The following is a 121,896-nucleotide window of genomic DNA, read 5'->3' on the forward strand; positions in this document are numbered from 1 at the left end:
ATCTCAGCAAAGTCACTCAACCTCTCTGAGCCTCATTTTCTTCATCTTCATTACAGAATTTTCATTGTAGATTTTGACTGAATATTCATTACAGTAAAAGAAAGGCTTTAAAAAGGCCCTAATGAATTAATAGAACTAGGCTTTGAACATCAATAGCTAATAATATACCACACACAAAAAGAAATATCCAGATTATGAATTATCAAGGAAAAATAAACCTGATTCTGATAAAGTCTCAAGATCTAACTACCAGTTTATAGGAAACAGAAGACAGAGTACCATATTAAACCACACCACAGAGATGCAATCAGCAAAATTCAGACTCGGGGAAACTCTATAAGATAGACAGTCTGCGTATTTTTGAAAACATACCAGAAAAGGGAAAACAAAAAGAGAGAAAAAGAGGAAGACACTATAGATCAAAAGAACTTAAGGGGGGATATATCAACATTAGGTTGTATAAACTTGATTTGGATTCTGACTCAAACAAACAACTGTGGGGAGAAAAGTTGTGGAGCCTCCAGTTTCCTCTCAGGGATATAGAGAGCTGGACAGAGCATTGCTCTCACCCTTACAACAGCGACAACCAAAATATTTTAAAAATTTTAAAAGTTAGACAACTGCAAAATTCATGATTTTTTTTCAAACCCATTAAAGAACTGAGGTCTCAGGACAACCAACTGGTCCAAAATACAAGGAGAGGTAGATACCTACAGGGACAGAAAATATGTGACCATACACTTACCTGGGGGTAATGCCACTGGATGAACATCTGTGAGAAAAGCTCATGGCTAAAATAGTTAACATAATACTAGCAAATCAAATCAAGCATTATATAAAAATAATAATATCTCACATCCAAGTTTATCCCGGGAATGCTGATTTGAAAATCAATCAATATAATTCACAATGCTAACAGAAAAAGACAAGAAAAAACATCGTATCTAATGGTAAAAGACTGAATGCTTTCCCATTAAGAACAAGCCATGGATGTCTTCTCTTACCATTTCTATTCAATGTCGTACTGGGTACATTGTGACCAATACAATAAAACAAGAAAAGGAAATCAAAGGCTTACAGATTGGAGAGGAAGAAAGAAAATGGTCTCCACTCACAGATGACATGATTGTCTACACAGAAAATGCCAAAATATATACCAAAAAATACCTCTTAGAACTAATATATGAATTTGGCAAGTTTACAGGATATAAAGTCAATGACAAATTAGAATTCAAATTTTTTTAAATACCATTTACAATAGTACTCCAAAAATGATATTTAGTTTCATGTATGTGAAAGATCTGCGTGGTGAAATCTATAAAACACTGAAGAAAGAAACCAAAGAAGAACCAAATAATCATGTTCATGGATTGGAAGACTCAGTATTATTAAGATGTCAGTTCTTCTCATTATAATCTATATATTAAACACAAACTGATATACAGTAACCCTCTACACTGGTTTTCAAATTCTGTAAATCTAAAATTATCTCAAAATAAAATCTTTTAAAAATTATAAGATAACTGGGACAATTAAGGAGTTATTGTTAATTTGTTTTTAGGTGAGATGAGGTATTGGTGTTATGTTTTTAAAATACTTACCTCTTAGAGGCATTAATTTAAATTTTAAATAATTAGAAAACCACTAAAGGGTAACCACCATAGAATTCCTTGTTTCATGCAAGAAGAGATGCTAAAGTTAGTAAGTGAAATTATTATAAGAAACAAGATACTTATATTGTCTCAAAATATCTCCCCATAAGACACTTAGTAAATATAAAGAGACTGATAGAAACTTGACAGTGAAGTAACCTGGCAAACATTATCTTAACCAAGTACTTCCTGATATAATGCACAGAGAAGGACACAGTACCATTTCTTGTGTTCCTGCCAAAAATGCATTACCTGAGTCTTAATCACTCAGAAGCAATACAGAAAACCAAACTGAGGGACATTCTACAAAATGACTGGCCTATACTCTTTTAAAATGTGGAGATCATGAAAGATAGAGACAGGCTGAATTACTGCTCCAGATTAAAAGAGACAAATGATATGTGAGAACCAAATGCAATATGCAATCCTCAGTTAGATACTGGATCAGAAAAAAATATTCTCTTTGCTGTAAAGGACATTAATGTGGCAAATGGAAAGATTTAAATAGGCTTTTAGATTACTAATAGTGTTGTGTCATTTTTAACTTCCTGATTTTGTCCATCGTATATGGCTATGTATTTTTAGGAATCACAAAATGAAGTATTTGGGGAATGGGGGCATCATATATGTAATTTCCTCTCAAGCAAAGAAGAAAATAATATATACATATATAAATAGACATATATACTATATATAGTGAAATTATAGAGAGAATATTAATTATATTTATGATAAAATGTTACCATTTAGGAGACCTATGTGGAAGATACCTAGGAATTCTTTGTACTACCTTTGTATTTTTTCTAAAAGTCAGAAATTAACCCAAAATTAACAGCTTTAAGAATTAACAAAGGAGAAGTAATAACATCTTCAGTCCGTGGCTTCCCCTACTTCCACCTGGCATCTGTCTACCCTAGAAGAAAACTGGCTAGATGTCTATCATTCATTAGACCATCTCAGTCACTGTTTCATTTCCTGTAGCTACTGTAACATATTACCACAAATTTTGTGGCTTGAAAAAACATAAATTTATTATCTTATAGTTCTGTAGGTCAGAAGTCCAAAATGACTCTTACTGGGCTACAATCAAGGTGTCAGCAGAGCTGTACCTTTCAATGTTCTAGGAGAGAATCTGCTTCCCTGACCTTTCCAGCTTCTAGAGGCTGCCTGCATTCCTTGGTTCACGGCCCTTACCTCCATCTTCAAAACCAGCAGAATAGCATCTTCAAATCTTTCTCTGACTCCTTTTTCTGTCTGATTTAAAATGAGAAGCACTAGGATAATCCAGAATAATTTCCCTATCTTTAAGTCAGTTAATTAACAACCTTAATTTCATCTGCAACCTAAATTCTTCCTTGCCATGTAACATAATATATTCACAAGTTCCAAGAATTACGATGTGGACACTTCTGAGGCACCGTTATCATCTGCCTATCACAGCTAACCTCTGCCAGGAACGCCTGGAAAGTATGCCGTATCCGGAAACCCAGATCCCTAGATCATAACTCCTTCAGAAACATGTCCCTAGCTAGCTGAAAATGTTGTGGTGATTGCTCCAAACATAACTTTCTCAACTCTCCCATCTCCAATAAACTTACTGATTTTCCTTATTGCTGTTTTTTGTTTGTTTTCTTTTTAGTTGTATATCTTCCTTTCTTTGACCGTTGTTATCGTTGTCTGACTGAACCTACAAATTGGAAGGCTGATGCAGACAAGTAAAATAAATGTCACTGATAAGAAAACACTTTCTCATGTCTAACTTAAATCTCCTTTGTTGAAATGTAACCATAGTTCTTTCTGCCCGCGTTCTGGAAGTAACAAAAAGCAACAAGTCAGTATCAACCTTATTTCAGATTTAGAGTCCTTCTAATGGAAAAAACACACACACACACACACACACACACACACACACACACACACACACACACACACACACACACACACACACACCAGATAATGTCAACCAACCAGCCAATCCAGGATAAAGGCCAGTCGAGTTGCTCTTTTAAAGTGATGGAGTGATACAGTCAAGCCCTAAGATAAATACTATCCACAAACATGACCTATATGATACCTCTAGCTTTTCCCTCTTAGTCAACATAGCCTTACTCAGTTCTTACCTATTTCCTAAAGTGCTTGTAGTTTTGGTTACCCTCTCTTAGTTCTGATGCCTTCCTAAATCTCCTATGTAAGTTCAACTTGGACCTGGAACTTTTTCCTTTTCCAACTGGCAAAATCTTTTTGTATTTCAAGACTTCTCAAATGATCCCTTCCTCCCCAGAGAACAATTAGCCATTCCCTTCTTTGTGTTCCTTCTGGATATGCTGGGGGTTCATACCCTTGATATGACACTTAATTTGTGGGATTGAAACTCTCTATGTTACTATCAATTTTGAACTCAACTCTGATTACCAGACAATAGATTCCAAAGGGGTAGCTATTGTTGTTACATTTTACTGTTTATTAAATTAGTCCTCTGGGATTTATTCCTATCTCTGCTTACTCCTTCTATTTTCAAGTTAATTCTCCTCTACTTAAAAGAATTTCAACTCAGTACCAGAATCCCTCAACACTTGGTCCTTGGTCCTCTTCTCTTCCTGGTATACATTCCTCCCCTTAGTTGATTTTATCCATTCCCTTAGTTTCAACAACTGCTTTTATGCAAATTACTCCCAAAGAATATCTAGCCCAGAACTCTCCTCTGAGATTAAGCCCATGCATCTATCACTCCCTTGAATGTCTTAAAAGCACCTCAAACATATGTTCAAAACAAAACTCAGGAACTTTCTCCCTGGCAGTGAGAACTTTGGGTCACTTTCCCAGCACTCAATTCCCCCTTCTTACAGCAGCAATAACCTAATTTCCTTGATGGACTTCACCCTCCCACTGTTGGCCAATCTGGTCTCCGTGAGGCTGACCTCATCCTCATCCATTGCTCTAGGGGTAGACAATGATTAACCTAAACCAATCCACATACCCCATCCCCCTGGGCAGGATGTCTCTTGGACTGTGGGCATATACTCCAATCAGAGCAAATGAGTCACAATGATGCCTTAGCTGGATCTCCTGGAGAGAAAAACTTTCTTCTTGTACATAGTGGTATGAGTATGTGGTTATCTTGTCTCCCTATGTGGCCAAAGATACCCAAGGGAAGCAAAGCCAAGAGACTGACCCATGTCACACTGGCCCCTAAATAAGCCATTCCTAAAGCCAGTCTACTCTATTTTTTTAAATTTATATTAGTCAACTAATTCTTTTTTTGTTTAAGTAAGTTTGTATTGGGTTTTCTACCACTTGGATCATAAAGAACCATCATTGACACACCTCCCACACATCTGAGCTTCCAGACTCCCCCAGTTCAGTGAACAGCATTATCATCTACCTAGCTACAAAGTCAGATACTTAGGAGTCATTTCTATTGTCTCCTTCTCCCTTGCCTGCCATATCTGATCTGTCACCAAGTCTTGTCAATTAGAGGTCCAAAATATTTCTCAAATCTGTCTCTATCTTTCTATTTTTTGTTCCACTCTATCCTAACTGCGTTTGCCTCAACTACTACAAACCACTAACTGCTCTACCCCCAATCCATTTACCATCCACACTGAAGCCAAAATGATCTCTTTGAAGTGCTAAAGTACTAATTTAACCATTCTTTTTAAAACATTCAATCATTTTCCGTTGCTTTTAAAACAAAGACAAAATGCCAAACTCCTTAAGATCGTGTCTCTACTGGCCTTCCCCCAGGACGCAAAAACTTAACTGCACAGTTTCATTTGGGGAGTGACCCCCAAGAAGCAGGAGTTATGGGAAAGTGAGTGAAACAGAGCAGGAGGAAATGAATGAGCAAGTTGACCACCTTCATGAGCAACTGTGTCAATCCCATGAGGAACTTCTGAGAGACTGTGGGGAATGTATTTCAGAATTATCCACCAGAGACAAAGGAGGGAAGCATTCACCCACAGACTTTCATCTGCCAATGGCTGAGGGTTGCTCTGTGGGTGCTAACTCACTGACACTTCTGAGTTGCTCACATGTGATTGCCAGTGGTCTCCTCCAACAGCCTCAGGCTAGGGACCAGAGAAGCCCCAGGCACACTTGGAATGAGGTCACCCCAGATCAGAGGGTACTGGTGTCACTGTCCCTCACAGCCTTGGCTGGAATCATACTGAGGCCATGAGGTGGTGCAGTATAGGTGTTGATATGCATGGTCCAGCTTCCACCTACCTCTTCCAGCATCCTCTCACCCTCTGACTTCATTCAAACCATACTAGTCTTACAGCCCCTGAATGCCACATGTTCCCACCCACCACAGGGCTTTTAAATGTGTTGTTCCCTGTGCCTAGAATACTCTTTCCTTCCCTCTTTGTCCATCTCCCTCTATTTATTCATCAGAACTCAACTTTAGCATCACTTTCTTTGGGAAACCTTACCTGACTGTCAAAACCATGGTAGTGGGCACTCACAGCTCTGTGAGCTTCTCCTTTGAGGCACATATGAAAGTTGCAATTATCTACTTGTGTGGTCATTTCAGATTGTCTGACTCTCCCTGGACTATAAGCAACATGAGGAAAACTATAGAATCCCCAGCATCAGAACAGTATTTGGCATGTGCTAGGCACTCAATAAATCATAACTGAAAGCATAAACAAATTTATCTTTTTATTCCCACTAGTATCTGGAACAAATAGGTGCTCAAATATTTTTAACGTAAGAAATCAATTAATTAATGGAGCTAATACTTTAAGAAGCAGAAGTGTTACTTTCTGGCAGAATTTATTTAACTGTCACTTAATTACATTCTGTTTCTTAAAATTGCTATAGTGAGACTCTTCTCTGGGAAGCCCTAGGGTAGACATTGTTTTGTTTTTGTTTTTTACTGTATGATACCTATAGACACTTTTCCCCCAGAAAGAATAGTTGAGATTGAGAGAAAAGAGAAATCATCAATATAGATAAGAAAGCTCCATTGTGGACTAAGACAGGGATGCTATCTAAAACAAATGGGTAGAGGTTATTGACCACAGGAAGAATAAAATTCATTGGTATGAGAAAATAAACTCCCAGAATCACTCTGAGCTCTCCCTTTTAGCCAGCATCATCAATTATGATTATTAAGTGCCTGCTCAACTGCTGTGCAGTGGAAGAGGCAGGGAGGTTTGGTAGCTAGGCAACGGTCTGGAAACTCAAAGGGTAGGAGGTGTGATTCTGGCTTCTCCATAAAAGTGATAAGTGGACTTGGATAAACTCCTCCTGCCTTGTTTTCTTCATCTGAAAAATAGCATCAAAAGTCTGCCTTTCTGCACTGAAGGAATTAAAACAGAGTGAACAGTACACTGCAATTGTAGAAAAGTAAGCTTATGGGGCCTAGGGACTGAAGAATTTATCAAGGGACCAACTTCTCAACTGAAATTACCAATTTATAACAAATAGCTTGAGCCTGAGTAATCTGTGCCTCAGTTTATCCATCTAGAATGATTCACAGCTAATGATCAGGTCCTGCCAAAAATTACAAAATAAAATGTGTGGTCTTTATTTCTGTAGGATCTAGGGGGAAACTTGGGTGGAGGACCCTCTCCCTTCTAAGTGCCCTCTGAATTCCTCAAGTACCTCTAATCTATAAGCACATCAAAAGAAAGGTCACAGCTGCCTGATTCACCACACAAACCCCAGTACCTGGCTCAGTGTCTAGTACACAGTGCTCAATTGTGTTTACTGAATGAGTACATTAATTATTTAAATAATACCACCTCTTTCAATGGGAAAAATATGATCTATAACCTCAAATGAAGCGTAACTAGTCTTGAAGAAAAAAATGTCCACTGAACAACTTTGGAGGAAGTGGCATTGATCTATACTCTAGGGTAAAGGTTTGACCATGCCAGGTCATAAACAGCCGTGAAACAAGATTACACTTTGACTAATTCTCTTTTATTATTTTTACTATTACTTAGGGCAGACCCAAATAATACAGTTACTGCTCAACAGCATTCCTTCCAAATATAACTGTCATTCCTGCAGAGTAAGTTTCAGAAATGTTTATATATTATCGAAATTAAGTTTCAAAATGAGCTACAGTATCTGGAAAAAGGGGATAATAATATTTCACAGAAACTAATTGGAAACTTGTTTTGAAATAAAGTAGTTATTATTTCCATCATGGAAAGATGAAAGTACAGAGATTTCCTTTTATCTCACCAGCCTAGTATCTTATATTATTTATTCAAACTAAAATTAAAACCTGGCCAAATCCTACTGAGGCATTGCATATCAGTTAGAGATTATTCTTCTGGAAATGAACTTTTGTTCGCAAATTTCATTATGCAGTTACAAATGACTATTATTAAAATGTAACATATAAAACTAAATTGTCTTTTTTTTTCCTGGCCATGCACAAGGTTCAATTTTCTACGCAGTATTATTCTTTTCTTATGCACTTAGTGACATGCTGTCCCTCTGCCCATTGCCTCAGCATCCAGAGAACTCACAACACTCACTCCACTTACCTGGAGCCCCCATCAATGCCACTTTTTATTGCTCTATCCCTTGTACCCCAAGGAACAGACACCAAAGGACATTCTCCACCTGGCAACCTTGCCAAGGCCCATTTTTGTTTTTTCTGTAGACTCAAACTTCAGGTAAAGTGACTGTCTATAAAGAAGTACCTGGAGCATGATGGTGACCCACTTGCAGCTTTCTGAGTGCCTAACTCCAAAGCTCTTTCTCACCCATCCCCCAGGCCTTGCCACCTCCTACTCATTTTGCCTGGAATACTTTTCCTTGATCACCTAACTCTGATTTGTCTTCCAGGTCTCAGCTTAGATGGCACTTTCTCCAAAAAGATTTCCCTGACCTACCTCCCGAGCTACCAGATCAGGTACAGACTCTGTGTTGCCATGGTACCCTGTACCATGTAGCCCTTGCAACTTCTTAACTGGCCCTACCTCCCACCAGATTGTAAGCCCCATGACAGCAAGAATTATGTCATGTAGGCTCACCATTTTTTCACCAGTTCTCAGCACAACGATGGGCATATAACAATCGAACTTTGGATTTAGATTCAACTCTGGTATCTGGCCTCTGGGAAAACCAATTCCCCACTCAAATTCCAAAGAATACTATCTTTGTCTGAAATTAACTTTGTGGTTCACCAGAGTTCTCCTTGCATCTTCACCCTGAGAATTCTAATTTCTCTTCTGCTTATTTCCTTCCACTCCTGGAAGGTCCTGCATAGCATTTTCAGGGTTTTCTCTTCTGGTCCATCTGTTTGAATTGTGATCATTAACCAGTTTTTAAACGTGGCCCTACTTTTTGGGTTCGTCACATTCATCCCATATCCTGTATGTCCAGATCACCTTTTACTTAATTTCCACTCTCTAGTCTACTCTTTACCTCTCTCTAACTCAGCAAAGATGAGGCTTGGTATGTATATGTTAAGGAAAGACTAAAAATGTATCTAGGCACTGCATGGATTTTTGCATAGACTATGATTTTAAGAAACTTCCAGTCTCACTTTCAGTGCATCTACATGACCCCTGCTCTTGACGCTGCTCAAATTTTCCCTTTTCCCCAGGACAGTGACACTCGTCTCCCTACAATCCTAAAAAAATAGCCTCCCACCCCAGTTCTGAAAGCCACTTTCCAATCAGCTCAACCTAGCTTTCCCCTCTGCCTCGGTGCTGCCAATAGGTCCTTTTCATCACAAGTTTCTGGGTTTATTTGTCTGTTGGACCCTCATTAAAGGAAGAAATAAGGGCAGTTTTCCCAGGGAAAAGTCAATGAGGTCATTTTTGCACAGGCTGTATCTTGGTTCATAACTTGATTACATGTAAAGAAAGGAGCTGATGAATATTGTTTACCTTTACTCTTACTGTTTGCATCATTTGAGGTATGAAAGGACCAATAAATAATGCCAATTTCTCAAGTTAAAAATATATTGAGAAACAAGACAAGAGAGACAGACAAATACAGATCAAAATATCAGTTTTATTATTATTATTGATAAAACTGATTTGAGAATTTGGCTTGATGTCTGGGCACAAATGAACTTGCTAGTATTACTTCTCCATTAGGCAGATTTACCCACCAATCACAAGCTTCACTACACTACTGTAGAACCCTCCCTACCCAGGCAAGGGCTGCTTCTGTAAGTTTCCAACATGTGTCAGTATCCTGTAGAACGGAGACCTCCAAGAAAGAAATGTTCGAGTTACTAAACTAGGTTTAGTTCTTCCTTGTATTACAAAAGACCAGAAATGTGATGATTGTTATGACAAAGGAAATCCATCATGAAAACATAAAAGCAGGGGAATGGAGAGTCCCTCCATACAGCAATCAGTCAAATTTTATCAAAGCTTCCACCAAAGTCCCTAGTATGAGACAAAGATCTAATAGCTCAGAAATCCCTTGGTTATTTCAAGTTTACCTTTTCTTATTGTTATGAAACAATATTTTAGGGTTCCTATGAGGTGTTATGGATTTGTTTGGCCTAATCTGGAACCAAGATAAGTTTTCCTTGAATATTCGAACTACGCTAGAAGGCTTGGAAATGGGTGTACTGGTTACTTGGATTTCCTGATTAGGAAAAAAAAGATCCTTTTTTTAAAAATTACAAACCAGACTCAAATGACAGTCTTTATAAAAAAAAAATTCATCCATTTATTTTGCTGCTGCCGTAAGTACACTAAATGTAATTTAATCTTTCTTTGATGAGTCATGGTCTTTGAGAGACTCATTTCACCATTATTTATATCAATTCTTACTGTTTGGGACTAGATACAGAGAAACACTGATACAAAAATTGGATTGAATGGGCCCTAACCACAAGATAAACTGTGACTGGACAGGGAGCTCTCTGATGAGATCATACTTCTTTAAATATATTTGAAAGATGATAGCAGTACATTAGAAATGATGGTGGTGGTAGTAGTTGTGATAAGCACTTACTATATGCCAAACACTATGTAAGCCCTTTATGTGTATTAAATCATTGACTCTCAAATCCTAGGAGGTAAGTATCATTACCTCCATTTTACAGATGAGGCAAATCAGGTTCATAGAGGTTAAATAACCTGACCATGGTCTCACTGCTATAGGAAGCAGAACCACCAGGATTTGCCCTTGGACTATGTGGTTCCAGACCCTTCATTCTGCATGCTAAAACAAGAGAAAATGTGCGTAAGAATATTGAACTGAAAAAACATGATGGGAGAGTAAATCCCTCAATGCACTGTAGTGAAATATGCTTATATGAAATATGCTTAAGCCTTTCATCCACAAACTCAGAATCACACATATCCGTTATCAGCTACAATCAAAGTAAAAAGGGTGAACCTAAAAAACACACTCATTGCTTGAGGCACATGATATAACATTAACAAACAACAAAGGGAAAGTCATATATCTCAAGTTTTCTTGTATTTCCATCTTCTTTATCAAGGAGAATGATCTTTAAACTTAGGAAGGTTGAATAAATGTAGTTTAGAAGGAATTGAAGTATGAGATAAGTAAGGTGATAGCTAGAGACCATCTTGTGGTTTTAAATGAGTTCAAGTCTCCAGGCCTAAACAAATTACATCCCAGAGTATGAGAGACTTTGCAGATGTAATCTAAGAGTCACTGTCAGTAATCTCTAAGGTTTCATAGAGACTAGAAAAGGTATGAGGCAATGGAGCTAGAAAAATAGTATTCCAGTTTTTCAACGGAAGAAAAGAGGTATATTCCATGATGTGCAGATCCATAATCTAATTCTGAAACACAGTAATATTCTACAAGTTAGACAATTTGTGAGCCCTTAGAAAAGGAAATGGTAATTACTAGGAACCAGGATGAATTTACTGGGGAAAAACAATAAAGATCCTGTATGCCTCTTTTATGTAGGTTTAAGTACTGGTGAAAGTGGGGATGCCATGCATACCGTGAGAGGTGTGAGAGCAACCTGGCTGAGGCTCCCATAACACTATGGGTCATCAGTGTTGATTTGGATGATCTGGCTGGCAGATGGGGTCCCCTTTGCTTTATATTCCATGAAGTTGCACATTTTCTCAGAGAGAAACACCAGAGAAAGAAAAGCCTTCATACAAATAAGGGAATACAAATGCTGTGCCTCCCCAAAGCCCCCAAACAAGTGCAGATACATCTGTAGTTTACATTAATTAGGTCAAGCATATTTACAAAATCTCTTAATATTCTTGGCACCTGATGGGTAAGACATTGTTTTTAAGAAAAGGAATGTCTCGTTGAACATTCATACCAAAACCGCTTGAATTTATGAATCAATGTCATTCTAACTAGAACTCTTCCCTTCAGAGAGTTGCATAGCTCACTCCCTCCAACAGGACTCTCCCCAGTCTCCTTCGAGAGGACTTTTCTAATGATCTAAGATAGCATCTGCCCCCATCATACTCTGAGTACTTTGTTTTATTTTTCTATATAGTTCTTGCAATCGTTTGACGTCGTATTACATATTCTAGCTCTTACTACTATCTGATGTTGTATCACATACACTATGAGATGTCTGTCTGTATGTATATATGTATGTATTTATGTGTATGTATATGTACATCTTGCAGAGCCAACAAATTCTATGTGAATGATGTGCGTACACTATATGGTAGCCCTGTCCTTTTGAATGTCAGCTCCATGAGGGCAGGGATTTTGCTGTCTCTTTTTCTTTTTACCATTATAACCCTAATCACTAGGATAGTATTAAAACAAAGTTGTGTTCAATAAACATTTGTTTCTCAATAATATTTGTCTAATTAATGGATGTCAACCTGGAAAATGGTTTCTAGAGGCCATATGGTTCTGTCCTTATCCCTATCCAAATATTAATTTTGACTTAGACAAGGAGAAAGGAAATAATAGAACTGATTCTGAGTTCATGTCACAAAAACATTTATTATTATTATACCAAAACCATCATTTATTCAGCAATAGGTACTTATATTATTATGAATGCTCACAACAAACCTAAGAGGTAGAAATTATCATCTTCATTTTGTTGTGAGAAAACTGGGCTTGGGGAGTTCAAATAGCATGCCAAAGTCAGACAGCAGGTACAGGAAGCTGGGATTGAAAAACAAGATCTATATCACTGCAAAGTGCATGCTTTTTTTTACAAAACTACGATAACACTTACAAAAACATTGAAAATCTACTTAAATTTGCAGCTGACAGGAAAGCCAGTACATTAGATGAAAAATCAAGATTTTATAACAGTTTGACAGATTTGAATAGCAGGTCAGAATTCAAAAAACATATATATTGGGTATAAAGGTAAAGTCTCATATGCCAATTTTAAGAATCAAATGCACAGGTATATGGTGTGGGGAGGAAGGGATGGGGGAAACACACATTTATTTGAAACAGATCAAGTGATATCAACTGACCACAAGCTCAGTACAAACCAACGTTAAGATGTGGCTGTCAAATGAACTAAAGTGATGTTAAACTGGATTATCAGAGACTTCTTTTAAAAGGGAGGAATCCAGTTCTATTCTGCAGAAACTAGACTAGGAAAACCACAGCCAAAGTAGAGTGTTAAGGCCTCTAGAATAGTGAAAATTTTGCTATGAACAAAAGGATTAAAGGGCTTGGTGAAGCTTAGCCAGGAAGAGATGAGACTCATGGGAAATAAAATAACCATCTGCCTATATGAAGGACCATCACAACAAACAAAAAGACATTCTCTGTTGATCTTGATGAAACAGGTTTGGCTAAAGATACAGGGCTTACTAATAATTAGACGCCTTCTGAGTTACAAACTCCCAATCTATCAGGGAAGATATTCAAGCAGAAGCTACACGATAACCTGGCCCAGGTACTTTAGTATCTACCCAAAGGAGTGTGAAATTCAGTTGATTTTTGTGTGTTTTTGTTCAATCCCTCTTTCTACATACAGTGACATTATTTTCTGAATCCCAAACCAAGACCTGTGGTCCTAAAAGGACATTTGTGTTGCTTCTTGATTTAAGACAGTCCAACAGATATAAGCTATTAGCCCCCAAAATATTGAGTTTCTGGGAGATGTTAATGATTGAAATAATGGAGAAAATATTTGACATTGGGACTTTTTTGGAAAAGGGAATCTGTAAAATCACTCTAAGGCAGGCATTTTTCTCTTTTTGAGTACTCATGTTTTAACCAAATAGGCAGAAACTCTTGGTTAGAGTTCACTCATTTGTTTCTAGCACAGCAAGTTTTCTTCAACTATGGCCTCTTCTTCCAAAAGCTGGGAACCAAAATATATAAGTAACTACTTCAATTCAATCAGATTTAGAAAACCAAGAAGCCCTTGGAAAAGCTTCTTGGAACACAGTAAAACTCCAGATCCTTCTACAGAAGCTATCCCAACCCTTCCCTCGTGATATCACTTTCACTTTTGTGGAGATGCTCTAGTCTGTGCAGCTTATCAAGGTCCCAAACTATCCTGGTTCCTTCAGCCTGGACCAGAGTGCCTCCCCACCAGCTCCCCACCCTGGAATTCTTGCACCAAAAGTGGGTGGGGCAAAAGAAACACCATCCCCAGCCTTGGCCAAATCTGGCTTCTCTCCTTCACCCACAAGAACCAATCAGACTAATTAAGATATTGTAATTCCAGATAGCAGTCATTGGGTTGATATCAGCTGTTCCCTATTAGACACAATGTTCTTTTCAATAGAGTACTTTGCTTCACACTGACAGTCATTTTTCACCCTGCATGGCAGAATTTCAAAGCCAAGAATCCTGTATTACACAATAAACAAACAAAATTAGACTCAAAATTGCCTTTTTTGATATTGATGTATTAATCAACTCCTCAGGAAAGCTTCTAAACATTTTCAATTACATCAAAAACAGGCTGGCAACATTTTTCAACTTAAAAAAAAAACAGGCTTAGTTAAAGGTTTGTTTTCTATTCCATGGATACTCTATTACATATTTGCAACTGTTTCTGTTTTAGGACAGATTGATTAATAGCATCAGTTCTAAAATCCCAGCATGACCACAGGGGAAAAAAAAAAGTATTTCCATCTGTGACCTTCATTAACCAAGGCAGATACATCTATTTCGGTGTTTGCTTCTTCCTTCAGCTGCACCCTTGGTTCCCTGCATCTCTTTGAGAGTACAGGCTTCACTGTTGCCATTGAATGCTAACTACCGGTCAGGTGAACACTCTAGAGATAGAAGGCAAATAATAGACCAAACCAGCCCAGGGGAAAAAGTTTTAATATCCCAAGACCCAGTCTCCCTCCTGTACTTTATATCTTACTTGACTGGGCAGCAAAACTGGCATTTGAAATAACAGTGAAATGACCCTGAAAAACAAAACAGGAAGTAAGGTATGGTCGACAAGGATGTATAAAATAAAATGTACACTGGACAATTAAATGCTTAATAGATTAGATGATAGCAGAAGCTAAAGTGCTTAAATTATGTCTGCTACTTTAAGAAGTGGAAATCATAGGAAGAATGTTACCAAGACAAGTAAAATGTTTACACACCCTTCCCTAAATGTATTCCTTAAGAAAAGAGCTTAAGACTGCTCCTGCTGGTAAATGCTTAAGTTTTTCTGTAATCTTTATCTACTAGCTAAAACTGGCAAGTTATCAGGAATTACTGAATCCCTGCAGTTTACAATGTGTGCCACGTACACGAATACAAAAGGAAGGGGATACAAAAGAATTAGAATACAGAAGACCTGCTCACAAAAAGGGCTTACATTACAGGGTAGAAACTGGACAAAAACACTTACAAAACATGTAATACTCTGAAATGTGAAAATGAATGTGATCTATTACATAATTATATGAGGCTTTATGTGTCCCTGCACTGGAATTTCACCTCTCTTATTGAAATGAAACACAGAACCTGAAAGCTTTCAGTACTTGAAGGAGTTTCTCCCAGAAGATAAAGGGGCTGATCAAATGACCACCCTGGGATTTTTCTCACACACACATACACACACATAGAATTTTCTTGGCACTCCTTAATACAAATGAGACACTTAAATTTTCAAAAAGACTTTTCTATTTCATTTTGCATAAAATGCATAAAAAGAAGTCAAGCATACAGAGTCTAGCACAATAGCTACATAAACCCCTTGGCCCTCAAGAATATTCATATTCTTATTTCCCAAAGGAGCTAGTGATTCAACACTAATCTGAGGCTGTGGGCCTCATGGATGCCATTAAAGACAGAATTTTTAGGGTCTGTCCTAATATTCTCCAAAATTAGGGATGACTCTCAACTCCAGAATAAACTGTAATTTGATTCTTTATATCAAGATGGAGAGGAAATTTCAGGATGCCAGAAGACAGACTCTCACATACTTTTACTTCCTATCAAATGAAATACCAAACAATATCTCAATATTATTCATACTAGTTCCAGAACTCCTGTCTAAAAGTAAAATAGGTGTTAATCATCCAAAGTTGGTATTGCTCAATTAGGGAGTGAAGCAGAAAGAAAAAACACATTTCACTCCTACTGGTGAGTTTCTGTAGGGATCGAACTGGAGGAAGGTTTCCCAGAAAGTAGACAGAGTCCTGAAAAAGGCATTACTTGTCTATACACAGAAATTGAAAACCCACAGCAACATCCTTCACACCTTTGCTTTTCTTATATGGGATAGGAAAGAATAATTTCTTCCCAGTCGCTGCAGATGAACCAACAAAAAGTACTGGCAAGCAGGTGTTCTCCATTAACAGGCTTTAAGCAGGCATGTCTTACGCTTTATGTAGGTGTTTCTTTTTTCTCCTCGTTGTAAATACATAGCAGCCTATCTACCAGAAAAGGGAATAGGGATTTTGTTCTTCGATTAAGAACAATGATCACAATCTATTAGTCTCTGTAACACCAGGAAAAGAAGAAATCACTACACATCAATGATAAGTGCTCAGGCCCCACCTAGGGACTTTCCTAAGGGTCTCCCAGAACAGGCCCCTTTGTGTAGCTCGCTCACAGTTTGCTTTGCCTAGATAACTGATAAACTACCTGACTATACATTATCATCGTCAACTGAGACCTCCCATCATTTACATTCATGGTTTGGTAGCTAATGGGTCCAAAGACAAATATCTTGATGAAACCACATTAAAAGGAAGAGTTACTCACATAGTAAAGGGGGATGTGACTCTGTCAGTGACCATACACAGTACATGTGTAAAGGGATAGTAGCCAAAATGGAGTGTCTTATTCAGGACTGAAATGAATTGAGTAAAACTTTCTAAAGGTGGTGAGATCTCCCTATAGAAATGACCATTATCCAATTGTATTTCTTATAAGGCTCCTATAAATTGTAACTCTGGTGATTTACATGAATCAGTTAACATCTATGTCTAGTAATCACCAGCAGGAAAATTAAATATATCTGAAATAAATGTCACGTTAACTTTCTGTTTCATTTATCACACTAATCCCAACATATGTTCAGTCTTCTTAATCTACAGATGCTATTACATGATTCTGTGCTCATGACTTAAAAAAAAAAGGAAAGTTAACTTTAAGACATCTAAATTAAACATTTTTGTTAGGAAAACAGTATGTCAGTTCAAAGGAGATGGCTGTGCTAATGTAACAAAAGGTCTACAGCATTCCTTACACTGAATGAAGTAATCCCCCATTCAGGTTGGCCCCAGAATGATGGTACCCAAAGAACTTGACAGAGGAAATAAAATTTCAGCAAAAATGGGACCCTATGAGATTAATAGCTTTATAATTTAATATTTACATGATTATACCTAAAACACTAACTCAAGGTATAATGAAATGTCACTGGTTAATACAAGTTTAAATACTTACAGTTATCAAGATAGTGGTCACTGACAAGTTAAACTGAGAGAAGGGGCCTGTGCTATGTCTGGTCCTGCCGAGCAATTTTCAGACTTCAGCATATTCTGGCAACTATAATCAAAGAACACACAGAAACTAGAATTATAATTATGAGACTTTACATTGTAACAGTTAGCATGCTTTCACTGAAAATAGTAGGAAGCTGAATAAAACTGGCTGTAACAGTAACTTTTATCACAAAACAAGATGTCCAGAGGTAGAGTAGTTCCAGTGTGAGTTCACTTGGTAATTCTCCAACATCAAGAAGGACCCAGGCCCTTTCTATCTATTCTCTCTGCCAATGTAAGCATGTTGGCCTGTCCCCTGTGGATCCTCCTCAAGGTCCTAAGATGGCTTCTACAATTCCAAGCACCATATAAAGATGATAACAATCAGAGGCAGAAGTGTCTCCTTCTATGCATAAATTTTATCCAGAAGCACCCTCCTCCCCCAAAGACTCCCATCTTAGCCCTCATTGACCAAAATTGTGTCACAAACCCATGTCTAAATCAATCACTGAAAGGGCAAAATGTCTGGTTTGGACTATTCAAAATTCACCACCCCTCAAGGCTGAAGGGAACTCCAACTTCCCCCAAAGGACATGGCCACCCAATATTTGAGAAAAATTCGGGTTCTACTAGCAAGAAACAAGGTTAGTGGAGTAGGTGCCCTAAAGTGTCTGCTACATGTACCTAATAAGAATAGAAATAGAGCTTAACTCACGACACATGGCTCAATGCATAGAGCTGACACTGAGTTTAACTGCTGGACAGTATCATAGATCTAAGATTAGCCATTGTTGCTATAGCAGTATGTCTTCACAGAAAGCTGCAAAGATGTGAATCTCTCTTTAAAAGGCAGTAAGTGATTATAATTGAGGAACAAATCATTGCTAAATCCATATCATCTACATGGACCCAGAATAGATATTTCACTTTTTATTGAAAAATCAAGAGTTCCCTTTACTGGAAATTTCCGTTCCAATGAGTTTCCAGGAACAGTTTCACATTCCAGATGTGCATTTGTAATAAATTTGTGTTGGTTAGTTGGGCTCAATTTATCTAATGAGCCACTAACGTGGTCAACTGTTATGTAAGTTAGGAATTGTGGATGCATTAAAAAGTAATTTATTACATAAAGTACTACCTGATATACTCAGACATACATCATTTAATTTTTTCATTTCATTCCAAATTCTTCATTTATTACATGGTCATCTCTCATACAGAAAAAAAAATAGTTATGATACTTGGTAAATATGTGTTCTTTTCTAAAATATTTAATTAATTCTAATGAGAAATAACACTAATGAACTTAATGAACTATTTTTAATGCTATATAAAATATACTTAAGGGATGTCAGGAGAGATAATGTGGGACAACTGTAAAGCAATCAACTGAGAGGTAAGAAACATGAATTCGAATTCAAATTCTAACCTCATTTATTCAGTACTCACTATGTTCCAGGCACTGTACCAGGTACTTAACTCATATTCAGTTATTTAATCTTCATAATAGCCCTCCCAATATGCCCTCCCATTTTCATATGTGGAAACTGAGGCACAGAGAGGTGACATAACTTGCACAAAGTCATACAGCTGATAAGTGGTAGGCAGACTGGGACTTCAGAGCCAAAACACTTAATTATGGTTTAATGTGATTTCTCTAGTCCTGGAATTGCCACTAGTTGCTTGGAGCCACAGTTTCCTAAGGAGTTAAATAAACAGTTGAACAGAGATCTTTAAGAAAATTTCCAGCCCTAACACTTAAAATATAAGCTGTGACCTTACAGAATCTTCCTCTGCCAAATGCTTTATATTAAAGTTACATTAATCACTCGTGTCTGGACACTTACTTTCTAGCAACAATTACAACATACTCCAGAGGAAGAAATAACTAAAAAGCCAAATATAGTACTAAGTCACAGGAAAGATACATCTTCTTGAGGAGTAAGGTTGCAGTTTGTCAAATCATGAATTGCCCCAGACCCTGGTATGAGACCTACCTAGGGGGCAGCCAACAGAACTGGGCTTCCTACAATAAGGCTTCTGAATTAACTAACAACCTCCCAAAGCATGTACATTTCCTTACATTAGACAGTGGAAAATTCTTCCCCTTTCAGAGTAAAAAGTCTCCCTTCTCTCTGAACCTCCCAAGGGATTTAGAATTGAATTATCTCAAACCATCTCACCAAACATAATAATAAGTATTTGTAAGATTCCTCAAAATATCTCTGGAGTATCCAGACAAAGAGTAGAGCTATACATTTCCAGAAGAATTAATATTAAATTTATTTCTCCAACACTGTGAACTACCCACTAGAGTGACCTACTGTTCAGCTAGTCTGAAGAGCAAATGTTTAGATCTAAATGATTAAAGCATTGAATCTCACTTTAATAATACAAGCAAGATTGGAAAGTATCTTCCTGCAGTATGTGAAGTAGTTCATATTTGTTACTACTTTTTCTCTGTGTGTCAAGAGGGACATCAAGTTGTCTAAGCTCTAGAAGACTGTCTGTCAGGGGCACTTTCTCAACCTGGTCTGTGGAGCTCCTATGATCCCTTGATGGGATAGATAGAGCAAAAGAGTGCAAAAGAGAGAAAATTTCAAAACACTCATTTTTTTAAAAATCACTTGAATAAATTCAGCAAATTTTGGTAAGGATCAATTTTCTTTGGGTTACACAGTTTTCTTTTGGGTACTCAGTAATATCTCAATTATCCCCAGTAGGTAGGGATATAACAATGTTTTGAATACAAAAATAATTTATGTATCATGGTGCTTTTGTGTATATAGGTGTTTTGTTACATAGACTATTTTGCTTTCCTGTTGCATTCTTTTTATGTTATATAATAAAGTTAATTTGTTATTCCTGAACAACAACAACAAAAAAGACCTTAAAAAGCCGAAAGCACTATGAATGCCAAGGTCAAGGTGTGAAAAATAAACCTGCTACAGTATGCAGGACTAATCCATAACAAATTTTTTGAGGATACTTATAGCTTGTTTAAATCTATGATTTGAAATGTATTTCGAATAAAAGTGCTGGACACCTCTATTTCCATACAATTTTAATCTCTTTGTCTTATGTTTAGATAAATTAAGAAGAGTTTTATGACATTTTCCACCAAGAAAGAAAGGTTAGGCAGCTGGATAACTGCACAGAAAGCCACTAATGACAAGAACCAACTGCTTGTTACTTATATGTTTCTGACATCAGAAAAGCATAAAGTCTTTTTGGGTTGTTTCTCCCCTTAGTCCTTCAGGCCAGTCAGATTCTACACACAAGGGGGGAATGAGAAGAATTACTACTCGGTCTCGCCTGAGCTATTGAGTTTATAGTAAAAATTAAATAAAATATAGTAAAATAAAATAAAGTAGCTACAGGTAATTTGGATGTTAAGCAACAAAACAATCACACAAGTATGAACTGAAATAACAAAACTCATTCTGTAACAATGAGACCTTCAGATTCAAGTGAAGTGGAATGATCAGTGAAGTGCATGGGCAGCAGAGTCCCACCACCTCACTTCCAAGCCTGGTCAGCCTCTTCCCTACCTCTGGCTATTTAACTTTCCTAACTCATGTTTCCTCATCTGTGAAATGGGAATACTCACTACAAAGGGTTATGGTGAGAAATAAGTAACCAGATTGAAAGCATTTCAAAGTGTGTGGCACATAGCCAACATTCTATAATACATGCAAGCTGCTACTGTTATTAACCTAGGAGTAAGATTATCCAACTGAGGGACAATATTTGGACAGGACATCCTGATCTGAGAATGTCTCTCATTTCTCATATTGACATAATTTATTTAAGTTCTTCTTTCATGAATTCTTTTGAAAACTTAATTCCACAAGTAATATACATATATTTTATAAAATAAAAAATACTGAAGGATTAACACATTGTAAAATTACTGTAACTCAATAAAAAAAATGTTTAAAAAAAATACTGAAGGACAGGTTAAAGTCAGAGTCCTACACCCATCCCCAATACCAACTGTGATTATTCTTACTTTAAAAGTAACAACTGTTCTTGGTTTGGGGTATATGTTTCTATCCCTTTTTATGTTTAGACAAAAACAGATGTAGTTATTTACAATTTTTTAAATAATAATTGAATGTTATAAAAATTATTCTATTACTTGCTCTTTCACTTAACAACATATTCATGATATCCTTCAGTATATATTAGATGTGAATATGCTATTGACATAAATTTAATATTAAATTTTAAATGAGACAAATAGGATAAATAATGAAAATAAGGACATAGTGTTCGCTCACCATTTTTTAACTTTTGAGAGTGATGATGGCATTGTGATTATGTTGATTTTTTTAAGTCCTTTACCATTTAGAGATATTTACTGAAATATTTACAGATAATAATATGATGCCTAGGACTGGCTTCAAAATAATTGGAAGAGGAATGGAGAGAAGAAAACTAAGGGGATATAAATAAAACAAGATTGGCCATGAGTTAATAATTAAGCTGGCTGATGAGTATACGGGTGTTAATTATACTTTTCTCTATACTTTTGAATTAAAAAAAAAAGTTTTTTGGTTTTTTGGGGGGGAGGTTGGAGGGGTAATCAGGTTTTTTTTTTTTAATGGAAGTACTGGGAATTGAACCCAGGACTTCATGCATGCTAACCATGTGCTCTACCACTGAGCTATACCCTCCTCTCTACTTTTTAATATTTTTAATATTTAATACTTTTTAATATTTAATAATTTTCCATATTAAAAAAAATTCCATATTCTATGCTTAAAATTTATCTACTAAATTCCAAACAGCTATGCATTTAACTTGCAGTAATTAATTTCTGATTAATTTAATCAACAAAACTAATGGTTCCCAACACCCATCCCTTAAGCAGCACAAGCAAAAAACAACTTAGCTTCCTTATAGTTTGAATGTTGCTATAAAAATCCAAATACAATAACCAGCCCAAAGAAGCAATATTCACTAATGTTATGGGAGATATTTACCGACAAGTGTAAATTACTATTATAATTACTGCTTTTTAGAGTTCATAAAGAAGTGTTTTCCTTTTTCTCTTATATTGAAATTATAGCAGCTGGATGAAAAAAGAAATTTTTTAGTCTATGTGCTGCCAAAAACTCAAGAAGATGTTGTGTGCTCTGTTCACCCAGATAAGAGGACACACACAGTCTGGATTGCACGAACCAAAACTGCCCTGCTGAAGCCAAGAGTTATGCCACTGGAGTAGAATGATTTTTTGAATCTTTGGTTGGTATCTTGCTCTATGCACACCTCAATAGTTCCAAAAAGGCAGCCAAGCCCTTAATATCTTAAAGGGCACAGAACAGAAGCTGCCTGGATTTTACAGCTCTTCCTAAACTCTTGTCAATGTCTACATTCACTGAAGGAGCATGCCCAAGTAGCCTGCAAGCAGATGGGATAGCCAAAAGGGAAGAGGAAATTTTTTCTCAATAATGGAAAGAAGTCAGGATTCAGAAGGTCTAGTGAGACACCGAATCTGGCAAGACAAGGGTGTGGCTGTGTGGTGAACCTAGAGAGGTTGGATGCTTGGCCCCCAGTCCCTTCAAAGATTCATGAACACCAAGCATGGACTAGAAACTGTGGGGAGCAGCCTAAAAGGACCAAGCTAGCTGGACAACAGCCATCTCCGTATTATCCAGTGAGATCCAATGATCAATGACCAGAGCTACAATCTTCACTATGCTTTGGCACCATTTAAAATCCTGAACCTTTGCACAGTATTTGGGACAGGAAAGCCCTAATAAATACATAGATTTAATTTCTGCCAGCTCAGAAGTATGATGAGATTTTACTTAGATTTGGATTTAAGTGAATTTAAAGAAAATAAAAATGTGCAATAATTTTTACAGATCTGGGTTTGTGTTTGTTAATTCACACAGACTACTCCATTTAAAAAGCAACCACACCAGAGGGGGAGTGTATAGCTCAAGTGGCAGAGCACATGCTTAGTATGCACAAGGTCCTAGGTTCAATCTCCAGTACCTCCTTCTATGCTGTAATTAGTAACCATCTTTCACACCTGCACAGCTTTGTACATTTGGTAAGGTGTTTTCACATACGTTATCTCATTTGATCCTCACAGAGTTAAGAGGTTTCATTGGCTCTCGAGCTGTTGAGTAGATGGGCAAGAGCAAGTTACTTAATGGAAGAGACCTCTGGTCACTAGATACTTCCTTTGCTCAGCTGCATTCTGATTCTCTCTCTCTTTTTCTCTCTCACACTCTCTCATTAGGAACAAGAGGAAAATTTTGTTCAACTCTTCCTTTAAAAATATTTGTGCAAAGTTATCATTTGTCAGATGAGTTTCATAGAACCCAATGACAAGGATGAACTGACTTCTACAGGGTTTGCAATTTAGGCTGCCACCCAAATGGTGGTAGTAAATCATGGCCAAACTTATCATAAAACAGGACAAAACAAAGAAACAAACACCTGTAGGCATATCTGAGAAAGAAAAGAGATTATAACACTTTGCAATGCCTTCTTACTATCAGAAAGATTTATTTCTTAAAACAACTCAATAAATATAAAGTTTATTTAAAGAGTATTTTTCTATTGCAAACTTTTAAAGCCAAAGGATTTAACAGAAGTTGCCTCTGAGGAATGGGAGTTGGGAGAGTGAAGCAGGTAAGACATTCATTTTCCTACTAGTACATTTCTATATTTTTCTATTAGTTACAGTAAAAGATATTACTTTTATAATACACTGTAATTGAAAAACAGAGTTTTTTAATCAAAAGATCTAATATCTAATTAGATTCTTTTTCTTTTTATCACAAAACATCATTGCTAGTTCTCTTTTCCTTTTATACCTTACAGGGATTCAAAAAGAAAACCCTTTTTTCTTTCTTTTAATTGTTCACTTTTGTCACAAAAACCCTGCCCTGGCTTGTCCATGTCCTCTAGGCCAGGAATTCCCAACTGTGGCACAAACACTAGACAAGGACTTGGCACCAGCATCAGAATTAAGATTTCACTCTCCATCAACCTACACCATCCAGCAAGTGTGCAAGGCTGAATGCATCTGCCATTGATTTTTTTAGGCACGCTTAACAAAAACAGGTAGTAATCTAGGAGAGTAGGTTTTTTTGTTTGTTTGTTTTTACTGTAAAGTTGTAACAGGAAAAATTTCTCCAAAAGGTAGAATGCATTTTAATGTGTGCAAAACTTACTACAAATAATAAGTAAAATAACAGAGTAGCTACAAATGTATAATTGTCCTTCTAAGAAAAATAATGGGCTTTTTTAATTTTTGTAATGGTGACACTCATATTCTTAAGAGTGGTAGAGGAATATAAAACAGTCAAAGCCACTGATTTGGCTTAGTTAGTAAGTCCCAGCAGCCTCCTTTTCAACTACTGGCTTTGACTTCTGTAAGTTTTCTTTATAGTAAGAACCTGTCGTAGGTAAAGAGAAAACCATTAGTCTCTCCAGCCTTCTGATTTAACTTTTGTTTTGTTCCTCCTTCTTATTAGTAAACACACAATTTCCTCTTGAAGAAAATAAACATCCATTTAGGCTGTGGCTTGACTTCTACAACTATAACATGTTCCCCTAACAATTCATTTCCACATTCTTTTTCTTTCTGAGAACCTCCTCCATCCCCCACAAATGTCTTCTAGGTTTAGATATAATAGTTTCATTTGCATAAATTGATCATATTTTTTAATTTTTTCTCCTCACAATCCCCATAGCAACTGGCTTCTTTAGAAACTTTCATAGAAAGTCCAAAGATACTATATCTTTTAACTGAACAGAACATTTTGAAAGAATTAGTACAGGAAAATAAGCCAGTTTCATTACCACATCCTTGGCCTTTCATTTATTTTTTTTCTTTTGTAAAGTAAAAACAAAAGTTTAAATGTCAATTCCACTAGATAAAATTGGTTAGGTATTCTGGGGGCTTATAAGTTATTAAAGAGTGTGTATAATTTTAAAAGATGCTGTCTCACCCATTTTAAAGAGAAGTTTTTCACTTATTCATTCAATAAGTATTCATTGAGTATACTAAGAACTGCTTAAAGCTGTGAAAGATTCAGGTAACTATAAAACTCAGAACTGCCCTCCTGCACCTGCAGTCATGTTAGGTGACAATAAAAGGCAGTGTATAATTAAACACTGAAACTGTAAAACAGCCCTATCAGCATTCAGGGAAAAAAGGGAATCATCATTTTTGGTTGATGTAGAGAAAGATGAAATTTGAATTGGGTTCTGAGAGACAGGCAGGCTTTGAAAAGCTGAAAGAAGAGAAAACATTATTCCAGGCATCATTCCAGAAATAGAAGGCAGTCTGAATATTTACACAGAGAGTAAATATGGAATGTTTAGAGGCATAGTGAGTAGATCAGTTTAGCTAGAGAAGGCTAAATTGAGGCATAAAAATTGAGAGCTAAAAAGCTAGGAGATAAGGCTAGAGGGTAGGTGTAGAAAGCCTTGACCATCAGCCTGGATTTCATCTCACAGGTGACAGTATTAACTACTTAAAATAGGAAACTAATCTAAAAGATATTAGGAAGAGTAATCCAAACGAATGTTTGAGATTACTTTAGGGTCAGACTTTCTCCCTGCCTTGTTTTGTTTTTTCTTCCTCCATTTCCCTACTCCACTTTCAGCTAGAGCAATTTTTTTTAATTCAGTCTCTAAAACCCTCTTTTTATTGAGTTTAATTAACATACAACATTAGTTTCAAATGTAGAACAAAGTGATTTGATATTTTCACTCATTGTGAAATTATCACCACAGGAAGACCAGTTACTATCTGTCACCATACAAAGTTGTTACAATATTATTGACAATATTCTCTCTATATACACTACATCCCCATGACTTACTCATTTTAAAGGTGGAAATTCGTAGCTCTTAATCCTCCTTCACCTATTTAGTCCATTCCCCGAGTCCCCTCTCCTCTGGCAACTACCAGTTTGTTCTCTCTATAAAAACTGTTTCTGTTCTGTTTTGTTTGTTCATTTTAATTTTTAGATTCCACAAATAAGTGAAATAACATGGTATTTTTCTCTGACTTATTTCACTTAGCATAATACCTTCCAGGTGATCCATGTTGCTGCAAGTGGCTAGATTTCATCCTTTTTTATGGCTGAGTATATACATATACAATGGAATATATATATATACACACACATATCTATATGTGTGTGTGTGTGTATATATATATCACACATCTTCTTTATCCATTCATCATCAGTGAACACTTAGGTTGCTTCTATATCTTGGCTATTGTAAATATGCTCCAATGAATGTTGGGCTACAAATATCTTTTTGAATTAGTATTTTCTTCAGATAAATACCAAGAAGTGGAATTGCTAGATCATATGGTAGTTCTGTTTTTAGTTTTTTTGAGGAACCTCCATATTGTTTTCCATAGTGACTGCACCAATTTACATTTCCAGTAACAGTGCATGAGGGTTCCCTTTTCTCCACGTCCTCGCCAACACTTGTTTCTTGTCTTTTTGATAATAGCCAATCTGACAGGTGTGAGGTAGTATCTTGTGGTTCTGACTTGCATTTCCCTGATGATTGGTGATGTTGAGCACCTTTTCATTTGCCTTTTGACCATCTGTATGTCTTCTTTGGAAAAATGTCTATTCAAGTTCTCTTTTCAATCAAGTTGTTTGGGGTTTTTTGGTATTTTGTAAGAGTTCTTTATATATTTTGGACATTAACCCTTTATCAGATACATAGTTTGCAAATATCTTCTCCTATTTTTGATTTGTTTGTGGTTTCCTTCACTGTATAAGTGTTTTTTTTTTAGTTTGACATATTTCCATGTTTATTTTTGCTTTTGTTTTCCTTGCCTAAGGAGATGCTTCTAAAAAAATATTGCTAAGAAGGTCAGAGGTTACTGCCCATGTTTTCTTCTAGGAGTTTAATGGTTTCAGATATTACCTTTAAGTCTTTAATCCCTTTTGAGTTTATTTTTGTATACGTTGTAAGAAAGTGGTCCCATTTGATTGTTTTGCATGTAGCTGTCCTGTTTTCCCAATACCATTTATTGAAGAGACTGTCTTTTCCCTATTGTATATTGTTGCCTTCTTTGTCATATATTAATTATCCATACGAGCATGGGTTTATTTCTGGACTCTCTGTTCTGTCCCACTGCTCTATATGTATGTACCAGTACCATAATTTTAATCACTAGAATTTGTAACCTTCTATAATTTCAAGTCTTGGAGTATGATACTTCCAGCTTTGTCCTTCTTTCTCAAGATTGCTTTGGCTATTTGAGGTCTTCTGTGGTCCCATACAAATTTTGGGATGGTTCATTCTAGTTCTGTGAAAAATGCCATACGTATCTTGATAGGAATTGCACTGAATCTGCAGATTACTTTGGACAGTATGGACATTTTAATGATATTCTTTCAATCTATTAGCACTTATCTCTCTCCATTTATTTGTATAATCGTCAAATTCTTTCATCAATGTCTTATAGTTTCCAGAGTTGAGGTCTTTCACCTCTTTGGTTAAATTTATTCCTAGGCATTTTTTCTTATTGATGAAATTGTAAATTGGACTATTTTCTTCATTTCTCTTACTCATAGGTTGCTATTAGTGTGTAAAATGCAAGATTTCTGCATATTAACTTTATATCCTGCAACTGCACTGAATTCATTTATTAGTTCTAATAATTATTTGCTGCTCAGCCAGAGTGATCTTAAGATTGACACAATTCTATTGTGCAATTTTTAAGTGATGCCATTCTCCCGCTTAAAACATTTCAATAGCTTCACAGCAACTTTCAAAATCCTACCAACTTAACATATGGCCTTTAAGATCTGGCCCTAGCTTGCCACTCTAGACTTATCATTTATACAACATGCATCACTTAAACATCTTTCCATCTGACTGACACACTCCTTCATTCTTCCCACATTTCCCTTTTGTCTGGCATACTCTTAACTCATCTTGAAGTCTCAGCTTAGATGCCACTTCCCTAAGGAAGGCTCTCCAAGCTCCCCAAATTCAGACTAGGTTCCCTGCCATAACTCTTCTCTCTGTGAGAGTACTTAAGAACTGTTCCTTTGTCTGTGGCATATGGACAGGGGAGGGGTAGCTTCCCCAGCATCCACCAAAGGGCTAAGAACACAAGAGATTTTCAAGAATATTTGAAAAACACAGAAGACAGAAAAAAAATAGGAGTCTATGACTGTTAGATGATCATAAAGTAGTAAGATTTAGCCAGGGATACCTTATGGCAATGGAAAAGAAAGGATGACTTGGGGCACGATAAAAAGAAAGCTAAATGGAAAGTTCACAAACCTAAATTCTACTGAGTTAATGCAATTTGGTTTATATAATTGGGAGATTCATGTGGCTCAGTAGTTTCTAAATCCTGGCTGATCCTCAGAATCATTTAGGATAACGAATAATTTATTTTCAATGTTTTAATTTCCTCTGGTCATTCTGTCATAACTAAGGACGGATGTTTAGAAATTACTTACTTGGATGTCCTGTAAGGCCACTTTCAGGACTAAGTTCTAATTTATCCAAGATAACCACTAACAAGTAATTGATAGGACTTAACTGAATATAAGATCAGAAAGGACGTGTTACACTACTTAGATTTTTAGGCTGGTTGACCCAGAGTCAAAATGTGCTTATAATACTTGCTTATTGAATGAAACAGGGGAGCAGTAAGAGGGAGCATTTTCTGTGAGAAAGTAGATCTGATGTTGGGTATGTGTTTCTCAGCTGACATTCCTTATTTATCCTCCATGGCTGTGTCAATGGAACAGTCTTCTTTCCTGCCTTAAATAGAAACTTGACCTTGGCTTGGCTGTTCTCGCTATTATAATGATTATCTTCTTTGGGTTATAGCACCCAATTTCTCTTTAAAGAATTACCCTCCCCTATTTTGTACAGTCCTATGGGGACTATAAATCATATCTTGCCCTTTCTTAGCTAAGACTCAATGAGATTCTTTCCTTAACTTTGAAAATTGGAGTGTCCTAAAAGCAAAGGTATCAGTTGGTGCTCAGCATTTCTGCAGTGACACTGATTATTGCTTCCTAGACCCTTGGGTTGCCCTGGTTTCTGTCCCTTTAACTTGCCCTTGTTCTTGAGCCTTATTATGAACTACCCAATATCCTTCTAATAAATTCCCATTTTATTTAATAAGCCATTATTAATTTCTGGTACTTGCAAACAACAACAAAACAAACCAACAACAACAAAAACCAAAAGGAAGGAGGGGAGAGGAGAGAGAGGGAGGGAGAGGAAGTCAGAGAGGTAGGGAAAGAGAGAAGAAAAAGAAAAAGAAGATAAATATAATTCTAAATTTTCTAGTAGCCTCATTTAAAAGATGAAATTAATTTTAATGCTAGGTTTTATTTAGACCAATGCATCCAAACTATTATTATTTCAACATGTAATCAATATGAAAAATACTAATATTTTACTTTTTTGTTCCAAGTCTTTGAAATGTGGTATATATTTTGCACTTACAGCCCATCTCAATGTAGATACTAAATTTTTAAAGGTTAAGTGAAATGCAGTCCTTCCAAAACAATAAAATGTTACAACAAGAAAATATGTTACACTGCTTAAGTTTTTAAATTTAAATATTCCATTCCTCAGTCACATTAGCCACATTTCAAGTGCTCAGTAGCTACACATGACTAGGCTTACTGTACTGGGCTGCACAGCCTTAGATAACATCAGCTACAAGAGTGAAGAGACGCATGGGACCTTTTCTTGATGTATTTAGTAACTGGAAGGAATTGGAGGTTTCCACACTTCTAACAAACTCCATTATGAAAGGATTCGGAATTGTGTGAAGACCTATTAAAAAAAAAAAATCTCTTCCCCCACAAAGGATGTTTTCTTGGCCGTGTCCCTAAAACAGGTTAACACATTACTGAGTGTGAGACCCAGCATCTTGTTTTCTACAATTCAATAGCATAGAGAGATCAAGTAGTTACTCTCCCTGTCTAGGAGTTTAATTCAAAGTTAAAATGACATTATTACTCTTAAATCACTTCTCATTTATCACATTTTGATGGGTGGGAAGAGACTTTAGGGAACGGTTTTAATTATAAGCATTTTCTTCGTCAAATAAAAATGCAGAATTTTGAGAAGCAGGCTGTAGAATTTGACTTTTGTTCCTCAGGCAATAGTAGTCACTGAAACTTGTGGAACAGGAAAGTGATCATGATGAAACCAGTTTCAGGAAAATGAATCAGAATCCACTGTGCATGCAGACTGGTAACAAAAGAGATCCACAGGGATGGTATGGAGCTTCTAGCATCCTTAGCTGGTGTACATATGATCTTATTTCTGTCAGGACCTGTTTTCCTCTGAATCTGACAAAATATGTGCCTGTCCTTCAAGATCTAGTTCATAGTTGTTTCCTGGATGCAGATAGTCAGAATGGATCACTTCTTCACCTCTGCTCCCACAGAATTTCTTTCAAAATCCCAAACAGAAGTCAAATTCATAGAGGCAGAAAGTAGAATAGTGGTTGCCAGGTGAGGAAGCAATGGGTAGTTATTGTTCAACAGCTAGAGTTTCAGTTTTCCAAGATGAAAAGTTTTCTGTAGATGTATGGGAGTTATGGTAGCACAAAACTAAATGATTGGGGGTGAGGGTATATAGCTCAGTGGTAGAGTGTGTGCCTAGCATGCATGGGGTCCTGTGTTCAATCACCAGTTCAATCACCATTTAAAAAAAAACCAAACAAACTAAATGATTGGAAGGACTTTCCCCAGGCTAACTCCTCCCCTTTCAGATCTCAACTTAAATGTCACACCTTTAAGGGTTTTTCCCTTTTCCAGGGCAAAATGGTTCAGGTGCCTTTGCTATACCCTCTCATGAACCCCATGCTTTTCACATAGGGCTGTTATTACAATTTTAATCTATAGCTAACTTTGTGATGTATTAGTGTGCTAGGGCTTCCATAACAAAATAGTACAGCTGGGTGGCTTAAAACATAAAACTTTATTTTCTCATGGTTCTGGAGGCTAGAAGTTCAAGATCAAGGTGTAGGCAGGTCTGGTTTCTCCTTAGGCCTCACCCCTTGGCTTTCAAATGGCTGCCTTCTCACTGTGTCCTCACAGAGTCTTTCCTCTACACGTGTGCATTCCTGGTGCCTCCCTGTGTATTCAAATTTCTTCTCTTAAGAACAGCAGTCAGACTGGATTGGGACCCACTCTAAGGCCTCATTGTAAGGTCTTTAAAGGTCCTGTTTCCAAAAACAGCCAAATTCTGAGACAAAATTCTGATGAACTTTGAAGGGACACACAATTCAACCCGTTAACATATGATTAGCTCTATTGTTCCCACTTGGTAAACTCTATGACAACTCATCTTATTCTCATTTCAGGACTTTTACAGCTGCTATTCCATCTTCTTAGTACACTCTACCTCCAACCTCTCATACAACAGGTTTTTTTCAACTTTCAAGCCTTGGCACTATAATATGACCAAGAGCATCCCAGACCACCTTATCTAAAGTAACCGTGAAAGTCACTCTATCCCATCACCATTTTCTTTCTGCCATTGCACTCGTCAGAATGTCAGTCCCAGGAAAGGGAGTTCGTGTGTTCCTACACACTATTGTACCTCAGAAATTAGCCCAGTGTCTCACATGTACCACATTGTAATGACTTTATTTACTCCTCTGAGATAACCTGACAGGGCACGGCCATGTTTTTATCAAGTGTCACTGCTTTTATTAATCTCAGCTCTAACACCAGCTGTGTGAACTCTAGTAAGTCCCTTAACCTCTCTGGGCCTCAGGTTCCCTATATATATGATGACAACAATACTTTCTTCAGCGTTCTTAAGAGGATTAAATAAAATAGTATACGTGTGGTACCCAGCACAAGAATTCAGTATACAATGCCTGCTATTGGCTGAAAAGGTATTAGGTTGTTTGTTTTCCAAAGTGTAACACCTGTGAATAGTGTGGAAACTGTCTACAGGTGGAATACAAAGCATGAAAGCTATCGTCTTTGCAATGTTCTTTCAATTCTTTAGGTTAAAACAAAGTCACTTTCTCATGCTTATGTCTCTCCCCATCCTTTCTACTCCACAGAAAGGTCATTCAGGTTGAAGGACGCACACAACTGTTAATAGGAGGATTTAGCACTTTGCCACTGTATTTGTGTAAGTATTTAAAGGCCATTCTGAGGCCACACTGCCTGGGTTTCTCGGCCCCTCCCTCACTCTGGCCTTGGGCTAGTTCTGGAATCTGCCTGCACCTCAGCCGACTCAACTACAACAAGGGGATAATGACCACTTCATGGGCTTATTGTGAATATAAAATGAACTATTACACGTAAAGCGATGCAGAACATGGGAAGCCCGCCATCCACGTGAGAAACACGTGAAAGAAACGGCCTGGGCGGGACGGCCAGTGTGGCAACTGTCCCAAAGTTCTCACCAGCGCGACTGAGTCAGCGGCAGGACCGGGTCCGCTGGGCCTGAGGAAGCCTGGCCGAAGCCCTCGGGGAAGGCAGCCGACAGCTCGCAGCTGCCGGGACTCTGGCCTCCTCCAGCTGCTGCTTCTCTGGAGTCTCCTTCCAGGGGTCAAGTCGCTCTCGCTCCTGCTTCTGAGCCTGCGCCTTCACCCTGAGTTTCTTCACGAGACGAGCGCTCCTTGAGGCGACTCGCGAAAAGCGCGGGCCGCGCGGAGGCGCGAGAAACGGAGGCGGGGCCACAGGGCGGGACGACGCGCGCTACGTAAGACGACACTGAGACGCACGCAGTCTCGCGCATGCGCGGCGGGCCCAGTGGCGGAGCACGGCGCCGGGCGGGACTCAGTATGGCGGCGGAGCGCAAAACTAAGTTGTCCAAGAACCTGCTGCGCATGAAGGTGCGGGGACGCGGGGGAGGCAGGCCAGGCGGCAGGGGTACCCGGTGTTCCCGACCTGCCTGAGGCTGAGGCGGCGGGTGTACCGGCGCACTAGAGAGGTCCTGTAGGACCTCTAGCTCTCGCGTTCATTCATTCACTTAGCTTCTGCTCCGCGTGAGGCAGTGAGAACCAAATTATAAATCTGGCGGATTCTCTCATAAAGCCCACAGCCTGGTAGGAGAAGTAGACACGTAAGCAGGCTGTTAGGACACAGCGTAGTGAGTGCAGTGGTGCTAGAAGCGCCGGAAGCCCCGGGAACTTACTTGGGCTGTCTGGGAGAAGAGACTGAAGGGTAGGTGGGAGGGTGGGGGCCGTTAGCGACATGAACTGAGGGGAAGCGACTTCAGAAATCCAAGAGGCAAACCCCGCCCAAAATCTGTAATTCCCAAGAACTGAGGGTCGTTCAGTATGTCTAGAAGGCAAGTAGCGAGAAATGGGCCTGGAAAAGGAGCCAGTAGTCACTACATGCAAGGAATTTTACGCCAGATTAAGGATTTTTTCCTTTATCTTGTAGCATTGGGAAGCTGTTGAGCACCGGGGAAAGTATCATTAGCTGTGCTTCTTACTTTTCTCTATTTCTTTAACTGTCCTGTGAAGAATACATTGGTGAAAGAAGGACCCGACAAGGGACAAAATTGTAGTCCTGAAGACCAGATAGAACTGATGATCTGGGTTTGTGTTGCAGTGGTGGTGGGAATGGAAAGAATTTTAACAGTGGAGGTGAAATGTGAGTTACGATATATTCAGAGAACCTTTATGGAGCTCTTCTTGTGTCCCAAGTACAGCCTGAATACCAATAATACAAGATGAACAAGAAACATGGTCTGCTATTTATAATCTCAGTCTTTTGGGAGACACAGAAGCATAATGAGAATAAGCCAGTGTTCCTAAGGCTGTCTTAGAAGTAGGGAAAGGTGTTCTTTTATGGGAACAGGCTTGAGAAGCGCTTGGCCAAAAAAGTCAGGGGAAGCCCTAAGGACACGTGCTCCGAGCCTTCCCAGGGGACTATTTTGCCAGGCAGAAAATTGAAGCATGATGTTGAGTAGCAGAGGCAGAAGGCCTGGGAAGTAAAAGGTATGCATTCCAGAAATTGCCAGTGCTTTCCTGTGGTGAGGGTATGGACACAGAGGTAAAAGGATGAGGACCCAAAACACTTTAGGTGCAAAGAGTGCTTTTACATTTGTTTAAAATAATGATAGATTCACAGTAAGTTGCAAAAAATGTACAAGGGGGAGCCTGTGCACCCTTCATCTCCCTGTCTTATTTCACTCAAGTACAGTGCAAAGCCAAGAAACTGACAGTGGTACCATCCACAGAGCCTACTCAGATTTCACCTTTTTATGTGGACTCCTTTGTGTGTGAAAGAGAGGGTTTATCATGTCTAGATTCATGTAACCACCACCACCTTCAAGATACAAAACCATTTTGTCATCACAGAGTCCCCTTGAGCTACCCCTTTTTAGCCACGCCCATTCCCTTCTATCACCCTAACCTCTGACAACCATGGATCTGTTCTCCATTCCTGTAATTTTGTTATTTCAAAGATGTTATATAAATGGAATCATACAGTATGTGGCCTTTTGAAATTGGCTTTTTTTCACTCAGCATAATTCACTTGAGATCCATCTAGGTTGTTGAGCGTATCAATAGTTCCTTTTTATTGCTAACTGGTATTCTGTGGTATGGAAGTACCCTAGTAGTTAATCATTCACCTGTTGAAGAGTATTTTGGTTGTTTCCAGTTTGGGGCTATTACAAATAGAGCTACTGTGAATATTCTTGTATAACTTTTTGAGTGAATATAAGCTTTCATTTCTTTGGGATAAATGCCCGAGAGTACAGATGCTGGGTTGTATGGTAAGTGCATGTTTATTTGGGTAAGAAACTGTCAAGCTGTTTTCCACAGAGGTTATACCATTTTACTTCCCCTACACTAGCAGTGTAGGAGTGATCCAGTTTGTTTACATTCTCCTCAGAACTTGATGTTATCATTATATTTTATTTGGGAACATTTTTCAAGTTTTGTCATTTCACTTAATAGTCATTGGGAAAGCTCTGATGCCTAAAAATGCTTGTGTTTTTGGAAGAACCAGAATAGAGGGGACAGTAATATGGAACCTGGATAAGGGACAGAAATGGGGTAAATGGAAACCAGTGGAACCCTGGACCTAACTTCTGGGAGGCTCCTGGATGTTTTCTGAATGTATTTTTTTCCAATATTGATGCTTTATCATTTTGCTGCAATTAATTTCTTGGTTTGTTCGCCTGTCCCCTAGGAAATAGTTTTTTTCCCTTTTGCCTCTTTGGGGGGGGGGTCATTAAGTTTATTTATTTAGTTATTTTAATGGAGGTACTGGGAATTGAACCCAGGACCTTGTGCATGCTAAGCATGTGCTCTAACCATTTAGCTGTACCCTTCTCCCTAAAGCTTTTGTTTGTGCTAGGGAGAGACTAGCAGCAGGAGTGCTGTTTTCTCCACTGGCCTATTTTCAGTTGAGCTTCTGCAGATTTTAGAATGAAGAGCTGATCAGCATTTCAGAGGATAGGTATGAGTGAAGACTAGGCTTACAGGTACAGCTTGGCTTCAGTCTGTATTTATAGAGCCATTGCAATGCGTCTTTCATCATGCTGATACTGATGAAGGAGACTATCCAGACGCAGTCCCTGCCCTGAAGGTCTTCAGAAGAGACAGATACTCAAGAAATTTAAATGTTGTGAGACTAGTTGAAGTTGCCATGGGAAGCTCCTAGGGAAAAGATGCTGATTTTGCCTGCAGCTGTTAGGGTTAATTTCACATGTCAGAAGGGCTAGGAGTTGGCCAGGTGGAAGAACTTGAGAAGGGCATTACAGATTGAGATCAGCAGGTGCAAAGGCCTATGGGCTTCCTGGGTCAGAGAGAGATTCGGGAAGTACTGCATCTCTCATTTTCTGCTTTTTGCCCCTCTCACGTTCTGTCTCCTACCTGCCTGTCCTGGCCTGTGGTTCAGTCTTCGGCCTTAGCCCTTCCTCACTGGCCATTATGTAAAACTGCAGTACTTAATGTGACACTTATTGCGTACAGTTTTTTGTTGTTGTTGCCTGCTTTATTAAATCAGAAAAAAACTAAAATTGGTAAAGCTCTCTCTAAGTCTTCTGAAGAAAGTACACACGTTGCTTTTTGATGTGCTCTGGCAGGTTCCCTCCTAGTGTGATGTTGTCAAGGACGGGGCTCAGCTGCTTGGTTGCCCCACCCCCAGCCTCACTCACAAGATGGGATTCCTGGAGAAATGAGTTTTGTAAGTTGGAAATGTTAGTAGCTGACACTGATTTTATTTTATTTTGACAGTTCATGCAAAGAGGACTGGACTCGGAAACCAAGAAACAACTAGAAGAGGAAGAAAAGAAAATCATTAGTGAAGAGCACTGGTACTTGGATTTGCCTGAGCTTAAAGAGAAAGAGTAGGTTTTTTACGACACTTTGGGTGTTCAAAGGGAAATCCCTATAAATGTGATTCATCATTCCAGTGACATAAAACCCGTGAAACAGTATTTATTCAGTTTCTTGAGTTAGCCTTGCAAATAATTTTTTTCATTATTAAGTCTCCAAGCGTTCTACTTGGATTTGTACACTTTATTTGGTCCTTGGCCGTCATTTATAACATCGTTCTTTTTTCATATTGAGTAAAGGAATCTAGCCCTTAAGTCTCTGGTAGAAACTGGTGACCTTTCATGAGAATCTAATGTGCTCTCTGTCGTATTAAGTTTTGAAGATTAGATATGTACTTCAGGTCTCTCCAGTTTTGTGTCAGTAACAGAATTCTCCAGCTGAGCTTTGTAAAGGCAGGTCAAGAGTTTTTTGTTTACTTCTTTTTTTTTTTTTTTAATTTTTATTTCTAGTACCAGTCCTCTTAGCTAATGTGTGGTGAGTCTGTAGTGTGTGCTGGGAACTGGATGGGCTAAGCACTTTACATCTCTTAATTATTTAATCCTCATAGCAAACTTGAGAGCTGGCTCCTATCATTCCATCCATTTTATAGTTGAGAAAACTGAAACTTAAGAGAGTATGACTTACCCAGAGTCACCAGCTAGTCACTACTGAAGCTTGATAACACACTAGACCGTTTCTCTTCCACCTCTAAGCTTAGTTAGTACATGATAAATAATTTTGAATGAGAGTAAGGGACTCACATCATTAATTTATCTAAATTCTTCTGGAAGCTATTTATCATTTCTCCTTGATGTTTTCCTTACAGTTAGTAATCTCGTGGTTATGGTAGTTTTACTTACACTTTGTCAAATGACTGAAGATCCTGCTTATTATCTTCAAGCACATTTATGTTTTTCTCTTTCCATACCTTGTAATTTAATTTTTTCCTTTTTAACATATTATTTTCCCTTGTTCATTTGGCTGACCTTTTCTGGATCTTTTTGGGAAATTTAGACCTCCTTCCCTAAAGATAGAAAATGTGACCCCCAGGAGGAATGGAAGGAAAGTAATTTCTTTTCTCTGCTTGCTTCTCTGCATGCTTTTCTGTACAGTTTCTCAGAGGAAGCAAGATGTTAGTGAGGAAAGAGAAGATGATGCTGGAGATGGTATGGATTTGGGAGTGGGGCTTGGTAGGAAGAGAAGATTACTGGTAAGGAGCTACAATTTGATTTTATGCGTTGCCTCCAAGTATTCCAGGTATCACTTACTTTTATTGAAAAGCAAGACAGTTTGTATCTTATTTTCAGTATTCTTTCCACCCCACCCCCTCAACACAGCATATTAGTCCCAGAAAAATGACCTTTAGAGTCCTTTCCTAGGGAGGTAAATGTCTCAGTCTGTTCAGGGACTATAGCAAAGTACCACAGACTGAGTAGTTTATAAACGACAGAAATTTGCTTCTCACAGTTTTGGAGGCTGGAAGTCCAAGATCAAGATACCAGCATGGTCATTTGATGTTTTGGTGGTGGCCCTCTTCCTGGTTCATAGCCAGCACCTTCTCACTGTGTCCTCACCTGGTAGAAGTGGCTAGAGATCTCTGTGGGGTCTCTTTCATAAGGCCCTAATCCCATTCATGAGGGCCCCATGCTCAATGAGCTCATGACTTAAGCACCTTCCAAAGGCCTCCCCTCTTAGTACCATCATCTTTGGAGATTAGGATTTTAAACATGAATTTCGAGTGCAGGGGAGGTGCAAAAACATTTAGACCATAGCAGTAAGTTATAACCTTTTGCCATCATTCAGTGTTCTGTTTACATATAGGTATGGATATCAGTTTGGGATGTTGGCAGGAAGAGATGGCATTGTCAGGTTGGGTAAGTAAGGAGAGTATAACAGAGACTACGGAAGTGTGGGCAGGGTGTAGGGAAGCCACTCTGGACATTGCAGCACCCTGGCTTGTGCCATTTCCATTCCAGGCCTGGAGGGTCTGGGGGAGGCAGTGGTTACTGAATCTGAAGACAGGCTGCGTGGAGAGAGCATCTTACAGGAGCTGCTACCTTTATTTGAGGGCACAGCCAGCAGAGGTAATCCCATAGGCAGAGAACTGTTCCATGTATTATATTCAGATCAACCTCCCAAGGCACTGATGGCAGGGGGCAGTGGGAGGAATGGCAAGTGGAGCTGGAGGGGTAAATGAATATGTCCCTGGGGTGTGTGTGTTTTAACACCCCAAATAGGGAGACACTGGATTGGATTGGTTCATTAAGAGCATGGGCTCTGGAGACAGAAGGACCTGGGTTTGATGTCCACCTCTGCCACTTGCTTACTTGTGATCTTATCTGTGTTTTGTCATTTTTATATTATGTATGATAATAGTGCCTGTCACATCCATTATGAGAAGTAAATAAGGTAATACATGTGAAAGCACAATAAATGTTAGCAGTTTATGTATTTACTTATACTTTAGTATCAGGAAATTCACCCACTCTTTTTGCTCATTTGCATTTATGAATATTTTCCTTGATTATATCATCTGAATTATTCCAGAGGGTTACTGCTCTTTGTGAAATTAGAGATTGCCATCAGCTATATTGGTCTGTAATTCAGTGATGACTGCTAGAGCTATTCAGTGCTCACACCTCCCCTTATAGGACACCCTTAGCCAGTAACCAGGCTATGAAGGGGGATGAGGGTCTGGCTGCTTTGCTTCAACTTGGAACAACTGCAGGGCTTTCCTAACTCCAGAGCTCCTTGTAGCAACTGGGGCCTTAGTGTAGCCATGTTGTAGGTCAACTTCTCCATCTGCCTAATCTTGCATTTCCATAGAGGGCCATCTCCCAAGCAGTACTCCCCAGTAAAACTTCTGCAAGTAACTGTCTCAGAGTCTATTTTCAGGGAACCTGATATAGGATACTTGGTATAAATTCCTGGGGGTAGTTTACCATATCAAAGGTTTTGGTATATTGTTGCCATATTATTTTTCTCCAAAGGATGTGGCCCATTATAGAGAATGTGAGTATAGCCGGTTTAATTGCCCCTTTGCTATAGGATGTTGCTTAAAAGATATTTTTGGCTACTGTGTTTCTTGTGCCTGTGTATCTTGGCCCGGTGAACTTAAGAACTGTGAGATCTGAAATTGACCCTACTTGCAAACTAACAAATGGGCCTGCTGCAGTTTCATGGATACTAGGGGAAGGTATGAGATTCTTGAGTCAGAGACAAAGGACTTTATTACTCACAGCACACCAAGCAGTATGAGCATCACATTGACATCATTTTCCCTAATCCCACTGGGGCTAATGTGGTACCCACAGTAGGTCTGCATCACAGCAGAGAAGGCCTGAGCTTAGGAAACCTGAGTCTTTGATACTGGACTGCAAACAAACTTGCCCTTCGCCCCCAAGGAAGCATTATCTTTATTATACTGGACATTAAGCAAATCTGTGCTTTGCTCTGGAGGAGAATAGCTCTGTCTTCCACAGCTGTTAACTATACACATATCCTTGGAAAGATAGTTTGGAACAAATGGGCATTTAGTGCCTCACTCACAGGATGTGCAGAAATAAGAGGCCCATAAAGAATTGTTTCCTAACAGTGAGTTTTTGCCCTATTTTGCCACGTACATATTATTTGTGGCTTTCGGCAAATCTGTTTTTTTTTCAGTAGCAGTTTCTCAACTGCAAAAATAGATGAAATAGGTAATTTCTTGGATATGTTTTAGCTCTAAAATTATAGATCCTTATCAATAAAAATGGGGAAATTAAAATACAAAATGTTTACAGTTAAATTTTGGAATATTTCCCTTATTTGCTAACTCAATTTGTGTTCCTCATCATTGGAACTATGCTTATAGGTAACAAAACAACTATGCTCCTTTTTATATTAATGTCAAAGTTACCAGGTCAATGGAAACCCATGGGAAAGCTTTCTGAGGAGCCATTGGTCCTGCTATGAATCCGTTCCTGCCATTTAGTTCCATCTTTTGACTTAAATGAATGCTTAAATGCCTGTGTATGGTGCTTTCATGAGGGAGGTAATTTACTTGGGACATTGGTGATGTTTTATCAGCTGCACTCTGCAAGGAACAAGATTGGGCAGTTGAGAGGGAATCCCAAGTTTATGGAAAAGGCTGAACAAAAAGTTGGGGAGAACATGTGCCTGAATTTATTGGTCACAGTAGGAGGGCTGGTTTGATACCAGTTACTCCCTTATGACCAGGAGTGGAATAACCTTCTTCATCTTTATCCAGTGTCTAAGTGTTTTATTTATTATCTGGCATCACTCTCTAGAATGTAACCTCTGCAAAAGCAGAGACTCTTGTTAGTCATGGCTGTCTCCCCAGCTCTAGAACAGGGCCTGGCCCATAGTTTGGTTTAGTAAGTGTTTGCTGAGTGAGTGAATGAATGAGTGGATCTTGAGAAGAAGCAGGGCAGGATTGTCGGACAAGAAACAGTCTGCTAAAGAAGCCATAAAGGCCAAGTTTTTGATTTCCTGCCTTGCTTTATGGTTGATAGCTGGGCTGTGGCTGGATGTGTTCACCTGGGATTGGGGTCATAAACTGGTGACTCAGGGGAGAGCCCCTTTTGGAGACTGAAACATCCACACCTGCATCCTTTTTCCAGGGCAGCAGTGGCCTCTCCGATGCCCGCTGTAATCTCCACTGTTTAGCCCTCCCAGCAGTAGCATCATTTGTCCTAGGGAGGTTTTTTAGCATAATTTTGGTTTGGGGGTCAACAACCTAGCCACCTTTATTTCTGCCCATTTCCCAGTTCTGCTCATCCAGCTCCCCCGGTGATTCTGTGAGATACCTGGTATCCTTTCAATAAACTACGTCTCTGCTTAAGTCATCCAGGGTCAGTCATTGTTATTTATAGCTGAGAGCTGCAACTAATACACTCTTCAAGCTGCCTAGAACACTGATTTCTGTAAATTTAATAAGAACTGGGTGGGTAGTGTAATCATCAAAGAAACTTTGCTTAAAGTTTGGAAAATTCCAGTTTATTTAAATACTTTTGGTCTCTACATTGTGTAGGCATTCATGCAAATTAAATGTAGAGTTTAGAAGAGAATGTGCCTCCACCCTGCTGCTCTTGCCTCCTAATGCTTATGTTGGCCAAATTAATCAGTTTTTATTTCTAAACCTAGGTCAGAAATATTACCGTATTTTTACTTGATTCCACTGAGAGCCAAAAGATCTATTTTTCACTTAAAATCTTGACTTTCATTTGCTCTGTTTTGTTATAAGTAGATATGCTATTAATATAGGTTTATTTTCTCATTTAGGAGTTTCATAATAGAAGAGCAGAGTTTCTTGTTATGTGAAGATCTTCTCTATGGAAGAATGTCATTCAGAGGATTTAATCCTGAGGTTGAGGTATTACATATAATTGCTTCAAATTTAAAATTTTTCCAAATGAATTCTTTCTGCTAATAATTGGGTTTAGGTTTTTCCCCACCAGATACCATTTCTCCTCATCATATAGAAAATAGCAAGTCTTCAAATATTTCCATAGCTATTTAAAGAAATTGCAGGCGTTGCAGTCTAGTTTTATGGTGGAATTGAGTAGATAATTTAATATAGCAGTATACAGTCCCTGACAGTGCCACTGTAAGTATTAGAATTTTAGCTCGGGTCCTTTAGAGAAATGTCAGGATTTTATTCAGATGATTCTATTATGAAAAAATATTTTCTGATATCTATAAATGTGTCTTTTCTAATGGAAAAAAAAGTTACTTAAAATTGAGTAATTTGACTTTTTAATGGATAAGTTTTAATCCAAGCTTGTAAATAGATTTTTAAATGAATCTTTGGAAATTTTGTCTGAGAAGTAAATACTCACTTCATAACTGAGCTGTTCATTTTAAGCTTCCTGCCTCAGGTTTGTAGAGAAGCACAGACCTTCATTTCCAAATAATTATTAGAACTACGGCTCATGTATTAAAAGCCATCCTGTCAGGTACTTGACCAACCAAATGGAGGCTTGTGATAGAAAGCTTTTAGCTTTGTAGCTGTCACTTAAAGGCACGGTTTCTCAGCGCTGGTGCTATTAACATTTGGAACCAAATTATTCTTGATGGTGGGGCCTGTCCTATTCATTGTAGGGTGTTGGGCAGCATCCCTGGCTTCTACTCTATCCACTGGATACACATATACACCCCAGTTGTGACAACCAAAAATGTATCCAGACATTCCAAACATTGCCAAAGGTCCCTTGGTGAGCAAAATCATCCCTGGTTGAAAACCACGTGTCTAAGAATGCCAGAAGGAACCACAAGTTAACCAAACTAAATGCTGGAATTTATTTAAAGATTGTAGGTTGATTTTCTTTTTCTTTTTTTCCCCTTTTTTTGAGGGATATGATAATTAAGGTGTTATATTTACTTTATTCAAAATCAACACTACAAGTGTTTTTTATTTGTTTGTTTTTTACAAGTGTTTGTTTTTAATATATACTTTTCTCTCTTTGGTCTGCTTAAAGCTTTAGGAAGAGAAAGAGGGCAGTGAGGTAAAAGAGGGGAAAATATACCAAAGATAATGAGTGGATGATGCCCAGACACTAGGGTACTGGGTTGGCAAGGACTCCAAAGTTTGGCTGGTCCAGTGGGAAAAGGAGTTGATCTGGCCTCCAAATTTGGTGTGGGAGGTTATTAGAAAATGGCTTTAATTACTGGCAGTCTGTAACACTGAATTCATTCTCTCTGGGAGGTTTTATGCTGTTCAACTTGCAGATCTGTCATAAATTGTGAAAAAAGTTTGAGATACTTGGTTATGGAAAGAATAATACCAACTTGAGAGCACTTTATTATAAGAAGGATGTACTTAGAGCACATTTTTTAATATTGTATTTGTTTCTAGTGACACTTGCCATGCGGTCTATTTATTCAGTAAATATTTAGTCTGTACCCGTGGTGCATCAGCCCTCTTGAGACACTGGAAATGCAGCAGGTCTGTGCCCTCACAGAGCTTGTGTTGTTGAAATTACTTTATTTTCACTCTTCTAAATGTTGGGAAAGCTAGTTGAAACTGGTTATTCTTCTGCTTTTCCTTCCTCACCCTGCCTTTGGTATAAAGAAAGTATCGTATTTTTTTTTTAAAGTCTGTCAGAGGGTAACTATCAAGAAAGGTTAATATGAGAAAAAGAGATGGAGGAGAGACCTATGGCATGTAGACATCATGTGGAAATCAGTGCATTTTCCACCCTCATGTGTGGAGCCGAAGCAGTTCCCCCCATTATACCAGAGCCAGCCCTCCAGTTCTTCCAGCAGTTTGTTGCTCCCCTTTCCCAACTACCACCCAAAACTGCATTTAACATTACTCTTGATTGTAGTATTTCTTCCATTTGGCTCAAAGGTGGGAAGTTCAGAGGAAATCTGAAAGTTTACTTTTTCTTTCCCCTACTCACCATAGTCTGTTAGCAGTGTGCCTGCTTTAGATACAACTAATACGATGTATGATCTAAAATACAATTTAAGAATATATATATATGTATAAATGAATCGCTGTGCTGTACACCAGAAACTAACACATTGTAGATCAACTATACTTTGATAAAAAACAAATAATCAAATCAAATCAAATCAAATTTAAACTCATTAACACTAAGTCTAATCTAGCAGGGCTTTGTCTTACTATTTTTTTAATTCAGAGCTGATTTCTTTTAGCATGTTGTAGAATAAAGTATTACAGATAACCCCTTGTAAATTTTGTCTACTCCTGGAGATTCTGTGGCTACTGTTTACTTTCAGATACATTTGACACCAGTTCCTTTAACAAGCTGTTTCCAGCCCTGCTAGCCAGCATTGTTGTATTTTTCAGAAATTAATGCTTCAGATGAATGCCAAGAACAAAGAAGAAGTTGTTGAAGATGAAACAGTGGAGCTCGATGTGTCAGATGAAGAAATGGCCAGAAGGTAACTGTTACCTTGGAACAGCTTTATAATCTGAGCCCAGCATTTGTTGCCTCTCACATGTGCACTGTTTTTGCCCCACGACCTACGGGTCTGCCATTCTTTGAAAGGGGAGTACCCCAGCAGGAAGATGACTTTCTGCTTTCTCTAACATGGCCTGGGGTAGATTCATACCTTTCACAGGCTGGCAGTTGAGGACTCATTTCTAGTACTGCTTCTAATACATATTTTTAAATATACATCTCAACTTAGTTAGGATAATGCAAAAATAAAATACAGTGAAGAATTTAATCAGAAATTCATACATTTTTAAATGAGATGGTTTCTTTTAATCATAGCTTTGATTTTTCTTATTCTCTGTTGCATATTTGGTTTGATATTCTTGACAGGACTTGGTTCCTACCTTTTTTATTTGAAACTGAACTTGTTCTGTGTGTCTTAACAGATATGAGACCTTGGTGGGGACAATTGGGAAAAAGTTTGCTAAAAAAAGAGACCGGGCCAATTACGAAGAAGATGAAAATGGAGACATAAAACCAGTTAAAGCAAAGAAGATGTTCTTAAAGCCTCAAGATTAAAATGGATGCCTTAAGGTATGGCTCAGGGATGCCTTGTGAGAGCACATTTTAGAACACACTGTTGGTTTCTCTGTGGTTATTAATGTTGTAATGTTTATTTGTAAAGCAATGCATAGTTTTGGAAACATGCTGTTTTGGGAACAGATACGTGGTGGATGTTATACATCCTTTGCTTAATGGTATTCATCAAGAATGGACTTTTAGCCCTTGATCTTCAAAGGTATATAGATACAGTGTTGCTTCCTGAAGATTTTTTATCTCAGATTTTTTTAATGTCACTCTCCAGTCCCTGACCTTGAATTGACTCATAAATTAATACCAGTGTTTAAATTGCCCTTATGTTTATATTCTCCTTTAAATTGTTAATCATGTCAAGCCAGTTCGTACATATATTTTAGAATATAATGTCATAAGAATTTATTACATGCAGATTCACCAAGAATAAACATGCCTCTCCAGCCTGAAGTATTTCCATGTTACCAAGTCATTGTCATTGTGTGGAATTATATTTTTTTGTTTAAAGCCTTTAATTAATTAAAAAACAAACAAAAAAAAACTTGTTCTGTAATAGGCATCTGTTTTCATATACTTTTTCTATTCTCATACTTTCAAACAGTGATTTTAGTCTAATTAAGTATTGGATCTGTTATGTAATTAGTAACTTTAAAAAGACAGCCATTAATTTAGAATACGGGGATGTATTAGGTTGAATCATAAGAAATTTCCTTTTTGGGTCAAAAACAATTATCATTTTCTTATGGTACAGCCTGGTAGAATTTACCACCAACTAGACCATCTCCTAATCTGAACCTTATTCTAAGTAGTAAATACAGAACCGCATGGAATTAAGTGTATATTTGTGTCTTTCTGTCCATCTGGAGATATGTACCTAGGACTTCTAAGAAATGCTGATTTCATCTAATCATGTTCCTAGCAATTAAGTGAGGTGTGTGTCTCCTCTCTCTGAATCTCCTCAGGTTTACATTGCTCTGTGACCTCAGTTCTCTAGTGAATTATGAGAAAAGTTGTGAATTTAAAGTTTATCTGGCTCTAATTCATTGTGAAGGTGAGGACGGTGCACCGTCCAGTCCTCTACATCCTGGGGCAGAGCCCCGAAGTTTTTCACAGTGCTTCACCAGCACCACAATCCATGGATTAGAATGGATTCCACAGAATGTCTTACTCACCTCCCTGATATTCTGCACCGCGTCCCATCTGATAGACAATTCATTTCACAGTAAAAGAAGTGGAGCTTGTGTCTCGAATTCACTAGTCTTAGCACATACCCCATCACCCAGAGCAGTGGGCAGTGGAGAATGGTGGAATGGTCCAGTGAGAACGGTTATGGCCCTAGGAGGGGTGCAACACTCCATTATCTTAAAAGTGTAAGTTATGCATTGAATCAATGACAACTCAGGTGGGCCGTTGCTGTCATGTACTCAGAATGTAAGGTCTGGAATCGAGCAGAGACGGAGTGACTCCTCTCACTGTTACACCCAGTAACCCCTCTTGCTTCCTGTCCTTCAATTCTGACCTCTTGTTTGGAGATCTGTGTTCCTAAGGAAGGAGTGCTTCCACCAGGGAAGACAACACTGGTCCCATTAAGACAGAAACAATCTGGTCATTTCACCACTAAACTAACAGGCAAAGGAGTTAACTCTCCTGGCTGGTTTGTGTGATCCTCAGAACAAAGGAACATTTGTGTTGTTCCTACACAGTGGGTAATGGAGAAGGATATTGAACCCTAAGCATTCTCCAGGACATCTTTTTTTAGCACTTCAAAGTCCAATGACAAACTTTAATGGAAGACTACAACCTCGGAGGTGGGAAGGATTTTGACCCTTTAAACAATGAAATCCTGGGTTACCCTACCAGGTATCAACCCTGAGCACCTGAGATACTAGCTGAGGAAAGAGGAAACATGGAGTGTGTAGGAAAAGAATGCAGTTTATTAACTACAGCCTTGCGACCAAATAGACAAACAGGTTACTGAGCAGTTTTACATATTTTCCGTGTGTGTGTGTGTACTAATTTCTTCTCTCTCCTTCCTCTTATTGTGTACATTTTTTTGTAGGGTTAACTTTGCTATTAAGTCTTAAGATGACAGAATATTCATATGGGACTATGAGTAAATTCTAGCTGTAACTGACAGGAGGTGAGATGAATAATGTGACTGTTTCCCAGAAACCGATAAAGTGTCTGCTGGGATTTTGGAAAAAGTGAGAACATCTTTTGTGCAAAGGATGTTTGCAATTTGTTAAGCAGAAATAGAGTTGTTTTCCTTCTGAGTTTAGTTGTGTGTACACGCATACATGCATGCATGTGTGTCTGCAGAGTGGCCCAAGGAACGGACTGTAGCAGATATTAACCTATAGTTTCTCAGATTCAAACACTCTTTTACACTCACTCTTTTACACTTAGTGCCAGGCTGGCACTAAGCAAACCCCATTTGTCCTTTGCCAGCTGGCTCCTTACTGAGATCTGCTGATGGAACCCAGAGGGAGATGGCAAGGCTAGAGGAGAAAGAAGGGGCTTGGTCCTTTCTGTCTGCTTCCTCTTTGCTTCCTATTCCTTTGTCACCCACCAAATACCTCTTCACTCCTACAGAGGCTGGTGTTCCAGTCACAGTTGTCGATCCCACCTGTTGCCCCCTTCTCTGGCCTACAGGGCCCCCTCCCCCCCCAGCTCAGGAGACACTGGTTTTAACTGAGCAGCAACTTCTTGCTGGAAGTCTTGAGTTTCAGCTCTCCAGGGCCCTTGCAGCTTCTTAAATTGAACAATTTCCACCTCTTCCCTAAGAGTGGCAATTTCCTGCATGATAACCTTTAATGTTCTTTTTCTACCTTTTGAGGTTTTTAATACCCCATTAACAATTGTTTATATTGGATTTCTCCTGTTAAAAATAAGGATGGCTTTTATCTCCTGACTAGACTTTGACAGATTCAGACTCATCCCAAAGCAGTAATATCTGTGAAATCATGGGTTTGGTAGGGCTTGAAATCCTTTTTCTAATCTGCATTCAGGTTTACAACTCTTAAAGTAAAAATGTTCAGCCCCTCACACTTCCTGGAGGTTATTTCACATCACCAGTAGCTAGCCTACAGTTTTTCGGAGAACATTGCCCAGCACAGTAATGCTCATTGACTCGGTTGCTGAGTCACTAGTGTTCATCTCCTTAGTTGTCGAGCTACTGTCCTCTAGGGCAGGGACTATATCTTACCTTTTTTCCACTTGCCGTTGCACCAAGCAAGGGATGTGGCTCGTAGTAAAGATTTTGGTAAACGTTTCTCAAGTGAAAGTATAAGTGAATGAATGATAGTTGGATAATTTGGAAACCGGTTGGCCTACGGAGTCTGTTTAAACCCTAGTGCTGTGGAAATAATGACCAACCAAATGAGAACAAAGACTTTAATCTGCACTTGCTATATATAGCAAGGGAGTCAGTCACCATTGCTTGTGCTCTGGCAGACTCAAAGGCAGGCAGAGGAGTGGGAAAGCTTTATAGTGGAAAAAAAGGAAGGGTCAGGGATGCCTTGCTTGGAGGCTTTTGGCATGGGGAAACTGAGCAGCCAACTAGAAACAGGGCATCCTATGCAATTGGTTAGGGATGCATATTTTTCTTTCTCTAGTTGGTCCTAAATTGGAAGTAGGGGCAGTAGTCGTTTTGACCATTTGAGAGTGATTGTTATGAAGTTATTTTTCAGCTTCCTGTATTGTCACTAGAGATAACCATCTGACTTCCTGCCAAGTCTGACTTCTAGCAGGCTGGCTTCCTGAGTTGTTTATCATAGATAAATGTTTCATTTCTTGGGCACGTTGCTGCAGGTTATAAATCAGAGTTCTACTTTTATGTGTGGTCTGGCCATTGTCCATTTGTGTATTCAGTCTCGCAGTGCTGAGGTTTATTTCTAATCATACTATAAAATACAAGCATTTGATCATGTCTCTGGGGAAACATGCACCCAATTAAAGAAGACGCCACCAATAGGATCAGGGATGTTTGTGACTCTGGCCATAAGCAGGACTATCTGTGCAAGAAGCAGACACTTCAGCAGTTAATGCCACAGAGACCAGGTCCCCAAATCAGGCAATTGAAACCTTTTGCCATCCAAGATCTTGGAGAGGAAAACTGAATACCACTGGCTAATGGAGATAAAATGCAATTTAAAAGGCAATCACCATTTCACTCATAGATGAATAACCATCCATTCACTGTCATTCAAGTTGGCTGATGAACTTTATCAGAGTGGGCTATTTGAGGGGGGAGAAAAGATGTAGCTCTAATGGTAGTTTCAAAAAATTCCCCAGAGAACATCTACTTTTTGCTATGTCTTTTACAAAGATAACAGTTTCCCCTCTTGCCTGCCAAAACACTCCTATATTTTCCCAATCCAGCCTCAGAGAACATGCTGGTACCTTACCATTTGAGTCCAAGATGTATTGGCAGCTTCTTAAAGAGAGTCTGTGATCTGACCTCCCTTCTCCCTGTAGGAATATCCTCACATAAACAGTTTATTAAAATTTTTTGATGGCTCTGTAAATTCTTATAGAACTAAAAGCTTCTCATTGCACAGTAAGTTCTAATTTTAATTTTAATCATTAGGAAAGTCATTAACCCATGAATCTACCTCGTTTAACTCTGTTTGGACACATAAATTATTTGCACAGAGGGGACACCACTTTTCAAACCAACAGCTTGATTTTATATCCTAGAGTTTCCTTCTGACATATTTAGCTTGTTTTCCATGCAGCCCTGTGTTTTCACTTGCCCCAGGAAAAAAGACGTACTGAGTCAGACATTCATTGTAAGACAGGACTCATTGGACTCACTGACTCACTTGTACAGATTTGCACTGTTCTCCCTAAGACATGTTTAATCTGGATAGTATCACTTGCTAATTTCTCTCCATCAGCATTGTTTGGATGATAGGAAAAAACCCTGTCTGCCCATAAGTAGCAGGGGTAACCCTGTGTTTTTGCAAAATTGCAGCAGATTCAAACAAGACCATTCAGGTAATGAAGACAACACTTTGACAAATATTGGCAGACCGTGACTCCCAGTGACTTGTCTTCCTCTTCTCCCACTCATGGCAGGCTCTTACTCCCACATTCCCATCTCCAGCCTCTGCTGTGATCATTGTCCTGATGTCACCTGACCACCTATAACACCCATGTCAAATGTATTCTGTCCTTGAACCTGACACTTCTCTGCTCCCATCTAAAATTCTCATTTAACTTCATTGGAATGGCAACCACCCATTCTTGAAAATGGCAATGACATAGGAACAAGTGTGCCGTTCAGGCCATAGACTAGATTCCGGAGTCTGTGGTTACAAAATCTGAACTGCATAAAGAATATAAAACACAAACCCACCCTTGACCATCAGAGACGCTAGCAGGTATTTAACCAAAAAGGGAGCTGATAATGGTGGATTCCAGATGGTATCTGGAGAAAAATAAAGGAAGGTAAAAGTAGTTGCTTTGATTTCACTGTGAGAGCCATCCAAAAGGTCCTTGTCATTAAACGTCAGCCACGTACCAGGAATATTTCTGATATTACTCATTTGTTTGTTTCTTTAATGAATGTTGAGTTCTGACACTCAGCCAGGCACTGAGTTATGGACTGGGGATGTAGTTTATTATCTCCATTTTTCTCATGAAGAAACTGAGGTACTGAGACATTCAGTAGCTCACCCAGTGTCACACAGCTTTTAAGTTATAGAGCCTGGATTTGATTCCAGATCTACTGACCCCAAAGCTTATGCTATCTCATGTCACATTCTAGGAGGAAACAAAAGAATAGAATTGGGAAACAGGCGTAAAATAACCTAGCCCCATAAGACCCTAATTCTTCCCAACCAGAATCTTTCAGAATCATATTTACTACCTGGCATTTTTTTTAATATTTCCTTTTTTCTAAATTACTTTTTTACAGATGGTACTGGTTAAATTCACATTAACAATCTGTTTTATGATTAAACAGATTAATGATTAATTAATCATTAATTAAATGATTAATTTCATAAATAGAATATTCTCACCATTAGTGATCCCATATTAAGAAAGATTGTACATGTGGATCTATGGTAAAAAAAAATTAGAAAAGCAATTATTTGATGACTGCTCACTTGGAATATAACTGTATGTCGTCACATATTCATTTAGGTCCTATTTATGAAATATTACCCAATTTGAAAGCAGGAACTGTGCTTTACTCTTCTTTGTCTGGTTCCAAGCCAAGTTCCTCATGCAGGGTTTTGCAAAAAGTAAATATTTAAAAGATAATAGTAAATTGAATGAAAAAAATTTTTTGTTTACATAATCTCACATAAATGTTTTTAGTGACTCCTGTGAATTTGTTTAACAAATATTGGACTCCTCAAAGGTTTTGCATACTTCACTGTTTTATGAGATAATTGTGTCTGGAGTCATATATTTACAAAGTCTTCACTTGTTCAAGGTTCAAAAGTAGTGGAGTAGAATTTCAGTATTTTCCCCACCCAGGAGGTTAGAATTACGAAATTCTTAGTCTGGGATATACTTCTCCCTTCTGATTTAACCCAGGTACCAGATTCTACTCTCTCTGTGAAGCAGAAGACATAAGGCATCTGAGGCTTCTTCCTAGAAGTCAACACTTGAGCCCATGGCATCTGGTAAGATCTGGCCAGTGAAATTCCCAGGTAGAAAGTTCAAAGTGACAAATGGCTACCTATGCTAAAATAGGTAAATATGGTTTAAAAAAATAAAAATAAATTACAAAGATACATGAGCTACAGAAGGAACTGTTCAGTTTTGTATCAGAATTTAGAGAAAATGTGAGGGCCCAGGGTGGTTGGTCTTTCTAGCATGCAAAGGGTCCTGAAAGTGACAAATGCAAAGATCAAATCTGGAGTGTTGTCAATAAAATTTGGTCTTAGAATAAGTGTTGAGGTAAATCATCAAAGTCAAGAATGCCCATGTAAGACCTTTTTCTGAATTTGACATGTCGGATTTGAAGGTGTGTCTGCTAGATCTTCTTTGTTATGTGAGAGAGATTCCAAAAATCTTAAAGGGGGTAGTTTGTTATGCAGCAATACATAACAGAAATATCAAGTTTAAAATGTTTGCCAATCTTGTGTGTACAAGGTGTGGCACCTTGTTTCTTTCATTTGCATTTCTCTGGCCACTAGTGAGGTTAGGATTTGGTTTTTCTTAATCCCTGTGAACTCTCCCCGCCCCGTGAATTGGATGACAGGGTTCAGAAGGGGGAAAAAATGTTTCTCTGAATTAGCCAGGAGAGATCAGCTGTATGAGATAAACTACAGTGCAGATGTTGCTGGAGAGAAATTTCAAGGGAAGAAAATAATTCCAAAATGTTAGGTTGCTGGCTGGGGGGTTATTATACAGGATGGGGGTAATAACACTGTAGCCGATTTCAGAAGATCTGTTCGACAGACCATGACCTCTATCCCCTTGATTCTGGGAAAGTTGGCATCTGGATTTTCAGACATTACAATCCAAATGGCCAAGTTCACAATTCTAAGGTTCCTTCGGTCATCTCTAGCAAAAGTAGCAGGAGCCCCAGAGCCTCCAGTAGGAATGGAGTGGGAAACCACTGGATCAGAAGGCTCGCTGATGAAAGAAAGAGGCTGAAATCATCTATCCTCATATTGAGGCAGAGACAGCTGGATGACAGGAGAGGATTTCAAAACACCCTCCAGCACCCATGCAGACAGTCATTTTCAAATCAGAAATTGGATATTTCCACTATTTATACCTGGGAAGAGAAGAGCAAAATGAAGAAGTACCTCAAGTCTCCCTGAGCTTTCCTCTCGTAGATGAAGAGATTACAAAAAACAAGAAAGACTCGAAATAAATGCCAATGATTCCAAAGGTGAGAGGAAGTAATAATTATGAAGCCAAGAAAAGCTGTCTCGTGAGTGTGAATTATGCACGTTGGAAGCTTATTGGCTTTAATACTGAAAAATGTTAAGAATTAGCACTGGTTCCAAAAATTCTAATTCATATTAAATCAACTCTGAATATAAAAAGTCAAATACAAACTCACTCTTCATTTCCTTGATGAAGAATACTTTCTTCTGTAAGAAGGAAGGAAGGGGGAGGAACTATGGAAAGCTCTCTCTTCACTAAACTTCCCTGAGAAGGGGCCAAGGAGGAGATTTTAAAAGTAACTCTTTTAAAAGTTCAGGTCACTTTATACATCTCTTTAATTTTGACAGTCTGTCAACTGGTAAAAGGAATTTTTGTTTTCAGTCAGCACTGAGGTAAAATGTACATGTGATAAGATGCACCCATTTTAAGTCTGTGGTTTGATGACATCAGACAAAAGTCGCGAAAGTGAATAGAAAAGTTTGTTCACCTGGGTAGCCGCAATGGAAACCTAGATGGTTTCCATCCACCCTAGAAATTCCCTCGTGATTCTCTGTAGTCAATTCCTGAACCCCTGTCCTAGGCAACCACTGATCTGTTTCTGTCACATTATGTTAGTTTTGTTTGTTCTAAAATTTCAAATAAATGGAATCTCACAGCATGTATTTTTTGTACCCAGGTTCTTTTGCTCAGCATTGTGTTGTGAGATTTATCCATGTTGTTGCATGTTTCCTGTACTTCCAAAATAAACTGCTTGCACTTGAATCCTCATCTCAGGGTCTGCTTCTGGGGGAATCCAATTAAGACTCTGAACCAGACATTGGAACAGTTGTTACTGACAATGTAAGGATAGATAGACAGGCGGCAGACAGACAGATGATTGACACATAGTAGGTAGGTAGATGGAAAATACATAAAATCAAGAAGAGAATCATTGGAAAGGAGAAGGATCGCAGATATTTTTATCTGGAAAGTCTGTATTGATTAATCATATTTCTTACTGAATGTTGAAAAATTGAAAATTGCTTCTAATTCATTTCAAAATTTTTATTGTAGAATTTCAAATCTATACAAAACTAGACAGAAGAGTATCATCAATTCCCATGTACCCATTTTCCAGCTTCAACCATTATCTAGTTATAGCCACATTTTTACATTTATACTTCCATCCACTTACCCCACTCTATATTATTTTGAATGAAATACCAGATGTCATACCATTTCATCTGAAAATATTTTGGTAAGTATGTCTAAAAGATAAGGGCTTTTAAAATAACTTATCACATATAAAGTAAGAATTTCTTAATATCATGAAGTATATAGTCAGTATTAAATTGTCTAACTATCTAACAAATACCTTTTTTTCGTTTGTTCAGTCAAGATCCATATAAGTTCCTTACATAATGACTCATTGATATTTCTTTTGTCTCTTTTAATCTATAGTTTCCCTACTCCATCTCACTCTTTTCTTGCACTGCATTTATTAAATAATTACTTGATATAGTTTAATTTAGCAAGATTTGGCTAAATCTAACACAAATTACATGTTTGCTTCCTTTGAGTCATGCAATTTAAATTTTATTATTTTTTTATTTTTTTTTTCATGGCAGTACTGGGGATTCAACCCAGGACCTCATACATGCTAGGCACACACTCTACCACTGAGCTATACCCCAAGTCATACAATTTATAACCTAGAGTTAATCCAGTGCTTTAACATGATTCTTTTCTGCAGACTAATGTTGGAAACTTATTTATATTTTGGAAGGCATTCTCAAAATGTAAATGCTTGGAGGCTGTGGAAACAGACATATGTATATGAAAGTAAAATCAGGAGCTCTCAGAAGCTGGATGAGTAGAGAATGCAAAACCCAGCAATAAACGCCAGATTTTTTTTAAATCTGAAATTGATCATGTCACTTTCTCTGCTTAAAATATTTCTTTGGTTTTCCATTTACACTGAGTACAAACTCCAAACTCCTTACCCTGACCCTGTATTACTTGGACCTGCCTTTGCAGTTTCACTTTATTAGCTCTCACTCTCTAATCACAATGCAGTCACAGGGCCTTCTCTCCAAACCTCTCACCACAGTAAGGTTTATGCACTTGCTTTGTCTCTGCCTGGGTAGTGCTTTTTCCTGACATTAAACAAGTCTGTCAAGATGGAGGCCTAAACATATGCAGACTACTCCCCAAGTTTAAAAACATATAGCCAAACCTGAAAACATGAGACAACCACCAGGGGAACTCAACCCTGGTAATAAGCAGACATTAAAGCGTGCGGCCTGGGAATGCAAAATGGTACAGCCACTTTGGAAGACAGTTTGGCAGTTTCTTACAAAGCTAAACATATTCTTACCATATGACCCAGCAATCATGCTCCTTGGTATTTACTCAAAGGAGTTGAAAATATGTCCACACAAAAACCTGCACATGGATGTTTACAGCAGCTTTATTCATAATTCCCCAAACTTGGAAGCAGCCAAGATGTTCTTCAGTAGGTGAATGGATAAATAAACTGGCACATGTGGACAATGGAATTATTCAGCCCTAAGAAGAAATGAGCTATCAAGCCAGGAAAAGACACAGAAGAACTTAAATGAACATTACTAAGTGAAAAGCCAATTTGAAAAGGCTACATACTGTATGATTACAATTATAAAACATTCTGGAAAAGGCAGAACTGTGGAGACAGTTAAAAGGTCAGTGGTTGCCGGGAAGTGGGAGGAGGGAATGGATGAATAGGCAGAACACAGAGGATTTCTAGGGCAGTGAAAAGACTGTGGATACTACAACGGTGGACATATGTCATTATGCATTTGTACAAACCCACAGAATGTACAACACCAAGAGTGAACCTTAAGGCAAATTCTGCACATGGGGTGATTGTGATGTGTCAATGTAGGATCATCAATTGTAACAAATACACCACTGTAGTGGGAGATGTTGATAGTACAGGAGGCTATGCATGTATGCAGGAACCTCATAATTCCCCTGTATTTCCCCTCAATTTTGCTGTGAACCTCAAACTTCTTTTAAAACATTGTCTTCAGAACACAAAACAGAACAAAACAAAACAAAACAAAACTGTGTGACTCATATGAGGCTCTATATAAGATAAACCCTTTGGGAACTAGACCTTGAACTCCTGCTTAGAAACGGAGTCACTCTTGATGATAGTTCATTTGAGTATAGATCTCTGGGTTGAAATTCGTTTTCACAAACCCAGACATCAAGTTCTATCATTCTTCACAGACCCTCCCTGAAAAAAGTATTAAAGAATGGACTTAGAAAAATAAAGGCAAAGTTGTGTCATGTAAGAAGAATTAGTGAGAACAGAAATCAGCAAAGATTGGTTGGACAATGCATTGATTGTAAAATATGTAATTATTTAGAAATTTTAAATATGTATTGATGCTAAGTAGTCTAATTATCTGGTTTTAAAAATGATACCAGAAAAAAAAAATCATGGAAGATGGGAAGGGAGCATTTTGAAGGAAGTTAAATTGTCCTCATCTTATTCAAGAGGAGGCTAGAAATACAAATTTATGTAGACATTAGTTTTTAAAATAGGACTTTAAATGTGTATGTTAAATTTTTGAGTACCCACCAAAGGAATGGAAATAGAATATGTTAAAAGTTAAAAATAGGAGGTAAAAAAAAACTAAACTTATCCAATAAAAGATAGGAAAAGGTTGGGGAAGGGACTAAAAAGCATATGACATTGGCATAAGATAGACAAATAGATCAGCAGAACAGAGGAGAGTCCAGAAATATACACACATCTATACAATCAGTAGATTTTATACAAAGTGTGACAGCAATTCAGTGGGGAAGTTAAAATTTTTTCCAAAAAATGGTTAAGGAACAACTGGATGTCTATGCAGAAAAAAAGTGAACCTTGATCTCTATTCCCACCAGAATGGGCTGTACAGCTGTACTCATTTCTCACAAAACTCATCGAGCCATGTGCTTAAGGAGCATGTATGTGTGTGTTTATTGTACTCAATTTTTAAAATTTCTGTTAGAGATGATTACACCCACTAATTCCTTCTCAACATTTGCTCTCAGTCTAAATGTCACCTCCTCAGAGAAGTCCTCCATAACCACTCTAGAACTTCAGCACTTTCAGCATTTTAGATTGTGCTAACTTCAACCTGAAAAAGGTAAAATATTATCCAGCCAAGTTTCCTTATCCCCCAGCTACACCTCATCCCCCTGCTCACCTCTCTTCTTTTTCCTTTTTTTATTTTATTTTATTGCATTATAGTCAGCTTACAATGTTGTGTCAATTTCCAGTGTACAGCACAATTTTTCAGTTATACATGAACATACATATAATCATTGTTGCATTCTTTTTCACCATGAGCTACCACAAGATCTTGTGTATATTTCCCTGTGCTATACAGTATAATCTTGTTTATCTATTCTATATATACCTGTCAGTATCTACAAATTTCAAACTCCCAGTCTGTCCCTTCCCACCCCACTTCCCCGCCTTCTTTTCTTGTTGATCCCTTTCCCCTATATGTTTTCCCCATTCCCTCCCACCACCTCCAGCCTCTGCTCCACTCATTTTCTCCCTGCCTTCCCATCCCAATCTCCTCTTTGTCCACTACCAATGCTTTCCAGGCTGCCTCCTCCAAGATGTTGAGGATGGTAAGATAGGAGGTAATAGCAACACTCCTGGTTATTAGTTTGGGCTTTGGGACCCCAAACTTGCCCAGCCCTCTGAGTGTCGTATCAGAATCTGTGTAGTTGGTTATTCAGTGCCTGATGAATTGCTGCTAAGGATCCAAAATCTTTTCCTGAGCCCCTAGAGCAGAATGCTTCACCAGGGAAGTAGAATTGAAGCTGAATTACTACCTTTTCTTCCCTAATTGCTACTTGCTTAGTCCCCTTGGGTGTGATGCTAACTCTATCCTTGCAGGGTGCATTTTACAGAGGCAGGACAGAAACTGTCCTTGGAGATCATAAATTTCAGCAAGGCTGACGTGCATGTTGCACAGGTTGTACATTGCACAACATATCCTGCTAAGGCAGTAAGAGGGGACCAAAGTCCAGTCTTGGCTCCCCTTACTAAGCCATGCACCCTTGGCACTATGTCTGTTTATCTAGGACAATTAGTAAAATTGTGTGCTAATTTGCAAAAGGTACTACAGAATCTAGTGTCCATGCTGAAACCTATCCTAGTGGGGGCAGGAAGGGGGTACTGGCTTTGGCTGGATTCAGAAGCCCTGCAGTCATTCAGGGCCCTAATTTACAGGCTTCTCTGAGTAGGTATGAAAGCTCACAGCCTAAAGGCATGAGGGGATTTCAGTGAGCTCTATTATCTGCTGGTCAGCAAGCTAAATGCTGTAAAATCAGTCATACCCCTGCCCAGCAATTTTCCTCCATCCACTCAGCTTTGGCCAGAGATGCCCTCACTCCCTCTTGGACCTCTGCCACCTGGCCTGTGGGTGTTTCAAAATGAATTACCAGATAAAAATGATTCTTCAGCTTGTCACCTCAAAGCAGAGCACAGGCTCCTCATTGTGGTCCAGGGCCTGCGGACCTGGGTGCTGAGCCCCCAAAGTGGGCAGAGCCATGCACCCCCACAGGTGTCAGATGAGGATGGAAGTTGTTTCTCAAGAGTCTGGGAGCAGCAGACATCTGAGTTAGAGTGACTTGAGCAGCCTGAAATTTCAAGAAGTTATTCAGGAGAGAGCTGTTACCCTTCTTACACCACCTGGGGCTGACTGTCAAGGGTTTCATCCTCTACTGCCTTCTTTTCAGAAGAGCCAGTGGTGGTTGGCTTTGTGGTTGGAGCCCTGCTGGCAAGCAGCTAAAATCAGGAACCCCTTGTGTTGGGTGTATAGAGCTTCCTGCACACTCAAACGTAATAGCACTGATCACGCGTTTACCTCATACTCCTTATTTAGTCGCTGCACTTTTGTCTTCCTCATTATGTTGTCAATTCCCAAGAGAGTAAGGGAGCCATCTGTCTTGTTCCCAGATGTACCTGGCACAGGTGGGAACTCAAGAAAACCCTGTTGAGCAGGAGGAGTTGATAACGCAGTGGGTGACAGGTGAAAGAGAAAACCTAAGGTTTAGTGTTGAGGCAGGCCTCCCTTCCTTTCAACGGTGTGGGCTGGATGGGCAAAGCAGAAAGCCATGATCTGGCTTGATGTTCACACCCCAGGGCAGATCAGAGAAGGCAGAGCAGCCAGGAGTTGCAGAGCAGAAACATTTGGGTGCCAGGTGGGGTGTGCAGGATGTATAGTGGATGAAATACTTCTTCTCTTATAGTTTACTTTCTCTGGCATTAGTATAACCATGCCAACATTCTATTGATTAGCATTTGCATGGTATCATTTTTTATCTTCTTGCCTACATTTCTCTTGTTGACATTCTCTAGTTTCAGTATCCCTGCAGACACTGACCCTCCAAGGCTGAGGAACCTCTTGGTATGTTCCTGCCTCCTATACAGTTAGTTCTGGGAGGGCAGAGCCTGTCTTCTTTGCTTTGGACCCTCTCCTACCTCCCATAGCTTCTCACCCAGTGCTGTTACTTCATGGTCTATCAAAGTGGACTTTTCTCCCATCTCTCGGCAAGGTAGGAAATTCACTCTTAATGAACAAAGAAGCAGAAGTCACAAGATGCCACAACGCAGAGATGGGTCACATCTTCCACTTTCCCTTTACTGCATAAAAATCATGAAGCAGGTATTACCTGCTCAACTTTCGGCCTCTGCCTCCTTGTGCTTTCTTTATACTTTTCTTCAACTGACCATTCACAGCTGTCCTGAAAGGGGAAATTTCATGTCCCCTCTTATCATTTCACTCAGGACAGAAATGAAAGACCTATGATGACACTGAATTAGTGTTCTTTTACCTTATTTGAAACACTGATGAACCATCTTCTCCCCAGTTTTGCATAGAAATATAAATGTCAAGTGTAATTTTAAAGGAAGAGATTTTGTTGACAATTTAAACACTGTGTAATTATAAGAAAGAACATTTCAACTGACACACTACTGAAGTCTTCCCTTCCGCGGCAGATAGACATTCCTTTATTGGCAGAGGCACATAAGCCTTGGTGTAGCTCACAAAGGAAACTTGTTATATGGCAGCCCCTGAAGGTCTCATGGTCTTCCTAGGGGAGACTCACTGACGGCTTCCAACGGACTTCAATAAAGCTTGACACATTGTAGGTAGCAGGGGTTGCCTCGGAATGAATGAAGGATGATTGCTTCTCCTCAGAGGCCGAATATTCCCATTTTTCTTGATTACAACAAGTCCATTTACTAGATGAATGGAGCATACAGTCTATAAGGTCACTAGCAGCATGTAACTAAGAAAAAATCTCCAATCTCCTTCCAAGCTCCTCACCCATTTAACACACAACTGTCTACACTTGAAATAATCAAAACACCCCATCAGTGTGAGATAAAGGGCTCTGAAGCCATGCAGCTTATCCATGAAATCCTGATTTAGGAAAAGCAAGTGAACATCCATCAAGGGTGGAAAAAAATAATAGCTTCCTTTGACCTCCCACTTCCTTTGACCTCTCACCTTTCAGTGAGAGATGATGCTTCTTTAGGTCTTTCCCCATAGCTAAGCCAGAGATTTGACTGAGTCATTGGAACAGAATCAGCCAGCTGTGGGAGAAGCTGTCTGGAACTTCTAAACCAAGCCACTGTCATCATCGAGGGCTGGATGGCAAGCAGTTTCCTCCCTTGCACCAGTTCTCATCAAATGGTAGTGGCTGCATTGAGCACAGTAGTGTAGAAGTATCTGACGCCTGATCGAAGGCTTGATGGAAAAGAATTTCTAATTGCTTAGCAATCCCTATCTTGGTTATTGTTATGAAAAAATTACCCAGAACTTGGAAATAAGGCAAAAATACATCTGTGATCTTTTTAGTATCATGCCAAAGCATTGTCAAAAAGCCTTCTAAGAGCCAACTGACTCTCCAAGGAAATGTGGACTTATATATTGATTACAGACCTAACTCTGTAAGGGTAGATATTAACTCAGAAAAAAAAAAAAAAAACTTAGAAGGTGCAGATTACTTTTACGCAGTAGAGATGCAAATGATTTCTGATCAGCAGAGAATATTGACCCAAACATTATGAGTATATTGTTCTTTCGAACCTTAACCAGTTTTCTATGTCATTCTAATCCAATTCTAGCAAACTTCTATTATCTTAAGAGCACTATATTTCATCAGTTCTTATATCCTCTCTGAGGCCAGTTCTGCCATCCCGTTGGCTCTCTCACTAATGAGTTAAATAAAACTTTGGAGCATGCTCACTGTGCATTTGAGATTTTAATCTTTTCTGAAAATTATTCCTTGACAGTATGGAAGGAGGAGGGATGTGGCGTGGAAGTTGTGAGCTTTTTGTTTCTGGCCTCGAGTCCAGAGGAAGAGAGGGCTTTGAGGATGTTGCCAACATAGGTGTCTGTTCTGCAGCTCATCCCAGGTTCTCCCTCTGCCAGGGAGCTAGCTCTGTAGGTATAGGCAAATATATGTGCTGTCAGCTGCCTGCTTGGGCCACTCGGTTATCTAGTGACGAAGAGAGATCATGTTGCCTCTCAATATGAGAGAAGATTTTAGGGACCTAACGAAATCCCATCCACTGTGCAGGAGGGGAAAGTAGTCCTCTGACCTTAAAACAAGGAGAGACTGGTAGAGTTTCCCCAGTTCTCTTATAAACCTCCCTGGGAAGGTATCCCGTCAAACACCCCTCTCCCTTACATCTCCCCACCTGCCCAAGTCAAACCTTAGTCTCATCCCTTACATTACAGCCTGAAGCCTCTGTCCAAGGGAGGCCACATCACATCTTGGGGTTATGAAGTTGTTTCTCAGTAGAAACCAAAAAGTAGCGATGGGAATTCAGAGACTACCTGGGTCCCCATCCTACTGTGTCCCTGTAGGTGGGGCAGAGTCCTAGTGCAAGAGAGGAGGAGAGGGCTACGGGGATGGCGCACCTCTTTGCAGGGGGTGCATCTTTCTTGGACCCATTCACCCTGAGGACCTATGAAGATGTGGGACTGTGTTTTGGGAGTGGGCCTTTGAAACCACTGTGGTGAGAAGAAGGGGATAAATTAAGAGACTTGTGATTGCAAGAAATAGAAACTGAGTTCTGGCTCTGAAAAAAAAATAGGAGTTATTTGAGTATATGTATATATGATTCACATATATATATATACTTCACATAATCAAGGGAACCCTGGAAGATCAGGTTTGAAACATAGAATTGATGGGACCAGGTGTTTCCAAAGGACCAAGAAACAGGAAATACAACAACTATCACTTGTGGGAGACTGCCACCATCACTCTTCATATCCCTCAATTTCATACCCTAGGAAGGTCATACATTTGTTTATGATACCCAAGTCCTAGAGACTAAGATTTTGGGAGAGGAAGGAGTTAAATCTCTGGCTTCTGTAGTTGGAGGAAAGGCATTATTTTCCACCAAGATCTCACACCTGGGGAATGACTTCCAAATAGGAAGGTAGGTGAATGCTAAATAGCATGCCATCAACCCCCATCAAAAAAAAAAAAAAAAAATCTGGCTATTGCAATGGCAATGGGCAATGGCATGTATTGGCTTAGCCCATTTATGATTTTTTTCAGTCCCATTTTTCTCCTACCATGGATATTGAAGATGAAAGTGTGAGTTTTGTTTTCACCAATGAAAATTTCTTGCACAAACATTTAAGTCTTATCTAAAAATCTTACCACGTCCAAAGAATAGGATGTTTCCAGTTAAGATCGTCTCTATATGTAATTAGTTCATCTTGGACAGTCAGGAGAGAGCATAGGACAATGCCAAAGAGAGAAGCTGCAAGATATCCAGCAGCGAATCATTACCTATTATCAGAATAAGAGGAAGAACAGAAAGTGGAGCTAAACAAAATTACCTCTGTGGTGAAATTCCCAGGGCAATTACCCGGTGGCCAGAACACTCTCACATGGATGGAACAAACTGGGAAGAACAAATAATTCAGGACAAAAGCTTTGCGTCTCTTTGTTGATCTTCCTGTTTCACATGGTAAGCTGATATTCTCACTTCAGTCATCTCCATATTTTGCAATATGGTAAATAAATTTTGTGATGTTCCAGGACAAGATGTGTCACCAGACCAGACGCAGTGTACCTAACACTGTTCTCCTAGCCAGTCGTGAGGGATTCTCAAACTTGGGCGTGCATCTCCTAGGGGGCTGATTACAATGCAAGTTGCGGGGCCCACCCCCAGAGTTTCTGATTCAGTAGACATGGTTGGTAGAATAATGGCCTGATGTAATGGCAAATGATAATGATAATGATAATAGCACACGAATCCCTGAAACCTGTGCATATGTGACCTCACTTGGGAAAAAGGACTTTGCAGACATGATTAAGGGTCTTGAGACAGGGAGATAATCCTGGATTATCTGTGTGGGTCCAATATCATTACAAAGGTCCTTGTAACAGTGAGGCAGGAGCGTCAAATTCAGAGAAGGAGATGAGATGAGGGAAGCAGAGGCCGGAGTGATGCAGCCACAAGCAAAGAAATACAGGAGGCCTTTGCAAACCAGAAAAGGCAAGAAATGAATTCTCCCCTAGAGCCTCCAGAAGGAACACAGCTCTCACATTTACTTTAGCCCTGTAAGACCCATTTCAGAATACTGACTTCTAGAACTGTAAAACAATAAGTGTATGTTGTTTAAGCTGCTAAGTTTTTCATAATTTGTTACAGCAGTCATAAAAACCTAAAGTACAATTGCCTTGGCTCCTGAGAACATGCATATATAATAGGTTCTGTGAAAATTAATAAACAGAAACCTCATTTTAAATGGAGTCAGGAGGCCAGAAGGGGGTGCCCTCATGCCTGACTACAACTGCAGACCCAACAGGAAAAAGATTACTACTTTACTAGCAGCAGAAGGAAGGAGGAATATCTCTTTGCTGGGAAATATCCCAGCCAATGAGAGACTGTCACAGCTCAGCCAATGAAAAGCCACTGCACTTTGAACCGCAGTTTCCTCTAATGGACTTTTTGTTTATAACAGCTCCTCCTTTTTAAAAGAATGGTCCTCTGTCTTCTCTGGACCTGCCTGTGGTTCACCATAGATTGCATGTCCTAAATAGCAATTCTTTGCTGTTCATGAATAAATTCATTTTGCTGGTAAAATAATAACTGGCTGTTTTATTGTTTTAGGTCAACTGTCCTCAGGTGGCACTGATTCTGCAAGTCCAGGGACCACACTTTGAGAACCACTGGCTTATAGTGAAACACACAATCCTGAGTCCTCCTTTGGACAGCAGGTTGTATAAAAACTGTGTTCTCTTAACGTGTGAATCATGCAAATGGAAGCCCTGAGCTTTATAACTCTTATCTCCAGAAAGTGCCTATTTTGGAAATCAACACTTAAAACGTGTTTTGGTTTTTTTTTTCCTTTTCTTTCTGTTCTGCCCTAAAGCAATAGTGTAGAACCACCGGACAGTCAGCATGACCAGCCATTTAAAATGTATTGTATTAATATTTTATAATTATTTATCTCACTATATTGTTACTATTTTCTTTGGGAGAAAATTGCAGAGCTTTGTCAGTTGATCTACTCTCCCAAAATCTCCATGGGGTTGGAAAATAGAAAAAGAACCTTCACGTTCTGGAAAAAAAACGGTTTGCAATGAACAAGATGTCTGGACCTCTGCTTCCCTCATGTGAAGCTGGTAGTTTTTATAGTTCCTTTCATGCCCTCTGTTTTCACCAGCTCCTCCTCTTTTGCCTCCCCCAGGTGAACTTGGCTATACCTCTCTTAGTATCTGACATTCCCTACAGTGGGGCTTCTCCACGTAATAATGCTGGCTTTTCCATCCTGGATGCTCAGATGGAGACGCCAAGGATGGTTACTAGGTCACCAATTCAAACAATCACATGCCCTGTGTCTGCCAAAAGGCTACGGGGTCCCTGCTTGAGATGGAAGGCCTCATCCTATTATCCCCAAGGCTTCTGGTAGAGGAAAGGAGAAGAGGTGCACAGAGCACTGATTATATACAGTACCTTGGATGCAATAGTTACAGTGGGATATCAACACACAGTGAGAAAGACTTGATTTGACTGTGTTCCTTGCCATTTCCTCCTCCTCGTCTCCCTTCCCTCTCTCCTTTTACTCTTCATCTCTCTTTCTCTTCCTCCTCTCCTGGCAGGCAATGGAATCCAAATTGGATTTCAATTCTAGCTCTGCCTTTTTCTAGCTGTGTGACAATGAACTAGAAACTTAACGTCTCTGATTCTTAATTCCCTTATCTATTAAGTAGGGGTAAAGATGCCTACTCCATTCTCTGATGGGAACCAGATGAAAGAATATCTGAAATGTATCCAGTGCAAACTAAACCCAATTAATGCTCTCCACAGTGGTCATTTCCACCCTCGAGTAAGTCCTGTTCAACCAACAAAGTTCACAGGAGATGCAGGTAGGAAACCACAACTTTAATGGGAAGCTCAGAATCCCTTTCATTCCAAGACTACAACATTTCCCACTTATTTGCCTATATGGCCTCATTCTTCACATTAGGCTTGCTTAAAGCTCTGGGCATGATCTTTCCATGGCCATGCTTTTTTTTGGCAAAATAATCAAATATGCCAGTAGGGCTAAAGGAAACAAAATAGATCCATGGATAAGTCATTTTCCCTGGTGCATAAAATGCACAGGGGCTCTTAGCAGAGATGGCATGATGGATGTCCAGAAGTACAGGGGAGATGTTCGGATCAGAGAAGTTGTTGATCAATCTTAAATAACCGCGTTGCCTATGGATGTAGTCCTGGCCATAGTCCTCTTGCACGTCAGGGGGGAGGTGGTCCAGGATGCTCTTCTCCAGCTTGTCCCACATGTCACTCGTACCTGTGATATCTGGGATGCAGATAAAAGAGAGGCTCAGATGCTGGGGAGGCCACAACAGGCATGTCCTACCAACCCTAGTTGGGAAGAAGGCCCTTGTGAATTGGCTTCTGTTGGGAAGGACGTTCCCAAACACCTTTTAAAGTATGTACTTTACAACGGTATTTATTATATTCTTTTAAACATACATTACATAACAGTGCACAGATGACTAGGTTTCCACAAACTGAATAGCTCACATAACCAGCAACCAAATCAAGAAATGGACAAACCAGCTTCTGTTGCCTTTCCAGTAGCCACAGTCCTGAAGAACAGAATAAAGTAGTTTTGCCTAACTTTAGACATTATATAAATGGAATCATATGTTATATTGTGAGATTTATCCATGTATTATATGGTCAATAGCTTTCCATTCTGTAATTATGCCATAAATTATTTATTTATTATACTGTGATGGGCATTTGGGTTGTTTTCAACTTAAGGCCCATGAATAGTGCTGCCACGAACATTCTAATACATATCTTTTCATGACTATTATATACAATATAAAATATAATGTACATAACATAGGTTATCTATAAAATATGTATATACCTACATAATATATGTACACATACATACACATATCATTTTTAAAAGTATAGCAGTAATGCCTGCTTCTATGCATGAAATTAAATATATAATGTTGAACATCATTTTGTCTATTTCATGAATATATAATTTTAATTTCATTTTAAATAATATATTAAACTTAGTTTAAATCTGCATTTAAGTTTTAATATATGAATGTGATTAAATATATAAACATATATTTAATGTGGAAGTAAATTCTTATCTATTATATAAAATTTAATAATATCCATATATTTACTACAAAATATAGCAGCAATTTCTGGTCGTTGTATAAATAATAACAATGAGATGCATATGTTTTTAAAATCAGTCTCTTTGGAGGTAACTTACAGTTCTGTGAGTCATTCTACATTCCCTTCTTGTTCATACAAACATATATACACATGTTTGGCTTTGGTTAATTTTGTTTTACCAGAAACAAACAAAAAAACCAAAAAAGAATCATACTGTATGTATTTACCAGGAACTTGCTTTTATTGTTTGTGTTTTTTTGTTTTGTTTTTTTGTCTGATTGCTTAGTAATAAGACACAGACCTGCCTCCTGGCAATGGCTATAGTTTTAAACCAGAGCAGCAGAATTTTCCACTGAGCACCTTTAGTCACCACTTCTCTATCAAAGGACTTCCCAGCTGTTCCTGGGTTTAACCATACCAGGAGACACTGCCATCAGCAGCCTTGCACAGTAAATCCTTTTGTATTTCAGTGTTTGCTTCTGTAGGGTACAGTCCCCAGAGTGTGGCTGCCTGGTCAAAAAACACACACATTTTGAATTTTGGCAGCCACTGCCAGATTACTTTGCAGAAAGGTTGCGGCCACCCACATTTCCTCCGACAAAGTGTGTGATTGCTCAGGGATTGCTGTGGGGATGAATCTTGTTTGCTAGCCTGGGTAACTTCTGGATATCAGGACCGTGGGGTGGTTGGCATTGAGGGGAGCCTCACTATGAATGTAAGCCAGTGAAATCCAATTATACTCATGGAAATGCAAACAGAGTTTCAATTGCTCATTTTTTTACATGAAGTCACCACACCAGACTTAAAGAAATGATTACCCTGACAATTACTACTCTGGAGGCTTCTAAGTCTTGAAAAACATATTTGCGTGAACTATTGTTCCTCCAGCATCTTTTCCCCCAGACTCTACTTTCACCGGCTGGGGGATTCCTTTTCCTCTCCACTTCCTTCCTCTTTAATCACCTCATGGACTTTCTAACCACTCTTGTGGGTACTCTGTTTAGAATTCCCAAACCTCTCTTTCTTGATGACAAAGCCACCAGTCTTTTGTCAACCTTCATCTGCTATTTTTGACACACATTTGCCCATCCCCTGCCGCTCTGGGGCTACACACAATAAAATTGTTAAGATGATCTGGATCCAAATCCCATCCCTGCCTCATATCAAGTCTGTGGCTTGGGAAATTCCTTAACTTCTCTGAGCCTCAGTTTTCTACCTACAAGATGGGAATATTATAATGCCTACCTCATAGGTGAGGATTAAGTGAGATTATGCATGTCAAATCTTAAAATCTGCTAAGCATGCAACATGTTTTAGCTCTTTGTCTTGCAGGGCAGCAAAAACAAAAATCTGGTATGTCACCTCAAATTTCTTCAGAAGCTCTTTGTGTCCCTAGAAATTCTTTTTCTTGTCCCCCCACTTCCAACATCATTCTCCAAATGTAAGTCCTCAGCCCTCCACTGTCTGGTCTCTTGTCTTTCAAGAGCCCATCAAATATCAGCGTGAAGCTGAGGGCAGCATGGTATAAAAGTAAGAACCAGGCACAGTACCTAGAGACCTGGTTTCAAATTCCCCACCATCATGGTGTGCTATTTATTACCTACCCCATCTCAGTGTCCTCAGGGTTGTGGTGCAGCTTAAGACATATGGAAAGAGAGGGAGTAAAATTGGAACAATTTTTAAGGAAACATTTTGGAATTATCCAGTAAAGTTGAAGGCAATTAAGATCTATGATCAAGTCATTTCACTCCTGGCTGTGTCATAGGAAAAAATCACATACACATGCACCATAGGATATGTACCAGAAGGTCCATAGCTGCATTGTTCACAATGGTCCAAAAGTGACCCAAATATCCCATCAATAGTAGAAAAATTGTTGCATATTCACAGAAAACTATATGGCAATTTAAATGAATAACCTACACCCAACAGAGATGAATTGTGAAAATACAATGTTAGATGAAAGAAGCCAGAAGCAAAAGAACACATCCACGTTGATTCCATTCAAAGTTCAAAAACTGGTAAAGCCAAACTGTTGTTTGGGGATGCATATATGGATGGAACATTGAAAGGAATAGCAAATAAACAATTGTTACAAAAAGTAGGAGAGATTACATGTTGAAGGGACGAGAGGGTTAAGACTGCAGAGGATCACATGGGGGCTTCTGGGAGCTGGAAATGTTTTTGATCTGGATGTTAAGTACGTGAATTTTTTATAAAAACTTAAACTATGTGTGTATATGATAGATTTCTCAATAAAAAAATAAGATCAACAACATCAGGAAAGAATGTATAGGAAGTAGCTAGTCCCCAATAAGAACTGCTCCCCCAAAATGTTGGCTATGACAATTTTGATGAGTCCTTGAAATTCTAACTTAACTGTAGGGTTGCTCTCTGATCCAAGCAGAATCTTACATCTGTGTATTGGAAGTTGTCCTTGGCTGTGTCACCAAACCCTTGATCCTGCCCAAAATCAAATTCATCATTTTCCTCTTACACTAGCTGTCAGCCAGCTTTTCTCTCTCGGTCTCTCACACTGCCATATTTGGCTTCATCTTTGACCCACCCTTCTCCATCAACTCCCTTCAGCTCTCCTCCTGGCCCAGGGAGTCCCCAGGTTGGAAGCCCCTCTCAGGACATCTTCTTCCCTCCATTCCTACTGTCCATTCCTACAGCCTCTCAACCTGAGTGGCCCAGGTGTCTTTCTCTGGGTCTCCTTCCTAGAAGAGCCCTTTCACTGAGTCTTCATGCTTCTCCTAGACAGCTCTCTGAGATCCAAGCTGCTGGATGCTTCAAGACAAAGTTCCCCTTGAGACAGGAGGGGAAGGATAAGGGCACAACCATTAAAAGAATGACACAGACTTTGAGGATAGGACAAATACTGTTTAGAACCAGCTAGGCCCAAGATGGTGGAAGATTCAACTTCCAGTAGACCTTGGAAGGTCTCACACTCATTGTAATACAATAGCATGCTAAATGACAAACCCACAGGAGCCATGACAGTTCTGAGGCTGACTTTAAAAGACCGAAAAGTGGGCAGTGGCCCAGTTCCTGGAAATCCTCACTCTTTCCCCAAAACAGTTGGAATAATCCTCCCACTTGTTGGTATATGAAATTACCCAGCCCATAAAAACTAACCACCCCGGCACCCTAGGGCCACTCTCACCTTCAGAGGTGGTCCATATTCTGCCTATGAAATGTCTATCTGTCTAACTAAATTCGCTTTCACTTTACTATGGCTTGCTCTTGAATTCTTTCCTGCGTGAAGCCAAGGACCCTCACTTGATGGCACGTCCCAGGGACTTGCCTGAGACGGGTAACATGACCATTGTCTCAAGCCCCATTCTCCTGCAACACTCTTTTTTTAGATTTTTATGTTGTGCTTTGGGTGAATATTCAAACCTCTAGGGTTTGTTCTTCAGTATGTTAGCAATCCCTCCCAGTGTGTGTCTTCAGTTATACATGTTTTTTTACATCTTCACTTAAATCACCAATTAAATGTTTGATGACCCAGAACTAACGACTGAACCACAGGGGTCATCTACATTTGCCCAGAGTCCAGAATTTCAGAGAGAGGAGAGGAGAGGAGAGGATGACCATCTTCTCCCAGGGTAGAAGGAGGTGTGTCAGTGAGTCATATCCTTCAGAAGGGATGAGGTGGTGTTTAAAAAAAATATGACATCAAAACGTAATTCCTTGGTGAAAGGCGTCAGGGGAGCAACCAACCATTCAGTGCAGGACCTGGCACTTGCCCCTCTATGCTAAAAGAGCCCACCCATCCCAACCTCTCTTTGGTCGACCACTGAGGGGTTTGGCTTGAGCTCTGTCAGGATAAAGGACCTTCAGCATCCCTTTGGAATGAACACTCCAAGGCTCTTAGGTTCAGACACCTACTCGTTTGGAAGCCTCCAGGCTGGATAACAGAGACTTTAACTCCCCAGTTGGATAGCTCTTGTCTCAAGACTGCTGAAAACATGGTCAGAGCCGCCTTTGATGAGCTATAGGCTGCCAGCCTCTCCATTGGGATCGCTCCTATGGAAATAATGGGAGAGAAAAAAAAAATCAGATCTGATGTTTTCATTTGCTCATCCACTAACTATTTAAGCACCTATTGCATGTCAGGATTTGGTATCAGTGGTGACAAGGGCCCTCCGTACCCAGGGGAGCATATATTCTTGGTCACACTATTGTCTGGCTTCCTTTGCTTCTGCTTTCCATGACTGCCTCCGTCACAACTGGTCCAATGACACACCAAGTGCTCAATCTCTCCCAGCTTCTAAGCTAAATGTGATTTGGGTGGGATAAAGGGCATCATCCCCAGCTTCTGACCTTCCAATTTGGCCGACCTACATCCTAAGGTTCTAGGTGGGTTTATGTTTGGGGAAGGAGGGGCAGGGAGGCAATATTCAGCCCATTGAAGCTTATAGTTTAACAAATTGGGTTTAATATTTGTTGCAACAAGGAGTAACACACACCATGGTGAACTGTGGGGCATCTCTGTAAGAGGGTGTGACCGGTCAGAATGGCTATCATCAGAAAGTCTCCAGATAATAAATGCTGGAGAGAGTGTGGAGAAAAGAGAACTGTACTATACTGTTAGAGGGAATGTAAATTGGTGCAGCCACTATGGAAAACAGTATGTAGGTTCCTTAAAAAACTAAAAATAGAGCTACCATAGAATGTGATCCCGCTTCTGGATATATATCCAAAAAAGATAACTCTAATTCAGAAAGATAAAAGCACTCCAATGTTCATAGCAGCACTATTTACAATAGCCAAGACATAGAAAAAACCCAAGTGCCCAACAACAGATTTAAGAAGATGTGATATATATACACAAAGGAATGTTAATATTACTCAGCCATAAAAAGAATGAAATATTGCCATTTGCAGCAACATGGATGGACCTGGAGAATGTTATAGTTAGCAAAGTCAGATAGAGAAAGACAAATATTGTATGATATCACTTATATGTGGAATCTAAAAAAATAATACAAATGAATCTATAAGCAAAACAGAAACAGACTCACTGACATAAAACAAACTTATGGTTACTAAAGGGGAAAGGGAGTGAAGGAGGGATAAATTAGAAGTATGGATTAACAGATACAAATGACTATACATAAAACAGATAAGCAACAAAGATTGACTATATAGTGCAGGGAACTGTATTCAATATCTTGTAATAACCTATAATGGAAAATAATCTGAAATATATATGAATGACTGAATAATCTGAATGACTTTGCTGTACACCTAAAATGAACACAATATTGTAAATCAACCATACTAAAAAAACAAACAAACAAACAAAAAAAAACTCAGTAGACAAATTAGATGGTAGTTTAAACACAGTTAAGAAGAGAATTTGTTACCTAGAACCTAGATCTGAGGAAACCACTAGGGACACAGATGGAAAATATGAAGGAGAGATATGACAGACAGAATAATGGTCCCCCAAAGACAACCATGCCTAATCTCTGGAACCTATAAATATATTAGCTTATATGGAAAAGGGGGAATTAAGGTTGCAAATGGAATTAAGGTTGCTAATCAACAGCCCTTCAGATGAGTAGAGTAGCCTGGATTATCCAGTTGGGCCCAATGTAATCAAAAGCCTTCTTATAATTGAAAGAGGGGAGAGAAGAGCATTAGAATGAGAGAGATGGTCCAGTGTTGCTGGAGTTGAAGACAGAGAAATGGGACCATGAGCCAAGGATGCAGGCAGCCTCTAACACTTAGAAAAAACAAGGAAATGGATTGCTCCTAAAGCCCTCAGAAGGATTGCAGCCCTGCCCAAACACTGATTTAAGACCAATGGGACTCATTTCAGACGTCCACACTATAGAACTGTAAAATAATAGGTTTGTGATTAGAAAAAAAAAAAAAACAGGGTTTGAGAAATAGCTTATTCCAGGAGGGCTAACTAGGGCTAGGGGCAGATGCTTTTATTCCCCCTAAATTACATTTCTTCCAGAAGCTGGGAGAGATTGAGCCTTACACTGGGTCTCTCATTGGATCAGCTGTGAGGGATGAGCTATGGAAGGTAGAAAAGTGGAATGACATTTGGAATAATGATCTCTGCAGATGTAATTAAGGTACAAATCTCATGATGAGACCACCCTGGATTCAGATGGGCCCTAAATCCAATGATAGGTGTCCTTGTAAGAGACAGAAAAGGAGAAGACACACAGAGGCATTTCAGTGAATGCCAAAGATGACTTCATGGGTATTCTGCTCTGCCTAAAACCCCCAAGACATTTGCACAACTATCTAAGGGTGGGTGGAAGATCTCCAGTGTCCCCTGGTCTTACCTTTCCATGCATTCCAGTTCCATCAGCTTTTCTAGACTTCAGTGGTTTTCACCAAACCAGACATGGGTCTAGTTTTGCAAATGTGCTCATCTTTATTCTTCTGACTTCAGAAATTTGTAAATGATTTCTTTTCCCTAACAAAGTCCTTTTTATTCTTCTGTTGGTTACCCTTCTAGCATGCTTCATCCATGGGAGAACATCTTCCTATCCTGAGCTCTCACGCCTGAGTCCTACCTCTATCCAAAAGTTAAAGTTTGCAACATGAGCATCTGAGACCACAAAATGTGGCTCAGCCCACATCTAAAATTTATCAAGGATCATTTAATAAGGGATATTTAAGTCACCACCTTACAGCATGCAGTGGATAGAACAAACCCGCGTTTCTAGGTAGGCTTTCAGCTACCTCTTCCTGGACCCCCATGAAACACTGAGCTCATTCCTGCCTACTGGCAAAGCGTGACAGTAATGACCGTGATCTGGTTTCTTAAAGGCCAATCTTAGTAGACATTGGCCATTTCCAGCCACTTAATGAAACATGCCTTGAATTTGACTTTCTAGCCTCAATCTGAAAGCCATACAATGCAATTAAAAAGAAAATGGGATGACAAAATGTAGGGAGCCAAATACACATACAAGTACAAGGAAAACTGGGGAAATATGAATAAAATTGGTGAATTAGATCATTATCAGTATGCAGCTTATAACATTGTACTATACTTCTGCAAAATCTTACTATTAGAGGACACTGGGTAAAGGGAACACAAGATCTCTCTTATTCTTCCTTATGATTTTTAGTAAGTCTATAATGATCTCAATAAAAGTTTCTATCAAAAACAGCATAGTATCTGCACTCCTACATTCACTACAGCATTATTTACAATAGGAATGATTTAAGTGTCCATCAAAGGATGGGCAGATAAAGAAAATATGGTACATGTATATATAATAAGATATTATTTGGCCATAAAAAATTGCCATTTCTGCCAATTGCAACAACATGGATGGACCTTGAAGGCATTATGCTAAGTGAAATAAGTCAGACAAAGAAATACTATGGGATCTCCCTTATACGTGGAATCTTCAAAACAAACAAACAAACAAACTAATGGATATAGAGAGCAAATTAGTGGTTTCCAGAAGTGAGGGTTAGGGGGTGGGTAAATGGATAAAGGTGATCAAAAGGTACAAACTTCCACTTATAACATATATCAGTTCTGAGGAGGTAATGTATAGCATAGTGACTATAGTTAGCAATACTGTGTTGTATATTTGAAAGTTCAGAGAGTAAATCTTTAAAGTTCTTATCACAAGAAAAAAAATTATAACTGTGAGGTGATGGATGTTAACTAACCTTATTGTGGTAATCATTTCACAATATACATATAAATCATTATGTGGTACACGTTAAACTAATACAATGTTGTATGCCAATTATATCTCAATAAAACTGGGGTCAGGGAGCACAGGCATTGAAGTAGAGATACCTAGAACAGCTAATGTCAATTATTATCATTATTCTTACATTATTATTAAAGCTTCTGTCTGGCTCACATAACTTCCTTTTGGGACATACTTATCCTTACTTCCCTGTCTTTGTAGGAAGGCTGTTAGTCAATGGTTCTGCCCTCACTAAGAGAACAGAATGACCAATCATAGTATCCCATCCCCTGAACATGGAGATTGGATTGGGGCTGGGCATGTGACCTACACTGAGCCAGAGCCCCGATATAGATCATGGAAGGGAGATGGTTTTATTGTTTATTCCTGGCTACTTAAGTGTGGTGATGGTGAAACAGTGAAATTCCCAGGGGGCATTTTTGCTACCACACCAGGAGAAGGTAAGCAAAGGAAATTGAGGAGTGAAAAGGGGTGGTCAGAAAACTGGAAGTGAGGGTTGAGGAGGGAAACAGGGAGTGGAGGTAGGAGAGAGTTACCATGATCCCATCTGGCATCTTGGTTCCAGCCAATTGATAAGCTAATAAGTTCCTTTCCCCCTATTTGTTTAAGTTAGTTTGAGGTTTGGCCCTTTCACTTAGAAGGAAGAGTCCTGAGGCTTCACTGATGAAATTTCAATACAGTATGTGGCACAAAACATTAAACCTGGTTCCTGTCTTGGCACATACAACCAGCTGGTTCTTATATAGTTTCACAAAATCTTAGAGTTCAAAATCCAATTTCTTCCTTTTACTGGTTAAAAAGGCCAAAGAAGTTCAAGCAACTTGTTGAAAGTTACAACCCAGTTTGTGGGGTTAGATTGTTCTTAATTCTCTACGGTTTTTAGAGATGAGGTGAGTCTGGCCAGCTGGAAGGCAGGTTAGCAGAAAAGGGCAGCAGTTAAGAGGCCAGTTCTGGAGCCAACACGGCCTGTGTTCAAATACCAGCTCTGCTTGATTAGTAGCATCAATTAAAATCAGGAAAGAGGAAAAGTTGTTTTATATTTATGTGCCTTGGTCTTTAAATCTGTAAATTAAGAATAATGACAATACATACATCACACAGTGTTGTTGTCAGCATTAAATGAATTGAAGTATTAGAATGGTGTTTGGCACAAAGCAAGCTCCCTTTTAGAGCTTCCTATTATTCCACTGGTGCTGGGAGTTTGAAAGCTCCCTCAGGTGATTCTAATAAAAAGATAGGGTTGTTAAACAATTCTAAAGAACATCTCTGAAGTTTTTCCAGTTATTTCTGTCCTCTGGACATGGACGTGTTAATACAGGCTGGGACCTGAAAAAACAGATTTCTGTTTTGGATATGGAAGGCTCGTGTGATCTCAGAAGTTGAATAATGACCTGGCAGTGCTGTTTTATCCTTGATCTAAGTCTTACAGGTGTGAGGGGTAAGATACGTTGTGTTTCAAGAGACTGAAATTAAAAGAGAGTTTCTAATGCTGTGCCGCAGGAAGAAGGTGTATTTTTGTTTGGTTTTGTTTGCTTTTCAGCTGTGTATGCCTTAGTCAAAATATATTCCCTTCAAATTATATTGATTGAAAGCCAGTCTTAAAAGGTTACATACCATGGAATTGCATGTATATGATATTCTTGAAATAAAATTATAGAGATGGAGAACAGATTCATGGTTGCCAGGAATTGGGGATGGGGTGAGGGCATGGATGTGGCCATAAAAGTGGTATCTCAGGGGATCCTTGTGATGATGGAGCCGTTCTGTATTTTGGTTGTGTTCGTGGTTACAGGAAGCTATATGTATGATAAAACTGCACAGAACTATAAACACACATAAATAAGTGCACATATAACTGGTGAAATCTGAGTAAGCTCTGTGCATTGTACCAGTGTCAATTACATGGTTTTTATATCGTACTATAGTTATGCAAAATGTTATCATTAGGGGAGGCTGGGTGAAGGGTGAACAGTTGGACTTCCTTGTACAGTTCCTTGCAACTTCCTGTGAATCTATAATTATTTCCAAATAAAAACTTTAAAAATGCATACGCCCATTAAGACATGATTAAATTGGGAGCATTGACTAGCTCCCATGTAGGTCTTCGGCTGTACCAAGGTCATAAGGTAGCCTAACATTTTGATAAATAAAATTAAAGTGTAAGGTTTTTTGAAGTTTGGCATGGGAGGCTCAGAAATCAAGGTCCCGCTCATCTGAAACGTTCCTTAAAAGATGAGATAAGCCCCCTAAGCAAGCTAGAGCTTTCAAACATTTTCTGCCAAGGCTGCAACCAAATTTAAAGTGACAATCTCCTTCTTTCTCACTCTGTCTCACACACAGCCCCATCATGGATGTAGCTAATGTAAAGGCAAAACTTTACCTTTAGAGTAGTCCTTGTTTGGGAGGTATCAAAATTGAATGAATGCTGGGTTTCCCTGCAGTTGATTCTAAGTAGCCAGTGCTGATAAATGGCTCAGAACTTGAGGTGACCTGTTATTAAGTGACTTAACAGAACACCCAGTCACAATGGGACCTGTTTTAACCAACCACGAACGGACCCATGGACTCTTTTCGTCCTTCATAATTGGAAACTGTCTCTCCTTACTTAGTGTAGCCACCGTGAAAGCAGCATCCCACCCTCTCCCAGAAGATACCAGTCCCCGCCACCCAGGTTTTCTGCCTCGGGGAACTACTCAGTGAATCTGTTCCCTGGCAAGAATAAACTCAACATTCACGTTTCTGATCGCTCTGGCGGCCACTGTCTTTCCTTTGACCTTATGGTGCCCTGTTGGCCGTGGCTAAAGCTGAGGGAGACTTGAAGTTACAACTTTGGAGCTTACAAAACCATAGAGGGCCTCTCTCTCCCCTCCCCCCACCCCGGGGGCTCAGTCCTGGTCTTTGCTTGACTCCTTTGGTGCCGCATAAGTAACGTTAGTGATGTTTCTCAAGGCTCTACTCGTCAAATGTTCCTGATGTCCTCTGAGTTAACACAGTGCCTCAAACATGTTCTGAAGCTGTAATGATCAGCACCTACCTGGAGATCCCCTTTTTCCTGGCCTAAAACTCACATATGGTCCCGTAGGAATAATGGAAAAAGAAAGGGCTCTTTAAGGGAATGAGCTATTCACAAGTATTCAACAGGGGACAGGAACATTGCAATTTTTCAGCCTGAGGCTGTATAGGTCGGCTGTGATACTTCGATTTATAATAAGAAATATATCTTTGGTCATCGTCGCTGTTTCTGGCACAGAGTTTCTAAAACCCTGGGAATTTCCTAAGTGACGAGCGGCAAAGGTTAATGTGGCCTGTTGTTATGTTAATGAGGCAACTTGGACTTCACCTAAGGGAAGGGAGGCTGGTTGCCAGTGGAGCCAGTCAAATGATTAGAGGGTTGGAATTTCTAATCTCACACCTACTCGCACCTCCAGGGAAGGAAGAGGAGCTGGAGATTAAGATCCATTATCAATGGCTAATGATTTAGTCACTCCTGCCTCTTTAGTGAAGCCTCCATAAAAACCCAAAAGGAGGCAGCTGGGAGAATTTCCACGTTAGTGAATGCATGAGATTCGGGGAGAGTGGCCCCTTCAGAGAGCATGGGAGCATTGCACCCTCTCCTGGGCCTTGCCCTGTGTATCTCTCCATCTGGCTGTTGATTTTGTATCCTTTAATATCCTTTGTAATAAACTGGAAATCCAGTGAGTAAACAGGTTTCCTTAGTTCTTTGAGCCTCTCTAGTAAATTAATGGAACCCAAGGAGGGGGTAGTTGGTACCTCTGAACTATAGCCTGTTGGTTAGAAGCACGGGTGATAACCTGGACTTGAGATCAGCATCCAGGGTGGGGATGAGGGGGACAGTCTTATAAGACTGGCCCCTTAATCTGTGGGATCTGATGCTATCTCCAGGTAGTTGGTGTCAGACTTGAATTGTAGGACAGCCTGCTAGTATCTGGGCACTGCTTGTTGGTGTGGAAGAAAATCCCCCTTCCCACCACGGAACTGGGTGCAGTACACTTTTATAGAGGTACCAGGGTTCCATGCCCACACAGCTTTCTCATTCTCTACTACCTTCCCAAGCCAGAACTTGCATGATCTTGCCTCAGAAGAATGTAATGAGGGCTCCCAGTCAGTTTCTGCCTCCTCCCAGTCAATTGGAGTCAGCTCAAGTAATAGAGTCATTTCCTTTATTGAAACTTGCCAAGCTCAAGAACCCAAACCATCCACCTGCCCCCAGGAGAGACAGGTTTGCCAATCTCCTTTAGCCATGGTTAGCAGAAATCTGAGATTAATATCTTCTGATTGTTCCCACGTCATTCTGACAACCTCTGGGAATTCAACAAACTGTTCAGTATCAGAATCAATGCCTGGGACCTTGTTCAAAGTGTGGTTGAGAACCAGCGTCAGCAACTGGGAATCTTAGAAGTTCAAGTCCTCAGATCACTTTCTAGACCTATTGAATCAGAAATTCTGGGGGTGGGGCAGAACTTTTTTCTTATTGTGGAAAAATACATAAAGCATAAAATTCACCATTTAACCATTTTAAGGCATACAATTCAGTGGCATTTAGTCCATTTACGGTATTGTGCAACCAACACCACTATCTAGTTCTATTATATTCTCAGTGCCCCAAATACCCATTAAGCAGTCACTTATCATGCACTTTCTCCCCAGCCCCTGATGACCACTAATATGCTTTCTGTCTCTATGAGTTTGCCTGCTTTGGACATTTCACATAGATAGGATCGTCCAAGATGTGACTTTGTGTTTATCTTCTGTCACTTACCATAATCTTTTCAAGGTTCACCCTTCAGTGTATCAAGGCTTCATTCCCTTTTATGGACTAGTAATATTCCATTGTATGGATAGACCACATTTTATTTATCGGTTTGTCAGCTGATGGACATTTGGGTTGTTTCCATCTCTGGCTATTATAAAAAATGATGCTTTGAGTACCCATGTATGACTTTTTGTTTGAACACCTGTTTTCTGTTCTCCTGAGTGTACACTTAGGAGTAGACTTGCTCAGTCATATTGTAACCCTGTGTTTAATTTATTGGGGAACTGCCATATGTTTCCCACAGAGGTTGCACCATTTTATATTCCCACCAGCAATTTGGGAGAGTTCCAATTTCTTCACACCCTTGCCATCAAGTGTCATTTTCTGGTTTTTTGATTATAGCCATCCTACTGGGTGTAAAACATTATCTCATTATGCATAGCTACATAGTTTTGATTTCCTGCAGTTGTTTTTAAGTAGCCTTCCTGGTGATTCTAATGCATCTGAAGTTTGTTGCATTAGAAAGTTGTCCATAGTAGGACTCATAATATTCACTTAGGAACTAGTTATAGAAATACACAATCTCAGGCCCCTCTCAGACCCACTCAGTCAAATTCTGCATTTTAACAAGATCCCCATGTGACCACTATACAAATTAATGTCTGAGAAGCACTGGTGTAGGAGACAGAACTAAATTGCTAAGACTTCCTAATCATTGCTTAAACGTACTAGAGTTAGGGTCTGTGTTGTGCCCCCGCTGTTTGCCTGGTATATTCTTGTTTAACAGTCTAGAAAAGTGAAAGGGACATGAAATTCGGAGTAAAACAGACCCAGTTACCAACCCTGACTCCATTGCTTACCAGATGGATGATCCTGGGTTAGGATGGGCTAGAGCTAAAAAGGAATTAACATCTGCATCCTGCAGAGGTTAGAATTGACTGACTTTAGGTGTGTAAGCATCTAATACAACTCAGCATGAGGAAGTTCACTCAATCTTGCTCTGCCCTCTCCCCCTGGCCATACACCACCCCTGGCTATTGTGAGAGTTTTAAGGAAGCAAATCACAGCTTTGACTTCTCACATCATGGTGAATGGCTTTTGGGTCTCTAACTCTACTATATACCAGGTGCAAGGCTGATGCTTAAACCCAAGGCATTTCATCTCATCTCACTATGGCCCTAAGAAGAAACAATTACTATCATCCCCTTTGTAAAATGAGGAAACTGCAACTCAGGTTGAGAATTTTGTCCTGGGTCACTCAGTGGTAAAGACAGAATCAACACCTAGGCAGTTTATCCCCACTCTGCTCCCTGGCTTTCTCTCCTTTGTGAAGCCTGATTCTACCTGCATAGCTACATATCTCTCTTGCTCTTTCTGTTTCTTGTTCCTATCTTTAGGGATGGGAGACATGGGAGGGAACAGTGTATTCATAATGTGATTGACTCTTTTGTCAATAGAGAAGTATTTAAAGAGGCAATGTTTCTGCCTTGCCTCAATCCTGGAACCTCCCATTCACAGGAATGATTATGTTGACCCTCTTTCCATCCAGGAATGGCAGTGAAGCTGGAGTGAGCATCTAGCAGTGGAGTAGGCCCGGAGAGGAAAATGGTGGCAGTGATACTTTGGGAAGAGCCCCTGCAGCTCATGGCCTTGTGGTTGACATGGTGGTAACACATGATCCAGCTGAATTAGTGGGACACTGAGTTTGTGTATCTGAACATGTGGTCAAAGTTCAAATTCCAATTCTACCTGAAGAGCCGGTCGCTTAACTCTTCTGAACACTGGTTTTCATAACTCCAAAATAAGGATACTAATCCTTACCAGGCAGGGTATTGGGATCATATATCTGACAGCATCCAACAAGTGCCTGAAGCCTAATGGATGCTTCCTAATATTCATATTTATTTAGATGTCTACTGTATGCCAGGGGCTGCTCTGCATGTTTTAACATCAGTTCTAAGTGTACTTAATGGTCATAACTGTCCTTGGAGGTAGGTTCTATTATTACCCTCATCAACTCTGTTTTAAAATATGAAAAAGCAAAGCACTGAGAGTTTAAGGGACTTACCCAAAGACACAGAAGATGACAGTAATAGAGCTAACTGTTACATAGAATTTTCAATGTGCACACAAAAACTTGTACATAAATGTTCATAGCAGTATTATTCATAATAGCCAAAAAGTAGAAACAATCCAATGTCCATCAACTGATGAATAGATAAGCAAGATGTGGTCAATCCATACAATGGAATATTATTCAGCTTTAAAAAGGAATGAAGTTCTGATACATGCTACAACAGGAATAAGCCTTAAAAAGATGAATGAGAAAAGATTTTGGAGTCAGCAAGGAGCAGGTGGAGGAATGAGAGGTGACCAGAGAAGAGGTGGCTGGCAACTGGAGACTTTTGGAAGGAGAAAAGAAGCTTCCAAAAGGGATGTTAACTAAAATGGGTTTTGTGGTATAGGATATATAACCCTCTCTTCCATCTTTGCACAAAGTCTTGAAGAAAATCTATGCTTTCTGAAGTTGGCTTTGCTTTGGTGGGGATGTAATAAAGTGCTGATTCGACATGCTGATTCAACATGATGTGAAGAATGAGAAAAAAGCTGACCACAGGGCCCTGAGTTGCATAAAGGTGGAAGGAATGGGTGTCAGAGTTTGGAGAAAAGGAAAATGTTTGGAAGAGGAAATTAAGTGCATGTGGCAAGTTGTTTATCAGAGATAATTAAAGGTTGACAGAAAGAGCCAAATTGAGGACTAAAACATGCACTTATCATTGCAGCAGGAATTGATGGGGAGAAAAGGCAATGAGGAAGGGCAGATGCATCGTCCATCCACCTTTAAAGAAACAGGGATGGGCCCAGCAGTATTTTACCTAATATCCCAGCCAACCCAGGTGTATTATTTTTCTATTGCTGCTGTGATAAATCACCACAAACTTAGTGGCTTAAACAATACACATGAATTATCTTACAGTTCGGAAGATCAGAAGTCTCACTGGGCTAAAATCAAGGTCTTAGCCAGGCTGCATTCCTTCCAGAGTGTCTAAGCTCCCCTGACTTTTCCAGCTTCTAGAAATCACCTGCCTTCTTTGGCTCATGACCCCTTCCTTCATCTTCCAACCTCTCTTTGATTCTGACCCTTCTGCCTCCCACTTTTAAGGATTCTTATAACTGCATCAGACACACCTAGATACTCTCTGCCTCTCAAGATCCTTACCACAATCACATCTGCAAAGTCCCTTTTGCCAGGTAAGGTCACATATTCCAGGTTTCAGGGATTATGACATGCACATATTTGAGAAACCACTATTCTACCAGAGCAGTTGCCTACTGGCAGCATCCTGTGACACTTCCTTTGGGGTGATTTGCCATGCAGCAATGGATAACTAGAACAGTTATAAGTTCCAGCTCAGTTCCTCCTGGCTGATGCAAACTTCCATGATAAATCTGCACCACTGACATCCTTATCATACAAAAGGTGGCAGAGGTGCCAAGCTCAAGACAACCCAGTGGGTCAGGGCAACCATGAGCTCCTTCTGGAGAACATTTATTAGTGACTGGCTGCCTCTCCCTCTCTCTCCATACCCTCTTCTTCAAAATGAGGAAAAGACCAGGATGAACTCCCAGATAGGCACATTTTCCAAAATTACTATTACCTTAACTTTGCCACAAGACACATCATCAAGTTGGCATCACACTGGATGTTAATTGCTGTGGATTCGTGATCGGTTATATATTATATTTTATGCATGCCTTGACTTCTGATTCTTGTGTTATAGTCTAGCTTCTTATCCCCTTGCTCAAAACCTTTCCACTGTTCTGCAAAACTCTCATCAGCAAAGTACTAGGGATTCTGCTGAACTCCTCTGCTCTTTGTCAAAGAGGGAAATTGTAAGCATGATTTAAGATCTGTGCTCCTGGCTTCTTACAAACACTTGCCCTGTCAGATACAGATACCTCCCATATGTCCTATTTTCATATCGTTTTAACAACTTTAATAACTTTATATAATACCTTGTGTCATTTCTGAGTCCTGAAAATGAACCTATTTCTAGAGTTTCTCTGGAATGTAAGGATTCAAAGGACGATGGGGTGAGGGAAGACTCGATACATCTTAGTGACTGACTGGGTGGGAGAAAGGAGAGAAAGGCACAGGGAGAAACAAATCCAAGGCTCAAAGCTCTGAAACCTACAAGACCAGGAGAAGAACAGAAAGAAGTCAGGAGAGCAAGCGATGAATTGCTGGTAGCAAGTTTGACTCCAGACATGTCGACTTGGTGATAATGGTAGGGTAATGGAATGGAAATAGTAAGGCTGGATGTAAAGAATTTGCATGTCCAGGGGTGAGAATAGGAGTGAGATGTGTGACTTATTTTAACCCTCAGACATTTTTCTCCAATGGAAATATGTGGCAAGACAGTACAAAGTCTTGGTTTAGAAAAAGTTTTAGAACCCATGTTGAAGATGTATGAATGGGCATCCTCTATTGTAAATTCGTCACTTGCCCATTCATTCATTTGCACACTTGGATTCCTTCATTTATTAATTAAGTTTCTACTACATGCCAGATCCTGGGCCTATAGCAGATAGTGTGCATATTAGTGGTAAATAAAGTAAAATCTTATGAATGGATAAGCTGCTCAAAGTTGAGGATAAAAAGAAAAACAAGAAAAACTTCCTTGTCACTGTGTCAAGGAGAAGGCAATGAGCAGTCATTTCAGTAAATATTTGTTGAATGAGTGAGCATTCAAAGGAGCATGTGGACTTTCCCAGAAGTACCAGATCGTACCAGGGAACTGAGAAAGTTGATGTTTCCCCAGAGGTCAAAAATATAAAGGCTAAGTTCAGAAGAAAGATAAGGGTGGAATATTGCAAATGTGTTTTCTCAAGATTTATTTGCTTCAGCAAGGTAGCGAAAAAATTGGAAATATTTTGAGGTTCTCATGGAAGTTAAAATGCAATACTGGTTGCTCTTAACCAGAGACTTAGACTTCTCTCTCCCCATCCTTTCTCCTCCTCCATCTCTCTCTTCCTTCCTCCTTCCTTTCTTCCTCCCTTTCTTCCTTCTTCAGGCCAACCAGCGATGCTAGTGACACAGTCACAGAGCAGTTGAGTTCAAGGAAGTTGCTAAGTTAAATCCAGGAAAGAACATTTGAGGGACAAAAATAATTGTCTAGAAAATACAAAGAACCTCCTTCCCCCATTTTAAAGAAAACAAACAAACAAACCCACAAAGAATGAATGAATGAATGAATGAATGAATGAATGAATGAATGAATAAATAAATAAATAAATAAATAAATAAATAATTGGACTTTTTATTAAAAAGAAAATCTTCCTTGGAACCAACTGATTCAACAGTGAAAAGTGGAATTCCTCTGTGTGAAGGCAGGATCCTGGAGTCCCAAGTCCACCCCCTTGGATTTCCTTTCACCCGTGCAGTGGCCCAAAAGAACCCCATGGACATCACTCAAAGCTGAGTAAGGCTCTGAGGAACCCCAGTTTGAAAATGTCTGTTCTAGAAGAAAGAATGCAACATCACATACGTGGACATCTTTTATGGAAGGGAGGTCTTTAAACCCTTGACTCAAGTTGTTGACTAACTTGTTCTTTGAAGTGGAGAGAGATGAGTCACGAATGTCACACCCTGACTCAACTGCCTTGAGATGGCAAAACAATGGGAATAATCTTACGGAAAATACTAGCAGGCAGCCAACTGAGATACAAGGCTATGATGGTGCCAGCAGAGTGAAGATATCTGCCTACTCATCTTACAGGCAAATGCGACAGAGTGTGCAAATTCAAGGAGGGTTGAAAACAGATTACCTGTCATGCTGACATTAACTGTGTGGGGGGTTTCTGTCCAAATCTAGGAAGCTTGTGTGTCAGCAGTCACACTGTGAAAATAGGTAAGAACCCTATAATCCCCAGGAATGAATAGATGAGTTAGAAGGTGGGTAAAAGTCAGTACATGAAACCATTTGAGAGGGAAGAAAGGTTATATTGTATTAAGATCAACAGTAAATACACAAATTGACTAATCTTGACCCAACCCTGTCTGAGTGTCACGCTTTCTCGTTCAGCCCACAAAGAACGCAGCGAGCCACATCTTGCATGATTGGCGCCCACAACCTTGTGGGGAAAGGCCAACTTACCTGCCAAGCTACTGATGTTCACCAGCCTCCCCTTGGATTTCCTAAGAAGAGGCAAAAATGCCTTTGTGACTTCCACGGTCCCGAAGAAGTTCACAGCCATGCATCGCTTGTACTCAGTCATGGGAGTGAGCTCCCCGTCAGCTGGATAGCTAAAGATCCCGGCATTGTTGACCACAGCCCACAGTCCTGAGGACAAAAGAAAAGGCTTGGAGATTTTTGAGATTGGGCAAGACTAAAGAGTAGGAAGATTTTTAACCCTTCAAGCTCTGGCGTCATAAGCATCCCATTGAGATTTAGAATCCAAGCAGACCACTTAAACTCTCAAACCTCAGTCTCCTTGAATACTTAAAACCACCTACCTTGAGGAGTTGTGTGGAGCATAAATTTGTGAAATATTAAGCAATGATTTTTTGGAGGTATATTCGTTTAGCTCAAAGCCCTTTTCTACATCCAGGCAGCTAGATATTTGCTCTGTCAGTGGAGGGATGACACAGCAAAGAGGAGGTTTAATAAGCCTCTACCTCATGTTTCTCTCTCAAAGGAGTGTATGGAGACAGTATGACATCTTTAGGACATGGAGATATAAGATGATATATCTTGTATGCAGTGCAATGATAGAAGAGCCTGTCTTCCCTTTTCCTTCAACAACAAGAGTCCCTGTCGCAGGGAAACAGGAAAACTAGAGCAGAAGTGCCAAGAGCTAAGAAGACTGCAGACTCCCTGAACCCTATTCCCTTCTCCAAGCGGCCTGATCCCCTTGACTGACCAGAATCCCCAGGAGAGTTTGTTCAATCACAGGTTGCTAGGCCTCACCTCCATGGACTCTGATTAGGGGTGTGTCTGGGGTGGGGCCTGAGAATCTGCATCTCTAATAAGTTCCCTGGTGATGCTGATGCTGCAGGTCTGGACCACACTTGGAGAATCACTGTCCACAAGTAGTTTTCAACCTTGACTGTGCAGTAATATCACCTGGGGGGCTTTAAAAATCCAATGTCCAGGCCACATCCCAGATAATTAGAAACTGTGGGGTGGTGGAGAAAGAGGCCCTTGGCATTAGTAGTTTTTAAAATTCCCTACCTAAGTGATTCCAATATACAATAAGCTTTGGAACCACTACCCTAAATGGTAGGAAAGGGATAATACAAAAACTCCAGGTGTTTTAGGGGAGAGGGATCTGGAGCAGAGGGGAGTGACCTGGGTCCTCTTTACCTCGGAGAAGCCAAGGTGACAGGATCCGGGGTGTGTTCAGCCAGACAGACCTGAAGCAGATTTTCTGAGTTCCCTGAGCCTGGCATGGTTTAGACCAGCAGTTCTTGAGGTGTGTTCCAGAACCAGCTACATCAGCATCAACTGGGAACTTGTTAGAAATGCAACATCTGGAGCCCCACTTCAGACCTGCTGGATCAGAAACTGGTGATCCGAAATTGTTGTTGAAGCTCAGCACTGCGGTATAGCGTGCCCTCCAGGTAATCCTGGTACACAAACAAGTATGAGAACCTGTGGGACAGACAGGAGCAGAATGAGCCTCGGTGCTAGCAAGGGCACAGAAATGGCAGGAGGAACCACCCCAACAGTGCCTTTCTGATGGCATTAAGGAAGTAGGAAGCAGCCAACCTGCACGAGCACTGGACAGAGTGTTGGACGTCTCAGCAGGGTCCAGCATGAGGCACTGACCATCAACAGTGAAATGTCCCATCCCCAGGGATTTAAGATGCTACCCTGGGGAAGCAGTGTAAAGCTCAAAATGACTGAAATGGTTTTCACCACATGGCAGAAAGCTGGCTCAGAAAAGGAAACTGGGTTGAGTTATAGAAAACAAAGTTACATTTCCTGCACACCTGAGTTGTGGTCTGACATTTACATTCAGTAATGACTGGGAGCCTTAAGTGAGAGGATATCTGACACGTAGTAAGAGTTCAACAGCCATTATGAGAATGGTTATGGGAGGAGAGGGTGTCTCCATTAGCACCTCCAAGTGATGGTTTTAATTCACTCAGCCTGTTGTGCAACTTTGACCAGTCCACATGCACCAGGTGGAAGCTTGAGAATGCCCTAGGACAGGGGTTGGTGAACATTTTCTATAAAAGGCTGGATAGTAAATATTTTACCATTGCAGGTCCTACTCTCTCAACTCTGCCATTGCAGTGTGAGAGCAGCCACAGACTATCTGTAAATGAATGGGAGTGGCTGTGTGCCAATGAAACTTGATTTATGGACCTGGTTATTTGAACTCCATATAATTTCATGTGTCAAAAAATCTTCAGGTTTCTTTTAACCATTTGAAAATATAAAAACCATCCTTAGCTCACAGGTTCTACAAAAACAGGTGGTAGATCTATACAATGTTCCATAACTGACAAAGTTAAAGAGATAAGAGAACAGATTAGTGATTGCCAGAGGTAAAGGATGAGAATATGGCTCTAAAAAGGTTGTATGAGAGACCTCAGTGGTGATGGAACAGTTCTGTATCTTCATTGTGATGATTTTGCACAAAATTACACATTATAAAATTGCTGATTTACACACACACACACACACACACACACACACACACACACACTCACACTTGCATGTATAGGTGGTGAAATCTGAATAAACTCTGGGGTTTATACCAATGCCAATTTCCTGGTTTTGATAACTTTACTAGTTATGCAAGATGTTAGCATTGAAGGAGGCTTAGCAAAGAGTTCACAGGATCTCCTTGTACATTCTTTGCAACTATGCATGAATGGACAATTATTCCAGAACACAATGTTAAAAAAAAAAAAAGCAAAACAGACAGGGCCACAGCTTGCCAACTCCTGCCATAGAATTCAAAGCTGGCCAATAAGCCCCTTATAACTATAGGATTTAATAATAGTTTTTAAATAATTAACATTGATTAATAATTGACAGTATGTTCATACTAATTTTAAAATATGTCATGTAGGAATGCAGCACAGTTGCTGGCTGTCTCACAGGAGCTAATGTTTTCTGGTTTATCCACAGGGCCCAGAGGATTCTTTAGCAAACATTCTTCTTGGTGATTTTAAGCTCCCCTCTTTCACTGATCCACTTTTCTTTGACTTGAGAGGCTGAAGGTAAGAGACCTTGAGAAGAGCAGATAATTCTGTGTTGGTGTTACACTGGTGTGTCAGTAATTCTGTCTCAGAAGAGGACTGCTCTCCAAAATGCTAGCCCCAAAACAGCATGGGCTCACACCTTGGACCCCTTCATCCCAGGATGCTGGCATGGTATTAGCATATCAAGAACCACTGTTTTATCATTCAGTATGGTCAATAATGCCCCTCTGGACCTCACTAGAGGGATCTTATTGAATATCTCCATGAGTAAGACACCACAAAGTCAATCATAAGAAGAACAAAATCAACCCTATGAAACAGCAAAAGACCTGTCTAGGAAAACTACCTTTCTAGAAAATGAACACACATTGCTAAACTTGCTGAAAATTAACTGCTACTAAACAACAATCTATTTTTCTCTCATTTCTCAGATGTTTACTAAGTATTCACTATATGCCAGGGGCTGTACTTAATTTTGAGTGAATGGAAAATAGGGGCCCTTATTGACTGCTTGGCTCATGCCAGGGACACTTGTAAGTGCTGTCTATATAATAACTACTCCTTCAACTACCAAATGAAGGAAATAATATTACTTATGTCAGCTATAAAGAGGATATAAGTAGAAAGTGCTTGAGGCTTCATGGAAAACCTCCAAATAAAGCCAGCATAGGAGAAAGCAGAGCTAATGGAGAGCGGAGGTCCTGATGACATTGCTTAAGTGCCTGGATCCAGACATCCTGGAAGCCAACTGGTCTTTTTAATCATATAAGCAAATACATTCCCTTTATTCTTCAGCAGTTTTGAATTGTGATGTGTCACTTGCATCTGAAAGAATCCTGATGGAAACATGATTCTGGTTCTAAGGAACTTTGTAGTGAGGTGTGGGAGATGGATCGTAATGATGTATCAATGTAACAATGCACTAATACGGGCGTGTGCAGATATGTCCAGGAGAGGAAGTGAATGATGTAACCTGTATTACCAGGAGGATCACACAAGAGATGTTACCTTTGAGCTTAATGTTCTGTGGGAGTAGAGTCTGCAGCTGGACAAAGGCAGAAGTCTTAGAGAGAGACACTGGAGGAGGCAAGGGAGAAATATCAGTAAGAGGAAGCTGGATGTGCCAAGATATGAGCCAACACATCCTACTCTGGAAACCATTCAGAATTTACTGAATGGACTAGCAGATATTGCAGATTAAGGGTTCGATAAGGGCCAGTATCCTGAATGGCCTTCAATCCTTGTTAGGGTGTTTGGTGCTGGATGGAGAACCATACAACCATTCAGTGAGAGAAAGCACAGGCCTGGCTCATGAGAGGAACCCAAGACATAGCGGTTCTGTATATCAAAGGGTTTTCAGCCGATGGGTGACACTGTAAGATGTGCACATTGTAAAAGTCACTCTTTATTTGGAAAGCGATGGGGAAAGAAAGCTTCATTGCAAGGCCGTTGTGGGAACTCAGGTGGGAGATGAGGCCCCAGTTAAGCCACAGCTGCCTGGAGATGATAGAAGGGGCAGGATGACAAAGATCTAGGAGGTAGACTGGACAGGACTGGGGACCAATAGAATGCAGAGATTGAGGGTAAACTGCAGGTCTAAGTGACTCCCACTTGCTAGCTTGAGTGATTAGGTGGCAGTGCCAGTGTCTGAGCTGTGGACTGCAGGAGGGTGACCTGGCCTGCAGACTGGCAGCAGAGGAGAAGCTAGTGAGGTTAATTTGGGATGAACTGAGGTGGGATGTCTGGTAACCAATTTTATAAGCATATAGGTTGGGGCATTGAGAAGAGGGCTAGGTTGGTAATACAGATTGGGAAATTATTGGATTAAATAGCAGTGTTTCTCAGCTCTGGCAGAGCGTCAGCATCACCTGGGGAGCTTTAAAATGTACTGATACCTGGGACCCCCAAATGGGATCTTCTGCACAGCTGACATTCTCAGCAAAAGGAGAGCAACAGTACTGGCCTGATGGTTGAAGGATTAGCTGAGTTACTGTACGTAGATACTGATTTGATTGGTGGGGGATTGGAGGTATGATGAGTGTGTGATCTGTGCAGTCACCCTGGGCCCTGTGCTTCAGAAAGTCCTCATGCTTGGTTTAATTTTCTGCTGGCACCGCCTTAAAGTCTTAAACAAGCCCCCCTCCCATAATTTTCATTTTGCACTGCCTGCCCCCCAACCCCCAGCTATGTAGCCCAGCCTGGGTCCAGCCACAGGTATTTTCAAACACTTCCCAGGTGAGAATTCCTGGTATTGGAGTAGAAGCAAGGAAGTGGGAGGTTTAGGGATGGAGCCCTCAGTAACATGCACATTTATGGGAGGCATAGGGGAAGCAGGAAGAGGTTCATACAAGAGAAGCAGAAAGAATGACCAGAGAACTAGTTGGGTAAGAGAGGGGCTAGAGACTCCAAAGCCCAAGCAAGGGAGGATGAGCCATGCCTTTAAACACTGCAGACAAGTTAAGATCATGTGTTTAGTATAATATTGATTAGCTTGGCCAGACCATTTAGGGAGCCATGGTGAGAAGCAAAACCAGGGCAGCAGGGTTCCAGAGAGCTTGGCCATGAAGGAAGGGGAGGAGAAAGGCAGCAGCTAAGGGAGGCCGCTGATTACAAAGCTATTTTGTAAAGTCTAATACATGTTAATATTGGTGGGAGGAAAGAAATTGGGGGGTGGGGTAGGAATTAATGGGAGAGTGACCGAGCAGATGTTGGAGGAAACGGGATGAAGAATTCTGTAAGTTCTAAGGACAGACCGTGCGTAACTCATCCCTAACATTTTCTTGTCTACGCGAGGCCCTTTATGTGGCAGATGCTCAGTACGGGGGTCACCAGGTGTGGCCGGTAGCCAGGACAGACTAGAGGGCAGTGGTAATTAGAGGCTGGATCCAGTGTTTGTGAGGAAGATGGAGGGCAGTCAAGGACACAGGTAGCTGAAGGCAATACCTCTGTTCTGCACTTTTTCCATGACTTTGCTGTGGGCATCTTTTATCTGCTGCGGTTTGGTTATGTCCAGCTGGAGCACAGAGAGGCGCATGGAACAAGTTCTTCGTAATTCCTCTGCTCCTGGTCCTCCTTCATTCAGAACCCCAGCAAATACTGTGAAGCCCAGCTTATCCAGATACTTGGACAAAGCATGGCCAAATCCAGAATCACTACCTGTAAGGGGTCAAGGCAGTAGAAAGTGGGTTTAACATAAATGGTAAGAGAAATGATTGAATAAGGAAAACACTGCATGAGTGTCCATGTTCTCTGGAGACAGTGGATCTTGAGGAAGTTTCTTCATTTGCTTAGTGGAAAAATGCAACATGAAGCCACAACAGAAAAATTTCTCTGTTTAAAAAAAAAAGTAGAGAGGTGAGGTAGAATTTGAGTTGGGGCATAAGTGGAAGGAGATTTGCTGATAGAGGGCATGGTGCAGGGGTGGCTGGTGGCTGAAGAACGTAGGAGGAAAACTAAGATAATTAATGGAAGCTTTTCTTTTCATCTGTGGTGTGTAGTACTTGATGTAATCATCTCCATCATTCTGTAAAATCTTCAGTAAAACATTCATTACCAACTAATACTTTGGAGTTGGTTTTGCTTTTTAAAGATGTAACAATGTGTCAAGTCCTGCTTCAAAGAGGACACAGGACATCAGCAGAGGTTGCCCACAGGGGCCAGTTCCTTCTGGATTATGAAAGATGAAGGTTCATAGCCACCCACCCTTCTCACCTCCTCAGAACTTCTTCCCTACTCATGGCCTTCTCCCAAGCCATTGAATAGACATCAACCCTAGAAAGACACCTGCAACAGAAACCAGACAGAAATCCCTCAGTATGCTGCTTCATGAAACCAGAGAATAAAACTTCATGTGAAATACGTGTCAGAATTTGAGATGGGAGTTTACCCAGCTCTCTGTGGAGGACACTACAGACCCTGGAAAAAACGTTTTACACCCACAAGTGCAAAGAGTAGACGTCTGAAATTGAAGATGACAACATGGACATAAAATCACCCTTTGAGCTATACCAGAATAAACGTGTAACAATTACTATGCCTACAGCACTAAAGATGAGAGAGCATCTTCACATCGGCTGTGTCAGGCAATCTTTCCTGTAAACCTTGAGGTATCTGTCTTGTCAGCAGTCGCGGGCTAAGTCATGCATTGCCCTAAAAATTGGAAAACTTGGGAAATCAGTTTTCCTGATAATCAACTCGAGGATCAGTATGTAAGTGATCAGAAAAAGTGTCTGACTTCCAAGCTGAGAAGACCTGCCTGGGATCTGATCAGAAGTGTTACTGTCTCCAAAGAGAGGACAGTCACCATCAGAAGGCAAAAGGACACGAAACAGGCATTCACATACATTGTCGTTAAATGTGAAGGACTAAAATCTGCAACCATTTAAATGTACATATCCTCTGACCCAAAAAGTCTGACTATCTGTCCTAGAGGAAAAACATATAGATATTCAAAGATAAATGGTGTTCCTACAGCCCTGTACATAACAGCAGAAGGAATGAATAGCCTACACATCCATGAACTGGAGAATGGTTACATAAATTATGGTACCTATGATGGAATATGACACCAATTTTTTTAAGTGGGGTAAAACTATATATAAACTGGCATAAATATTGCCCCAAGATACTCTGTTAAGTGAAATAAAATAAGTTACAGTGTAGCACTTCTTACAGAGAATCCAATTTATGCCCCAAAACGGGTGGAGGAAACTAATTCTATACCTACCTATGCATGCAAATATAAAAGGAAGGGTTTGGAAGGAGAGGCACCAAAATGGTAACAGTAGTTGCCCCTAGGAGGAGAGGCAGAACGGAGGAGGCTTTGTCTTACAACGTTTTCCATTTTTGCTACAAGAAAGTACTTATTTTCCTTGTGTAATGACTCTTCTTTAAAATGTCATGCCGGAGTAGAGATTAACCAGGGTCCATACAGGAGAAAGTGTACCTGAGAGGCCATTGTGGCTGGCATCTGCAAACCCTGCCTGAGAGATTGAAGGCTTAGCAAGAAGTGTGGCCACTGCTGCCCCTCAGACATGCCTACTATCAGATGAAGGCATCTGGTTACCATAGTTGATTGCGTTTAACTTTTGCCCCATCTCCTTCTTTCTTGTATGTCCACGTGCACCTGTGCCCAGGAAACAGCTCCCTGCATGTGTGTGGTTTCCTCCCTGGGCCTGGCCAAAGGAGGAAACAGTACGAGTTAAAACAGACACAGGTATCTGGGCCATGTGACAGATCTCTGCCTTGGTGTAAATCAGCACGTTAGAGTTCTGGTCCTAATGTACAATACTATATGTGCCTAACAGCTTTGTGAGCCCAGCAAATGTGGCTTTGGCCTGTAGAAATGGACCTGCAGCTGGACATATCCAACTTCTGGGTCTGCAAGGATGAGGCTGGATCCTGGACAGAGGCAGCTGCACCAAACGGTGGGTGCAATGCTCAAGGCCTCTCCCTGGAAATCCTCAAATGTCACTGGTGGTCAGATCTGGTCTTGTAAAATTCTTCTCCCAAAGTCTACAGTCGAGATTATCATCCCCATTGTACAGATGGGGAAACAAAACGAGAGAGGTCAAGGTCACAGAGGTAGGGATGGACATAGACTCTTTGCCAGAACCTAAATCCAAGTGCATGCCTCTTCTCCATCCCAGACATGCCACTTCTCCTTTATCGGTGTAGGGACAGAAGAAGGTATAAAGAAGCCAAGCCCCAAATGAGTCTCTTTTGGCTCAGCAAGGAAAGAAATGAATTAACCTGAAAATAATGAACTCAGACCCAGATTGGAGTGAAGAGGGGTTCTGGAGCCAGGTGATACACATTCTGCTGGGTGAGGCCAGGTGTTCACACAGGGCCCCTCCCATTTGCCATGCACCCCATCCTGTGCTTCTGCCTCCTGGTTCGCTTGGCTAGACGTATTGGAGCCATGGACTTTAAAGTCCCCCGTTCCCCTGACAGGTTTCTGTCATATTGTTACAGAAATGACAGGCCAGCCAAGAAACAAGCACCACTCGGAGGGTTGGAGTACTCAGATGTATTACACCGGCGGGCTCAGAGGGGCTTCTGCTCCGAAGCTCTGAGCACCTCCAAGCATGAGGTTTTATAGGGTTAAGTACAAGCTTGGGGTATTCGGCCAATAGGCATGGAACAGCTTTAGCAACATCATTATCACAAAAGCGGAGGCAGGGAGGCAGCAAACCAACATTCCAAAGCCAGATATATCTCTTTGAAAATCCAGCTGGCTAGCAAAAAAAAAAAAAAACATGAACAGCAAACCAACACTAATTAACTTAGATTTATGAGTTAGTCCAGCAGAACTCAGATCAGTATTCCAATACTTAGATTTGTGAGTTATCTTGTTAGACCAGCCCAGCTTTTCCTTCACAATATCAGATGTTCCCTCTGCACAGAGAGAATCGTCCTGTGGTGCAGGGATGGAAGCTACGGCCCTTAGCTCCACACAGCAAATAAACACTCAGCTAGGGCACCTGCCAAGGAAGATGAAAATGGGTCGTGCACCAATGGATGAATGGATAAACAAAATGTGGTCTATCCATACAATGCAAAATTATTCAGCAGTAGAAGGGAAAGAGGTTCTGATATACACTGCAGCAAGGATGAATCTGGGAAACATTACACTCAGTGAACAAAAGGAGAGATGCTTTGATCCTGACCCCATTTTCTGTGTAGAGAATGATCTGCAGACATTTTCAAAGGTAGTGCTGTGGACCAGCTTCAGGATCCAAATTCAGGATCTAACTCTCTTCAGACAGTTTCTAGGAAGAGAGCTAGCTACAAACCGAGTAATGACATGTTGAACTTTATCAAGCCCTATAATCCTGGAAAAGAGTGAAAGTTAAGAAATGCCCCCACTCTTTGTGTTTTGGGAAACAGCTTCCTGCAAAGACATCACCTTCTCCGTACGACTTAGCTAAGACTCAGGGATGCCCTTCTCGTTTACTTATGACAAGGCCAGACCCAAATTCCCATTTTTCTGTTCATTAATGACTAGCTGAACTGTTTGTCCCCAGTGAGTCTTTAGAACAAAATATTTCTTAACCAAACTTTGGTATAGATTCTTACCTTCCCCCCAGGTCCTGGCCCACCCTGAGCCTGAGCCAGCAAAGAGCCCCTCCAGAGAACAGGCCAGCCTCAGGGGAAGGCGTTCTCTCTTCTGATCACTCCTGGCCCGCCCACATTCCCTTCACCTGGTTCTTTCTAGACCTGTTTACCCTCCCCAGGAAAGCAAACTCTTTTTTGTCTAACCCTTGAAATACTGACAGACCTGTGATCAGAGTGTTCCCCTCACCTCAATAGTCCTCCCCCTGCCCCCAGAGTAACCCTGTAGTAGAGAATAATCTTTGTTTTGTTGGAGGTTTACAGAGACACCATGACCTAGTCCTTGGGGATGGCTGCAAGAACAAAGAATGACTGCAGCAAGAAGATTACAACAATCAACCACACCCTCTCCCTTATTTTTCCTCCTCCTCCCTTATTTTTTGTATGAAAGGATCCTGCATTCTGACTAGAGCAGGACGGTTCTCCAAGATTTTAGTCTGCCATCCTGTCTTCCAGCTTTCCAAATAAAGTAGCTTTTCCTTGCCCCAACACCTCGTCTCCCGATTTATTGGCCTGTCGTGTGGCGAGCAGAACTAGTTTGGACTCGGCAACAACCCTTTAGATTAAAATCTCTCCTTACTCAGTCTGGATCTGCTGTATTTGACAGTGAATTAAGAAAGCCAGAGTTCTCATGAAGCCATCTACTTGTCCTTACCAGCAAGAAAGAGTAGCTTACAGGCCTGGTGGTGAACCACCATCCCTGCCTGTGCAACCCTGATCAGGTTATTTAACCTCTCTGTGCCTCAGTGTCATCTGTAAAATGGGTTTAATAAAGGTGCCTATACCAGCTAATATTTGTGATGTCCTTAACAGTACCTGTTCCAAGTAATCACTATAATAGATTTTCTTTTTAAGATTATTGTTGTGGGACACAATGGGGCGGCTGGTCAGTGAGCCAATGACATGTAGGTTGGTAAAAGAATTTACCAGAGACTAAGTATAAGAATAGAAAGGAGTTTATTAGGGTTCACTGTCATAAGCAACAGTGGGCCACACAGGTGAGGGGTGCCTACATGAGCACTGAGGGCTAGTTGTTGGGGTATTTTATAAGGTCAAGTCACAAGGTGACTGATTGGCTTGTGCACAAGTCTCTGATTGGTTGTAGGTGAGGTAAGAGATTTAGGGTCCTTGAACGGCAATGGGGTTTGACTCTGATAAAGTAGGCATTACCTGGGGCTATTAGTTTGTTAGGGAAAACACACCCAGTAAAGAATATCAGACATCTGAGAGCCCAAGAATAGGAGTCATTGAAGGACGTCAGTTGGTCCCACAGATATGTCATCCTTCCTGATTTTCAGGCCTTTCCCTGCATGATACTGGTAAATGGGGAGTTTACCTCTACTGACAGCCAGCTAAACATCTCATTAAGACTCAGACTGCTTGATTTTGTTTCTTCCATGCATGAGCCTTGGGCAGTGTTACACATAGTCAGGTGGAGCCTCCACCTCCATATCCAGGAAGTAGGGTGATAACAGTAACTCCCTCCTAAACTGACCTTGGAATTCAACAAAACAGAGGATGTTTTACATATCACACTGACTGTTATCAGTATCTTGGATCTAACAGGAAGTCAGTTCTGATTTAAAGTGTCAGATCAGGCTAGCCCTGGTATCTTAGGGCTATGGGCCTGTGCAGAGGTCAGAGGACCTTGGGAAATGCATAGCTGGGGAGCCACTCCCAGTCAGAATAACCTTTGTGCACTCCAGAAACCCAAAGATGAGGTGGAGGCCTTTGTGAAAAGTCAAAGTTTTTCCTAAGTTACCCAATTATCATACCTAGTACGAGTGGAATGCTTACCAAGTTCCAGCCAGCCTCATGCATATTAACTCACTGAGTCCTCTGACCACCCTGGGAGATAGGTCATTTTCCTTTCATCACTTTATAGAGGAGGAAAGTGAAACACAGGAGGGTTAAGTCATTCAGCTGGGACTGGCAGAAGTAAGTAAGAACCCAGGCAGGACTCAGCATATAAATACCTGGAGCATAAAATATTCAGTTCTTTCAGATCTCATGGCTTAGCATATTCTAGGTGATCAGTAAAAAGCATGTGTTGGCTAAATGGGCATTTAAGAGACACTGGCCTCAGTGCCTTAAAAATGCAGAGAGAGTCCTATGTCACTAGTATTAAGGATTCCTGACTCAAAATGAGTGCCCAACAAACACTTGTTGAGTTGGATGCCTGCCCCACTGGAGGGTAGGAGGGTTGCTGGGGTTGGTTTTAAGCTCTGCCCTTTGAGATCCTTCTATCCCTAGTGGCCTGGAAATTCATCAACTTAGAGCAACTAATGACTTCTAGAGTCCCATTTTTACAAAATTGAAGTGAATCTGAAACAGCAATTTATTCTAAAATATTAATAAAGTCTCAATTAGTGTACAAAATAGAAACAATGTGAGTCACTTTAATTCAGAAGAGTTAAGAATTGCAAAGTTTCAAAGATGGTGGGCTAAAGGTAAGTGGATTTATGCTGTTACCACGTGGGGGTACCAGATTAGCTGCTGAACAGAAACAGAACGCGTCATTTGTTGGGTCAAGTCTTAAATTTGGCAAGTTGTGAATAATTCAAGTTCAGGATTTCTTTATGGCTAGGGCCCTTGAATGAAACACACCCACTCTGTAAAGAAAGACTGCATGTGCTCTTGTTATGGAAATGACAGGCCAGTCAAGAAACAAGCACCACTCGGAGGGTTGGGGTACTCAGATGTATTATGCCGGCGGGCTCAGAGGGGCTTCTGCTCCGAAGCTCTGAGCACCTTCAAGATGTGCACATGAGGTTTTATAGGGTAAAGTACAAGCTTGGGGTATTCGGCGAATAGGCATGGAACAGCTTTAGCAGCATTATCATCACAAAAGTGGAGGTGGGGAGGCAGCAAACCAACATTCCAAAGCCAGATATGTATCTTTGAAAATCCAGCTGGCTAGCAAAAACACATAAACAGCAAACCAACACTAATTAACCTAGATTTACAAGTTAGTCTAGCAGAACTCAGATCAGTATTCCAATACTTAGATTTGTGAGTTATCTTGTTAGACCAGCCCAGCCTCTCCTTCACATTCCTAGACTTGTGAGTTCTCTTGTTAGACCAGCCCAGCTTTTCCTTCACACTCTTGCCACCCTTATGTTGACTCTTGCCTCTACCCTATACAATAAAGGTTTAATAAAACAGTAGATAAATAAAATAAAACTCCAGTGCATTGAATACTTCCCCGAGAGTCACACAAGGCTAAGCTCCCAATCCAAGCAGAGCAAATACTTGGCAATTTACCACTGATACCCTACCTCCCTTGCCCATGATAGTGACTGTTGGGTGGTGAGGCCCTGGGAACTAGCTAGATCTTTCATGTCCATTTTTTAAGGAAAATAAATGCATTTTTCCTGGAACATAACCTTCATGAATAATTCTTTCATACTGTTGTTATTTCTATGCTAAGATGGGCAACTCAGGTGCCAAGAGATTAAGTACTGATTCAAGGCTATTCAGCTGGGATGTGCTAGGGTTCTCTCTCAAACCCAGATTTGCTTTTTCATGTTCTTTTACTGTTGTAGATTTATTGTTTCCTTGAGCACTTGGCAGGGGTGTGGGTGGTGCACAAAATGGGGACACCAGTAATGAAAGCTCTGCTAGAGAGGGGTCCCCATTACTGATGCCAACTCCCTTCACAGAGAGTGGACTCCCATCACCCATGCAACAGCACAAACTACTTACAGCCACTGTTCCAGAAGGAAAATGTAATGGGTTTGTTCTCAGTGGTGAATGAGGAAGCAACTCCTAGTCTTCCTGTGAAATAATCAACCAATCAAAGTAGCCCTGCTGGGTTTGAGCAAGTGCCTAGATTCCTAAACCACAGTCCAGCCCTAGTGGCTCTCCTGAACTCCACCTACTGCCACCCGAAATTCAAACAGAATTCATCACTAATTGCCTCCAATTGCTTCACCTTCTAGAATTCCTCCTTCTCTTAAATGACATCACCCTCCTTTCAGTTACCCATGACCAACACCTCGCCCAATCCTCACCTCCATTCAGTACCCATGCCTTTCATCCTAAGACTTTGGCAACTACCTATAGATCTACCTATATCTCCTTTTCTGCATCTCATGACCGAAAAAATTCCTGATCAGCTCAGCTCAGCCTGCCATCAGATTGTCATGAAGTTGGGGAAATAGATTCTCAAATGCCACAGAAAATCCATCATAATTGTCCAAAATTTCATATTACACCTGTTGAGGGTATTATCAGTTAAGAAACACTGGACATGACTCTCAATACTGACTTCCCTGAAATTGATGCTGATGGGAGTGATGTTAGGTCAGCTGAGATGGCCGGAATTTTAGAAATCCCTAGCCAAGACCAGAGGCCATTAGAAGGAGGTGAGTTTAGTATCCAGACAAGGGTGGAAAACTTCTTCTTAGCAGTACTTAGGGGACTCAGACTCCCAACCCCATTTCCTCTAAAGATATCTTTGCAGAGACTCAGGGAATACTTTTTTTTTGTTTAATCTTAAATGCCTACATCCTCAGAAAGAAAGAAACTAGGAAGAATATATTCAACAGTTGGTATCCATGACCATAAAAAAAAAAATGGTTCTATGGCTTTCTCTAGATGCCACTCTTAACTTCTGATACTTCTTCCTGTCTTTCTTCACCTTCATTCATTCATTCATTCATTCTTCATTCACTCAGGGATCACTGTTTAGGTTCTAGAAATACCACCATAAAAGAGAGACATCTCCTCACCTTTATGGAACTTACTGCCTAGAACAGTAAGAGACTCTCAGTGCTGAGTCCCACTACAATCACTGGGCTGCTCTAAAAATTGTCAGTGCCCAGGTCCCACCACTGGACAGTCTTACTTATTTGGTCTGGGCTGGGGCCAAGTACTGGCAATAGTTTCTAAAGTTCCCCAAGTGATTTCAAGTGCAGCCAGGCTTGAAAAACATTAAGTCAGGGATCTCAACCAGGGATGAATTTGGCCCGCTGGATATTTGGCAATGTTTGGAGAAATTTTTGGTTGTCAACGCTGAGAGTACTATTGGTATCCAGTGGTAGATTCCAGGGATGCTGCTGAGCATCCTATGGCACCCAGGGCAGGACCCACCACAAAGAATGATCTGGCCCCAAATGGCAGTAGTGCTGAGGTGGGGAAACCCTGGTCTGGCAGAAAATATACATTAAGTAAATCATTACATTACAAAGTGATGAATGTTATAACTAGAAAAGTTCTAGGAACTACAGGCCATATTTATGTTTCCAGATAACTCAAAGTCCCTTCTTTAGTGAACCCTCCATCGAGGACAAACACAGGCAGTAAGAGAAAGAACTAGGTCACCTCCATCAGGGAAGGCAATCTATTGGGTTACCTCATTCACTCTTCTATCTCCTGTGTCTCAGATAATGCTGGGAACTAGGTCTCAATAGTCTGAGAGCCTTATGTTTATATATATTACCTCATTTCATGCCCAAGATACCAAGGTAAAGTGGATGTTTTTTAAAAAAATAGATTTTAATTTTTAAGCAGTTAAAATTTGCAGAAAAATTAGGAAGACAGTATAGAGTGTTCCCATATACCCTGCAAACAGTTTCCTCTATTATTAACATCTTATATTAGTATGCTACATTTTCTACAATTAATGAACCAATATTATCTTATAATAACCTATAATGAAAAAGAATATATATGTATAACTGAATCACCATGCTGTACACCAGAAACTAACACAACATTGTAAATCAGCTAAACTTCAATTTTGAAAAATGAGCCAATATTGATACATCGTTATTAACTAAATTCCATACTTCATTCAGATTTCCTTACTTTTTATTTAATGTCCTTTTTCTGCTCCAGGATCGCACGTTATATTTAGTCATCATGTCTCCTTAGGCTCCTCTTGGCTGTGACATTTTCTCATACTTTTCCTTGTTTTTGGTATCTTTGATGGTTTTAAAGAGTATTGGTCAGATATACTATAGGATGCTCTTCTATTGGAACTTGTCTGATAATTGGACTGGGGTCATGGTTTGAGGAAGGAGATGACAGGTAAAGTGCCATATTCATTACATCTTATTAAGAGTACATACTATTGACAAGACTGATGAATGTTTACGTTGCCCTTTATCACCTGGATGGAGTAATGTTGTCAGGTTTCTCCACTGTAAAGTTACTCTTTGTCCTCACCCTTCCATACTGTACTCCTTGGAAGGAAGTCTCTATGCATAAATATCTACGTAAGTTATTCAGCCACTTGGAGCTCTTTTAGTTGGCTCCTGTGAAAATATATCTTTTTATTCCCATTTTACATGTGAGGAAACCAAGCTTCAAAGAATGTGAAGTTTCCACCATCACTAAACTAACAAAAGCAGAGGTGTGATTAGAATCATTAGATTCTAAAGCACAGGGGCTTTTTTTCCTATTCACCATGTTCCATCTGAATACTGTCAATCTTTGTAAATCAATGACTTGTGTATATTTCACCTGATGGAGCTGCTTAAGGAAATAAATAATAGTCTTAAGAATATCAGTCTGCTGTGTACATTACAGAGAAACTTCCTTAGTTATTTTTTGACTTTTATGGTGTACACCTTGATGAATTTTCACAGAGTGAGTCCACTCATGCAACTAATACCCAGATCAAGAAATATAACATGACTAGTTCACCAGAAATCTCCCTTGTGCCTCCTCCTAGTCATCCCCACTCCATAACTATTATACTGGCTTCTAATATTAGAGGTTGAGAGGGAGGGTATAGCTCAAATGGTAGAGCACATGCCTAGCATGCACAAGGTCTTGGGCTCAATCCCCAGTACCTTCTCTAAAAGACATAAATAAATAAACGTAAGAAAAAATTAAGATAGATAAATAAAATTTTTTAAAAACCCCAGATCAGTTTTGCCTGGCTTTCACTTTAAATAAACAGAACCATACATTACTCCTTTTTGAGGATGGATTCTTTTGTTTATTCTCCTTTGTTTCCACGTGGTTTGGTTAATGGAATTTTTTGTTTAAAGGTTCCAACCACATATTTCACAAGAAAGTTTACAAGTGAAATAACACTTGTAAAAACATGTTAAGCAACTCCATTTTTTAAAAAAATAACACCCTACTACATAAAAAGTAAATTTACTTAAGATTAACGTAACACAAAGAAGGGGAAACTATCTGGAGATGTAGCCCCATTATCCCAGGGTGGCTTAGTTCCTGCTCCCTATCATTATCTATAGTTTCATCTAAGAAAGGCTGGACATCTCTCTTTTTCATAGGAAAGGTGTTTCCTGACTGAGGATGTCCTTCCTGACAACACTTAGTCAAAAACTCACTTGGCTGCTCCTAACATACAATAGTGCAAGATGCTACCTACCAAATTTGACTAAAATAATGCCCAGAAATCCAATAGATCTCTAATTTATAGAAGTTCTTTATTTTCTGTTTCATTAACAATCACCACCAATGACCTAGTTCCTTCCAACAGGGATGGAGAGCCCTTGACAACCCTGCCACAGCACGCTTCTGATGCTACCATGGACATTGTTCAATCAATGCACTCTCTCCCTTAGAACCCACTTGTCTCAACACTCCTAATCAACTGGAGACAGCACCAGATAGGAACTTATTTGCCATCCCTACTCACACATGAAACATTGTTATTTTCTAGTTTGGATCCAGACTTGCATTCCATTGTTTTCCAATTGGAATCAGGATTCTAATTTTTACTCCATCCTTACCATATCTCTCCCCATTTACGAACCTCCTCTGGCTCCCACATGTATGGTAAGTACTTGTATGAAGTATCCTGCCTGGATTTCAATAATCTCTATAATTTGTTCTCATTCAATCAAGCCCAAGCTCAGGATCTACCATGTATTCCAGTCCAGTTGGTTTCTTCTTCATCCCACACATGTCCTGCTTTTTCCATTCTGTGTTGCCTGCCAATCCTTCTAATAATCATCCATTTATTCATTAATTCATTCTTTTAACAGCTGTTTATTAAGTGCTACTATGTGTTATGTACTCTTCTAGACCTTGGGAGTACAGCAATACATAAAAACATCCAAGTCCCTGTCCCATGGAGCTTACATTATAGAGGGAGAGGGGATACATTCAGTAAATGCATGTGGTATCAAGTGGTGATGGGTGCTGTGAAGCAGAAGGTGATGGGGAGGAGGATGCTGTGTTCTGTTTGAAGGTCAGGGAAGGCAACACTGAGCAGAAACCAGTGGAACAGGTACCCCAGGGAAGTCTGCACAGGCACAAGGAAGAGCAGTGCAAAGGCTCTCAGGGATGTAATTGTTAGAGGAAGAACAAGGAGGCCATTTTGACCACAGCAGAGTAAGTGAGGGAGGAAATAATAGGAGGTAATCAGAGCAGTGGTTCAAAGCTAGTTCATGTGGGGTCTTTAGACCAATGGTTCTTAACTGGGGTGATTCTCCCCCCACCCCAGAGGACATCCAACAATAACTGAAGACGTTTTTGGTTGCCACAGTTGGGTGGTGCTACCAACATCTGGTGCATAGAGTCTAAGGATGCTGCTTAACATCCTACAAGGCACAGGACAGCTGCACAAGAAGGGAATACCCAGGCCCACCATCACCAGTGTCCAAGTAGAAAAACCCTGCTTTAAACCATGGTGAAGACTGTGGCTTTTATTCTAAGTGTAATGGGCTGTGATTAGAAAGTTTTGAACAAAGGACTGACATGAACTGACAGATTTTGAAAGGATCACTTTAGATACTGTATAGTAAATGACAGCTTGAATAAGGCTACCATTTATTGACAACTTATTATATTTGAGACACCTTAACTGGGATATATCAGTATTTTTCTTCATTGTTCCTACTGCTTCCTGACATTGTATGACATATTGGGGCATTAATTTTTAAATATTTGTCTCCTCTGATAGAATGCAAAATCAGTGAGGGCAAGAACTTTGCTTTGTGACCTGTCCAATCTCCACACCTAGGACAGGGCCTGCTACACACTGGGCATTCTGTACCTGCTGAATGAATAAATGGCTCCCAGGGTCAATCTGTTTATCCCCATTTCACAGACAAGAGAACTGAGTTTCAGTGCTTGTCCCCTGAACAACAGCTGTGAGCAAATCTCATTTGTGTTTTTGTCCTATATCCCAAAGAGGACAATCTCCAAGTCTGGTGAGAATCCCCAGAGAGAAAATTTCCCAGTGGGTACTATTCTAGGTGAGTTGTCTAGGTAGCTACACCTTAATAATTTTTGGCATCCCTATCTACTTATTCATTTTTTCATTTGCCAAATTTTTACTGAGATCATACTATGTCCCAGGGCACTGTGCTAGGTACTTGGGTTATATTGGTGTGAAAGGTAGATGTGATCACCGTCTATCTTAGTCACCAGGCTGCCATGACAATATGCCATAAACTGGATGGCTGAAACAACAGAAATCCATTCTCCCACAGTTATGGAGGCCAGAAATCAGAGATCAGGGTGCCAGCATGATCAGGTTCTGGTGAGAGCCATCTTCCTGGACTGCAGGAAGAGAGCTTACTGCAGGCCTCCTCACTGCATCCTCACATCAAAGAGAGAGGGAGAGAGAGAGAGCTCTGATATTTTTTCTTATAAGGACCGGTCCTATCACAAGGGCCCCACTCTCATGAACTTACCTAAACCTAATCACCTCGCACAGGCCCTGTCTCCAAATACCATCACATAGTGGGTGGTGGCGAGGACGTTAGGGCTTCAACCTATGAATTTGGGGAGAACATAATTCAGTCTATAGCACCATCCTCACAAAGTTTATCCAGTGTGAGATAGAGACATTGGCTGTATGATATAAAAAAGAAAATGATGAATTGTGGTAAGTGCTACAGAGGAATTAAACGAGTACTGTGATGAATAATTGAGGTGGAAGGGAGGGACTGGCCTTGAGGAGGCAGATCATGGAAGACTTCTGCAAGGAAATAACATACAAATAAGTCATCAAGGGGGGAGGGTATAGCTCAGTGGTAGAGTGTAGGCTTAACAGGCATGAGATCCTGGATTCAATCTCCATTAAAATAAATAAATAAATAAACCTAATTGCCCCCCCCCCAAAAAACCAACAAAAGTTTAGTAATGAAAATTACCTCATTAATAACTTTTACATTGGTTACATGTTGAAATGATCATATTTTCCATATGTTGCATTAAATAAAATGCATTATTTAAATTAATCTTATTTATTTTCTTACTTTTTAAAAATGTGACTACTGGAAAAATTTAAATTACTTCTGTGGCTTGCATTATATTTCTATTGGACAGCACTGCCATACCTGATTCCCTTTCAGCTAAAAATACTGATAGAAAAGGAGAAAGGTTGACAGCCCAAAGAGAGGAAGTGGGGGTCAGAGGGTGGAAAGCAGCCTATTGGGAGGTCAGGAAGTCAAGTTGGCAGAAATACCTAAGTGACATTCTAAGAACAGGACAGTCAGATAATTGTTACAGATCTCTTTTGGGGGCGATGAAAATTTAGAATTAGATAATGGTGATGGTTGGGTAACCTTATGAATATACTAAAAACCACTGCATGGTACACTTTAAAGGGTGAATTTTATGATATGTGAATTATAGCTCAATAAAAAGTAAGATACAAAAAAGAATAGAAGAATAGGGCGGTCTGATATCTACTGTGTCTGCTATGACAGTGGACCCCGGAATTTCCCTGAAAGCTGACTACTTTCAGCTAATTTGTGCATGTGCCTTTTTTTTGGGTGTGTGTGCAGGTTTAGGGTGAGTAATTAAGGAAAAAGGGTTCTTACATGTTTTGGCGGAAAGCAGAGTGGAGAACAAGAGTTCGCCTTCACTAGAATCAGAGCCAGGAGTGACTTGTAGAAAGATGACCTTGGGATTTGCAAACATGTTCTGGAGGACATGGATGGACCTTTCACCACGTACCACACAGGAACTCAAGCAGATGATACATTGATAGCTTGATAGCTTGACCTAATGGGGCAGGGCGATCCTCCATGATACCTGAGTTACTTTGAGTACTTGTTTGATTAAATCAAAATGTGAGCTTCTATCTATGGTTGTATGTCCTAGGTTAGAACCCCTTGCATCATGCTAAGGAGATACCTGCCCATGGGGCACTCTCCACATCTAGCCTTGTGTTGGGCTCCCAGTAAGAACCAGAGATGAAGCTTCCCTCCAGGGACAGCAACACACTAAGTCAAGTTTTCTCTGCGCAAAGTCTCAGAGTTGATTTATAACACCTTTAGTAGCTTGCCTCACTCAGTAATTCACTCAGTAATTCACTCAGCTTCTCTCTGCCCCTCACTGGGTTGAGTGCTGGGGGCAAAATAGTGACTGAGATAAACCCAGTCCCTGCCTTCAAGGGGCTTACAGCACGGTGGGAAAATCAGAGTCCATGGCTGGCACTGTGGACTTTCCCATTCCTGCTAAATTTATCATTGGTTATGCTCATATTTGCTGTCCTAGTTTGCTGTCAGTGTTTTTAACTCAGGAGAATGAAAAAGGGCAATGATTTCAACAATCTCTTATCTCCTCTGTAGATGCCGCACAAGGGGCATGTTAATCTCAGCTTGTCTGGAATGTGTGCCTCTTCCACGTCTCCCCTTCTCTTAGTGGGTTTTGGCTTGGCTTCTTCTCTCTGTGGCCCAAGTCACTAACTCTCTGATCTGCACGGGCTCTGTGGGCTCCTTGTGTGACTTCTGCATCTGCAGTGCAGCCAAAGCCCGTGCTGCTAGGAACAGTTCTTAGAAAGCACTTTAATTAATGAGCTGTGACTAGATGAAGCATCAAAGATACACGGAGAACCACAAGGCATGACCAAGAGTTGTCATTTAGCAAAAATATTTAATCAAGAAATAACAGTAGAATGAACATCTCAGTGGCCATCTTTTGTTTGTGCTATTGTATAAGGCACGATACCTTGAGTAAAGAAATGGCAAACTGGGTGACGGGAAGGGAATTCAACAAGGGGTGTGGGAAGGGTCAAAGGTCAGTAGAGTCCCTCTGGGCACATAAACATCAGGATTCCCTTTCTTAGGCCTGAGGGGCAAAGGGAGGGATTAGTTATGAGGCTGGAATCCCCATAAAAAGACAGGCAGGACCCCCAAGGCAGGGCCACTACTCTCCTGCCAGCACCATCCGGTTCCCTGGCCCAGAGGCTCTACCTCACTTTTTGCCTCTGAAACAGCTTACTTACCCCTAAAATTCTATTGGTTCCCTGAGCTCACTCCTGATTGGTTATTTCCTTCACTCCTGATTGGTTATTTCTCTCCCTCCTGATTGTTCCATTTCTACAAATCTTGTTCCTAATTAGTCAACTTTCATTATACTTCATTTGCATATGATGTTGCAAAGTGTATACTGGCAGCCTATAAAAGCCTGTGTAAACCTACAGACAGGGTCCAGAGCTTGGAGTGTTAACTCCTTTGGGCCCACTGGTGTAATAAACCTGAGTTCTCCAACTCTCTGAGTGCTGCTTGGTCTCTTGCCCAGATCCAGGTTGCTGCCACAACTGAGCTGTAACACTGAGCTATAACATTGAGCTGTAACACATTTTTCTGCAACAGTTACTGGAATCTGGAGAGACTGAACTGTGACCTTCAGGCAAGGGAGGTAGGCAGCCCCCAGGATCCCTTCTGGGAGGGCACCAGGAGAATAATCCAATTTCATGCTTCTCCCTTCCTACATCCTTTGACCCTTGTCCTCCATTGGCTGAGGTCAGTGTCCAGGATAGAAAGCAGAGTTGGGAAGATGCTTGGAGAAGGGCGGTGCCATGTGGATTCACCTGTAGCCAGCACATCTGCTCAACATCCGTCCCCTCTTCTAATAATAGGACCCTGCTTTGGTTGGAGGGAATGGTGTGAATTGAATTGACTTGTGTCCCTCAGAAAGGTGTGTTGAAGTCCTAACCTCCCGTCCTCAGAATATGACCTTTATTTGGGAATGGGTTTGTAACAGATGCAATTACTTAAGATGAAGTCATACTGGAGTAGGATGGGCCTTTAATCCAGTCTGACTGCTGTCCTTATAAGAAGAGGGAAATTGGGACACACAGAAAAGACAGTCATGTGAAGGTGAAGGCAGAGATTAGAGTTATGCTGCCACAAGCCAAATATCACTGGGATCACTAGAAGCTAGAAGAAGCAGGGAAGTATCCTCCCCTAGAGGCTTCCAAGGGAGTAAGGCCTATGGACACCTTGATTTTGGAGTTCTGGCTTCAGATTTGTAAAACAACTTAAAATAACTGTTCTATTGTTTTAAGCCTCCCAGGATGTGGTCCCTTGTTACAGCATCCTTGGGACACTTTAGATGGGGCTACCCCTTCCCTATCACATGTCATCTTGGTTGGACAGCCCAACCCTGCCCAGGCTGAGAAAAAGACAATTTTCCCCTGGGAAGCGGAAAATAGAGATAGAACAATACCTAGATTTAGAGGCCTGCTTTGCCATTTGCTGGCCTGGCGGGACAGGGGTGAGCTAGTCCCAAGGGAAACTCACACCCCAGGGGCTAGGCTCCTCTTGAGGACTTCTGAGCAGGTAGGACACCTCAAAGGGGTGCCTCCTGAGGGAGCTTATGCTATGAGCAAACTGGAATTCAGTGGCAACTCTACTCACAAGGACTCTTTGCTAGAACCATCTTGAAGACTCAGAGATTTCCTTTTCTAGTGAATGAGGAAGAGAGGAGCATCACTGCCCACACTCCATCCCCCGGGTCTAAGAGACAGTTGGACCATCATCAAATTATTCACAAAGCCTGGAGACGAAGGAAGAACAGGGAAACAGGAGGACCCAGGCCCAGCTTCCCAGATTTCTGCACGAAGCCAGAAGGCCCACCTGAATGTGTGCCCACAACAGAGAGGAGGGACTTAGGTTGAGTCATTTTCCCCAGGGACCAGCCCTGTGAGAATCATCTCAGCACGGTGCCTGGCCACAGTGCTCTTATTAAAGTGTGGCCACGGTGCTTTTAATTAAAATGTGGCTACAACTTGACCCCTGGTCACACTGAGCAGGGGTCGTTGGCTGAGCACGTGCAGTCTGCTTGGCACCAAATAAGGCCCTGAGGGGACAGTGTTGATTCCTGTACTTGGCGATGGTGAGCTCTGGTACAGTCCTGTACCAGCTGCCAAGGCCACAAGGAGAAGCATCAGAATCACCTGGGATCTGGGAGTGATTAGGAAGGAACACACAGCTGATCAGACGCTCAAGGATAACATCCCCATTTTTGCAGACGACTAAACTAAGGCTCTGAGGGGTTAACTGAGCTATCCCAGATCACACAGAGCTAGGAAGCCAGAACTTGCTGGCTCCAAAGTCTATGCTCTTCCTTCTGTGCTAGATCACCTCCCACTCATATACCCAGCAGTCCTGGCTTATTCATGCGTCCATCCATTCTTACATGTGCTTGTTCAGTGCATGTTTATTGAATATCTACTGTGTGCCAGCAGCTGTTATATGCTGTTGATACAGAGTGAAAATAGTCAATACTGAGTGAAATAGTCAAGGCAGGCTAGTAGGGTGAGCTGAGATACCTTACTAGATAAATAAGTGTACATTTAATTTCAAAGTGAGAAAAAGGCTATGAAATTAACAAGTAAGATAGGGAGATTGAGGATAATAGCTGGAGACTTAAAGCTTGGACACTAGGGAACACTTGCTCGAGAAGGTAATATTTAAACCAGTAGTGTTTCAAGTGGTCAGTGTTTCCACCCCCATGGGAAATTGTCTGGAGACATTTTTGGTGGCCACAACTAAAAATGGGGGGTAAAGCATGCTACTGATGCCTAGTAAGTAGAGGCAGTAAGTAGAGGCCATGGTGCTTCTATACATCCTACATTGCATTAGGAGAGCACCAACAACAAAGAATTTTCTGGCCCAAACTGTCAATGGTGCCAAGACTGAGGAACTCTGATTTAGATTAAGATATGAAGGTGAAGAAGATGCCAGCCCTGTAAAGGGGCTCCTTGCCCTGACCCCAGCAGTCCAGACGAAAGAAACAGCACATGCAAAGACTATCTAGCTAGGAAAAGCTTAGTGTTTGAAGCCAACAAGCAGGGGAGATAGGTGTGAGATGAGAGGGACCAGATCATGCAGGGCCCCTGGTCTTGGGCAGAACTTTGGGTTTTTATTCTTTACCGTGGAAAGCCTTTGAAGGGTCTTAAAGTACAGAGGAGCATTCTGGCTACTCTGCAAAGAATGAGTTGATGGGGAAAGAGTGGAATCTCAGAGGCTGAGAACAGCCCAGAGAGAGATGATGGCAACTTTGACCAGAGCAGAGGTGGTGCCAGAGAGCAGTGGGTCTATTGATAGCAGTTACGGCACTGGGAATGGATCTGGAGGCAGAAGGAGGAGAAACAGGGATTCAGGGTGACTCTCAGGATTCTGGTCTCCACAGGGTGCTGGTAGTGTGGCTCTCCAGATGGGGAGGACTGAGCCAGGGCCAGATAGGAGGGGGTCCCAGATCAAGAGCTCACTTTCAGACATGGAATATCTAAGACACCCAGTGGGATTGGGTACATAAGGTGTTGGAGAGAGGAACTGCTTATACGAGGCTTTGGGCTGGCGTACACTCACAATGTAGGGCTATCCATTAGCTGCATCTGGGATGGGGGGCCCTAAGAAACACCAATGCCCTCATCACAACCCGTAGATCAGGTAAATGTGAGCTCTGGGAGCGGGCACCCAAGCATCGTATGATTCTAATGCCCAGTGATGGTTGATATCCAACAGACTTGAAGAGCTACCCAAAAGTGGAGCCCTTCTCTGTGCATATGGCAGCCCACAGGGTGAGCTGAGAAGACTCATCTTTGTGCGTTACTAAAAGAACTCTCTCTGTTTTGTGTCTATTTAAAATTCTATCTCTGTTGCTTTGGTGGTTGGCTGGATTGTATCTGTCAAAACAATGAACTGCTCATAGTCTTGGGTGTTCTTGTGTTACCTTCAGTTCCAGACCCTTTGTTCTGCAACTGTCTTGTTTATAGAAATGTCAGTCTCCTAATGAAGCCCCAAGGCTGCTTCATGTCTCCCATCCCTTTGGGGATAGGATATTTACAGTCTTCTTTGTGAACTTTTACCCCAGAGAACTCCCAGCACCCTCTGCCACTGTATACTCAGATCAGAGGAAAATACATTCAGACCTAGCCTGTTCTTCAAGCTCCAGTTCAATCCCCATTTCCTTTTTTTTCTACCTTTTGACTGCCTTCATCCAGTCTGCCAATTCCCTCCTTTCCTCACCCCTCACCTCTGGTAACCACAAATCTGATCTCCTTTTCTATGAGTTGATTTGTTTGTTTTTGAAGTTGAATTGACCTACAGCACTGTGTTATGTCCTGTTATACAACATGGTGATTTGGTACTTCTACATATTTCAAAATGATCACCATGATAAGTCTAGTTCCAATATGTCACCATACAAAGTTATTATGTAGTTATTGCCTATATTTCCTACACTGTACATTTTATATGCGTGACTTATTAAGTTTGCAACTGGTAGTTTGTGCCTCTTAATCTCCATCACCTGTTTCTCTCCTCCCCCAACCCTCTTGCCCTCTGTTTGTTCTCTGTATCTATAACTCTGTTTCTGTTTTGTTATGTTTGCTTATGTGTTTTGTTATGTTTGCTTATGTGTTTTGTTTTTCAGATTCCACATGTAAGTGAAATCATACAGTATTTGCCTTTCTCTGTCTGTCTTATTTCACTTAGCATAATACACTCTAGGTCCATCTGTGTTGACACAAATGACAAGATTTAATTCTTTTATTGGCTGAGTAATATTCCATTATATATATCTATATACCACATCTTTATCCATTTCCTTTTATTATTACGGGGCACCCATCATGTGACTTGCTTTGTACCTGGCACTTGGGGTTACCATGATCAATGGGAGTGATATGGCCCCTGATCCACAGAGCTCACGCCATAGGACAGGATGCCTCAACTTCAGCACTATTAACATTTCACATCAAGTAATCCTTTGTTATGGGGACCCTCCTGTGACTTGTATGATGTTTTGCCAACATCCCCGGCTTCTACTCATTAGATGCCAGTAGATTGTTCCCATGCCCCCGAGGTGTGACAACCAAAAATATTTTCAGACATTGCTAAAATGTCCCCTGGGAAGCAAAATTGCTTCTGTTCAAGAGCTATTGCTCTAGGACGAAGATGACATTAAAAAAAATGCTCATAGAAGTTGATAAAGATGTTGACAAGGGCACAACAGCCAAAACATGGAAACAGCCTAAATGTCCATTGACAGATGACTGGATAAAGAAGATATGGTATATTCATATAATGGAATACTATTAAGCCATAAAAAACAACAACATAACACCATTTGCAGCAACATGGATGTCCCTGGAGAATGTCATTCTATGTGAAGTAAGCCAGAAAGAGAAAGAAATATACCATATGAGATCGCTTATATGTGGAATCTAAAAAAAAAAAAAAAAAAAAAGAACATAAATACAAAACAGAAATAGACTCATAGACATAGAATACAAACTTGTGGTTGCCAGGAGAAGAGGGGTGGGAAGGGACAGACTGGGAGTTTGAAATTTGTAGATACTGACAGGCATATAGAATAGATAAACAAAACAAACAAAAAAAGAATAGATAAACAAGATTATACTGTATAGCACAGGGAAATATATACAAGATCTTGTGGTAGCTCACAGTGAAAAAGAATGCAACAGTGAATATATATATGTTCATGTATAACTGAAAAATTGCGCTCTACACTGGAAATGGACACAACATTGTAAACTGACTATAACTCAATAAAAAATGTTTAAAAAAATAAAAATAAAAATAAATAAAGACAGTGCAGTCCAAGATGACTGGATAAAAAAATTGTGGTATATTTGTACAATGGAATACTACTCAGCTATAAAAAAAAGAATAAAATAATGCTATTTGCAGCAAAAAGAAAAGAAAAGAAAAAGATGATGACAAGGGCATAAACAAGAGAGATCTAATTTAACTTGGCAACAGTGGAGTGATAAGACCCCAATGTGAAGACTACCTGTTCCAGCCCAGAAAAATAGCTGGTATTGCTTACAACATGAGGCTTCTCTGATTACTTTATTGCCTTCTGTCTTCTCTAATTTCCTATAATAGCACTCACCAGTTTTGTACTATGCAGCCAGGCACAGTACTAAGCTTCTGGCATGTCTTATATCATTTTATTCTCATAAGAACCCTATGACCATAACTGCACCACAAGCCGTTGAAGATTCACTACGTAAGTAAATTGAAAGGGGAAAAAAACTGAATGAAAGCTGAGACAGTCACTGCTTCTAATTCTTCTTTGTCCCCTGAGCAACAGCCTCCCAGTTAATCAATTACCACAATCCTTTTTCCACTATCAATGTCTTTATTGAGTCCTTCCTTTTGGGCCTCCAAAATCACTCCCCCAAGTTTCTCCCTCCCCCACATGTCTCCCTTTGGTCTTACTACTCCCTATAGCTAATCTCCCATCCTGCTGCTTCTGTTTTCCACCAGTGTTCTCCAAACTTCAGGGTTGCTCACTAACACCATCCTCTCACTGTTCTTGGCCTGCGGTCTCTTCTCATATCCTTTACTGAAACAATTCTCTTTAATCAGTTCCCCCAAAGCACTGAATCCACAGGTATCTTGTCATCCCATTCAATCTCTCTTCCATATTGAATATTGTTTATAACTCTCCTCCTTGGAACTTTTCTCTTCCTTGGAACCCTACACCATCCAGGTCCACCTTCCACTCCTGTTCTATAGATTTGGGTAGCATCCACTGTCCAGTTCCTTGCCTTAATCTCACTCTATACTCTTCTCTCAGGCATCACTTTAGCTTTCAGAGCCTTATTTGTCCTACCTCTGTGGAAGACTAACTTTCTTGGATCTCCAGCCTTGAGCTCGTTTTGGATTTAGGCTAACTTTTCAAATTTAGCTGGACACTCCACCTCAATACAACCTTGGCACATCACATTAAACATATCTCAAACAAAATACCTTCTCTTTTCTTCAAAGTCAGTTCCTTCCCCTCAGTCTCTCAAAATCTATTGTTTCTCTTAGTAGTAAGAATTATCCTCAGACCCTAGGAATCATTCTCTGCATTCATTTATTCATGAGTTCATTCCTTGAGCCTGTTGTGGGCACTATGCTTTACACACCGCCTGCCTTTATGGAGTTATCAGTCCATCTGGGAAGACAGATGAGCAAAAGAATTTACAAAGGGTTTTGCTGAGGATTATAGTAGGGAAGTCAAGTGTGTGGTGGGTCTCTCCTCTTCTGCTCTACCTAGACTCAAAGACCTAGCAAGTCCTTTGATTCTTTCATTATCAAATCCCTCCAATAGGCTGCTTGCTTTCCAAACTCCTGGCCTCAGCTCCAACCTCCTAGGTGGTCTTACCTCCTCTGACTTGTGCTCACTTCTCTGAACTCTCACACGTTGTATTGCCTTGCAATGTCCTGTTTCTTGGCTATCCCCTACCACCACTATAAGTTTATTCAGTGTAATGAATGCATGCTATTTGTCACTATATTCCCAGTAAGTGGCACAGAATGCTTAATAACTATTGGTGAACTACTGAATGAATAGATATTCAAATAGATTCTAATCCCCTTTCCACACTCCCGAAGACTTCACAAAACTCAACAGTGCATGAGGTAGGTTTGAAGTAATAACCTAGGGGTAGCCAAGTGACTGCTCCAGGGCACAGCTGGTAATATTTGGAAAACAGGGACTGACTCTGTGAGCAACGAGAAGACACCTTGCATGGGTCACTAATGGCTTCTCTTTGGAAACATAACAACCTTGCCATGAGAGTGAAACCCTAGGGAAGTCCCAGCTTGTTCAGTCCCTCAAGCTTTTGGGGGACTGCCAAGGCGAGCCTTGCTGGGTGATATAGTTCTCCTTCCACTGCTGAGAGCCAGCTTTACCATGGGACCCTGGGCCTGAATGTGGAAGCCAAAGATGCTCAGGCAGCTTAGCAGGTCTGAAACACTTGGCTGTCATGGCCTCTTTCCCCCAGAGGAAACACACCTGCCATCCCCCTGTCCGCACTGCCTGTATCATCTCCTTGAATACCTGCGTTTAAATTCTAGCACTGCCACTTGCTTATTTTATGTTATGTGACCTTAGCTATATAATCTCTTGAAAACCTCAATGTCTGCATCTTTGAATGGGATTATAATAGAAGTTATCTCACTGATCTCTTGATCAGGATCATTTTAGAATATGGGTATTGGGCATGTTGTGTATACTCACTCTACTTTTCACATATTTAAAGCTTTAAAACTATCTTATCTGGGATGTGTGAAAATTAAATGAAATTAGGCATGTAAAATGCTGATCACAGTGTCTGACACAGTTCCTCACACATAGGAAGCCGCCAATAAAAGATCGCTCTCAACAGTACAGTGAAGCCGCCATCCATGCCATGAAAGCCTTGCAGTGCTGAGATGATCTTATCTATTTATTGGTTGGTTTGTTTTATGTTTCCCTCCACTGGAATTAAGTTTCATGAAGGCAGAGACCTTGTCTGTCTTTACTCCCCATTGTATCTCAAGTGTGCTCAATAGGCAGTTGACAAATGGTTATTGAAAACATGAACTGTGAAGACAGCCACCAGTTGTGTCTCCCATCGCAGCTCATGTCAATCACACATCCTCATCACTCTCAGCACCCCTCACCCCGAGACTTGGAGTCTTATCTAGAGATGGAGGCTCAGGGGGAGAGACAACAGCTGAACATAGTCAGGTTTGCCCAGAGTAAGGTCTCCTAATCCAATGCCCACCAAAGACTCTCTCTCTCAGAAGAATTCAAAAGACAACTCAGCATAAAGGATCAAAACTGAGAAGAATCATGGGAGAAAACTCAAGAGGCTGAAGTGGTCACATAGGAAACTCTCAGATGAGGCCAGGGCACAAAAAGGAAGAATCAGAGGTAGATACAGCATAGAACTAAGGGTCTTGCTTCAGAACCTTTGCCCATGCCACGTTCTAGCACATCTATTTTGATTCCCTATGATCTAATCTAATCCCCAGCTCTGAGAGCCCAGCACTGAACCCCAAAATTAGGAAGGCAGGGGATAAGGCAAAGGAATAGCATCTGGGAAGAGTTCCTCTCTAGGAGCATAAATAGGGGATTCTAAAATCTGTGGGGTAAACAAGGGTTACAATCTGACATAAGCAAATAGACAAGGCAGCTTTGGCCAGGAAAGTGAAAGCAAAGATAATCTTTGATCGCCTTCCAAAATAAGAACTTGTTTGTATCAGGGACCCTTCTGAAGGCAGAGGAGGTTGTGTCAAGAAAGAAAAGATGGTCAGCAGTGCTGTAGTGGAAGTCCAGCTCTGGTGCCTAGGAGGGCACCAATGACCCTTGGGTGAGAAGCTTCAGCAGCCTGGTGGTGGTGGGGAGGGACAGTGTGACCAGAGGATGTTCTGTTTATGCCACATCCTGGGTAAGCAGGAGCACGCTTAGAACCAAGTCATCACAAAGCCCTGTCCAGAGCAAGCCAATAATTAAGTGATTGTCAAACAAAGGGGCCTCCACAGTTTGGCCACATGACTCTGTCCTTTCTACACAGGTGACCCCAGCAGAAAGAACTGGCAGATATAAGTACCTGAGCAAGTGGGCAGAATGGGACAATCCCACTGTGTCCAACCAGTGACCACCAAAAGGAGGGGGATGTCTCACCAGCGTGGTTCATTCACTCAGGGCTCACTCACTCATTAACGTTGTGTTGGGTCTAATGTGCTCAGACTGAGAAAGAGGCCATAGTCGTAAAAGAGCTGGTCCCTGCCTTCAAACAGCTTACAATATGTTTGGGAGGACTTTCATTCCATGAGAATATCTGCCAACCTAAACACCCCATCTCAGTGCCTAATAGAATCATCATTCAAACTTTTACAAAATTAACCAAGTTAGCAAATACCTTTTATATGCCTCTCTGTAGAGGGCTAAGGCAAAGCTTAAACTGAATGATAAAAGAGGATATGCACTCACACACACACACACACACACATACACAAATCTGATAGACTGACTGAATTATAGACCCTCTCAGGACTGTGTTGATTCCTTACCGTATATACCAGTGACCCCCTTCCTTGCTGCATTAGCATCACTTTGTTTCTTGGGTTTCTCCATCCTCCTTCTCCAATCCTAATCAAGATCGAGTTCTGTATTTCCAACTGCCCATGGCTTTCCACCTACACTGCCCCTCACTACCCTCAAGCTCAAACCTGAAGTCAGATTCACCACATGGCATCTTTCAAACCATCACCCTTTTCAAACATTCTTATCTGTGCTTATAGTACCTGCATTTTATCTTTTCTGAGGGACATATCTTGCATCCAAGCAACTGCCAAGTTCTATAACAAGCAGAGTCTTGTGCACATAATGGGTGTTCAACACTTATTTGCCAATTGAATGGACACATTTATATTCTGGGGACATTTACGGGCCACTAGTAACCGTGGCTGTAACGCTGATAATGATAACGGTTAAGAGCAAGGCTTTGGGTGGCATATGGGTCTGATCTGGGTTTAGTCCCATCTCTGCGACTTCATAGCTCAGTGACTTTGGACACATAGTTTCCTTGGTCACAAGATGTAAGTTATTAGGATTTTGGGAATCAAATACAAAATGCATGTAAAGCTCTGAGCACAGAAATTTTATTTCCCTTAGTCCTTAGTCTACTGTCAATGTTTATCCATTTCAACAGTCTAACATTAAATCCAAAGGAGCCCAAATCCCAAACTGATGCCAATAGTATCCCATTTTAGAACCTTAATTGGACTATTTAATAAGTCCTAGAAGGGGGTCAGCATCCACCTAGGACACTTCACTTGGAGCATAAGATGAAACTTTCACAGAAAACATATTCTTTTTCCCCTCTCTGATCCATTGTGCCCAGTTTTGCAAATTCCAATTAACAATTATCCTACTCAACAAGTTTTAATGAGTGCTAGCTGTGTGTGCCATAGCTGGTTAACCAATTAGCTTGGAAGACCTTATTTTCCCTCTAAAAAGCTACTTTCCAGTTCCTAACAAGGTACCTCCTGCACTCAACAGCAGCTTCCCTGGCAGTCTGGGAATCCTCCCAGAGGAACACTCTGAGCCCCATCACATGGTTACAGTTAGGTGTGGCCGGCTTTCTCTCTCTTCCAGGGGACTGTGAAGCCCCCCAGGAATGTGCCCTGTACGCGGTAGATGCCAAATCAATAGTTAATATTCAACATATGCGAGAAAGATTGGAGGCGCTAGGATGAAAGTGCTGAGGGTGGAAAAGCAAAGTTACCTGTGCGTCTTCTACCAAGTTGAAAGAGCAGGCTGAGAAGGACAACATGTAACCTCAGAAGAGGAGTGAAGGAAACCCAGCGCATGCGGGTCAAAGGTCAAGGAAAACGAGGACCTCTGATTCCATCACCTGACAATATAACAATTGCATGGTCTTCAATTTTCTTCCCTCACTGCCTCTGGACAACACATGGCACATACACGATGCACACTGCCACATTTCTCTCTGTCCCCCCACCACACGAAAATGTGTACCAATTATAACACAAGCCAACCTCAAACAAAGCTTATTCCAAGTCATGGTGACTTAACACGAGTTTTGGTGTAACCAAATGAATCCATTTAAAATTTTCCCATTTAGTACAAATGAATTCTCTAGAATTGTATTGAGTCTATGGCATGCCCCATGACAATGACAAAGAACCTGAAAGTCACATTTCAGTCAGCCATAAAAGTAGGCAGTTCTTTTCTTCATCCTAAGCTTTCTAATTGCTAGGCATTCCATTGAGGGATTAGTCATTGGGCTTGAGTTGCCTAATTGAATCAGTCATTTTCCATGCCACTAAACACGTCGGGATACTTCCATGACTGATGTGGGCTGAGTTGGGTGTGTGTTTTGTGCATTTCTGCATGCCTACATCTTCAAAAGCAGAGGATAAAGAACACCGACAAGACAAACAAGCAAGAGACAATTCCTATTTTCTCGGTTACGCTGACGTTTGCCTGAGTTTACCCTGAGCTTTAGTGTTATGAGCCTTAGAGTTCCCTGAAATTGCTGCTCCCTGAAATTGATTTCCCAGGAATATTTGGACTCCAAGAGATCATGTCGCATTAGTGTCAACCACAGCATCATGGTCATTTTTTTTCTAAACATGCTTATTTGTTCTGTCTTCTTTCGTGTTCAAGTGGAAAAGTACAGAAAATAAATCTGACCTGGAATTACTTTGAAGACCATGGGTACTTGCTACTATACACAGAACAGAAAAATGTATACTGTTGCTACAGCTTTTCACACAGCCATCCCCAGAGAATTCTAGTGAAACAGTGGAAAAGCCAGCCAGTCTTCTAGATGCATGATTCCAGGTAATACCAGACATTCACATAGATAAATATCCCATTGATTAACTGAATTTTCTACCTTTGAACTGTTTTGTTTACTTTTGTCTTTCTTTCTTTTTTTTTTCATTGAAGAGGCTTGTTTTCCGCAGCACTTCAAAACTCCAAGCGTCAACTTGCATCTCATTTTAAGAGAGAATTTTATTATTGAGTTAAAGTAAAAGGTAAGATAGACAGGTCACTTTATAGTCCACTTCTCAGTGAATTGGGAAACTCCCTGATTTGTTTCCATCCACACTCCCTGTTTGCCTTCACTCCCGAGGCGCAGAGCCTGGGGGTGGGGGGTGGGGTGATAATCTCCTGGGAAATGATTCCGCAACTGATATCCTCACCTTGGCAGGATTTTCTGGATTAGGATTATCCTAATTAAAGCCCTATCCAAACCCAAACTTCACAACCGAACCAGTTTTACAACACACAGAAATTTAATTTGGCCTCACAATTGCAGCAAAAAAAGGAACACAAACAAAGGAAAAAGCTTCTGGAAATACTGCCAGCTTGATCCAACTAAGAAACATTAGCCGTCCAATGACAGATCTGAAGACAAAGGTTCAGATGAGACACAAGGTTCTGGACAGCAGTTGGTGAAACTGCAGAATTTCCAGCCCAGGTGAGTCCCTTCAATATTTAAAAAAGACAGCAAAATACAAGGAGGAACCGGCTTTATCAGCTTTTTTGCACATCTAGGGAATAAGAGCCTAAATCTAGAATCCAGCTGAACATTAATCTCAGAACAGAATTCTGTTTAAGCTCAAAAAAGAAAAACCTATGGGACTTTCCCAGGTACAGTGAAACAAACCAAATTTGCTTATTCATATATAGCCTGGGAAATTAACAAAATCATGGCTTAAGTGCACATATCCCCTGCCCAATCCGTCTCACCACCAGCCACTTCAAGTCCACCTCCTAAAGAAAGCAAACCAAAACAGTGTAGTGAAAGACACCGGAGATGTGCTTTCATTTACTCCATGCTAAGTATTTTATTTAAAAATTTTAAACCTAATTTGAAATAGTCTCGCTAAGGCAAAGCAAGAGCCAGATCCTGCCCTGACTGAGAATCGCCGTGCCATCCACTTACCTGTGATCAGTATCGCCTTTTGATCCACAGGTAAAAACTCTTGGCCAGAAAAGTAAGTATACATGATGAAGCATGAAAGGGAGAAGAGGAACAAGCCCCAGAAGAGGGGTAGGCTGAGCAGGCACGCCCCTCCCCAGAGCCCTGCCAGGCAGACCACCTTTTTTCCCACCTGCCCTTGGCTCTTATTGAGTCTCCAAAGAATTGTTCCTCCGAGCACTGCGGTGACAGCCAGGCAGAGCCACGCCATCTCAGAGAAGAAAGTCCCCATTTTCAGAGACTCGCTGCAGCTTTACGTGCTCAGGGCCAGTGAGACAAGTGGGCAAAAACCGGCTGGAGGCAACCTGGGTTAATATGAACGGAGAGGCAAGAGGGAGGGGGTGACAGCAGCCCTGGCTCACTCTGAATGAGCATGAATTAAGCATACTCATACAGCCACATATTTCCTGGTGGGGAATTTAAACCCTGCAGTTTAATATAAATACTAGAGCACTTCCTATTTGATTGCTCCCCCCCCCGCCTCCCACTGTACACACGACACATATGCACACTCACCTGCAATAAACACGCATTTTTTTTAAATGACCTTTGGAGAGATAACTAGTGGGGTAATAATTGACAGAATTCAATCTATCTAACAGCAAATAACGAAACCTCTTGCTAACAGGAAATCTCCATTAGGAGCCTGTGTTGTGCTGTCTGTCGAGTCCTTTTCCTGATGGGGCGCGTGCGCACGCGCGTGTATGTGTGAATCCAGGCAGCCAGTTTGGATGATT

At 40.5% G+C, this 121,896-nt stretch overlaps 2 protein-coding genes and 1 long non-coding RNA gene across 5 annotated transcripts; 1 reads left to right on the top strand and 2 right to left on the bottom strand.

Annotated features, from left to right (window-relative positions):
• Positions 1-12,608: 12,608 nt before the first annotated feature.
• On the bottom strand, positions 12,609-33,178 carry LOC123612314 (uncharacterized). The gene is made up of 3 exons (XR_012509209.1): positions 32,892-33,178; positions 17,433-17,534; positions 12,609-14,947 (listed from the first exon to the last, which is right to left on the bottom strand). It is a non-coding gene; the product is annotated as an uncharacterized LOC123612314 (long non-coding RNA).
• MPHOSPH6 (M-phase phosphoprotein 6) lies at positions 33,175-53,887 on the top strand. Of its 2 annotated transcripts, XM_074370359.1 has the most exons (6): positions 33,175-33,323; positions 36,687-36,799; positions 42,051-42,141; positions 44,584-44,678; positions 45,121-45,268; positions 51,818-53,887. In XM_074370359.1, the coding sequence occupies exons 1-5, from the start codon at positions 33,225-33,227 to the stop codon at positions 45,251-45,253; spliced, it is 531 nt and encodes a 176-aa protein (XP_074226460.1). In that variant the 5' UTR covers positions 33,175-33,224; the 3' UTR covers positions 45,254-45,268; positions 51,818-53,887. The 2 variants fall into 2 exon arrangements, with proteins under 2 accessions (XP_074226460.1, XP_074226459.1); XM_074370358.1 differs by lacking the exon at positions 51,818-53,887 and having other exon boundaries at positions 45,121-45,821.
• Positions 53,888-65,570: 11,683 nt separating this feature from the next.
• HSD17B2 (hydroxysteroid 17-beta dehydrogenase 2) lies at positions 65,571-121,602 on the bottom strand. Of its 2 annotated transcripts, XM_010967639.3 has the most exons (5): positions 121,124-121,598; positions 91,510-91,722; positions 85,505-85,690; positions 70,755-70,892; positions 65,571-66,006 (listed from the first exon to the last, which is right to left on the bottom strand). In XM_010967639.3, the coding sequence occupies exons 1-5, from the start codon at positions 121,389-121,391 to the stop codon at positions 65,645-65,647; spliced, it is 1,167 nt and encodes a 388-aa protein (XP_010965941.1). In that variant the 5' UTR covers positions 121,392-121,598; the 3' UTR covers positions 65,571-65,644. The 2 variants fall into 2 exon arrangements, with proteins under 2 accessions (XP_010965941.1, XP_045361414.1); XM_045505458.2 differs by lacking the exon at positions 91,510-91,722 and having other exon boundaries at positions 121,124-121,602.
• Between the last annotated feature and the right edge of the window lie 294 nt (positions 121,603-121,896).

The sequence above is a fragment of the Camelus bactrianus genome, chromosome 9 (assembly GCF_048773025.1).
Source record: "Camelus bactrianus isolate YW-2024 breed Bactrian camel chromosome 9, ASM4877302v1, whole genome shotgun sequence".
In the NCBI taxonomy this organism is placed as follows: Eukaryota; Metazoa; Chordata; class Mammalia; order Artiodactyla; family Camelidae; genus Camelus; species Camelus bactrianus.

Bases quoted from the DNA above. Each gene is read 5' to 3' on its own strand.
- MPHOSPH6 (XM_074370359.1), top strand. From the start codon at position 33,225: ATGCGCGGCGGGCCCAGTGGCGGAGCACGGCGCCGGGCGGGACTCAGT. The intron at 33,324-36,686 runs GTGCGGGGACGC...TTATTTTGACAG, and splicing joins AGAACCTGCTGCGCATGAAG to TTCATGCAAAGAGGACTGGA. The intron at 42,142-44,583 runs GTATTACATATA...TGTATTTTTCAG, and splicing joins GATTTAATCCTGAGGTTGAG to AAATTAATGCTTCAGATGAA.
- HSD17B2 (XM_010967639.3), bottom strand. From the start codon at position 121,391: ATGGGGACTTTCTTCTCTGAGATGGCGTGGCTCTGCCTGGCTGTCACC. The intron at 85,691-91,509 runs GTATTGCCTTCA...TTTTGTCCTCAG, and splicing joins GGAAAAAGTGCAGAACAGAG to GACTGTGGGCTGTGGTCAAC. The intron at 66,007-70,754 runs GTAGGTGTCTGA...TCTGCATCCCAG, and splicing joins GCCTGGAGGCTTCCAAACGA to ATATCACAGGTACGAGTGAC.